Here is a 111,081-nt window from a genome sequence, read left to right as displayed (position 1 = left end):
AGCCCATGGGAAAGAGGGTGATGCCATGTGGGGAGTTCCAAGGGCTCCCTGCTGGGCCAGGGCAGTAGGCAGGCCAAAGGATTAAAAAAGAGAGAAAGTATCACACAGTATGTTCTTGGAGCATAGTGGAATGACACTAGAAATCAGTAACAAGGTATCTTGAAAATCCCCAAATACTTAGAAATGAAACAACATGCTTATATATAACCCATTGGCTCAAAACGGAAGTCTCGAGGCCAATTTAAAAATACTTTGAACAAAACAAAAATGAAAATACATTATTTCTACTTTGTAGTGCTTAGAGGAAAATTTATAGCATTCAAAAGCTTGTAGTAGAAGAGAAGCAACGTCTCCAATGAATAATCTAATCTCCTATTCTAAGAAATGAGGAAAAAATCAATTGACACCAAAGCAAGCAGAAGGAAGGAAATAATAAAGAGCCTCAGTCAGTGACACTGAAAAAACATAAACATTCTACCCACCCCGAACCCCCAGAAGAGTCCTAAATCCCTTGTGCCTCAGTGGAGGCAAGTGGAGACGTGTGGGGGAGGGGGAGTTCATCAATCACACAGGTCACTGTGTCGCGTGGGCTAGCTCTCCCCCTGCCCAGGACCACTGTGAATGCTGGGTGTCATAAATGCTTTAAAAATATTATACAATATTATAGAGCTATGTTGGTTGTTTTTAAAGCTGACATGTGTTGAGAGATTATGCCATGCTAGGTACTGTTCTAAGCACTTTTAATATATTAGCTCATGTAATCTTTGTAAGTAACTTGTATCTACCCCCATTTTACAGAATTAAAAACTGAATCGCATAGAACTTTAACAGTCTTCCAAAAGTGACTCACCTAATAAGTGACAAAGTGAAAATTTGAATACAGGCAGCCTGGTCACAGAGCTCAGATGGAAAGGAGTGTTTTTGCTCTGTGATTGTAATATTCATGATGGGAAAGGCTGTGTGTTGCCTCTGTGCCCAGCACAGTGTCTGCCACACAGCAACTCTGGATGGGTGTCAGTTGGTTGATTCACAACTTGAGACAATTTTGGGAAAAAAATGAAAATAATTTTGACCTATTAGAAAAGTGGAAATCTTTTTTGACTTCAAAGTTGCTGAGAGCCCTGGCAGGTGTGCCTCAGTTGGTTGGAGCATTGTCCCCTGGACTACAAGGTCATTGGTTCAATTCCCCACCAGGACACACACTCGGGTTGTGGGTTCAATCACCGGTCAGGGCGTGTACGAGAGGGTGGCAGATTGAGGTTTCTCTCTCACATCAATGTTTCTCTCTCTCTCCTTTCCTGTCTCTCTAAAAACATTGAAAAAAATTGTCCTCAGGTGGGGATTAAAAAAAATCAAAGTTGCTAAGAGACTAGATCTTAAATGTTCTTACCGCACACACACGGAAATGACAATTATGTGATGTGACACTGGTGTAAGCTAAGTCTACAGTGGTAATCATTTTGCAACATATAAACATAAGAAATCAACATGTTGCATGACTTAAATTTACGCAATGTTATAACTCACATGATTATATCACACAAAAGGTAATGACTGTGTCTCTACATTTCAAACTACTTATGAGTTACCGATGGTGGATGATATAGACAACCCTTCACTTTATATTGTATGTTGTGACACAGTGAGTGACAGGTGGGAGAGGATGTGTTTGGGGACCGAGCAGAGAAGGTGGGGAGGGAAGTTTCTCTGATAACATCACAGAAGTCATAGACGAGAGTGATGAATTCAGTCTCTGGAGTCTTCACACCCAGTCTGTGAGCAGACCCTCATTGCCCTGAGTCTGAGGGGCCAGAGAGGGGTTAGTAACTATCGGAGGCTGCTCTGCCAATGCTCAGTGGGTACGGGGCCGCCAGAGCAGGCCATTCGAGGCGCTGCCTGATCTCCTCACCCCCCTCCTCCTCTTGCGCATCCCCGGGAGGGGCTGAGGTTCCTAGGGCTCCCCACTCAATGTAAAGACTTCGGGCCTTAACATGCCTTTGCCCCCGGGAGACTTTCCCTGCTACTCCAACACCTCATGGCCTTAGATCATATTCCACTGAAAAGGGAGGATCATATGGTTTTGTTGGGAGGAGTGTGGCATTTACATTCCAAATGCCCACATATGTAGGGTTTAGCAAGACACACCTACAAGGGAATGGCTAAGCTTAGGCAGGCTCTGAGTGAGCCTGGGGATATGGTGGTCCTGACTCTCTCTTTTTTTTTTTTTTTTTTTGTGAAAAGGGGAGCTTATGTTATACAATGTGAATTATGTTTGTTCTGTACGAACTGGTTACACTAAAATACTGACTACAGAGGTCTTACCCTGTTTGAGGGGCACCCCACCTATCTGGGTGACCAAACGTTATTGGTGGGAGAGCTACTCCCATTCTTGACCAAAGAGATGGATGATGATGCATGCGGTGGCCGGGGCAGTGCTTGGGCAGCAGGGGGGCCCAGAGATAGTGAGGGTGCCCCTCTTATTGGTAAGCCCTGAACCTGAAAGCCCCTAGGTCTTGTGATGCGGTTGGAGGTTCAGTGTCTGGAAATTGGACCTTGCTTAAAGTGGTGCCTAAAGTGTAGTTTGATCAGTTAAGATGTTGCTGAAGTGGCCTCTGGGCGGGTGAGAGACACAGCTCTGAGCATAAGGGGACGGTGCCCCTCTGCCCTGTGGACCCACCCCCAAGGCAGCTCCAAGCCCATCTGTCCGCCTTCGGAGCGCTTCCCCTACAAAAGAGGTTCCCAATGGCAGAGCAACAACATTCCCAGCAACGCTTTCCCCAAACAGCGTGGTCTCTTAACAGTATGTATAAACTGGTGTTAAGAAATGTATTCTATGCTTCTAAAATACTTCTTTTTACAAAAATATTTCATTTATTTATTTTTAGAGAGAGAGGAAGGGAGAGAGAAAGAGAGGGAGAGAAACATCAATGTGTGGATGTCTCTCATGTGGCCCTCACTAGGGACTTGGCCCACAATCTGGGCATGTACCCTGACTGGGAATCAAACCTGTGACTCTTTGGTTCGCAGCCCATGCTCAATCCACTGAGCTACACCAGCCGGGTCTCCTAAAATACTTCTTAAAGTACAGGAACAAAATTGCTGCAATCAAAATTACTTAAGATTTTTCACATCAGCAAAATGGACTAGGAAGCTCCAAGTTCTTTATTCCTCCAAGATGTCTAAATGTGGCCCAAACCTGGCTGGAATGAACGTGTCGGAGGGGGAAGCCAGCAGGGCCCCAGTCTCACTCCTGTGAGCCCCAAAGGGGCTGGCCTGCTGTGCATCTTCCACCCTAATCCTGTAATTTCCTCTGTTTCCCTTCTTTTAGCCTTTTCCTCCACTATCTTGGAAGTTTCCTTGACAATATCTTCTGATCTGTCTATTAAATTTTCTATTTCTACTCCTATATTTTAAAGTCCAAGAGCATGCTTTTATCCCTTTAATGTCTTTTTAAAATAATAACCCAGTCTCAAATTATTGATGCCATATATTATATTATGCCTTCCAAAACATTAATCATAATTTTTTAAATTTACTTTTTCTCTCGGAGGCTTGCCTGTTTGGATCAGATTTTTTTTTTTTCTCCTGTTTCTTGGTTTTGGTGTCTGTCTTCTATGACAGCAGCTCAAGTTTAGGGAGGCCCTTGGAACATGAGCACTCACGGGCAGGCTTGTCACTGGTGGGCTTCACTGAAGGGGGCCAGGATTTTGCTGGGCCGACCCCTGTGGCCCCCACCTGTCAGTGGGTGCAGATCCTTTCTCCAGGCTGGTCAGTGTCCCGGAAGGGACCCTCTGATGCTGCCTGGGGTGTTGACTCTCTGCAGACAAGTATGGGTGGTGCTGTGGGTCTCACTGTTCAGGAGAATCTTCTGTGAATGCTGCTTTCGATATGGGACCTCCACCCTCGGCTGTGGCCGTGCCCTGGAGAACAGAGCAAGGCTTCGTTAGGTCAAGGCTGAGAGGCCGTCACTCCCAGCACTCGGGCAGTCTTCTTGCTGTTCGCTCCGCCCTCACTTCCACTTTTGGAGACTCCAGGGGCCTCCAGTTTCAGTGTCTTTTATGGCGTAAACCTTGTGCCTATTTGGACCCCCCACTTCAGACTGAAGGGTCAGATTTCTTGGGTACCCCGGGCCAGTTCCCTCTTGTGTCCATCTGCTTTGCAGCCTCTACACTTCCATTGCTTTATCAGCCCTTTTCCTTCTGTTTCTCATCATGTGCAGGGTGGGGCACAGTGGGTTTACAGTTGTGAATATGCGAAACACAGACTTTATTCCTGTATCTTTATTTATTAACTGTGGTGTTATTTTCCACAGGGACAGCTGTAAGCCTACTTTTGCCCCACCCTGTATTTATGCCATTTAGGTTTCCTCTTCCCAATTATAGCCCCTAATGTATATATATATGTATGTATGTATTTACCAGGTACTCTTCTAACAGCTTAACATTTTATCTGTTCTAACTCATTAAATCCTCACAGTGGTATTTCGATCCCCATTTACATGAAGATAAAGAAACGACTGCACAGAGGGCAAGTCAGAATCCCTGCTCGGAGCCTCTGAGGCTCACATAAAACTTGCACATCCCTTGTGAAATTTTCTTTTCATTTTAGTTTTTGCTGTTCCCATCACCTTCAGTATTTCTATGAATATAACTCATCTCCTTCCCACAAACCAAAGGAAGTCAGGCATTCCTCTTTGGAGAATCCTCCCAACTCTCTGGGTTTTGTACCTAGCCCAAAGAGGTCATTCCCAGTTCAGGTCACTGGAAGGTCAGTACAGGACCCATTCCCAGAGGGCGCTGCCAGAGAGCACGCAGTCCCTGAGCCCCTCCCCACAGTGTTCCCTGGGCCCCAAACCAGTTCTTTCAGTCCCCACCTGGCCGTCTCCCTAAGACCTGCCTGCAGCCCTCACAGGGTTCGAGAGGACAGAACTGATGCTCCACCAAACCCGCTGGTGCAGGGCCCGGCTTTAACTGCCCCCCGATGGGACACACGCAGCCGAGGACAAGCTGCGCGGCCTGATTAAGGTAATCCCAGGGCTCCACAACACTTCTCTCAAAGTGTAAATTATTTAGTCTTAAATAACTCATCTGGAGAGTACCAGTTCTAGCTGTCTTCCTCTCCAGAGGATCCCTCTCCTTTATTAAAAGACGCAGTGCAGCTAAACAGAAACCCAACTTAGATGGCTTCAGCCCCTTTGTCAGCTGGCTGCCTTCCTGCCCTTGAAATTCCCGGTTTCCACATCCCAGGGAAGCCCTCCGGTGCGGCTACCTGTGTCCCCAGGCCCAGCAGTCTCTGAGTCCCTTTGGTCTTGGCCCCTGGCTTCTCATGTGCTATCTTGGTTTCACCTGCACCAACCCAGGATGCAAAACTCAGCCTCTTCACCAGCTTCTACGAGAAATTCAACCACATCAAGCACTGCACGCTTTCTGTGGTCTTTCCTGAAGTTCGTGTCTGAGAGCGCAGCAGAGCTGGGGTCATGGGCACCCAGCTCACGGCCTCCTTCCACACCCCCCTGCTCCCCCCTCCCCCCGCCCCCCACAATCTGCTCTTCTCCCAGATCTCACCTCCCTGGCTTCTACTAGTCAGTCACTTCTTCACTTCGCTCCTTTAGCACTCATTCCTCTTCCTTTTTGCCAAGAGTACTGACATTATTCAGGTATCCGCTCCTTCTCAGGCAGCTCCTGTGCTGGGTGGGTGGGTGGAGGGGGAAGCAGAACTTCCCCTCCCCGACCCCTTCAAAGGTGGATAATGCCAATTAGCATATCCTGGTGACAGTAACTGGTACAGGAATGAGTGTGGCCTAATTTTGGCCAATAATTAGGCCACACTCATTCCTGGACGTTGGCGGGTGACTCTAGGAAAGAAGTTTCTTAGCTCCTACATGCCAGATACCTGGAGTGGCTCTCCATGTGGTGGATGCACATGGGGAAGTATGCTGCCCAGAAGCAACTGGCAGCCTTGTTGCGATCATGAGGGAAGCCAGGCATAGGACGCTTCAGGTCAGGTCTTCGGTGACATCACTGAGAGGTGGGGTCAGCCTCACCTAAAGCTCACTGGACTTCTTGCCAATGAATGCTCTTTATTTTTAAGCTGATTTGAATCGTTTTTGCAGTTACTTGAAACTATACTTCTTTCTTTTTTTATGTTGGCCGCGGACCCAGTTTTCTGGGTTAAGTTTCTACCCCAAGTGGGCTTATCAAAGGCAAGGCAAGGTCCACACTTAAATTGTTTATCCTTAAAGGGAACTCATCATTCAGCTTCAGATGCAAGTTTTGGTTCAAAGACAAAGGTTGTATTCTAGCCTTTTGGTAACTAAGGGGCCCATGTTCAAGAGCTTCGTTCAGCTGAAGGGAGATGGACCCCCAGTGACTGATGACTTTCTTCTAGAAACTGAAACCACAGGTGCCCCCCGACAGCTATTTTCTACGTGAAGTTTTTGAAAATGTAGAATTTCTCTCAGCTGGGCCCCCTGTTACGGTGCTGTATTCTTCCTACTACTGCTATACACACACACACACCTTTCTATAGAAAAACTGAGCCAAGAGGCAGTAACTGTTATCAGCTGAATTTGCGTATACTCTTTACTTCCACGGACGTCTCTTTCTCTGCCCCTCTGAGTGGACACACAGGTCTGGCTGAGGTCCACTCTCTCTAGTTCCAGGAGTTCCTCAGCGCTCTAAGGCTGAGCTCTGGTATTTAACTTCGGGAGGATGTTTTGGGAGGAAAAGGGAAACCTAGCAAACAGCCAAAACTGCTCGGAGATCACCTGCCTGAATTGTGAGTAAAAGTTTATTAGTTTCATACAAACATGGCACAAAGCAGAGGTGATCCTAAGGAGATAGCATTTAAAAGAATGTAACAGAGGAGGGAAATAAGGAAACAGAAGTCATCCTTTCAATTTTTACAAATTATTATATGAAATGTTTAAGGGATTTATTTAATAAATAGAAGAAGATCAAGAACTATGAACAGTAAAATGATAACAAACTCACAACTATCAACAACTGAACCTAAAAAACAGAAACAAAAACTAAGTAAACAACTAGAACAGGAATAGAATCACAGAAATGGAGATCACATGGAGGGTTATCAGCAGGGAGGGGGAAGGGGAAGAATGGGGGAAAAGGCACAGAGAATTAGAAGCATAGACAGGGGGAGGTTAAGAATAGTATAGGAAATAGAGAAGCCAAAGAACTTACATGTACAACCCAAGGACGTGAACTAAGTAGGGGGGGATGCTGGTGGAAGGGGGAGGTGCAAGGAAGAAAGGGAAGGGAGATAAAGGGGAGAAAAAAATTGGGGTAACTGTAATATCAAAAAATTAAGATTTTTTTCCCTGATGATAAACATCCAAAGACTACCCTTTGGTTGGGGGGGGGGGGGTGGGAAAGAATCAACTCTAAAAAGCCTATACTATATTAAGTCACCTTCTTTAACCTCTAGGATTAAAGATTTCATTCATTCAGCAATAATTATTTGTTGATTTCCTTCCACAGAGCAGACACTGAGTTACATGCTGGGGATACAGTGGAGACCAAGGCTGGTTTCATGCCATCTTGGAGTTTACAGCCAACTGACCAAAGAAAAAGTCCCTCCTGTGGTCCACCTTGGCTGTCGGGGCTTTCAGCACAGGCCCTCACCGTATCAGCCCTGTCACCAGATGCTGCCCATGGGATGAGGGTCTCTGGGCTTGCTGCCACCCGAACTGCTAGGTCTTGAGACAAATATTTCCACTAAATCAATCCCTGAATATCCGCCGGGGCCACAGGCCCAGAGGCACAGAGACAGGAGGCCCCATCTGAGAGGAGCCACGGTTAAGGCCCCCCTCCAAAAAAAAACTTGGATGAGTCATCCTTTCCTTGGATGGGAGTGCTCTTCACTTCATTCGCTCACCTCCCCCCCTCCCCAGGAGCCTGTCTTTAGCCCATGTCTTTACCAAAACAACTCCGAGAATTACCAGCTCTGAGAGCACCCGGCAGACTGTGGGAGTCGGTGGTGGGGAAGGCCAGGGAGTCTGCCCTGATTCGGCATTGGCTCCGCTGAGCACCCTGCGTTAGCTCAGAGGCCTCAGGTGAGGGAGGAGCCCAGGTGGGGGGACAGCAGGATGGCTTGAGTGAGTTGAGTGAGTTGGGGACAGTCTTCAAGCTTGAAGCATTGGCGAAGGCCATGGTCAAATGAAGCCTATGACCACAAGGCAAAGGTTTTGTTTTTATTTCATTGATGCCAAATAAATTTAAGACTTAAGATTTATGAGAATTATAAGCCAATACATTTGCAGATGTTATGAGGAAAAGTTCTGTTACTAACCAATCAATTCATATAATTTTAAATTATCATAAAAATATAAATCTTCCTTTGTAAAAAACATAGAAAAGAAACATTAAGAAAATAAAAATTACTCGTAATCCTATCACCTGTGGTTCATATGTCTAGTATTTTGCAGCTCATTATATTCTTTCAAACTAAGATTGTAACCTGCAATTTTTGGCAAGTATACACTGAGAACATGTTTTCCTGTCATTCCATAGCCCTCTACGACATTCTTTTTGGTAGATACATTGCATATTCTGTGGTGTGGACACACGACACACTTAGTAACCTCTTTTTATTAGATGTTGAGGTTGTTTCCTGTTCATCTTTACTACAAAGAACAGTCTTGGTTTTGATTTAGAAACATCTCTCCTGGCGTGGTCTAACTCGGCCCTGGCCCCACAGCAGGCAAGGCTGTGAGCTGAAGAAATGGCGGGTTGGGGGAGCCCGGGGGTCTGTTCTGCCCTCCTGTCTGCCTGATGAGGTTCCCCTTTGGCAAAATGGTGGTCGTAAATGTCACACTTCCCACAGCCCTGAAATTTCTCAAACTTTCAGGAACACTTAAGGAAAAGTCTGCAGATATGGAACATCCCCACTGAATGGTGTGGAAGCAAAGTTGGGCCAGGTACGTGAATGTGGGGGACTGTTTCCTTTGCTACGTTAGGAATGGGATCCTGGCCTTTGAAACTTCCCTGTTCTTTCCCCATGCTCTCTTCCCCAGTTTCCACCCCAACTTGACTGTCCAAAGGGCTGGTTTGCCAGCTCCTATTCTATCAGCAGAGAGGGTGCCTTTTGCCTGTAAGCAACTGCTCACAGTCATGGCCATAGCCACGACCACAGCTGGGTCCTCCTCCAACATGAAGCACTGGTCTGTTCCAGCCCAGCAGGTAAAGCAATTCATCGAACTATACAATGTCAGAACCATAAGGGACTACAAAGATGATCTAGTCCCCTATGCCCCTCCCCCATGTTATGAAAGAGCAGTGATGCCACCAATGCCATTGGGTTCCTGGCAGAGGTAGAACAGGAGAAGTGCCAGGAGGCCATGTGGCCACATGATTAATTACTGTGTATCTGGGGACAGACTGGCTGGGTCAGTCCTGTACCCAACACTTCTGAGCTGTGTGACCTTGGGCAACTTATTAATATCCCTGAGTCTCAGTTTCCGTATCTGTAAAGGGGAATGGTACGTATCATACTTACATCATAGGGTTGTTGTGAGATGTGTATGCGGTATGTCCCTGTAAAAGGTAGCTAGGGTTACAGTAACAAGGGCTATTTTTGCAGTGGCACTGACTTCCCTGTCCAGGACACAGCCCTCTCCACCAGATGCTTGGGTTAGAACCGCAGCTCATTTCCAGCAGCTGACAGAAGGATGCCTCTTCCAACAGAGACTCCTCTGAGTAGGTTTGCGGTTAGGATGCCCCCACATTAACCTGCTTGCTCCCACTGGCCACCTCCTTTTGCTAACCGCCAACCGGCAGGCATTTGTGTGGGAAGAGTAGAGCATGCTGCCTGTGGTCTGCGACAGAAGTGTAACCACAGGGCTGGAGAAACGTAAAAACCTCGTCGTAGCCCAGGGATGTACATGGAGATGAACACATTCACTCGGAAGGGCCCCCTTTCTTCCTAACAGACCCATTAGGTTGTATACAGCCATCCCACCACATTTCTTCTCTCTGTTTAACTGAAAATTTTTCTTGAAATTAAAAATATTTAGGATTTTTTAAAAACAGATTTTGTTTCTTAAGGCCTATAGTTCTGGTGGCATAAAGAAAGAAATCCCAGTAAGAATGTCTATCTATGAATCTCTGTATCTGTCTGTTTACCTATCGTGTATCTGTTTTTTAAGCAAACCAGCCTTAGTTAATGTCTGTTTAAGCCTCATTTTGCGGCTGACTCGTGATGCTGAGGCCTGCGTCGCTCCACACCCAGGACAGGGCATCCAGGAGGGAGAGGGGGTGCAGACGCTGAGGATTAGAATCACAAATTCTCAAAAAGCTGGGAAGAAAAGCCAAAACCTCCTTTCTTTCTGACAGATTCTGTCAAGCCTTCTTTTATAGGATTTGGGAAATATTTTGATTACTTAAGGAAGCCTTTTTTAATCTGAGGAAACATTTTCAAGCGCAGACTGGCTTGGCATCTCAGGCCACTCCAGGTGCTCCGCGGAGTGCGGGGGGGGGGGGGGGGGGGGGCCTGTGCTCGTGGCCTCCGGCGCACCGCGGCCACGGGGCCCAGACAGAGGTGCAGCCAGATGGAATCCCTCCGCTGGGTCCTGTTTCCGTTTACTCTCCTCTTCCTCCCCCTTCTTTCCCTCTGACTGCTTTAATGGAATTAACTTACATTCCACGACCAAAATGAAAAACGACTAAACTGGCTTTTCCCCACACAAAACAAAACCATAAAATTAGATGATTAAATAAATAGCTAATATACTTTTTGCTCAATAAATACAATGCTTTGACTTAAATTTTTTTTTTTAATTTTTCCCCTTTGGTCATAATTTAAGCAGAGAGATTCTTTCTAATACGATCCTGCCTATATATTCAGAAAACCCTCAAGTTGTAATTTTATTTTTTTCACTCCTGGTAACCGTTCAAGCTGTGGCTGAAGCCTTAATCAGCTCTACTTGGTGTTTACTCCTGGCCGAAGGTGCTTGCGGCTTAGCCCCAGGAGTAAGTCTGCAGGTGGCCACGTTGTTTGTTGAATGAATATTTCTTCTTGTAGGAAATACGTGGGAATAATACCCCAGAATGGGGTGAATGAAATGGGCAGTGGGGACCTTGCTCCACTTGACAAAAAAAAAAGAGGAGAAACGCCCCTTTTCTAGGGTGAGTCGGTTTGCCACAGAGGACACCGGAGAGCGGGAGGGGGGAGAGTAGCCCTCTCCTGGTGAAGGACCACGCCACCCCATCGGCCCAGCCACCTTCCTGGGCGTAGAAGCTCTTCTGCACTCACACCCAGATCTGGAGCCCAAGTCAAAACACGAACTGACCACATTTGTTGTGAGCAGCTGTGGAGTTACTGTGTGTGACCGCAGCGTGTCCACCTGTGCGGGCACACTCCTCTGGCAAGCACACAGTCTCTCCCGAGCAACGATGACATTAGAATATCCCTTTTTTGTCTTATTTGTCCAAAGTCAAACATTTACTCCTTCAGCTCACCAGTTATCTCGTAAGCCTGGTGCTGGCCCACACTGCTGCAGGGCTGGGACAAAGAGATGATGTTACAGTCTGGTTTCTATGGCAACAGAGGAGGGGTAATGAAAACTGAAATGTGGGAAACACCCCTGTCTGACAATTGTGACACAATTCAGTTTATTACAAGAATGTAACTACCAAAGAAGCAGAAGTGTCATTACCTGGCAGCTCATGTCGGCGAAAAGCTACACTGCACATTTCTCTTAGTCGGGCTGCTAAGAGGAAGGAAACATGAAACACACACACGCCTCATTTTCTGCATGTAAAATGTGTGTGTTCTTTAAAAGCCAGTGGTTGGCTGGTTTTCCGGACATGATGTGGTTGAAGCTGTCACCGTAATGGAAATTCATTGCTGTAGCTATGGTAAATCGAGTTTTCTGCCTGTGCTGAATGCATTAGTCTAATGAGATGTTTGCAGCCGGGGAGCAGGGCTGCTGGAGACTAACTGTGAGCTACTAACACACGGGTGGAAGATTAGCTTTTGCAGTACTCGGTGTGCAGGTACCGAAAGTCTTCTGTCTTCTGAGTCAACATTCCCCGCCTGGGAAAGAACCTGATCAGGGCTCTGGTGAACAAGCCGTAGGTAAGGGAGAGACACAATCGGAGGGTGTGCCGTGGACACGGGATCCTTCTCTTTCTACTGTCAGCATGACAGGTTACCTGGTTCAGTTCTTCTGGGTTGCATGCCTGCCTCCGTGCCACTGCATGAATGGGCTGCACTGAAACCACTGAGGGCGGCGGGGAAACTTTAGTTCCTTCTACTCGAAAGACAGCATTCAATTTCTGCATCAGATCTCAGAGGGGGAAGATGTAGTATGGCATTATACAGTTTATAAATTTTGGATATATACATGTTCACTACTCTTTAACTCTGCATTTAAATATATAGAAAGTTGCTTCCCCCCCCAGATGTGAACTCAAATAACTGCTTAGCTTTTTCTTTTTACGGTGATGCTTCTGCTTTGCTTTGTTTTTTTAAGTTAAAAAATTTTTAATGTATCGTAGGTTAAAAATATTTACCTAAAATTTAATTTTTAAGACCAGTGTGTGGTAAACATGCAAGTGTGGTTTTTTGAATTGAACTTTATTTTTTGTATACCAGATAGAATATTTTAAGTGTCTTTGTGCTGATGTTTCTGAACTGACCAGGATGGATGAGAATATTTACTGCTGGTTGCTGGTGCTGGTTAGTTTTGGGGAAAAGCAAAAATAAGCAGGTGAATATGGAGTCTCAGGAGCAGTCTTCCCGAATTCAAATGCACAGAGTCACCACCTTCCCAGGTGGGGTGTTGTGTGACTTGAACCCATTTGCACGTGTCCCTCCTAGTGGCACAAGGCTCCCTCCCCAGGTTGTTAGCTGAGCAGGAAAGGACCATGGATGAGGGTGAGGTGCCGGCTTCACGTAAGTCATTTCACTGATAGTTGAGGTACAGAGTCAAAATCCTTCCCTCTACCTGTCACAGCAGGGGGACAGGTGGCTCATGGTGGTGTCTCCAAGCTCCATGATGGTCCTCAGCAGGGCTAGCCCATCAGCAGCCTTCTGACGAAATGGCTTTTTGGTTGGTCTCTGGCACTGTGGCTTGGGAAAGAGATCCAGGAGCTTCAGAATTGAGATGTTGGTTGCGTCCTCTGTGTTTCTTCCTTTTCAACCAGAGGATCCATTTTTAAAGAGTGAGAGAGATAGCTGCTTCCCCACTACCCATGCCCCCTGCCCCAAGACTTTTTTCTTTTTAAGTAAAACAATATTTGGAGTGAAAGCATAAAAATAACTGTGACAGAATTTACAATGTGGGTAGTTTACAGGGGTATCATGCCAGCGTGGAGTATGTTGTTGTTGTCACTTGGTAGAGCTAGCCTGAAAAAATAAGGTTGGTATTTGAGCAAAACCACCAGGCAAAGATTATCTAGAAAAGCAATAGTGATCATGCAAACTCAAATAAAATGTTAATATAGCACTGTCAGTTTTAGGAGAAGTCATTTGGTTGCCTCAAAATCTTTACCATTTAAACATATTTGTTACAGATAGTTTTAAAAATCTGAAAATGTTCTCTTTGGCTCTAAATTGTATATGTGGAAGGACTCTAATATTTTGGTAAATTTATCTGTCTGCTTGATTTGTGGAATTGTAAGAAAAGGGCAAATCCCACAAAATCCCAGTCCCCATGTGTTTACATTTCTTCCCTATGGCACAAAAATTACTTTTATTTTGCTGCAAAAAGTGGAGGAGAATAAGTGAATGATAATGGATAGAAAATAAAACAATGAGGAAAACCACAATAAATTGCTTTCCGTCATTTATTTGTTTTGGTGGTGCATTTTCAGGCAAGTGAAACCAGCAGAAACAGTTTCACTTTCTGGTTCTTGACTCCTCGGGGCTGGGGTCCCAGGTGTCCCCCCACCAGCTCCAGCTGCAGGGGAGACAGGAAGACCAATGGCTGGAAATCCAGCCAACTCAAGGAGTGTCACCCTGCTTTTAAGAACTTTTTTAATTGAAAATTTGAAAAAGTAATGACTTAAAAATGTTAAATAATATGTTTTATAATAAAAATTCAAGCGATGCCTCAATGTACAAGGATAGAAATTTTTAAACTTTAAGTGATGTAAAAATCAGATTGTATTCAAGCTCTCAGAAAGTCGTGGCTTTTTTTATCTCAGTTTTAGATCTCAAATACTTCAAGTTCAAGGAACACATGACTAAAGTTCCCTTAAATCAAAACAAGATACGCTCAGAGAGAAACAAGCTTTCTGAACATTTGGGGAGTTAGATTTTAGAACATTTTGCTTGTCTGTTTCCCGTTTGCATGTGGACACATCACACACCCATACTCTTGCCTGGTAAGACAGGGTAGAACCAGCTTTGGTTCCAGGCAGAGGAGGGAGCTGCAACTGGGAACTCGCTCGCTGGGGTCGGGGCAGAACCCCGTGGGTCGCAGGTCCTCCCCAGCTCGTGCTCTTGGAAGCCTCAGCAAGGCACTGGCTCCAGGGGGCCCTGGCGTGCTTGCCTCACTCCACCGTCATGAAGAAAGCAGGAGGTGACTTGCTCCCTTGTGGGCCTGGGGGCTTCAGATTCCACCTGCCTTCTATTTTTCTCCCTTGCTGCTTCTCTTTCCCCACCCATCTGTTTTCACTCAGGGATGCTGTGGGAAAGAAGGGGGGAAATGAGGAAAAACCCTCTTGCCATCTAACTATCAAAGAGCATAACATTTGGTCTCAGATTTTGGAGATGAAGTTTGTGAAACCTTCCCATTTGCTGTGATTACCTGGGTTTCTTCATTTTGGTGGGTAAACTTGACATTTCCAGGAATGAGTTTTGATTAAGTGCCTCCTTGGACATGTTCCTAATCCTGCAATTTCCCAAAAGGCTAGTTTGCGCTTTAAACGGTTTTAATGTTTTTGTTGCCTTGAAGGGCAGACAGGTGAGGAGAGACCGGGGGACTAAAAACAGCCCCTGGGAGAAAACTCAAATGCTTGAGTACAGATATAGTGTGACAGAAGCCACTACTGTGTCTAGTCAATTACTCTAAATTTTAATTAATGAGTCACAAAAGCCACACCATGAGCTTTAAAAAATTACCCCTTTATCAATAAGGTGATAATTAACTTGCTCTAGAATTAACAATTCTCTCAGCCCCGGGCAGTATGTAGCCTAGTAAGTCATCTGGAATGCTGCCAATTTTAAACAATTGGTCTTTTGGCAAACTTACTGGATTTTAATTCAAACATCTATTGTGACATTTTCCAACACAGTTCAAAGACCATTAGGATCACGCAAATCCTGGTGGAATTTCTGAGGTTGAAAGAGTGGCTCAAATGTTTAGGTTGCATTTAAATCTGTTGCTTCTCTTTCTTTATTTTCCTTTTCTAACCCCTACCCCAAACCCCTGCATTTTCAAGAGTGCACACTCCGGTCTCCGCTATAAATCTCTGCTGTAAGTTGCTGCGGCGAATCCTGCATTTATTTGTTGTTACTTGTATAACCAAGTTCCGGTGCTCTGGCTGCAAGTCCACCAGGTCCTAAATGTCTTTGATTGTTGCTGCCTTCATCTCAGTTTTAGTTCTGGCAAAGGTTCATTCCTTAATATTTCTGCAAACTCTCATCACGGTTTGTCAGATGCTGAGATTTAGATTGAGACTTGAAGCAGAGAAGCTGTGGCAGAAGGGCCATTTCGGTCACGTTTAGGACTGTTTGAATTTTGGTTTATTCTGACCAGCACATACTAAAGTCTGGAGAGGCATAGGAGCATTGGGCATTTCAGAGCAACCTGCTCCACAGCGAACCCCCTCAGACTCTCTCTTCCTCTCTCTCTCCCCCTCTCATTCTCTCTCTGGCCGTCACTGGTGGGCGGCACTCAGGGGCAGCCCCGTGAGGGATGCTGCCATTGGGCCCCGGTGCACAGTGTCTGGAAGGCAAGTGGTGAGGGGTGCAAATCACCACTGACTTCAGAAGTCAGACCTCTCTCCCCTCCCTCTGGATTTTCAGTGTTAGCATTGGTGGGCTCCTGCTTCTCTCGGCCAAGAGATTGGCTCAGGGATGCTGGTGACAAAGCTTCCTGCTGGGGGAAGCTGGCAGTTCTGACAATCAGGAATATCCCTGCCTTCAAAAGGGTGGGACGGAGATGAGCAGCGAGCAGGAGTTGTGCATTCTGGAATAGATACAAATTTTTCAGTCAGAAGAGGCACTTTGCCGCCATTGAGGAGATAAAATACCTCTTGCTTCTTGCAATGATTACTTTGTGGACTACTATTTTCAGACGAAAAGGAATTTATTACCCTGTGGCTGTTCTCACTTTGTATCAAGCTAAAAAGTCATTCTACTGAGCCTATGTGACACCCTGGAGTGATGGGAATGTATTCTGAGACGCACACTGCAAGCTTCCCAGGGGTTGCTGTTGTTACTGTTTGGCCATTTGTGTCTTACAGAGAATCTGGTGGCACAAGCCTTATGAACTCCTCTTTACCTTCCCACCAACTCAGACATATTCTACCCAAAGTTTTGTTTGTGGGAAGTCAGATGTGCATTTCCCTTTTGGTAGATTCATTTCTTGATCAGATAAATGGATCCTGGTCCCAGTGTTGCCGATTTTCAGAAAGATGGCACTCTCTGGTGGCCAGGCTGTGCCAGCCCTTCCCTCACACGGCATCTGACACGGAGGCACAGGAGTGGGGCTGGCTGTTGGGGGAAAACTGCTGTGCCAGGAAAAGGCTGTCAGCACTGTGCTTTGAAAGCTGGGGATGGTGGGGCAGCTTTCAAAGCTGCTGGTGATGGCGACTCAACTTCTGAGAGCTGGATATTTGGTAATAAAATTTTACTTTCCCAGGCTGATCATTACAGAGCAAAAGCCCTCATTCTTTCAAAATAAAACAAAACAGAACAAAATATGACTTGAAAGTAACCCTAAAGAAATATGGAGATTTTTATGAAAGTGGAGACTACATTTGGAAACAAATGCTGAGCTGGGCAGAGCCAAGAATTCCCCGGGTTGGGTCCCAGTCCAACCAAGGGGAAATGGCACTGAACACAGAGGTGCTGGACTAACACTCAGAAGAGAGAGAGAGAGTTCCATTCCCCCTTCCAGATGAGAACTTGACCATGACTCTCCTCCTCGTATCCTGGAGCAGTTCAGGAGGGATACTGTGAGAGCCAACAGTCTCTTTTGGATCGAAGGAAGGATTTTCTTTTTCCCATTTCCCACTTGTCCACCAGTCATCCTGGGATGTCATTGCTCTGGTGAGGACACCAGGGTTGGACACCAAGGCGTGTCTTTTTCCCTGTGTCTGGGAGCTGGCCCTCTCATCAGGCAGACGTGAACACTCAGCAGCCGTGTCTGAGGGTCTGCATCGGATGCAGCCCTCCAGCCACTCGGGGGCTGGCCTCAGGGTTTTAATGCTGTTCTGACAGGCAACTGTGGCCTCAGTGAGTGAGGAAAGGAAGGACTGAAGAGGGAAACACAGGCGAACACCAATGCCGGGGCTCCAGACTTTTTGTTTCAGAGACAGGATCTGGAGGTTGTGTAACTTACACACTTCCATTGCGTCCAACCATTTCTAAACGATAAAGGTCCAACAGGAATTATTCTCCTTCTTTATGGCCTTCCAAACAAAGAGGCTGGCCTTTCCCCTTCACAGTCCTTTAGGATTAAGTATCCACACCATCTGGAAACCATGGTGATATCAAAGCTCAATCAAACAATTAGTGATTAAGATATGCTGTTCATCCCTAAGAGCATAACTCAAAAATGTCATTGATCAGTAAGGAACTCCGCTGTGGGAACAGAGTTCTGGTGCAGGCTGCTGTCACTGGTGCCTGTGCTGGGGAGCTTGCCGTCAGATTTGGGGGTCAAGCCAATCATCTGTGTGGTTCCCCTTACATTAGGAACTCTCCCTTTCAGATGCCAAAAGATGGTCAAGTGTATTTAATTATGCTACTTTAACAGCTCATTTGCAAAAACACTTCAAGTGGAACGGTGTAGATAGCTTTGCATGTTGGTGCCCAAATTACAAACCAAGCGTAAAAAAACACACAAAAAAACCAACTTGTTCTAGTGTCTGAAGTCACCACCCATGGCATGAAAATAGAGCTCTTCTTTTGAGCGTCTGTAACGTAATTAATATTAAGTACTAAACATAAATAGTGAGGGCCAGCTGTCTGGTGGGGTTATTGGGGTGCCCATGTGGAAATGGTTAATTGGTCCCTCTGTGAAAGGCTGTATAACTGTGTGCTGCCTTAATGAGACCAGGCGAGTATAAACTCTCCCCAGGGAGCTGAGTTAGAAACTCAGGCTGGCGTGTGACATATGTGGCCATGCGTGGGGGCTAGCGCTCCGTGCTGGGATAGAGGACTGGTCCTTTCTGTTGGCGTCCCTTTTAGTTGGAATTTGTTTAGCGAGAGCTCAGTAAAAAAAAAAAAAAAATGACAGAACTAAAAGTTCTTTGATAGCAGATTAAGGGAAAACCCCATTCAAAAAAGTTCATCTTGCACGTTTTCTTGGAATCAGCCCCAATCCCTATTAAGGTCAAGGGCTGAGAAATTCATTTCTTATTAGTTGTCTTGAGACCAGAGTAATGTAGAATAAACTGGAAGTATAATCATTTAAAAAGATATATGTTTCTGGGCGCAGGTTAAGTCACTGTTTTTATGACTATATTTGATATTTTCATGCCTGGAGAAAAAAATTTCCATGCAACCGAAGACCAAGCTCGTCCTTGTAGATTTCAGACAGTGGATAGTGTGGGTCACATGACTTCCTGGATAAAGTTAAGCAAACCCAGGGCGCACTTTGACCATAATTTTCTATGTTCTGCTTGTGTACTTGGCACAGATAGATTGACTGCCAGTGCCCAGGGGTTTGCACCTCCTAACTGAGCATGTGGATTCAGGAAGGGTTACACCTGAACCACGGGCCCATTTCCCAGCAGACCACCCCTCTGTGGAAGCTGGAAGGTTAAAATTCTAGCCAAAATAATGAGCTTGAAGCAAAAATGTTTGGCATTTGAAGGGAAGAGTTAAAAGCAAAATCCTATACTCTGAGAAATGTCTCTACGTGAGTCCCAGATTCTTGGATTGAATGGGTTTGGAAGGCCCTCTTTGAGAGCGAGCCACCTGCTCCTCCCCAGGGTCTTCAGGGATGCAGATGGGACAGCCTTTATCCTCAAGAGGCTTCCCTTTCCACTGTTGAGTCTTTCCATCCAGAACATCCCCCAGCTTCCTCCTCCAGGAATGTCTTCCTCCCCTGAGGATGCACTCTTGTCCTTGGAGCTGCACAGAAGAAATGGAATAGCCTGGACTTCAAGTGGCAGAAGTCAGTTTAAAGGCTACCAGTGTGCCTGGGCAAGTGCGGTAGCCATCCTGGGCCTCACCTCCCTGGAGATGGTTCTCCTGTCAGTCCCCACTGTTGAGGCCCAGTGCCACGAGTGTGGCAAGTGCTCAGTAAATACTTTGAATGAATGAATGAATGAATGAATGAGTGACTGAGTACGGGGTAATGCCAGCATGGGTAGAACCAGCATGGTGTTGTGGAAAGAGCATGTACACTCTTTGTTGTTATCCCTACTTTATTAGATTTTGGGATATAATGTTTCAGAAGTTGTTGGGAAGGTTCCTTGGATGATGCATATAAAGCTCAAAGAAAACAGTGTATGGGGAAGGGCTTTGTAAACTGTAAAGTGCTGTGTGATGATAAGAAAGACGTGTTCTCCTTTGTGGAGCCTAATATGCTCTAGGAGGCTGAGGGAAGCGCCAAATAGGCTTTATCTTATTTATCTGATTTAATCCACATAAGAAGTCAATATGGGAGGGGCTATTTTTATCTTCATTACTCAGTGAAGGAAACGGAGGCTCCCTTGAGCAATCGTCAAGGGTCACATGGCCGTGTGAAGTTTGCTGAGTCTTTCCTTCAGTTTCAAAAAGCACGTGGGGCTTCCCGGCCTTCCACCTGTGAGCACCGCGGAGAAAGAGCTCTTTCATGCCTCCGCGCCAGCTGCCCCTGCTCAGCGGGCCGGGCTGCTCCCAGGCCCAGCAGGTTCCAGAAAGGAAATGATTCCCTGGTGTTTCCACTGGGAAAGGCAGTTTTGATCCACAGCAAACTTCTTTTAAAGCAGGAGGCTTACGGTCCTGTCAGACTCTTTTTCGTGAGAAACGTTTTTTAACTCCCTGTCTACAACCCTGAAGTGAAATTCCCAGATAATGCAACCCAGTCACACCCATAGTGTAAGAAAAATCAGTGTAATGTCATAACTGAACCATAAAGATCGCATGAGGTCCACCCACGTTAGGGAGGGAACTCTGCTTTACTTAGTCCACTGATTCAAACGGTAGTATCATCCAAAAACACCCTCGCAGACCCACTCAGAATAATGTTTGACGAATAGCTGGGCTCTCCATGCCACGGTCCAGTCAAGTTGGCCCATGAAATCAACCCTCACAGGTGGCGTCCAAACAAATATTACAAAGCCTGTACCCGAGGACCTGAAGTCTGGGAAGCACTCCCTTGACTCCGTCTCTGTTCTCAGGCTTTGGAGCTGAACTAAGCTGGGTGGTATTGCTTAGTTCATGGGGACTGTGATCCTCTGAGCCCTTACCATCACTTCTCTTGAGAAAGTTACCCTTCAGCTTTCAGAGCAGCTTTTAGAGATTATCACTGTTGGGGACACTAATTCTGGGGAGGTTCGAGCCCACCTTCTGGTGGGCTGCCCACAGCTCCGCAACCATGGCTCAGGCTCCCTGCTGCCCCCACACTCGACCCCGTGTCACAGCCAGCTCGGTCCTCTGGGAGAAGACGTCTACCCTGGAAGTCGGGGTCCTCAGACAGCCTGTCTCACTCACGTTAAGTCTGGCTCAGTGGTGACAAGGAGCTCAGCTGTGATGTATATGATATGACATCACAGGAGCTAGGATAGGGCCATGCCTCATGGCCGTGAAGGCAGCTGGACATTTTCATGACCCCTCTGGGCCCTGCTTGTTTAGAGGAGGTTGCGTGGTGCCATCAATTTCACTTACCCACTGTCCACTCAGTGAATTTGTGTCCAAACTGCCCTCGGAAGCAGGATAAAAATCTTTTGAACAACAGTTTTATCTGTTTGGCCTCTTAGACCTCAAGTGTCATTGCAGAAGAGAAAAATCAGTGACGGGAGCCTCAGTGGGATTGAAGAAGACACATCTTTTTCTTGGGTGGATGGCTTCCGAGTGGACAGTTCATACAGAGCACTGCAAGTCAGTGCCGCTGGTTATGCCCTGACCGCCCCACCCCCACCCCGCTGTCTGAGAGGGTGGGAGCCTCCACCCTGGGACAGGGAGAGTCTCGCAGGACCACAGAGGAGTGGGTGGGTTGTTTCAGAAGTAATACCAGGCACAAAAAGAAGCACAGAATGCAAAAAAAGAAAAGCAAGTTCGTGAAACAAGCCATACATATTCCGATCACACACTGACAGGATGAAAGCAGCAGGATCTGTCTCCCGTGCTGGAGGAAAGGATGGGCCACAGTGCCTGCTCATCTGCTGGGGCGGCCATAGTCCAACACCAGAGGCTGACGGCTCACACAACAGACACTGACTTTCAGACAGTTCTGGAGGCTGGGAAGGCCGCTGGCTTTTCCTGAGGCCTCTCCCCTTGGCTCTGCAGTAAGTGGTCACTGTGCTGTGTCCTCACAGGGCCTGTCCTCTGAGTGCCCGCACCCCTGGGTCTCTCCCTCTTCTTATAAGGACACCTACTGGGTCAGAACCCCACACGTACGACCTCATTTAACCTTTGTTGCCTCCATAAAGGCCCTGTCTCCGAATGCAGTCACACTGGGGGTTAAGCATTCAATATACAAATCTGGGGCTACATAATTCAGTGCCTAACGGTGCTTGTCTTCAGTTTTTGCTGTCAGCTTTCACTTATTTCCCTATAAACTATCAGTAGTAAATGTGCCTCATAATGGTCTCTTATGACTTAGTAAACACCCACATCTCTTTGAATTTTAGGCCAGCCACACTTCTGCTGTACCCATTCCAGGGATGTGCTTCGCAAAGGTTCCAACTCTGCCCTCGGGGCGGAGGAGGTCTGATGTCTCCAAATCGCCCCCACCTTGCCCATTTTTAAAAATATTTTATTTAGTTATTTATTTTTTGAGAGAGGGGAAGGGAAGGGGAAAGAGAGGGAGAGAAACATCACTGTGTGAGAGAAACATCAATCTGTTGCTGCTCACATACCCCAGTGGGGGACCGGGCCTGCAGCCCAGGCATGTGCTTTGACTGGGAATTGAACTAGTGACCTTTCAGTTTGCAAGCTGGGGCTCAGCCCCCTCAGCCTCATCCGCCAGGGCTCCAAATCCGTTTTAAGTGGCAACTGAAATCTCCCTCTCTGTCCTCATCCCCCAGCAGTGCAAGTTCACCAAGTCCGTTGAATGATGAAAACAAGGAGGATTGTCCTGGTCGAGTTAGTCTGACCCCAGAGCTCACGCCTGCTGACAGTGCTCCCTCTGTGCACTCTCCCCCCGCCCCCAGTGGTCAGGGCTGCCCGAAAATGCTTTGTGCACCAGTTGGGTGGGGGAGTCTTGCGGATACAGATTCTATGAGAGTGAAATTTGTTAAATCTTCTTTTCATCCTTTAGCTAGATTTTCTTAAACTTTTCAATCTGGAATTTTCCTGTAATTCTTGAGAGACTAACCTCTTGAAAATGCATAACAATTATTGTGGCCTGAAATTTAAAACTGATGTTCAAATGCATTGTATTGCTTCTGCATGAGGTGGTTAACACACCTCATTGCAAGGAGACTGCAGCATTGTAAGTTAAATGGTCCTTCATAAGTTAAATGATCCTTCAGGATCAGGAGCAGGGCCAGGACAAAACCCCTGCTTTCTTGAGCCTTAGGCCAAAGCCGTTCTCAGCTGATGTGTAAAGATTTCCTGGAATCCCTAGTCTGAGGATGGGCAGTATGTGATGCTTGAGCATGGAGAAGTTGGAAAACACATTGCTTTTAACATATAACTCAAACTGTCCCCTTACTCGTATTTAATGGTGTGAATGGGGTTTGGCTCTGGCCTGTCACAGTTCTGGTTGATGTCCCAGGCACTGAAAACACCAGTGTTTTTTGGAGGGGGCTTTGTTGGGGGCTTTCTTTATTCACATATCATCCAATGCCCTCTGGCTGAAGATTTCCTGTGGATTCTTGGTCCCAAAGTGGCAGGCAGTGTAGAGATGGCCCTGGTGAGAGGTGTGAGGGCGGGTGCCCTTGGCTTTGGGTTCCTCACTGAGAGCGATGGCATCAGGATTGTTGAGTGAGCCTCCACTGTGAGCCTGAGTGTCCAGCACTAGGGCTCCCCCTCATCAGTCCAGGAACAGCTTTTGCTTGTTAACTGCCCTGCCCCCATCGTGTGAGCCTGGGGCCTGCCGGGTGGAGGAGCTCTGCAGGTTTTCTGGATGGATTAAGTATGTATGGATGGAAAAAGGAATGGGTGATTGTAAGAGTGGGTTATGTACCCAAAGACTGACTCAGCCAGCTCCCCAAGTTCCAGGTTGCAATTTCAACTGTTTTAATGGATAGCTCCACTCACATGTTCCACAGGCACCCCAAACTCATCATTTTCAAAATCAGACTCCTCGTGGCACCCTCCCCCACATCATCTTCTCCTTTAACCTGACTTCATGAAAACGGCTTTCTCTCTACCCAGAACAACAGTTTCAGGATCCCAAACTCCCCTCACACCCTGCCTTGGAACTGAAAACCAAGTCCTAACTGATGCTACTTCAAAAAGAGTTCCCTGCTCCTCAATTCTTTCTCCCTCTTCCACTCTGTTGCTCTGTCCAGGCCTTCCTTAGCGCCCTGCACCTGGACCTTGGCCACGGCCCTCAGCCCCACCTCTCTGTCTGCAGTTCCCCCTGCATTCGCCCGCCTTGTGCATTGCACCCAGGTGACTTTGTGAGACACAGATCCCCTGCACTCGCTCAACACCTTGCATATCTCAGAAAGGTTCCGTTGCTTACATTGATGATTGCCAAATATTTGGACGGTGTTCTTCGTAACAAATAATTCCTTAAGGGCACACATCCAATATACGTATATTCATAATTATATATATACAACTATATTAATGCATCATACATATGATAAAACATATGCAAAAACCAAAATGAGAAAGGCCACGTGAGCCTTTGGGCATTCCCCAGACATCCTTAAAGCCTCTGTACTCTTTCGCTCCCTATTTTCATGTCCTGGAGTTCTCTTTCCTCACTTCTCCAGGTGATGAAACTCTGTGTCTTTCAAAACATTGTTTATTCATCACTCCCCTGACCCTGACTCTTCACACAGATTTCCTCTGTGTGCCCCCTTTACATGGTATTTAGGTCCTTAACCTTCTCTTGTTGAGCAACTTGAGAATATTCTTGGGCAAGAGGGAGAAGGAAGGTGTCAGGACCTAGGCCCATGTGGTTGCCAAGAACAAAATTGTAACACTAACATACCTGTCCTTCCCTGTCAAACATTCCAAAAATGTGGGTTTTTTCTCTCCCCTCATTGAACTTTCCTGTTGCTCCGGGTAAAACGTTTCCCCTGCAGGTGCTCGTGGGAGCAGGCACCAGACTGACACGAAGCGGGAGGGGAGTCACTGAGGGATACCGCAGAAGGAAGCACTTCTGATGTCAAGCGATTAGGCTAATGTGATTTATACCAACGTCATGGGTGAAGTTGGTATTTGTTTTCTCCCAGACCTGTAATTAGTTCATGGAAATGCTGTAGGTTAACTTTTTTTGTTGTTAGTAAACTGAGATAATAGACCTGTTTTTTGAAATGAAAGCGGTGGCAACAACCTAGTCATTTCACAGTAGCGTGAATGGAAGATAATTGCAGTGTGAGAGAATGTCTCCATCCAGGGTGAGAATGAGCACCGATGGCTTGTCTTGTCTTGGGACCGGGTGGGGGCCGTTGTGAGCACAAATTGCAACGTTTCTGTGTACCACAGGGAGAAGGCCAGCACCCACTGCCCCACCCCTGGCCAAGGAGAGGGCTTAACTCACTTTGTAGATATTCCGGCCAGTGTCCTACAGGAAATTGTGCAAATAAATACGACAGTAACATTGTGATGGGACAAGAAAGGCTGACACAGTGCTTTATTAATTTGTGTTCAGCATTAGCAGGGAATTTTGCAACCCCTGGGCAACGGCACAGGAGCCTATTGGTCGACTGCAGGCATTTTAATGACAGGTCCTGGGAATATCTCCATGCTGCGGCCGCTGAGTGAGACCTGGACCCACAAAGTTTACCCAAGCCGTGCTGTCCTCCTTGTCCTTGGCAGCCATTAAAAGGCCTCGCTGGAGGCCAGGGGCTGGGGGAGGGGAGGAAAATGTTTCGTAGAAGAGGAGGACTCCTGGTGGGCTGGCGTCCAACACCCATTAGCTGCTCGGCTGTCAGCACCCAGAGCCCTGTTTTAACAAAGTGGGGGCAAACATGGACAGAAATGGCTTGACCCCATAATGGATCTCAAAGCATTTTTTAAAAGGCTCTTTTTACTTTTGTTACCTTTTCATAATTTGGCTTAAATACAGTGCAAAAATAAAGACATCATAAATCAAAAGCTGTTAGCACACACGGCCCCTGAAATTTATGGGCATTAAGCAGAAAATGCTTAGAAACATTTCACCAAATAATTTTCCAGTCCCCTAAGACTCATTTAAATGTCCCTGCCCTCCGTCCCGTGGCTTATGAATATTCACGGGCTGCCAGCTACTTATTGCACAAGAGCACCTGAGCCCCAGGGTGGGGGCACCAACTCTTTCTTTGCCACCGGACAGGCTGCTTGATCCTTACGGGGTGAAGCCCTGCCTGCCTACCAACACCGCATGGATGAAGAGCCAGGAACCAAGGGAAGGACATGACCACTGCCCTCAGATCAGTGAGGAGTCTGTCAGCACCGAGCTCCTGTCCCCATTTCCTCCACCTATAGCCTGGGGGTGGAGCGTGGGAAGCTTCAGTGGGAGATGGTGGGATTAACTGGAGGTAGAGGACCCATTGCTGGGCCAGGATGGGGGCTTACTGCTCAAAGCCAACCACTTCCATGATGCTTCAGGGAGGCCAGTGCTGGCCTTGGAGGCCCAGGGCCGAGTTCTGGAGCTCGAGGTGCAGATTGGCACGCCCTCTAGGAGCCAGCATGGTGGGGCAGAACTTCCCAGTTTATGCCCTGGATGGCTGCTATCGGGTCTCACTTTGCTGGTGAAGAAGTAGAAACTGATTGGGGGTGTTCCTTCCATTTGCTGGTGAACCTGACAGATAATTACTGAGCACCCCAATAAGTGAGGCACGTGGAATAACCTACTCCGGCCGTGCAGACGGACAGAGTCAGGCGGGAATGTGCCCAGGGTCTGAGGTGGCTCACCTCCAGGAAACCTCCCTGCCCTCCTCCTGCCGTGTGCTTCCTCTCAGGGGCCACTCAGGGCCGCACCTCGATGCTCTGCTCCCTTAGATTGGGGTGAACTGTTTTGCATGTGTGTGTGTGCGTGCGAGTGTGTGTGTGTGTGTGTGTGTGTGTGTGTGATTCTGTCTTCTCCTCAGTTAGGGCCAACTCTGTGGTGCAGAGTCTGGGCATCCCAGGGTTTGGATTCCAGCCCCATCACTGCCGAGGTGGCAAAGCCACCTCTTTTCATCTCTCTGAGCCTCAGCTCTCGCACTCGAAATGCAGACAGAGGCACCTATGTCACGGGTTGCTGTGAGGAGGGGATGAACTAACATGTGTCTGTTGCCTGGCTCACGGGGACTGGGTGGTACAGGGAAGCTGTTGAGGTCATCTCTTTTAGCACAGGGATCGTCACCCGAGCCCCTGCTCCTTGTCCACGGGAACAAAATCTTTCCAGGACTGTCCCTGAGTTGAGAAGGGGCCCTCTGTGTTGAAAGCTGCCTGGGGAAACATGCAAAGGCGACAGGCACAGGGCTCTCTGAGGTGTCACCTGGCTGTTGGATGAATCTCATTTTATGCAGCAGGGAAAGAAAAGAAAAGAGGGGACATCTCTTTAGATAGTCTTCAGAGGCTGGTGGGGACACAGATCCAGAGCTCCTGGCTGTGGCCTTCCCCATGGGAAGCCCGGGCTCGCCTGCCCCGACCCCATACTGGTCCCGGCTTTCTCAGGAGACAGTGCCTGTCACTTGTGTGCTCTTGTTCTTGTTATGACCGGGAGTGTTGTCTTTCAGAACCAGGCTCACTTCTCATCAGGTCTTTGCCAATACTACAGCTGCCGTGCACTGCCAGATCCAAGGGCCCATAAACTAACTCATCACCCATGTGAAAGTTTACATCACTCTTCGCTGAGCTGAGTTGGGAAATTTATAGTTTAGAAGGGCACAGTCAAGTTGACAGTGTGGCACTGGCTGGGTCCAGGCATCCGGGGGTTTCAGGTGCAGTGTGGCAGCTTTCTTTCACCTGACGGAGGCATCAGGGCCTGTAAAATCAGTCAGGGTCAGAGGTTAAAGGTGTTGTGTTAAATATTCCTGCAGTGGCTTCCTCCCCTCCCCTTTTGAAAACAAGGGCATAAAACTAGTAAGGTGTGCTGCTGGATTAGGTCACAGTCTCAACTGTCCTCTCAGTTGGTACAGCATGCTGTGGTGGAGGATGGCAGCTGATGTTTCTCATTCATTCTCATTGTCCTACTATCTATTGACATCCTTGTATTTTAGGCACAGTCCTGAAATAAAAAAAATTTTTTAAAATTCAGATGTGGCCCTAGCTTTCACAGAACTGATGATACATTAGAGGGGCTGGCAAACATTTTCCGTCAAGGGCCAGATAAGAAAATTTTAGGTTTCGGCGGTCACGTGGGTTTGGTTGCAGGGGCCTCAACAAGGGTTACGTGTCTTCTCCACAGCCCCCAACCCTCCAGTCCTCACCCCTCCCTCTAGCCTACCCACCCCCCTTCTCTCCCCATGCCCATTCTCTCCTCGCCTGCCTGCGAGAAGGCTAGTAATACCCATGGCACAGGCTCTCTGTGAGCGTAAACTCCGCTGACATGCGCAAAGCCCTCGCTCAGGCTCCAGCTGCCACTTAAAAGTGTTAGGCTGCCTCCCTCCTTTCCTTCCAGACGAGTCTAGAAAGTAGCCCCTCCTCTTCCAGGCAAACCCACCCATCTGCACTCCCACTCCCCCCCAAACATCTCCCAGACCTTTATCGGCTCGGCACTTCCTTGCCAATTTTCAGCCTTCCCTCCTCCTCGCTGCTCTTTGCCTACACACGCGCTCAGGTCTCCTTTACAAGAGGGACTTAAAGAAGAACAGGACAAGGGAGGGAGAGAGGGAGGAACATCAGTCTGATCTCACACCCTCCTCCGGCTCCCACTCTTTTCCTCTTCCATCCAGTTGGTCTCTACTGCCTTCAGCTTCCCATTGTCTCTCTTTGTTAATTTATATTTTTTTAAAAAGATGTTATTATTTTTAGAGGGATGGGAAGGGAGGGAGAAAGAAAGGGAGAGAAACATTGATTGGCTGTCTCTCGCACACCCGTGTCTGGGGCCCTGGCCCAGAGCCCAGGCATGTGCCCTGACGAGGAATCAAACCAGTGACTTTTCAGTTTGTGGGACAATGCTCAACCCACTGAGCCACAGCAGCTAGGGCTGTGAGTTTCTTTCTTCTTTATGTGTTTTCCTTCTTGGAGGCATTCTGTGCTATGGAAAAGGAGGGTTTAGGGTCAAGCACTCATCTCTGCTGTCTGCCTTACACAGCACCAGTGTTCGCACCTATAGAATGGGAGCTATGAGGCTGCCCTCCTGAGGGGTTATGACAATTCAACCAGGTGGACAGCCAAAGCCACTGTGACAGGGCTTGACATGTGGCAGGTGCCACTCACTATATCTCTGTTCTTTTTCTCCTCCACAAGTTGCTTAAGGAAGGTGAGGTGCCTCTGTCCTCAGGGAGGGCAGGGAGAGGGGAGATGGGGGCTGTTTATTGTTCCAAAAGCACCTAACACAGTCCTCTGAGGTGGGAACATACACCCAGACCATTTCCCCATCTTTGTTAAAACTTGGGGAAAAGGAATGTGAGAGTCTAGTCATGAAAAACTGAATAGGTGCCCAGTTGCTTTCATCAACTAATTAATTGATCTACACAACATACGCTTATTCAGCATCAGCTATAAGTTCACCCCTATGAAAGGCCTGGGGGATATCAAGGTAGTTTCTGCTTAAGAGAAGCTCTCAGTCTGGCTGAGCTTCCGGGATTCCTGTTCATTGAGAAAGAGCTGTAGGAGCACCACCCACCACGTGCCAGTGAATGCAGAACGGGAGTCGCCCTCTGCTGGATGAAGAGGGGAGGGCAGCTTGTGGAGGAAAAGCCCTCTAAGCCACCTGGAGGGATGACTGTGTGTGCCAGGCCGGAGGGACCGGGGAGGGGTTCCGTGCAGGAGGTTGCTGTCCTGCATCAGTGGAGCACGCCCAGGGCTCTGACTGCAGAGACGTAAGGTGAGAAAGGCAGGCTGAAGGGGCGGGTCTCACCTAATCCTCCTCTAGACACATCAAGGCTTATCCTTCCGTGGAGGGGAGAGTGGACTGTCCCACGTAAGTCCAGAGGAGAGAGGTAAGGCCGGAAGAGAGACGTTTCTGGGAGGCAGAGCTCAGCTCAAGATTAGGAAGAAGTCACAGCTGGTCAAGCCCAGCCGTGGAGCAGGCCTCAACTGCCGGTGTGCACCAGCAGAAACCAGGGCATGGGCCTCCTCTGCCGAATACAGAAAGAATTCTGTGTTTGTGGGGGGAGAGACGAACTTGATTCCCAGCCTACTCCCACCCCCAGGCCACCTGCCCCTACTCAGCCAGCCTGTGCTGGTGCTCACCCCTCAGCTGGGGAGGGAGCGGGGCTTACATGCAGACAAGGCCGGGTGTCCAGCTCAGCTCTGAGAGCCCCAGAGAACCTCAGTTGTGCTACATTTTTCATTTTCCTTTCAAGGAATAGAAAAAAACAGGACAACTCGATAATATCCTCTGCCAGAAGTTTAGATGTGTGTGTGTGTACATACATATACACATATATATAGGGATAAAATATTGTGTTTTGATTCCAAATATTAGGTCCGCTTAGAATGCTCAAACAACACACTGCAGTTTGAATCTGGTCCATGCCCTCTCCTGTCCCCTCAGGACTCCCCTTCGGACAACCTGCATCTGACAGGCTGAAACTGAAGCTTTGAAGCCGAGCCCTGGGCCGCCTTCGCTCCCTGTGGGGCCTGGCCTCCCACAAATGGGCATTCTGCCAGGACTTAATTTTGTAGCAAGCTGTTGAGGGTTATTTATTTATTTTAATTATTTTTTGAGTTATACAAGTTGTACATACACATAGCCACGTTTAGCATGAAAATTAGTCCATTAGTACAGAACCCACGGAGCTGAGCTCTCAACCGAGCCGCTGGCACGAGCCTTCAGAACATGAGGCACGTTGCTCCTCTGCTCGGGTCCGGTCCGCAACTTCCGGCGACTCCGCGGCTCAGCAGGGAAAGGGCTGGTGCTCCTCAGTGACCTGTGGGCACTAAATGCTCCGCCCCCACTTTCTCTCTCATCTCCTCTCCCCTCCCACCCCTGCCACGACCAACATCCTGGTCTCCTTACCACCCTCCAGCTCATCGAGTGCACCCCACCACAGGGCTCTGGCACTTGCTGTTTTCTCCGCCTGGGACCCTCCTCACTCACAGAGCCCCATGTCTCCCTCTCCAAGTTCCTTGAGGTCTCTGCTTAAGCATCCTTTAGAGAGAGGCCTTCCCAGAACACCAATGGAAAATAACACCTTCAATGCCGTCAGTGATCTCCCTCTCCTGGCGTGTCGCGTATGTGTTTGTTCGTTGTCTGTCTCTCCCCACTGGAACGTAAGTTCACGAGACCAGTCACCTGTTGTTTTTGTTCACAGCACATTCTTTGTGTACGAACACTACCATGTGGTAGGTACTTGAGCACCTAATATTCGTTGAATAAAGGAATGAATCAGCGAAGATTATAATAAAATGTAATTTTAGAATTTCTTTAATTAGAATATAATTAGAATTTCTTTTTCCATCCTTTAATGCACTGCTCACTCCCATTCCATGTTTCTCAGTTCTTAGCACTGTAACAGCACATCCTTCTAAAATTTCCCTTTGCCTCTGCAGGAATACCTGGAGGCTTCTGCTTCCACGCAGGATATAGGAGTGTGTGAAAGACTTTTGGTCATGGGAAGCAATAAGAATGACCTGGAAAAATGAAACCATTCTTCTCAGTGAGACTGGTGAAAAGGGATGGATACAAAGAAATCTTTGTGAACTATATTGCAGAGAAAAACGAGCCCTTCCTAGATGTAGCAGAGAACTGGAGCTTTCACACCTGGGGAGCGGGCAGGTGGAGGGAGGTGCAGGGGCCCTCTGGAGGCTGACTCTGAGTGCCCCGGGGCCAGGGAGGGAGGAGGAGCGGGGACTGCAGGAGTGGGGAACAGCGTGAGCAACACCAGTGCTGTCTGGGGACAGTGAGAGTGAGATAAGGTTTGGGATGGAGGAGAGGACCTGCATATGACAGGGAATTTACAGGAAATCAATCTGGCCTTCTCTGTCGGTGCAGGCCGCTAGGGGGGACTGGACTCTGAAATTCCCCTGGGTTCAGTCAGAAGACCGTCCCAGGAATTCGAATAGGGAAGATTTCACGTAAAGAATTGGTAACTGCATGAAAGGTGGCTAACTGCTGAAAGAGGGAAAGGAAGCCTCTGAAGCAGTCACTGCAGAGAGCAGCGACTGTTCCCAAAGCTGATGGGGGAGGAAGTCCTGAGGAAACTTAGGAAGTCAGAGGAGGGGCCCCTACAAAGCTGAGACCCAGACCTCTGCAGTGTAGACAAAGTCTGAGCACCTGCTGCCAGGCCAGAGACCCACCATCCTCTCGAGGAAACGGCGCCCGGACCCCTGCATGCTGACCCACTCACTGCCACTGAGTAGCAGAACAAAGCACTGGAAGAGGGAAAAGTCCCCTGTTTCTCTTCCAGTTTGCAGTGTTCTCCAATGCCCTCTGTCGGCAGGGCCTAGCGTGCAGCCAACTGGCCTGGGGAAGTGCGGTCTGTAGAACCCAGGCCCAGGATCACAGAGCAGAGCAAGGGAACGTGGTCTGAGGCTGACAAGTAATAAATAAATAAGTGGCACAAAATATATATATATTAAAGCCCCAATAAATTCATCTCCCCCTTTCTGAATCTTACTGAGATGACATTGGTGTGGGGAGGGCCAGCCAAGCACAGAAAAATCATGTAGTTTCAGGCATTCTAGTTTGTTGATTCTGGGGCCTTGTAACAGTTGAATTCAAAAGTAAACAAAAAACAGAGGAATTGGGAACTAGTTGGCTCCCAGTTGGCTCCCAGCTCCAGTTGGGCGCTGGGCAAACTGCGGGCAAACTCAGTCTGAGTAACGCCGCGGCTCCAGTAAAGCCCAGGTAGAACCAAACAGCCACCCGACAGAGGAAGGGGCCTGCAAATCTGGGAAAGAAACAATGCTAAGGAAAAACCATGTTTTATTCTCCACTATTTTTCTACACATAGTTCCTGGAGCACAATATTTAAAGGTAGATATGTAAAGAAGCAGAAAAATGTTACTAATGAGAGAGAAAATACAGACAATAGGAACATATCCACAGGTGGCCCAGATATTGGAATTATCAGATAAATATTTTAAAATAACTATTAAACATTTTTAAATAACATAAAGAAAAACATGGATATTTTAGGAGACAAATGGAAACTCTAAAAATAAGTAAAAGGAAGTGAAAATTTTCAAACTAAAAATAAAATATAAGACAAAACACTTCTGAGGAAGACTAAAGAAGGCGTAAACAAACGGAGAACTATACTCTGCGCGTGGATTATAAGGCTCAATACTGGTCACATTTCAATTCTCCCTAAATTGATTTATAGATTCAACCCATTCCCTATCAAAATGCCAGCAGGTTTATTACACTTACATGGAAATTTAAATGTCAATTATGAAATAACCTTTGAAAAGGAGAATAAAGTTGGAAAATTCACACTACCTGATTTTAAGACGTAGTGTAGAGTAAATCAAAGAGTTTGGTATTGGCATGAGTATAGATAAGTATGTCAGTGAAATTAAATAAATGGTCCAGAGACATTCAAATTCTTATGGCCAATTGATTTTGACAAAGGTGCCAAAGCAATTCAGTGGAAAAAAATAGTCTTTTCTAGAAATTGTTTTGAGATGACTGGATATCCATATGTGGGAAGAATGAATCTTGAACCTTATCTCACATCACACCCAATAATTAATTTGAGATGACTCATACACCTTAAACTATACGAAGTTAAACCACAGAGCTTTTTTTTCTTTTTAAAAAGACTTTATTTATTTATTTTCAGAGAGGGAAGGGAGGGAGATAGAGAGAAAGAGAGAGAGAAACATCAATGTGCGGTTGCTGGGGGTCATGGCCTGCAACCCAGGCATATGGGCATATAACTGGGAATTGAACCTGTGACACTTTGGTTTGCAGCCCGAGCTCAAGCCACTGAGCTATGCCAGCCAGGGCAAAGCTTTTTAAATTAGAAGAAACAGAAGAATGTCTTCACAACCTTGGGGTAGGAAATAATTCTAAGAGAGGACACAAAAACTACTAACAATAAAACAAGAGGTTGCTCTTTTGGACTTCAACATTTTTTATAATTTGCTTATTAAAAGACACTATTTAAAGAGTGAACAGGCAAACCTCTGCCTGGGACAGAAGTTTTGCAGTTACCATATGTTAGACAAAGGACTCGCATCCAAAAGATGTAATGAACTTCTGCAGCTCAATAATAAAAAGGCAAACAACCCAATAATTATTTGGGCGAAAAGATGAACATGCTGTTAAAACAGAGGACACACAAAGGGCTACCACACGTCCAGAAAGGTGCTCGTCGCTGTGTCTGCTCATCTAGGCAATGCGAATTCGCTCCCACCCCCTAGACCAATGGCACTGCTATCGGTTGAAGACAGGGAGCCCGTGGCCAGTAGGGTGAGATGGTGCGGCCACTAGAGAACTGTTCAGTAGTCCTTATAAAGTTAAACACACACCTGCCCCGTGACCCAACAGTATGAAAACGTATGTCCACAGGAAAAAAAAAGACTGTACATGAATGTTTCTAGCTGATTTACTAAAAAAATCTTAAAAATGGAAACAATCTAAATGTCCATCAACAGGTGAATGGATTAACAGGTGGTGGTGTGCTCCACCTGTGGGGTTGCTGGCCGCCAGCCACCAGAAGCTAGAAAGAGGCGCGACACAGATTCACAGATTCTCCCTCAGGGCCCCCAGAAGGAACCAACCCTGCAGGACGCCTTGATTTCAGACTCCTGGCCCCTGCACTGTGAGACAACACGTTTCTCTAATTCTAAGTCACCAAGTTTGTGGCAATTAATCAGAACAGCACTAGGAAACTAATACGTTCCTCAACCAGGTTATCAAAGAATGAGGTTTTAAGTACTCACCCATCTGTTTGGCATGCTCATGTAGATTTTAATCAACAAACTAAACAGAATGTACTTTAAAAATGCATGCCTTTTCTTATATACATTTGGGCAACACACAAAAGGGGAAAGCGTATACACTCTTTGGCTACTTGTCATCGCTGTTTTCTAATGGAACAATAAATCCTGGAGACAGTTCTCCGTGAGCACATGGAGAAGCCAGGCTGTGTCCCGCTGGGCTGCTCTGGGAGCAGGAATTAGTCTTTCTAAAGACTGTGCCATATTCCAGGATACAGATTTACCATGATTTATTTTGCCAGTCCAGTGCAATTAGATGAAGGTTTATTAAATGCCTCATCCTGAGCACTTCAATTTAAATCTGTTCAATCCAATCCAGTGCAAACCAATTCAGTAAGCATCCACCAAGTGCCTTCTTTGTGCCAGTCACTCTGCTGCAATCACATCGGTTTCATCTTAATTGGCTACCTCTGCCCCTCAGAGGTCTCATAGCAAAGATACTTCTTGAAAATCTATTATGCAATACGACAAGAGACTAATAATAAGACCGTAGTAAAAGAGATTGATATTGGGATGGCTCTGATGTCCTTACTAAATTGGGCTGCTCAGAATTTGGGATTCTCCCCAGGTAGACAGGAGTGATTGGAAGAAGTGACAGAACCTTTGAGAGCAGAGAGAACAGGATCCCATCTGGTTCGCAGTGAGAAAGACAGCTGCCTGGGGGAACAGGCAGGGGGAACCTGAAGGGTGTGGCCTGCAGTGGTTTGGCTTGTGCTGAGTATTCGTTCGTTGTCTCTTATGTTTCCCAATTATTGGTTCTCTGTATCATACACACGCAGGGGCTTCCCGTCCTGTAGAATAAATAGCCACTGGCTATAATGCACGGTATCTCATTCAGTTCTTCTTGCTGCTGAGGTAAGGAAGCACACTGAGCTATTGCTCTCCTGCTTTTGAGTTAGACTGAATCTTAGATAATGGGGATTCTGAGTAATTATCTTTGTAATTAACTTGACGCAGTGTGAGAGTGGACTATGCAGGAGATGGGAGTCCATGGGAAGCACCTTGGAAGCTGCCAGCTCTACCCTGGCTCTGCCTTGCAGTGCCACATAGAATAATCTGTCCCTTCCGCAGGCTAAATTCCCTCAGTTGTTTCAGCTGTTCCACAAAGAAGAGTTCCCAAATGCTTTCTCCCGCTTTTTGATTCAATATTGACTTTCATTCTTGTCCCCAGAAACAAGCGTAAAACTCCAGATGTTCCGAGAACAATGGCACTATACAACCTACATTCCCCTGAGCTTTCAGGTGACATGGCCCATGTCATAGCCTCAAGGAGACTGTCATTAGCTACAGTTCCTAGATCTTTTCACCTAGGAAGCCCTTCCTGTAAGTCTCTCCTGCACATCTGGAAAAGACATTTCAGCTATTCTGCCTTTTTAAACTTTCATTTGATTGGGTCCATCTGGCTAAAATGTTTTGAATTTTACTTGTCATTCTGTCAGTTGCCCCTCCCAGACTTGTATCATCTGCATGTTTGATAGGCCTGCCTTCTAAATCTTCATATGTGTCCTCAGGGAGAATACAACGAAAACTAGAGACGAGGGGCATGCCACTGGAGACAGCCTGCAGATCGCTGCTGTCATTTGAGTCATGCAACTTGGAACCTGGGTGGTGTCTCTGTAGTCATGATTCTACTCCAAAGTAATATCCTCCGCTCACATGTGCTGTCTGATCCACAAAATTACCTTGGGAAATTTTGTCACATACTTTGCAGTAATCAAGATAGTTCGTAGTTATAGCAGTGGTCTGATTGCCAGCCAAACTCCCGCTGCCCCGCCCCTGCCCAGAAACTCTGGTCAGGCTAAGCCTTCCACTGTGGGGACTACTAGCTCAGGGGGCAGGTGTTCCAACCTCAGTGGCTGCCACGTTGTTTTACAAGAGCTTGCTGACTTGACAATCCGTTCTGTGACTGGTTATTCACGATCAGAATCCGACCTGTTTTGAAAATTGGGATTAAAATATACCCTTCTGTTTTTCTGGCTCTTCTCTCTTTTGTGCAATGTCTCAGAGATTTCCGATCACAGCTCTGAGACCCTCTCCGCAAGCTCCTGCCCTGGCGGCGGGGTGTGCTGCTGTTGAGCCAGAGCAGTTTAAGCTCACTGAAGCGAGCAGCAGCTGTCGGAACCTCAGCTGCCACCTGGGGCTGCCGTTCTGGCATCTCACTGCCACCTGTGCGTGCCCTCACCTACTTTAAGCGGTGGGCGAATGCTGTCCTTGTCCTTGATCTGAAAAATAAAACACCACCCAGTGACACACCCCTATCATTTAGTGTTCTTTGGCTCCTGCAGCTCCTCTGCACTTTGATCACTGCGGAGACTTTTCTTGCTGGCTCCTGCTTGCCGTGAGGATGCAGGGTTTGCCCCAGACCAGGCCCGCTGGCCACTACACGTGCTTTTCTGCTGGTGCTTGTCCTGACTCCCTTTTGTGTTTCCAGGGCCTGGTGCAAACGCCTTGCACCTAGCGAAGTGTTCAATAAATATTCACACAGCTATAGATTTTTAAAAGGTAAACTTTGAAAGCTAATTAAAAATTGATTTAACTGCTGTTGCACAGCCTCAGGAAAACTTTCAGAAGGGAGAAGATCTGGAGAATCATCCAGGAAGCCCGTGCTGACTGAATGCTAACCCACTGGAGAGGGAGCAAGACAAGAGTCATTATTTTTTCCTTTTTTGACCTTTCCTTTAGCAACCAAAATGTGGAAGGCCACAACTGTATCGTTGTATCATTCCCCTCCCTCCCTTTCACTTTGTGAGTCAATCAAACCGTGCTTGCTGAGGACTCCCCATCTGCAAGGCGCTGGGGAGGCATGGAAGGTCTCATGCAGCCGGGATCCGGCGACCGTGACGACATTGCGGCCTCGTCTCAGGACGTGTGCGTGAGGCTTCTAGGCTTTTCGCCTAGAAAAGTCCAGGAGTCCGCCTTAAAAATGTGACCTCTCCCAGCCAGAAACAAAAGCACTGGGAGATGCCACCCCTTGAATCTCACAGCTAACATCGTGTTAACAAGGTGCTGGTGGAGGGAGGCTGGGCTGGGCATGGGCCGTGCCCCCTCTGGCAAGACACAGAGTGCTTCTGAGCTGGGGGTACATGATCTGCGTGCCTCAGGGGCTCGTGGTGAGAGTTAACGAAGGCACGTATGTGTGTCTGTGCGCTTCATTTGTTTGTTTAGCATTCAGCCCTGTTTGCTGCCTCCTCCACCCTGCGAGCTGGGCCCCATGTGTAACTGTCGACTGGGGGCTATGCCCGAAGCAGGACGACACAAGTGTGAAGAGAGCCGCTGACCGGGGACGGAGGGATTGGGGATCCTGCCTCACAGACGGTTCAGGGAGGACCCCAGACAAACGGGGCTGCTCTGTTGTGGGCTGGCGGGCCTGGCCCACAGAGGCTCTGTGTCTGTGGTTACTGGTCAGCCCTCCCTGTTAGACTGGGCTTGACTGCTTCTCCTTCTCTGGTGACTTGCCAGGGTCACCAAGCTCAGAGCCACTTGGGAGACTGAGACTGAGAAGCTGTGTGTTGACAGCACGGACATGTACAACATTCCAGTGTGTGTGTGTGTGTGTGTGTGTGTCTGGTGGGGGATACTCGAGCAGATGCAATGACCCGTAGATGGTCTGCTGCTCTTCTCCTCCCGAGAGTGCCTGGGTTCATCTTCATGTCCCCGGTGAGCCCTGCACAGGGAATGGCACACAGCAGGTACCCAGAAAATATTTGCTGAATGACGGGAGGGATGAGTAAGGGGAAAAAATCCGTTGCTGGCCAGCACTTCTCTTTCGAGGCTCAGAAGTTGCTTTTTGGCCCTGGTCTTGTGGTGTTGTGAAGGCTCCAGGGCCACCATGCGGTGTGGCCATCAGGATCGCTGGTCAGAGAAACAGTGACCTGCCTCCTGCCACCCCACCCATGTCCCTAGTGGGCTGATGCTGTGATGACAGTTAACAGGACAATGAGAAGCCTTTGTGATCCTTGGTGATCAGAAGCAAGTCAGGACTGCATTTGGTCTGCCTTCCTTTTAGGAAAGAACAGCAGGGGAGAGTTTTCCTGTGCTCCTTGTTCCAACCCCCTCCCTTCACCCATTCTCTCCCCTGACCCAGGAATAGTTTGCCGTCCTCCTATTCGAAGACCCGGGGGGGTTTTCTTCATAAAAGGGGAGAATGGCCCAGTGTGCAGCAACCACACGTATGGATGATGGATGGGGACAGTGCCAGGCACCAAGCACCCCGCCTTTCTTCCCAGCCTCCCAGATTCCTCGAGCTGCTGAAGCCTCCCCACGCCAGGGTGGCAGTAGGGCCCCCGCCCCCTCCATGAGGTGGGTGTAGTCTGCTGGGAGACAGGCTTATAGTGATGCTCTGCAGGAAGGGTGTGGCGGTGTGGCACGTGGTTTTCTCTGGATGCATGTGTGTGTGTGTGTGTCTTTAGCTTGGTAAATAAAAAACACATGATTTTGTATTGTGTTGTCTTTGGGGGCCCTGCAAACAAGTTGGTTGGGAAATAGAGTTCTTATCAACTCTGTCCTTTGCAAAGGAAGCAAAAGATAAGAATCATTTGTTTGGGAACAGCAGCAATTTATATCAGACAGGGCTAGACAGATTACATTGGGCTCTCATGATCATTTTCTCACTGGGTCTTCAAGGCAGACTAGGGACATGACCCTGGCAAGTACTGGTGTCTTGTCTGATAGGTCAGGGCATCAGTGCCCAAGGGCCATGTTGCTACTCCTCACTGCTACTCAAAGCCGGCTCTCCTGATCCTTGCTTGCTGGCTCCTGACCGCTTTCTCCTCCCACTGGCCCCTTGACCACAGAAACATGGTTCTTAGCTTTGGGGAGGCAAAGATTTCAGCTACTAAACACGGAGAGGCAAAATCAGTTTCAAGATAACCGTGCACTTGCTCTTGACTTTCACCTCTAAAATGCACCTCTCCTCGACTTGCCCATGAAGGGAGGGCATTGATTCCTGGGTGGTTCGCATCTGTTTTCTGCTGACCGCTGCATCATGTGTACGTGGGTCCAAGGTGGCGCACCTTTCTTAGGCAGTGAGACCGTGAGTTCTTCGAGGACAAACACTGAGTTACTAGTCTCTTTACATAGTGCTAGTGAGTGCCTTAGATACTTCAGGGTTTTGCGAAGAGTATCATAATGAAGATATCATAGTTACACATTTCTCTACTTCCGCCTGAATAGAGTTGTGTGAAAAGGTTTGTGTTGGAAGAAACGTTGCTGCCTAAAGAAGCCCCGCGTGCAGTCCTTAAGGAATCCACACACCCCCAAGGCTGGCGAATGGGGCTGGGCTGTGCGAGGCACTGACTTAGAGGGCTGTGACTGGTGTTATTAGAATCTCGTGGTTTTAATGTGAAAGCTTTAAGAAGTTTTCTTGGCAAAGTATTTTAAAGGAATCTAGGTGTACAATTGGTTTATGTTATAAAAAAATCATCTTGAAAAGGGGTTTTCTTTGTAGATAAAGATTGAGTCAGAAACAACCAAAACACCAAACCACCAGTGCTTTCTCAAAACTAAATGTGAAGTATAAATAGAGAACAAAACAGGAAGTAGCGGTTTGCAAAAAAAAAGAAATACTCATAGCTGCTCAAAAAGGTGTCTTTCCTTACAGAGTTCAGAGACTGTATGTGAGTTCAGAGACTGGTGACGAGAGTCACCAGCTCCACCTCCCCGCAGGGACTCGCACCTGCCAACAAATGTTGCTTCACTGCTACCTGCAAAACTTTTCATTAATCTTCTAAAATTATATGGACCAGTCAGTGTGCTGGAGGCACTGACTAAAGATGTGTGTTCTACCTATGCAGGCATTGTGTGCTCCGCAAATTGATTGGGTGGCCTCGAACCACCGAAGCTTTCACTCTGTCAGGATCTTCTGTTTATATCCTACAGGGTCTTGGGAGATGTGGCTTGAAGGGTTAGGTTTCCCTCCTGTCCCTTCTAACCAGCTCCGTTGCCAGCTCCCGCCATGCACCCAGGGCTGACCCTGAGAGGTAGCTGCGGGATTTGTGCCAAGGGCCCTGTGGTGGAATCTGAGACCTGCCTGCTAATGAGTGACCTCACAAAAGCTCTCCGGGCCCCAGCTGCTCCACTGTAAACCCAAGGACAACAATGCTCATCTCACAGCATCGTGAAAATTAATAGAGACGAAGTAGGTGAAGGCCCATCTTGGAGTGTGTGGCACCCTGTGTCTTGTTTGAGGAGGCCTTCCATTTGGAAAGTGACTGGCATGGAACAGAGTTCTAGGCCTGATGGTGACCAGTGCCTTGGACTGGATCTTGCTGCCTCAGTGCTGGGGATGGGGGGGATCCTGGAAGAGGGCATGGGTTGCTGATCACTCATGCATTCATTCTCTCATTCATTATGCATCATTTGTTTGGTAAGCATTTGGTAAGTCCCTAAGATGTGCCAGATGCTGAATTAGGTGGGCTACATTGACCAAGACATAGTTCGTGCCTCCTTCAAGAAGCTCATGTATATTAGGAGAAGCAGGAAAGGATGCAAATAAATAGAATGGCTGGAGATACTCTGACCAAAACTGTTTCATTGCAGCTGCAGGGAAGGATGTTGAATATAAACATTCCATCCAGGCAGAGCTGTGATGGAAGGGTCTCTGGCAAGCCGTCTCCTTGAGGAATATGTCTTTGGTGGTGACTCCTTTTCATCGAACTGAAGGGAAGGCCTCACGTTTCAGGCAGAGGCTGCTGCCTTTTGGGGAGCGGATTGAGCTTTCTCTTGAAGAGCTGGGCAGATTCAGTAATGCCAGCTGTCTGCCTCCACCTTACAGGAAACCATGAGTAGGGCACATACCTTGCATTCTGTCTCTACCTTCTGTTCAGATTGGAGGCAGGTCATTTCCATGGTTATGGCCACGCCCATGAGAACCTCCTGGAATGAGAGAAGAGTAGGTGATGGGGGGAACCCCAGGGTCTACATACGGGGGCCCCTTCAGCATGGCTGTCCTCTGGGGTCTGTAGTAAAGGAGGAGGGTGCAAAGACTCCCTCAAGGAGCGCCAGGTGGCAGGGGCCTGGTGAGGGAGAGGGGCAGAGGAGCTGGCAGGCTCCGTGCTCTGACTTCCCTTTCATTGTCCTGTGGCCCCCCGGGAATCTCAGCCCCACAGAACTGCTTTTCTCTGAATGTCCTGGGCTCTTAGGTCCTCATCCTTGAGGTGCTGGTTGCCTCAGACCTGTCCTCCCACCACATCCTCTCTCTCCCCCTCTGCAGAGGCAGGAGGGAGGGCAGGGGCCGGACTCCGCTGTGGCCCCCGGCCACCTTGCTGGTGCCCAGCCACCCTGCAGGCTCCCCACAGGCTGCACAGAAAAGGCTGGCCCGCAGCTCGTCTGCCTTCGCATAATCCCTGTGACCCTCCTGGAACAGGAGAGCATGGGAGGCCTGGGAAGAGCTGCTGCCAGGCCATTTGCCACTTGCCCCTGTCATTCCCGGAGGCTGCGCTAGGACAGTTTTTCATTTCTTCCTGGTGCCGATGAGCCCTGGGGCCTTGCCTGGCTCTCCCTCAGGGGGCAGCTGTGGGCTATGAAATTGCTTCATGGCAGCATGATAGCTCCTCAGCCACAGGGTGCCCCACCTCTCGGATAGCTGTCACCTGGCCCCTTTCGTTTCTGGGTCATCCTGTGGGAGAAGAGTAGGTCTCTTCTTGCTTTTGCTCTCTATGCTAATAAGAAACTGTCTAAATCTAAGAAGGGCTTCTAGCCACTTTATCTACAAATCTTAGGGCTTTGCTCGACAGGGGCTTTAGAGATCTCCACCTGGGGAGACCACAGGGCTGAGGCCCAGGGACATTAAGTGGCTGGTCTTCATCTCTCAGCTGACTAAGAGTGGAGCCAGGACAGGATCATTTTCATGAGCACCTAATACTGTGCCTCAGGTGCCATGAACACCCACTACAATGGTCTCTGGTCTGCTCAGTCAAGTCTTTGGGGTTCTTAGGCGTCCCGGTCAGAGCCAGTGCACCCAGCCACTCGCGCATGAGGAGTGTGGCCCCCATGGACTGGCTTGTGATGTGTAGTCTTCTCAGGGTGCAGGGCACCTGGCCCTCCTGCATCCCACAGGCCAGTGCAGCTGGCAGAGCCCTCCACCCACTAACAGGCAGCAGATTAGGTTTATTGATTTGTTTGTCTATATATTTTTAATACACACAAAATACAAAAGGTAGGAGACAGCATGCAGAAGAAAGTCCTTTCCCCTTCCAACCCCTAGAACCCCAGTCCCCACTGCCTTTCTCCAAGATGATTGCCACTGTTTGTAAACACTTCCAGAGATACCATGTGTAAGCATATGTGTGTGTGTGTATCTGCAGCGTGTATCTTTCTCACCTACCCTATGGCAGCAAGCCATAGATGCCACAACGTGAACTTAAACCTTGATCTTGAAGATCATTCACTTTCGTTTTTTTTTAGCTCTGATTCTGCTGACCGCAGCAATAGCAGGTTCCTTTGCACAGCCCGTGGGTTGGCATGTAGGCTTGTCCCCAGGTGTGGTCATAGACAGGCAGGTTCCATCTTTTGAGACAGCAGGAAAGACAGGACATTTCCAAAGGAGGCTTTCTTACAAGCTTCCCATTCTGCTGGGTCATTAACTGACCTGCCTAAAGGGCAGGCAGATACCAACCTTTTCCATGTCCATCTGTCTGTCTGTCTGTCCAGCCCTAACTAGGAAATCTCTTTAGCATTTAAGACACTAGGTTTTTAATGCTGGAAATGGCTACATGGTGATGGAAGAGCACAAGTAGGAGAATGGAAACTAGCCACACTCCCTGCAGTTGCAACTGCCCCTCAGCTAGAGGGGCAGAGGGAGGAGGTGGGGGAGCAGAGGGCAGGGCCAGGTCACCCAACAGGGTGTGGACCACGTGGCTCTCCAGGGAGAGCTAGCAAAGCAAAGAGAGAGGGCGATTGCTTCCCTTGCTTTACCCATGCCAACCCCACCCTTCAAACTCAGACGAGCTTTGGCAAACCCTAATAGTCAGCTGTCGCAGAAACCTTGGAAAACAGCTCGAGGGGGTGGGGGCAGCTCCTTTCACACAGAGAATTGCAGGGACAAGGTGAGGGATGGCGCTGAGAGAGAAAGACCCAGGGCCAGCCCACGGGAGTCTCTTGAGGGCTGTCTTCTGCAAGGACATCACCTCCCGGAGAAGGTCTGTCAGTGTGGGGGACATGATTTAAAGAGAAGGGGTGGATGCTCGAAACGGGAAGGTGGCCAAGGGTAGAATGGGTTTGCCAGGCTTTTAATGTCTCCTTCACAGCAGATGTCCCATTAGAGAGAAGCAGGACACCCCTGCACCCTATCGAACAACAGAGGTCGGCGTTCTCCCTGTGACGTAGGAGGCACCTGTGTCTGGACATCTTTGTGTACTTACCGGGCACATCGGGGACCTCATCTCCTAGGGGTTGAGACAACAAGTGTGCACATTGCAGCCTCTCTGAAGACATGTGAAAGAGCTATCACCCTCGAATATTCTATCGATACCACTTTTTACCTGGTTATTATTTGGGACACCTGGGGCTTTTCGATCCTATCAGTTCTTATTTTTCCATGACAAGTTGGCTTATTTACAGTTTCTTTGTGCTCACGCATGTCAATGCAGACAGGCAGAGACAAGAGCATATCAGTACTTAATAGAACAAAATAATTACAGATAAGCTCTCCCTACTTACTCAAATCAGCACGAATGAGTGACATTTTATTCTATTTACCCTTCTTTTATATTAAAATGTTTACAACTACAGTCTGGTGCACCTTATGTCTCAAAGAGCTCAGAACCTTCCACAAACAATTGTTTCAACTCATTATATTACCATCGTTGTTTTTGTTGTTAATGATTCAGAAATTGTTACAACTTGCTTTTTTGTCCTCTTAGAACTACCCACGATGTTCTTAAATCATTCTTGTTCTGGCAAGGATAAGACATTGCAGGCTAATCCTGACATTTCCCTCTCCCCAAGATGTGGAATCAATCATCTCTTTGGAGTCCTGATGCCGTTTGGGGTGGAGAACAGTATCAGAGGGCAAAATGTGAGCGCTAGGCGGGCGTGAGTACAGGGAGGTGTTGGCTTTGGCTTCTGTTGCCCCAATTTTAGTGTCAGAATTGGGGAGAAATGTGTATAAAGGGGCTGCATTTTCTCCATTTAACAGAATATATTGCTGTCCCTCTTCTTATGGTATGAAGGTTTCATTGACCATCCAACTGTTCTTTTATGTTGATATATTTATATCCAAAATTTAAGAATCCGAAGGTGTGCCTCTGGCCTCAGCTGTGGCTGTTTCCTAGATGAGACAGGCAGACTCCCTGGTGAACGGCGTTGCCACAGGTGCCAGGTGCACTCTGCCGGCAGTTTTGCACCAGGTGCTCTGAAAAGCAGAGTGACATATGAAATATGGCCCCTGGCTTCCAGGAATGTACAGAAATCACTTATGTGTGTGAAACAATGAGAAAGTGATGCAGACCATTCATTTAATCAGCACTTGCTGAACCTGGTGGTGCAGGCAATAGATGGGGAAGGAGTTGAGAGAAGTGAGAGATCCGTGTGTGGAGAAGCAGGAGGGCATGGGCCACCTTGAAGAATGGTTGAATTTTAGCTAGATGCCAAGTTGCATTCTTATCACTAGAAACTACCTCACCTACAGACCTAAGCATCCCATGGAGCATGGGTATCAGGGCGCATACAAGGCTGCAGACAAAATAATTACACCGGAGGCACTGGCTGATGGTGAATTCAACATGGCGCCCAAGAATGAGAGAAAATAGGGTTCCCTCTTACTTAGGAAATGGCAGTGAGAAAGAGCATTACAGCAAGGTCAGGAGCCCATACCATGCAGTTCACAGAAGGAAATAATTTAGAGTACATTAAGGACTCTAGAGATCCTTGTAACTGTCACTTCTTAGTGCTTTTAGGAACAACAAAAAGTCATTGATCCTTCTTCCAGTTGAGCTGACCCACCCCTTCTCCCTGCACCACCAAACCTCCCAGCATGTACGTGTCCTGCTGCCAGCTCTTGTGCATTTACCTTGCTCTGCTCTGCCAGGGAAATCCCTGCCTCTGATGTCACTTTCTTGTGCTTTCCTGTCCCCACTCCTCCCAACCCTGCTAAGAGAAATAATGTCTTCCCTCCATGGTATTCTCATAACATTTCATATGAAACCTCTGTTATAGCATCTATTTCCCATATTATTATTGCCTCTATATTTGTCTGCTTCTCCAAAGTTGGTGACTGTGTTATGTGTGTCTTGTTTGTTCTCATCTGTAATCCAAGTGTCTAACCATACTATTTGATACTGAATGCATGATACAAACATCTGTTGGACAAATTAATAAGAGAATGAGTGAATGAATGAGTGGATATGTAAATACATAAATACATGCCTTAGGATAATTTCTAGGTGACTCAAGGCTTTGGTGTATGCTTTTGGATTTGGTAATTCCTTGTTCTTTGCCTTAATATAGCACCATTAATTATATGCATTAAATTTGCAAGACCAACAGGTGAAATGTTATCCCTAAATTCATAGACTCGGTCTTAGGTTCTCTTGGTTTTAGTTGTAATATTTGCCTTGTTTTGATAAGAAAAGGGAGACTTAGGAAACCAGCCGCAAATCACTTGATTTAATGTCAGGCCAACATTTGATGACAACATAGAAGTGAAACTTGGAGACCCAGAGGCTTGATGACTAGGCTATTCTAGAGACAGAATCTTCTAATGTTTACTAAAGTTCTTTGCTCTAAGTTGGCTTCCAAACCTGACCTGAACTAAGGCAGCCCACAGAAGTGCATAACTGAAAGCGGAGAAATTCAGAAGTATCACATACACCTCCAGGGCTTTGACGGTTCTGAAACGATTTATGTATTTGGTTGTATCACATTGTGTATCCATGGCTAGGATGTCTTTGGACAGCTTTTAAGGTCTTTGGAGATGATGGGGGAAGGATAATAACCCAGCTGCCACCTGGTCCTGCCTGGAGGGAGGCGGAATCAAGGAGGGTGAGGGTTGGGGGCAGGTTCTCTCGGGGGTCCAGGGAGGCACTCCTGTTCGTCTTCTGTTTATAGACATTGGTTTTTAGCTCTGAAGCAATCTTCTCTGATATTTTTGATGATAAAGTCTTTTTTGCCTTTTTGTTGAAACTAATTTGGGATATTAAAGCAGGGGCCAGTGAAGTTCTGTGGATGAGGAGCTAAAACCATTAGAAAACAAGGGGAAAAAGGTCATATAAGAAGCACACATTTCCAATAGAAGCTTCAAGAGAATGAGAATTATTTACTCATTGTTAATTTTCTTTTTATACTATTTTTCTACCTATGGTTTAAAAAATTTAAACAGTGAAAAATGGTACAAAGAAGAAAGCAAAAACATCTTTTTAATATTTTACTGCCCAGAGAGAACCACCATCAGCCTTTTGATGATCAGCTTTCCCAGACCTCTTTCAATGCCTGAACATGTGCAGACTTATGTATAACTACATATAAAAACATGTGACTACAATCATACTAGATATATTATTTGCAATCTTCTTATATGCATGCATGTATGTATATACACACATATATACTTAAAATTACAAAGTATTCCATTTTATGAATGTGAAATAACTTACTAACTTGAGGCTGTTTTGAGAAATATTTTGATTGCTTCCGGTATTTCACGATTATAATTAATATGCAAAGAATACCCTTGGCCATATATCTTTGTGCTTTTCTCAGATTATCGTCTTAGGAGAAGTCCTTAGGAATAATGAGCTGGATCAGGAAGTGTGCATGTGTAAAGTTTTTGCGTGATTTTCAAATTGCCCTCCAGAAGGGTTAGCTGACTTCTAGCCCTAGCAACAGTGAGTAGGAGCACACGCTCTCCCCGCTCAGCAGCAGACTGCTCTCAGGATCATTGACTCTCATGCTCATCAGTCTGAGAGCCACCAATGGCATCTCGATTACTACTCATCTGGGAGGTTATCAGCAAAGATTAGAACCCTTTCTTGTGATAATTGACCATTCGTTTCAGTTTCTTCTTTCTCATTTTTGTAAATTATGCAATTTTGTAATTTTGTAAATTTTGTAATTTTTTCCTAAGTGCCAGTTGTCCACAAATCTTTTATTCACCTTTCCTGTATTGATATAAAATGATCCTAAAATTCAAACAAATGGAAACTTAGTGTCTGTTTAATTTCTGGACTAACTTTTTTATTGGTCATATTACTTATTCTTGTACTGTACACTTGCCATTGTTATAGTTTTATAATAATATATGTTAGGAACCAAGAGGGTGAGTCTCCCCGCTGGCTTTTGTTTTGTCCTTTTCTTTAACTGACTTTGGCTTTTTTATGTGATTGCATTTAATTTAGAGAATAATTTAGGTAAAAATTACATTCTAAAATACATCTGTCCAATAATAGAATAATTTTTTATTCATTCAAGTCTTCTTTTAGTACAAGTAGAATTTTTTAAAAATATTATTTTTTCATTATTTAAAATATGATTTTTTTCTTTCTACTTACTAAATCTATATGAGGAGCTGTGAAGGGTCTGAGGTTTTAGCCTCTGCAGGCTAACAAGTTAACCTGCCACACTGTCATGGTACCGGCAGAAGACGATCGATTTCTAGGTCAGGGGCACATCAGGTGCTATAACCTTCATGTCCCCATCTGCGTCCCTTGCCCGGGTTCCACGGGATGCTGCACATGCAGCAGTTTGAGTCACAGCTGGGGAGCTCTAAGCCTTGGAAACAGTAATGAGAGGTCAGGCCGAGCTTCCCCGAGCTAACTGTTGAAGAGTGAGGGGAGTGAGCGAGAGGGGAAGACAAAGCATTCCGGGCAAAAGGAACCACACATGCAAAGGCCCTATGCTGAGAGTCTACAAATACCTGGGGAAAAAACCCGACATCATGGTGACCCCATTATCTTCTGGCTAATGATGCTGAAGAGAATTAGCCTAGTTATTTTTCCCATTGTAAATGATCTATTTGTTCTGCACAAATTCTTATAGATTTTATGTTGTTGCTTTGAAGTATGTTATTTTATTAGGATTTATTGCTATTCATAGTTGAAGAAATGTTCTTAAGACACAGAGAGCCTCTTCATTCTGGAACATGGCTCCTTAATAGTGTCTTTCAATATTTCCCTTTTCTATTGTTTTGATCTTTTCTTTAAACATTTGATAATTTTTTCATAATTTTCATAATTGTGTTCTCCCTAAACATGTTTCACCTGCTTTGTTTCCACTGCATCCCAAGATTCCAAGAGTAAGGACGCTCCTGATTTTCAGTATTGGTCTTTGCTGCTTTTGCTGTTTGTTGCTCATGTCGTCCCTCTGGAAAGGGAGGTTTAGGGGGACCCTGAACTTGGCCACCATCTTTCCCAAAGTCTGTTATTGAAATACCACTTTGTAAGTGCTTTTCCCCAACTCTTTAAAATAATTCCAAAAAAGAAATTTAAAGAATTCCCATGGTTAAAATAACCTCTTCAATTTTTAAGTCTTCTATTTTGTTACTTAAAGTGTATTTATTTGTGACAAGGAACTGGGACATAGTATCTCCCTGATTAATGGTGGAACCATGTGATCATCCAGGTGTGGTGAATGGGAGAGACTACAGGAAGACTTCCTATCTCCAAGTATTTCCCAATTGCTGAGGTACCTCGTGTGCTACCAATAATGGTTCATTGTTTCTCTATTAGTATAAAATTTGTTGATCAGACTTAATTATCTGGAAAGGTAGGTCCTTTGTACTCCTAAGGTGGATGTCTTCTATGGAAACAAACGAAAAGTAGCCCAAGTCCTGGTTTTTCCTCCCAGTAGGGAGAGAAAAGTAGGACAACAAAAACACCCAGTTTAAAAGATGACAGTTTCCCAAGGAAATATTTTTCTGACATATTGAGAAATTTGGGGATAGTTAAGTGTCTTTTTGAGTGATAAAAACTTATAGGATAATAAGTGAATTAATTTGTTACCCTTCCTTTACTTTTCAAAACCTATTCAACAAGAGTTTTGTGAGGGATTAGTCTCAGTTAGGACAGAATCCCAGCTCGCCAGTGGGAGAAGACAGCAAGGACCCTTCAAGAGGACCCGAGAGCCAGTGCTATCTCTGATCATGGGTTTGTTGGCTTTTGATCTCAATGTTAGTTGCTACATCGCTGGCCTCCTTACGAGAGGCAAAGTAGAATGATAGAGAAAGATGTTCCAGGCTAGGAAAAATTCCTGTTTCCAAAGTCCACAAATAATGATGAAGGAGAAACTGGATCATGACAGTTCAAAGTGGGACTCAGACCAAATTTCATGTAGCAAAAATCTTATGGGGGAAATATCAGTGGTTCCTCAATGTTCTTGGATGCATCCTTTTTTGAAAATGAGTATTTTGGATATTTGTTGGTATTGTGGAGTACAGACGTGAAGTCTAGAAATGTAATAATGTTGACGGGTGTATCTTCATCAACGTAATCCCTTGACTCTAAAACGTCTTTTAAAGGCTTTTAACTAGTTGATTGTTTTATTCTGTAGATAAATCAACTATTCCCCTCTTGCTTGTTATCTGGGCTATACCCATTTTAAGTTTGCAGTTCTAAATCATGTTCAGATAAACATTCCTATATGTAAACCTCTCCCCACAATGTGACCTAGGGGCACAGTTGATTCTAATACAGTTGATTTATACTGTTAAATTTCTGTCATGGAAAAAAGTTCCTAACAATTTGTAACCAAACCAAAGGAATAGAAGTGAGTATGAGAGAATGGTTGGGTTTATTTAATACTATTATTATATTGGTTCAAAGTTGAACTAACTGGGGAAACTGAGACACAGACTGATAAAGTTGGCGCGTTGCAGGTGACACTATTGATTGTGTTTGGAGCTGGGGATTTATTGCCCTCTCCACCAGCCAGTATCTTTCCTACTTCACTGAAGTCCTGTGGAAATTCGCTGTCCTTGAAATTACACCAGGAGCGCAGCTCAGCAGCACCATAAAAAGCTCCTGCTGGTGCCTGGCCCTCTCGTGTCTGGTCTTCCCCCTCACGAAGGGGTAGTATGACGAGAATCACCAAACCAGATCCTTATTTGCTTTGCACACCAAACAAACACTTTTGTTTTTGTTTTGCTTTATGTCTGGACTAATTCTTAGCACCTCTTCTGCCGGTGAACGATTTGTCACTTCCTTCTGTAAGACTGGCACCAGCAGAAATGCAGTCTCAGAGGATCCCTGGGAGAAAGCGAGGCCGACCCCCACTTCACTCAACACCTGTGAAGATGGCAGTTCATAACCTTTATTCTGCTTCAGCTGGTTCTTTACCAGCGGTGAAGATCCCAAAGAAAAGAGGGCGGAAACCCGGGTACAAGGTACGGCTCCATGGTCTCCTTTCTCCACAGCGTTATTGGGCTGGGGTGTGGGTGCTTGGGCAGAACTCCAACTGCACAATGTGAGAAGAGGTTGGGAGCTGGGACCTGCAAGCCTCTGTCACTGGAGCTTGTGCCGGACATGGCCTCATTGTTACAACGGGGCACACGATGCACGCTGTTGCCGTCGTGGGCATTGTTGCAAGCAGAGAAAGCGAATTATACCAGATGGGGATAGTTGTAAGGCGAGCAGATTTTAGGGTCAGAGCCACACACACATTACTCAGCCTTGCATCTAAATGAATGTTTCAGACACTGAGCTTCCCCCTGACTGTGCCTTTCGGGGCGGCTCTCAAAACCGCTTTCCAGAACTCATTCGTCATTCATTTTAGTGGAAGCAGATGATGTTCCCAAGACATTTAAATTAATAATGCGAGCAGGCTAGTGTCAAAGGACCCAGAAGAGTTTTCCCAGATAGAGCCCCAACAAGGGGACTCATCCTGAAAACACTGGGCGTTAATTCATAGTTTCCTGCTTATAAAACATGCTGACGTCAAGCTTGACTCCAAGGAGGCATATCAGGCAAAACTAAAATCCCGTGACCCTTTTAAGAATGAATGAGTCGGAGAGGCTGGGGCGTGGAGAATAGATTCTCCAGTGTAACTGCAGTCACATGAAGCAGCCCAGCCCTGAGGACTAGCTTTTCCTCTGAGATGTTTTTGAAGAGCCTCCCAGAGAGGAAAGACTGAGCTTTTCTCCACAAGCCTTTCGGGCATTAGAAAATGAGCCACAGAAGTTTTCCTTCATTTACTTGTCTTGAAATAAAAGAGCTTATGTTTCCATTTGAGATCTGAATGCTCTGACCAAAATGCAAATTGGCAATTAACTCCCATAGATTTAGGAAAACGTATGGAAATTATTTCAGGTCAGCAGAAAGACGAGGCTTATGAATTCAGCCTCTATCCCTTTGGTTCTCTGCAGTTCTTCCAACTGCTGGAAAAGAAAAACGGTAGGTGGGGGGAAGTGACACAAAGTTATTTGGGGGTCACTGGTTTTAGTGAAAGGTTTCAGGTGAAGGCTTTTGTCACTGGTTATTATTCTGATAAAGAGGGTCTCATTTTCCTCATGGGCACAGCCACTTCGGAACTGTGTCTCTGAAGCTGGCACAGGGCAGGTCTCTCCGCTCAGCTACCTGCACAGTTGCCGGGGTCTGGGAATTGCATCTGGAAGGCTGGATCCGGGCAGCCTCTCTGTTTGTAGAGCCAGGGAGCAAATCCAGGAGCTAAAGAAATACACTGCAAACTTTTTTCTTCTGTTTGGCCTTTCTCCTACTCCCCCGGGAGCCATGGCCCAAGAATGAAAATTACTGACAGACACAGCATTTCTGGGGCCAAGAAAAATGAAAATTCACTCAATGGAAAGAACTCGACTTAGCAGTTTTCCTGCCTCCTACAAAGGGCAGTTTTCAGTGCTCCTGACACTCAGAGACACCGCAGGGCAGGAAGGAAGCTTTTGGGATGCTTAGCAGACATGCAGGCCCTGCACCAAGCAGGTGGGGAGGGCCACAGCTCTTCTTTGAGTCCATCGTCTGTGTATTTGGGGACACACGTGGGAATTATTTCAGGCCAGCAGCTCCCAGACAGCTCCCTGAGTGTTTGAGAAGAACAGCTCCAAACCAGGTGCCAGTATGCATGAAGTTCTGACCCACTCGTGACACGAGAAAAATGCCAACCACTTAACTGTCTTCATGAAGCTAAGATGATTTCACTAAAAGGATTATCCTGTATTCTGAAATATCTAGCTCCCTCTATTTTGGTGTTAAAGTTTATTATATCTTACAAAGTGTTGTATATTGTCAGGATTTGCTATTTTTTTTTAAAAAAAGTCCTATTTGGCAAAATAAATTTGGCAAACTATTAAGCTTCTCCAGTTTTATTTTGACAATGTCTTAGACCCTGAGGCCCCACTTACCATTAGCAAAAGAGTTTTAATTGTGGAGAAGCCAGCTAGGAGACTGTGCAGTTTCCTTCCACTAAAGTGACCACTCATTTGGCAATTTCAACAATCTGGGACACAGCTGGGGAGCCAGATGTTGTTAAAAATTCTGAGCAAGCAAAATAAGGTATCACTTGGTCTACTCTTAAAGGTCTCATATTTTAAGAAAATGCTGTTGAGCCCTCCCTCAAAGTTCGGTTGCCTGTACTATAGACACATTTCTTACAAACTCAATTATAGCCGTTTATTAACAGCCATAGGTCTGAAGGGGAGACACTTGGTGGAGAAGACTATACTCTCACCTGGCCGCCAAAGGGATAATAACAATTATTGTCATAATTCTATGATAATATGTTAATAATATAGAACAATAAAATATGATATTAATATTATAAAGTAATAAATGACTTTTTCATATCAATGATAACATTATGATATATTCATGCTAACAATATTATCATAATAAAATAAGCGTTTGAGTCTTCGGTAGCCTTGTCCCCAGGAGAGTCTGAGAACGTCTGGTTGTGCCGACCTTGACACGGGTCTAGGCTGGTCGATGCCTGTCACTCCTTGCCTGGTGCTGCCCCAGCTGCTCTGTCAGCCGCTGTGCTCCTGCATGTGTGGAGACTCTCTCTGGTCCAAGCAGGGAACAAGCTTCTCCTTTAAGGCTGCGAACCCAGGTGGTGACATTTAACCCTTCTCTGGATCTTGAAAGTAGCATGAGTGAATTATAGGCAGAAAAGGGAAAGTTCATCTGGCAGCCAGATGTCAGTGCTCCAGAGTTCATAGGTCATGCCTCCTCCCAAGGCCCATCTGGCATCTCTCTCTTTGCCCTGGCCCACTGGCACATGCTCACTGCTGCGGGAGCGTCATCTGATGGCCTTGCTGCCCTGTCTCCTGCAAGTCAAAGGAAGCAAACACCTCTTATCATTGCATTTTTCCTGCAGAGCTGTACTCTGACTGCCATGGAAGGAGTCTTCTTCACTATCAAACAGAATCTTTACATCTTGTTTGCTGCGTCTGCTACTGATTTAGGTTCATCATTCAGAGACTCCCCGAGGTCAACAGGTAGATTCCATGACAGAAAATAAGACCATGGAAGTCTTTTTTATTTTTTTAAAAGATTTTATTTATTTTTAGAGAGAGGAAAAGGGAGGGAGAAAGAAAGGGAAAGAAACATCGATTGGATTGGTTGCCTCCCTCATACCCCCAGCTGAGGAACAGGCCCAGGATCAAACAGGAGACCTTTTCGTTTGCAGGCCGGTGCTCAGCCCACTGAGCCACACCAGCCAGGACTACTGAAGTCTTTTAAAGAGGTAAAGAGAGAGGATCTACACCAAGGAGAAACTAGCTTCCAATCTGCAGACACAGATGACTCAATGTCTCCATGTCGTGGGATTTCCAGTTTCTGTGTCTTTATAATTAGAACTCTGATTTAAGCCAAACATAAAAGTACTGGATTTTTGAAATGGCCATTTGTCCCATATACATAATAATAATTAATACTAATAGCAACAGTATGTAACATTTATTGAACACCTCTATGTTTGAGGCTCTGGGTGAATGTGACCCCTGATAGTCTGGTTGTGAGGGGAGTCAGAAAACTGCAGGAATTAGGTGTGAACCCACCAAGCCCAGCGGCCTGAGGCCACGTACTGTCGGGCCAGCAGCCCTCCACATTTCCTCATCTCTTTGTATTACGTTCAGAATAGCAACTATGCTTCCTGACTCAAAAAAGAATACTAATTATATTCTGTCTGTTTAATGAGTTAAGAAAAGCGTAACATGTTCTAGAAAGAATTTCACTTCTGAAGTATTAAAATCAAATGGTTAAGATGTTCTAAGATGTTGGTAGTGTTGGTATTATTCAGGATAGAAATTCAGCTGCTATAATGGTGGCTTAAAGAAGATAGAAGCTGATAATATCTCTCTCATATTACAGTCTGAGAAGGCCATCTAGTGCTGATTCAATAGCTTGATGGTGACAGGGACCCAGGCTCTTTCTACATTGTTGCTCTGCTATTTAACACAAAGTCTCTACCTCATGCTCTAAAATGGTTTCTCTAGTTTTCACTACCACGCTGCTCCAGGCAGCAGAACGGGGACACAGCTGGTGGAGGCAGGTCTTTCCCCTTTAAGGGCCCAGCCCTCGAAGTTGCACACATCCCTACACTTGCATCCCACTGGCCAGAACTTGGTCACTGGACCACTCCTACCTCCAAGGGAGATGGGAGAATGTAGTGCTGGTGGCCAGGTGATGAGCTAAAATTCAGGGATTCTATTATTAAAGCTATGAGTGTCATGGGTATTTTGGAATAACCAGCAGCCTTGGCTAAGTACTTAAAGGATGGTCTTCTGTTTACTGGAAATTTTAATTTCAAAGAAAGTAATTGTATAATGAACATGGGCAAACACAACATTTCATTTTGTTCCCCTTTCCTTATTGTCATCTTCCCTCCCCCCACCCAGAGTATGTGCTCTTGGCACTGTGTAGTAAGAAGTCAGGTTCACAAAAATCTCAATTAAGAGGATGTTCAAACTTAAGATGAAAGGGTTTTGTTTGTTTCAACACTTATTTAAAGCTTCTGTCTGAAATGTGTTTTCATTAGAAACGTTGAATTGGCTTTAATGCTTTTTTGATTATCCAGATCTTATATTGCCTTAGAATCACATATATGAACACTAAATGTAGCTTCCTAGTAGGCCAGGGAGGAATGGATATCTAATACCTTCCTGTGTCTGTTTTCAAGGGCCCCCTCTTCCTGAGGGTCAGTGCGCAGTGCCGCCTGTGGTCCACAGTGGAAATGACCACACAGGCACAAGGCAGGAGCCACGCCCTCTGGCTGAACAGTGTGCTTCTCTGAGGGCAGGGACTGTCTCTCCTTTGGACTTCTGTTGCCCCGCACCCCTAGCCCCCACCCCAGGGCTGCAGCAGGGTCAGGGCCGAGGCTCAGTAGTAGGTAGGGGCAGTGGTGTGCCAGTAACTGTCTCCAGCATTCTGAGTGGAGCTCCCAGGTGAATGCTAGTTGGTGTTTTGACTGATGTTAAGGAATAAGACAAATGTAAACAGTGAAGTTGTATGTTGGAACTTCTTTCATCTGTCAAGGATGTGACATCTTTGCTGAATTGGATAATAGTTTTGAACTAAAAAATATTTCATTTTTGTACTATTTCCAGCATAACAGCTACAGAGAAGACATACTTTTAATCTGCATTTTAGACATTTTCTTAAATCTATAAATTAATAAAATAATAAATCCAGTCCTTATTTGTAGCATTTGCCAATTTCCAAAGTCTAACTATTCCCAATATGGCCAATTTCAAGTCACCAATGTGATGTTTCTGGACGTGATTTGGGGAAAAGATATGCAGCAACACACCGTTTGCGTCTGTATTTCCATGATTCCACACAGACACAATGGTGGAGTAATTAGAAAATGATGCATTTTAAATATTTATTACCTTTGTTTTTAATATACTTTAATTAATACTCTAAGTATATGTACATTTGCTCTTAGTAATGGCTATGTTTAACAATTAACTCCTGGTATTCCTGAAAGCCTAACAATCATCTCAGCGAACTCAAGCAAACTGGTCCAGCTCCCTCTGCTCTGAGTTCTGCAGCACATGGGTGCCTGTGACTGGAGTCCCATGGCCCCTCTTCCTCTGCGGGGCTGCCTGCTCTGACCCTGCGCCTGCTGATACGTAGAACGTGGCCCCTTACACAGCGCCTGTAAGACACCCAATCACACGCAGCATTCCTTGAAATGTGTGGTCTTTACCAAAGATTGCTTGTGGTCACCAGACACAGAGGATGAGACTCCATTAAGTAATTCTCACAGATAATCTGGATTTTTGAATTCTACTTTATCTAGTGATAGAGTTTTTGGTTTTCTTTTTTTCCCAGTCTCTGAATACCCATGGAATATTCACTGCCTCCTCTTTTGTCTTTCCCTCTGTCAGGAGGAAATCAGACCATTGTTTCATCTCTCCCCCAAACGCAGGGGGGAAAAGTATGATGAGACCCAGAAACAGGCTGACTCTTAGCAATGGAATTAATTAGCTCAATGGCTACAAACTTCTTGTTGTTGGAGCTGATTTGTATTTCCAACAGGCAGGATTTTAGACTAAACTCTGAGATTAAACACTGTGGGGTGCTCAGATTTCCCCAACTCTGCTCCCCTCAGCCTCTCCTCAGAACCCTGAGGGGGTTCGGCATGAAGAGAGAGAGGGAATCTGAAGGAGGAACGTGCCCCCAAGGGAAGCTACAGGCAGGGACATGGACAAAACTGCCCTTACCACGCATGTGAGGGGAGAAGGGAGGGAGGGGGAACGAGCTAAAAAAAAATCTGGCTTAGTAGTTTCCTAGGACTGTCTTAACAAGAAAAGAACAAATTGGGTGGCTTGGACAATAGAAATTTATTGTTTCACAGTTCTGGAGGCTAGACATCCAAGATCAAGTTTGTTGGCGGGGTTCATTCCCGCTGAGGGCTGGGCGAGAGGATCTGTCCCAGCCTTTCTCCTAGCTTCTGGCGGCCTCGGGCACTCCTTGGCTCCGTAGTTGGTGTTCTCCCCACATCTTCCTATTGTCTTTCCTCTGCCTGTGTCTGTCTCTGTGTCTCAATTTCCCCTTTTTTGTAAGAACTACAGTCATATGGGACTAGGGACCACTTTAACGACCTCAGCTTCACTTGCTCATCTGCAAACACCCTGTTTCCAAAGATCACACTCACAGGCTCTAGCATTAGGCCTTCAGCATCTTTTGGGGGACACATTTCAACCCACAGCATCCAGTATACTAACAGTCTTTGTCTTTAAATTAGGCATTTAGTCCATTAATGTTTAAAGAAAGGACTGGCAAGTTTGGGCTTAAATCTGCCTCTTGTCTTGTGTATTTTATTTGCCTCGCTCATTCTATGTTCCTTTTACCTGTTTTTCTGATTTCTTTCATATCTTTTTTTTTAAAGATTTTATTTATTTATTTTTAGAGAGGGAAAGGAGGGAGGGAGGGAGAGAGAGAGAGAGAAACATCAATGTGCGGTTGCTGGGGGTTATGGCCTGCAACCCAGGCATGTACCCTGGCTGGGAATCGAACCTGGGACACTTTGGTTCCCAGCCCGCACTCAATCCACTGAGCTACGCCAGCCAGGGCTTCTTTCATATCTTTTAACTTAATGTTTCCCTTCTCTTCGAAAGCTAAGCACTCTGTTTTCTATTGTATTATTGATTGCTCTAGAAAGTACAGCACACATACTTACTAAAGTTTTATAAAGTTAACCTTGCTGTTACTTCTTCCTAGATAATACAAAGACCTTAGGACATTTTAATTCTCTTTTGCTTTTTTAATTCCTCAAGACATAATTCTTTTTACGTAGTCATTTTCACTTAGATTCACTTGTGTATTTACCACTTAACAATTTTTTAATTCTGTTTTGCCTATCAGACCTTCCACCTGGGATCAATTTCCATTCTTCTGAGGTACATCTTTTACAAGTCCCTTTATTATAGTTCTTCCAGTGATGAATTCTCCAGCTTTTGTCCTCTGTAGTATCTTTGTTTTGTTTTCACTTCTGGAAAAAATAAGTTTTCTGGGTGTAGAATCATAGTGTGTCAGTTATTTCGTTGCAGCACATGGAAGACACACCATTTATTAGAACTTTTCTTGTTTTTGCCGTGACTTTTCACCTCTCCCCCACAGTTTGTGTGTGTTTGTCTCTGTGCTACTTTCTGGATAATTTCCCCGACATATCTTCCAGCTCCCCAGTTCTTCCCTTAGCTATGTTTCATGCACATTAAATCTGTCCACGTAGTTTTAAATTTCAGCTATTGTATTTTTCATCTATACAAGTTAAATTTGGTTCTTTTAAAATTTTGCAATGCTATTTTTTATAGTTTTCTGATCTCCAGACACATTTTCAAGCTTGTTCTTTTCATCTTTACACATAGTATCACAATTGTTTTTATCATCTAAGTATGATAATTAAAAATTTTAAAGTCTTTGTAGGATTTCCCCCCCTGTGTTTTTTTATTGCTCATTCTTGCTTTGGTTCCTTGCTTTCTTGTGTGTTTGGGTATTTTGGACTCTGTTATTCATTGACTTTAAAAAATTATTTTAGGGACTTTTTTGAGTCCTTTTTTGGGAGATGATTTGTGTTTACTTTTCCAGGTACCTGGGAACACTGCCAGATTGGGTAATTTTTTAACTAAATTCACTGTCTGAGGTTTTCTTGATTTCCCAAGCTCTGTGAATTTGGGCCGCAAATGTGTGTGAGATCTGGCTGTGGTAATATCGCCTCAGGAATTTTGCACACCCCTCTGCCAGTTTCAGGACTTTTCTCATAGTTAGGTATGGGCAGGGGTAGGCTGGACAAGTTTGCCGCTGACTCACCCTTACTCTGAGGTTGCAGCCCTTTGGGTGAACCCTGGGCTCTGCAGAAATTCCCATGGCCTAGATTTCACCAACATTTTGGCCTGATTATTCTTCATATGCTGCCAGCTCCTCTGTATTTTTATTAATCTGACATTTCACTCATTATTGACAGCATGTTTTCAAATGATCTATATAACCTAGTTTTCTACATTCCCAGAAACAGAACTCCAAAGAAATTTAGAATGCCGCATCTCTCCTATTCAAAATATGGCACTGACCCCGATTTTGTCTCAAATTCTTTAAGGTTTTCAAAAGTAGTCCAAGGCAAGGGGCATATATAATATTATTAGTTGAGAAAGAACTTATAAACCAACAACTCTGCTCCATTCGATGGCCTTGGAAGATGAAGCCCAGAGGCACTGAGTGAGCAGCTCAGAGTCCTGTGTGAGCTGGGAACAGGACCAGGGTTAGCGCCCCAGTCCTGCCTTGGAGCCCTGTGTTCCCATCACCCCCTGCGCTGGGGCAGGTGGCGTGAGCGGGTGACTGTTCTCCGTGCCCGTTTCCCAGGTGAGGAAATGGGGACTCTCTCCTCCTCTTCACGTCCTCGCCTGGAAGTTCTGCGGAGAAGTCCTGTCCCATTCTCAAGTTTACTGCTTGAGTATCGAAACTTAGAATATGCCAGGATTATTGCTCTCCTAAGGTTAACTAAATCAGCAACTAGTAAAATACCAATATTTTAAAACAAATATAATAAAAATACACTATCAAAACAAAGTTAATGTGAATAAATCTGGAAAATACCCTTGATTTTGTGCTTTCTCTCACCTATCACCTTAATCCCACCTCCAAAGTACATTCTGAATCCAACTAATTCTTTCTGCCACCGCTGCTTCTGCCCCGGGTCAGTCACCTGGACCGTGCGACAACCTTCTAACTAGTGTTCCTTCTCCACTTGCCTGCCCCCACCCGTTCTCTCATCCTGATAAAACAAACCTGGATTGTATTTTTCTCCACTTAGAACTCTCAAATTGTTTCCATAACTCTAACACTAAAATGCAAACTCCTTCATCTGACTGTATTTATTTACTAATGCAATGAAGCACCACAAACCAGGAAGCTTAAAACAACAGCTCTTGAGGCTAAAAGCTTGAACTCAGGTTGCTGGCAGGGCCATGCCCGCTCCGAAGGCCATAGGGGAGGGCCCTTCCTCGTCTTCCCCAGGTTCTGGTGGGTGCTGACAGTCCTCGGTGCTCCTCGGCTGCAGGCGCGTACCCCCATCTCTGCCTTCGTTGTCACATGGCCTTCTCCCTTTCGTGTCTGATTTTTGTGACCAAATTTTCCTCCTCTGATAAGGATATCAGCCATTGGCATTAGGACTCACCCTAATTCTGTGTGACCTCATCTTAACCTGATTCCTCCTGCCAAGACTCTATTTCCAAATTGAGTCACATCCCCAGGTACCGAGGTTTAGGACTTGATCATATCATTTTGGGGGGGGACACAATTCAATCTACAACGCTGACTTAGAAACCCCTCATGATTGAGCCTGACCACCTATAAACTTCATTTCACATCATTCTGCCTCTTGTCTATAATTCCATCCCACCCAGCCTTTTTGTTTCCTTGAAGAAGCCAAGCTTTAGGAAGTTTACATGGGTCATTCTGTCTTTCTGGAAAGTTCTTTCCCTGGTCACCACAGGCTCTCTCTTGCCATTCATATCCTGATGTAAATGTCATTTCCTTATAGGCCCACCCTGATCATGTGGTCCCTTTTCATCACACCACCATATTTTACCATTCAGAGTAGTACTTACTACAACTTGATGTTTTAGTGTGTGTTGTTTTTATTTGTCTCCTCCTACTACAATATTAGCTCATTGAGAAAGGGACTTGATCTTCTCATTCACAGCAGCATCCTCAACACCTAGACCAGTTCCCAGCACATAATAGATGCTCAATATTTATTTGTTGAATAAGGAACTGCCTCATGGAATGAAAATTTTTTTTCTCCTTTTTAGATTTCGCTTAACTGATGAGACTTGGAAAGGACAGCTGCTGCTTAAGCAACAATTAGGAACCATTGCAATATGTATTGGGAGCATGTTTCTCAGAGGGGATCATCTGCAAAGAGTGGGGGGTGTGGGTTTGCAAAGAGCTGTGAAGATATGACCCCAAGTGACAAGTGTAGAAAAAGCAGATAGGTCCTGGGAAAGATGAGCAATTTTCCCCTCCTGCCATGGCTGCATGAACAAGAAACTTGGAACTCATTTGCATTTCTGGAATTTCTAATAATAGCAATAATACTAGTGACAATAATGATAACAAACATTTATTGAGTTCTCACTTTGTTTCGTTATCCCTGTGCTTCCTGTTCACATTTAATTCTTGCCACTTCCTTGTGAGGGGCTATTATCATCTGTCCCTCACAGAGGGGAAAAGGCTGGCTCTGGAAGCCGAAGTGACAAGAGTGAGGAGGGTCAGCGAGCGCAGAGCTGGACTTCGACCCAGATCCCAAAGCTATTGTTCCTCTGTGTATGTCTACTGTCACCCCAAACTTCTTTTTAAATTTCGTTTTGTTGGTTCACCTTCTGCTGCTGAGCAGGCAGCTTCTAATGTCTTCATGCTCCCTCCACCACAACCTCCATCCTCTGATTACCAGCTTCTTGTCAACTTCTCAAATACTGTTGGCAGTACTTCCATTTCTGCCACAGTATTTCTAGATAAATACTTGAACTTTACATCAACTGACTCTTTCTCCTTTACGGTCCTCTGGCCACACATCTCAGTTGGCAACCAGATCCCCTTCTGAGTCTTTCCAGTGATTCTCTAGAAAATGTCTTAGAGAAGGCCTTCCCCTGAAAGACAGCTGGAGCAAGAAACTCTCTAGGCCCTTATTTTGGATCTGTGAACAGAAAAGCAAGATGAGTGGATCCCAGACTCCCAGCCCCATTGGTGGAGGCTCCTGCTGGCAGGGACCAATGCCACTCCTCTGTCCTTCCCACCACGACACTTCAACCAGGCGAAGCTCAGCCCTCCAGCCACTGGTAACCACGTCGTGGGTGAGGAGTCACAGACTCATCTGATTGAGGTTTTGAATTGCAGGTAAAGGTGCCATCATTGCCAGCTTCTGTACAGGGTTGCTGGCTTTGCAGGCCAAGGCTTAGCCCCTATATGTGAGAGCAAGGTGTCCTGGGCAGCAGACCTCCTGCCAATCTTGTGCTGCCAAGAAAGAGGCCTCTGCTGCCTCCTTCCTCTCCATTTTACCCAGTTTGTTCTGCCAGATCTCATTGTTTAATATTTTCAAAACAAACTGTATTTTAGAACCATTTTACTTTTGCAGAAGAGTTGCAAAGATAGAGGATTCTCACATACCCACCCCTAGTATCTCCCATTGTTAACATCGCACATTACCGTGGTACCTTTGTCACAACTACTCAACCATCAATAATACATTATTATTAATAACATCCATATTTTGTTCAGAGTCATTAGTTTTTTCCTATTGCTTTCCAGGATCCATCCAGGATACCACATTACATTTAGTCATTGTGTCTTCTTGGGATCCTCTGGGCTGGGAAAGTTTCTTAGACTTTCCTTGGTTTTGATGATGTCGACAGTTTTGAGGAGTACTGGTCAAGTATTTTGTAAAATGTTCTGAAATTTAGGTTGGATGATGTTTTTCTCATTAGAGTGGAGTTATGAGTTTTGGGGAAGACTGTTCCCATCATGTCACATCAAGGGTATGTACTGTTGATATAGTTTATCACCATGAACAGTGACCTTGACCCCCAGCTGAGGTGATGTCTGACAGGTTTCTCTACTGTAAAGTTACCTGCCCACCCCATTTCCATACTGTCCTTTTTGGAAGGAAGTTACTATGTGCAGTCCACACTTTAGGAGTAAGGTGTTTATGCTCTAAAATGAAATTATTTGGATTTTTTATGCATAGGAGATTGGAGTAGTGGATATTTACTGCACACTGTGAATTATAATCTGTTACTACATTCTTTAACTGTTGCTCATATTGCTGCAGACTTGGTCATTGGAAATTCTGTGTCCCTATGACCCCCCCAATCATTGTCATGTGTGTTTAGTATTGTCTTACTTTCTGGCACAACAAGGTACTCCAGACTCATCTTAGGTACTCCCTGCCCCAGCCTGGAATCAGCCCTTTCTTCAAAAAGCCCTGGTTCTCTTTATTAAAGAATAGCATTACTAACCAAGATAGGAACAGTTTGTTTTATTTTGTTCATTTAAAAGAAAAAACAAAGCAAATAAACAAATTTTTAAAATATTTTATTTATTTATTTTTAGACATAATGGAAGGGCGGGAGGAAAAAGGGAGAGAAACATCAATGTGTGGTTGCCTCTTGTGTGCCCTCTACTGGGGACCTGGCCTGCAACCCAGGCATGTGCCCTGACTGGGAATTGAACTGGTGATCCTTTGGTTCACAGGCCATTGCTCAATCCATTGAGCTATACCAGCCAGGGCAAATAAATGAGTTTTGTTTTTCAAACCCAATCAATGACAAAGACACATGCCTTGCCAGAGTATAGCATGGATGGGTTGGGGCTCACAGGAGCTCCATTCCACGCATGTGAGAGGCACCGGCATTGGTGTCCACACCCCACCAAAGGATGCTTCTAGCAGTGGGCTCATATCTGTTTTAGGACGTTTCTAAAGTTGTGGGTGACTCTCTTTTCTAGGCTAGGTTATTTCTGATTCTTTGTATTGTGCAATGAGGTAGAAATTTTAGAATGCTAAGTCAAAGGGTATTCCTACTTATGACTTATTCTATTACTAAAAGGATATTTTTAAAAAGTCACATACCATCTCTACTTGTATGAGATTTTTTTCTTTGGTCAAAAGCCCCAGAAGTTGTTTTAGAGGTTGAATGGATAGAGATGGTTTTCCTTGTAACCAGTTGAATTAGTCCAATCCCTTTAATTTTTTCACTTGGGCAGAAATGGCGAGCAGAGGTAACAGAGGTGTAATTGTAATTATAATTGGCTGTTACCTTATTGGAGGTGAGGAACTTCATTGGAGGTGAGTTCAATGGGCAGATCTCTCTAATAAGTATTAAAATAGTGAGGAAGAATTATATGTTAGGGTTAGTATGAAGTTTACATGAATGGTAAATGGCATTTGGCTATAAGTTTTCCCTATCATCATCATCATCACCATTGTCATCCTCATTATCATCAATCTTTCTAGGGAAGATGGATCACAAGGATATTGGTGTGATCTATTTAAAGGCTTCAGCAGGGAAGATGACAACTTGCCAGTCCTGTTTTATTTTTCTCCACCAGCGTTGTTGTCTGTGTGTTGGGGGCTCCGAGGGCTGTGAGCCTATGTAGGGGGGCTTAGCCAAGGCTCCTCCAGAGGCTGTTGCCTGCAGTCTCCAGGGACACTCACCACTAGCCTCCCCATCACCAGTAGTGTAGAGCAGGACATCAGTCCCATGAAGACTATCAGGGGAGCCTTGGTGCATGACCTGGGGCAACATCAGGGTGGCTGCAGCCCTTGGCATACTCAGCAGGTGAGGAAACCACACAAAAGTCACGGTGACAGAGTCACAGCAGGTTTTGGATCCACTCCTTCTACTTCTGAGGTTTCTTTTCCATTATTTTTATAATATTTAGGCATGTGTTGCTACCTGACAGGTCCTCTAACATTTCAAATTCTAACCTCAGAATAAGATGAAATCTCTGTTGTTAATTGTAGCTTCCCATTTCTAGAGTCTCTTGGGAGAGCCGCAGACGGTGTGCCCACACAGCCTGTGCAGCCGGGGCGCTCATTGTTGACAGATCTCCATTTAAATTCATTTTAATTTCCACCCTCCCACTGTGCCCTCGATGCTGCTTAGCAACCACTCTCCATCCCCCACCCCCTAGCTCATTAACATGCCCTCCCCTGTCCTCACACCCAGCTTCCAGCAGCACAGAGACATTAGAAGCCATTGGAAGAGGCCTTCTGTAAGCTCCCACCACCACATCTACCCAGCCTGGATCCAGACCTTTATATTCCACCTTCCTTCCTACTGCAGTGAAATGCAGGGTCCCTGGTGCTCTCTAAGGTCACCCTCTGTAGTCCACCCTCCTGTTCGCTAAATCTCATCCCCTCTCACCTACTCACTGTCTGATGGCAGCAGGCCTCCATGCTCTCCCCTGTACCATGAATTTCTCCTCTCTACTGGATTATTTCCATTAGCATTTAAACATGCTTCCCATCTTCAAAGCAAAAAAAAAAACAAAAAAAAAAAAAACACTTCAAACATTTTAAAATTGTGGGGAAAAAACACATGGCATAAAATTTGCCATTGTAACTATTTGTCAGTGCATGCAGTTCAGTAGAGGTAAGCACCCTCACATTGGTAGTGGTGAAGAGGTGAAGTGATCGACTTATTATTTTGGGATGGAAAGCTTAAGACTAGAAACTTGTCTGTTGAACCTTGGCATGGAGAGAGACTTTTTGGTATTGACATCATTAGCCAGTCATCTCCTCCTTAATCCATAACAGCATATTTCAGCTCCTCATCTGTGATTCAAGTGAGACCTTCAAGGTGGCTGCTTCTCACTAGGGGAGGATGCATTCCCTTCCACACCCAGGCTGCCATCGACAGTCTCTGCTGGGGAAAAGAAACCCAGGACAGTATTTGCCCCTTGGAGAAATAGCTAATGATCTCTTTTGCAGAAGGATCCAGTAATCTCTGTTAGCAGGAAGCTCTGCAGAGTGAGATGAGCTGCAGGGTCAGACTCTGGGTAGCTGTCGGGAAAGCACTGTCTACAGGACTCCAGCGAGCCCAGGGAAACTGTCCCCGATCCTGCATCCTGCACTCAGAGGGGTTACAGGCTCCAGCCACTCATTCTGCTATGTGCTCCCACCAGCTGACACAGTCATTTCTTGGGTGGCTCCACTGTAAGGGTGGGATATGAAGCTAACCTATGAGTGTGACCTTGAACATGAATCTTGAATGTGGACTTGAATCTGAAGTTCAGCCCCCAAAGCTGCACAGTAGAAAGGTGTGGAAGCATGCTAGAGTAACCATGGTTATCTGCCATCCAGGAAATACTCTGCCAGGGTGCAGAGAATATTCTCAGATTTTCATTGACCAAATGGGCTCTCTCTTGCAGCTCAAGTCTCGGGTACTGATGACCCCTTTGGCCCTCTCACCTCCTCGGAGTACGCCGGAGCCCGACCTCAGCTCCATCCCTCAGGACGCAGCCACCATCCCCAGCCTGGCAGTCCCACAGGCTCTCACAGGTAGGTCAGGCGAATGAACGCCAAGGCTGTGACGGCCTGCCCGTCATCTAACAGTTACTTTGTGAATTAGAGAGCTGCCACCCAGACAGCTCAATTACAGGAGGGAGAGTGTCATCCAGATGGCAGCTAGGACAACCAGATTCTCTGAGAATACAAGTTCAGGTGTCTCACAGCTGGGATTATTTAAAATTTGGTTTTCAGTGCATCCTGAGTTCAGCTGGTTGCCTTCAGGTGGGACTAGAAAGAATAGTTGGTGGCCCAGTTTTTTCTTTCCAGACTCAGGTTTTCTTTGTACCAATAGTGAGCCTGCCCACATTGAAGAGTTTCCATCCCTGTGTTTGTACTTCCAGGTCTCTGAAGGGTCCTAATTTCCCTTAATCCCAGCTGGCACCCTGCAGTCCAGTCAAGGGAGCACACAGCCCAGTGTCTCTCATGGGACATCCTCCAACCAACAGTTCCACTCTAAGAATAACAGCAATCAGACTTTCTCACACATGCACACGGTCCCCGCTCATCACAGCCCCACTGCCCTTTCCCACCACACCCAAATTCCTTCATTCTCCCCCCATTGGTTTTAGGTAAAGACCGAGCTTATTAAAGTGGCCAACATGGCCACAGAAGTTCTCTCCTTCTGAGACGCAGCCCACTGCTCTCCGTGGTCCCCAGGGTCTGCCACAGTATCTCAGCATAGTCTCAACCTCCATCTGGAGTAGTCTTTTCTCTGGTCACCCAATTTCCCCCTTGACCCTCAGCTCAGGCATACCTGCCTCCTTCATCGGCTTCTTGCCAGGGTCTTCAGAGAGTCTCTCTGAAGAGGACAGGCGCCATTCTCAGGCCCGGGGACAGTGGTTGTGGCCAGGGTCTGTCCTCCATCTGTCAGGACCCAGGGCCCTTCCCAAGCCCGTGTGCCGAGGGCCTCTCCCGGGGCTCTCCCAGCACCAGTCAGTGTGTCCCTGGCCGCGGTCCCACATCAGTCCCTGGGACTCGCTGAGCAGGTCTGCATCCCCCGCTGGGCCCTAAGATACGTGAAGATAGGGATCTTGTCAGTTTGGTTCACCATTTTCTCCATGAGGCCTAACACAGTATTTGACATGAAGGTCTCTTATTACTCATATCTCCTTAATCATCTTTGATGAGCAGAAGAGAAGGCAGCCTGCTAGATGGAGAAGAGCGTGGGCCTTGACATGAGGAAGGCTTGCGTCCAATCCCCTGCTGTACCTACAATTGCAGGCTTCATGAGCAGCCTCTGACCACCTGAAGCCTCAGTTTCTTCCTTAGTAAAGAAGGAATAATGCCTAATTCCCGGGCTTGTCTTCAGGATGAAATAAGATAAACTATATAAAGTGCCTGGAATATAATAGGTGGTCAACGAAAACGAATTTTCTTCACCGTTGTTATTACTGTTTTATACCCCATTGGTCTCCTCCGAAAGCCCCTCCTCAGTACTCCTTCGCCCCGGTGGCCTCCAGGGCGAGAGGGGGAGGGGGGCAGACAAGAGAGGAGAGTCAGCGCATAGAAGAAAATATGATACCTACTATTAATATATATTTTTACATCATCCTTTAAAAATTTCTTTTTCTTTCCCCGGCTGATGTGGCTCAATTGGTTGGGCATCATCCTGCAAACTGAAAGGTCGCAGGTTCAATACCCGATCAGGGTACATGCCTAGGCTGTGGGTTTGGTCCAGTCAGGGAGTATGCAAAAGGCAACCAATTGATGTTTCTCTCTCACATAGATTTTTTTTCCCTCTCTCTCCCTCCCTCCCTTCCCCTCTCTTTAAAATCAACAAGCATGTCCTTGGGTGAGGATTTAAACTTTTTTCTTTTTCTTAGTTACGTTTTAAAATGCACATGATACATCAATACAGACAAGAATGTATATAACCTATGAATAAATAAACACATTTTGGGGGATGTTCTTTTTTACTGATGGGATACATCACTTTGCAAGTGTGGAAAACCATTGATTGGGCTCATCTGAGTAGGCGGCTGAGTGTTTACTTCCTCTGAAATTGTAAATAGCACTCTCTTTAGAAGCAGAATACATGGTGTTTGGAGCAATCAACAATATCTTCATGTTTTTATTCATCCCAAGTTAACAGAAAAGCGGTAGACAGTATGTGTAGCGTGACAGCTCACTGGGAGAGCAGGGAAGATTCTGCATGTGTACGCACCCAGCGTGGAAATGTGTTACCCACGCAGCCCTGGGAAATGTGTTACCCACGCAGCCTCCACAGCTGTTTGCATTCAGCTTTCAGTGCTCCACAGGGGCCCACTTGTCCTGTCCCCACCTGGGAGACCGTCTTGAGAACAAGCCCCGGCAGTTGGGGTAACCGGCCTCTTTGCCTCTTATCTTACTAAGTAGGAAGAGTCGATCCCACTTTTGCCTTTTTTTTTCCAGCTTTCCAAGGTCAGGGCCAAGGGGGCACTGACACTGGGCTCTGTGGGTCTCTGTTTCCACAGTCTGCCTCTACATCAACAAGCAAGCCAACGCAGGGCCCTACTTGGAAAGGAGGAAGGTGCAGCAGCTGCCCGAGCACTTCGGGCCCGAGCGGCCGTCAGCGGTCCTGCAGCAGGCGGTGCAGGCGTGCATCGACTGTGCCCACCAGCAGAAGCTGGTCTTCTCCCTGGTCAAGCAGGGCTACGGTGGCGAGATGGTCTCTGGTAAGGCCCTGGGGCAGGTGTCTGAGGAGGGCCACGGCATCTCTGAAGAGGAAAGCAGTCATTCTCAGGCTAGGGGGACAGTGGTTATGACCAGGGTCCGGTCTGTATCTGCTGGGCTCCAGGGCTCTCCCTGAGCCTGTGTGCAGAGAGCCTCCCTCGGGGATCAAGGAGAAGGTGCTTGCACACCTGGGCCAGCAGACTGGACATCTGGAACCTCACTCTCGACTCCTCTCTTTCTCCCACCCTCCACTCCTAACCCATCAGTAAATCCTATTGCTCTAACTTTAAAAATATCCAGAATCCAGCCACCTTTCACCACCCATGGCAGCCACTCTTGTTCTTTAAAAAATAAGCCAGATCATGCCCGCCCTCTGCCCTAAACACTCAATGACTCCCATGTCACTCTGAAAAAAAGCCTACATCCTCACAAGGGACTACGGGCCCTGGGTGACCCGGCCCTGGCTGCCTCTTTGATCTCCTGGTCACATCTCTCCTGTCCCCTACCTGCTCAGGCCACAACTTCCTCCTTGCTGTTTCTCCTGTGTCCTCCAGGCAGGCTTGTGCCCCAGGGTCTTTGCCCCTGCCATTCTCTCTGAAAAGTTCTTCCCCAGCTGTCCATGTGACTTGCTCCTGGACTCCCTTCAGATGTTTACTCAAATGCCTCCTTATTAGAGAGCCCTTTCCTGACCTCCTTGTCTAGAATATCAGCCCTTGTCACTCTCTGTTCCCCTTCGCTCTGCTCCACTCCTTTCTCATGGCACTAATCACCGTGCAGGGAAGTGGGGAAGTTCGTGGTCTCAACTCCACCTCACAGGGCAGGCTTTTTTTTTAAAAAACAAGAGCCTTCAAAGTCAAACCCTTCTCTCATTGCCATTGCCCATCTCCAGTTTCAGCCCCAACCCAACAGCTTCCAGAGGGAGTGGAAGTGGCCACCACAGTGATAGGCCAAGTCGGGAGCTCTCCACAGTGGTTATCACCACCTGCCCTCAAACCCTGGAGATGTCTTGACTCCAAAGGGACAGCTTAGTGTCTTCTCGGGTTCAGCATCATGGACACAGCCTCCATATCACCAAGGAAACGGGAGAAGCTTCCCCAGAAATGGGGCTGTGCAGGTGACCCTGCTGGCTGGCTAAGAATGGGAAGACAGGTCTCTAATGGGGCTGTGTCCTGAAGAACCAAAGCAGAGCATTTGAGTTAACTCCAGATCCCCAGGGGCTGGGGCCTGGAGGGGTGTCCGAGGCAGCTTCTGCAGCTCTGATTGATTTGGCCCACCTTCTGGAGCTTCCTCAGAGCAGGAAGTCGGGTCTGACTTGCTGGTAACTGATGAAAATAGAACTTGGCTAGGTCTGGGTGCATGTGTCTGATCCAGGCACTTTAAAGAGATTTTAGCAGATGTGAGCGGAGATAGAAGTACCACACCAAGAGAGGCCAGGAGGAGAGACCTGTTGTCAGGCCTTCCAAGACCCCCTTGGCTGCTCTTCTCCTGGCTTCTGTCTGGCAGCCAGGTTCTCAGCCCTGGGCTGCAACCTGAGATCAAACCTTGTCCTTTTCCTTGCTAAATAGCAGGGCTCAAGACATAGACCTGGTACTAAGAGAAAGCCCCTTCTATACTGTGTGCCCACCCTCATAAGTGAATCCCACCTGGCTGATTCTGCATGGGCCCTGCCCCACAAGGCTGGGAAAGCTGACCCCATTTCCCCTGCTTCCCTGCTCAGCCTTTCTGTGGCCTCAGGGGCCCTGGAGCTGGGGAGGAGCTTCTGCAGGGCCTGGCACCGTGAGTGTGGGCTGAGCCTCGCCAAGTTTCCCTTGGCTGAAGGATTCCCAGGAAGGCCTGCACTCAGCGCTTGGTCTTAGAGTGTCTTAGAGAATTCAGTAGCCCTGAGAGGCTCCGAGGTGGTTTAGGGAAGGACTCAAGGAGACATAGCCAGACTCTTCCGTTTTTCCACCCAGAACCTGATCCTTGGGGCACTGCTTTCCAAATATTCCTATGGCAGAATACATAAAGAATGGTGACCCTGGTGCTGCCACAATGGGCTAAAGGAACCGAGCTGCCATGGCTGGGTCCTGGGCTACCCCTAGGGCTTCAGGGAGCAGCCCTGCAGTGCCCCACACCCATTCCAGGCACACTGTAGCCACCCTCTCCCCCAGGGGTAGACTTTCTGGTCTCACAAGTCCCATGCCCTCCTCCAGGAGGTAGACCGCTCCCATGTATGTGATCTCCCAGGCAACTCCAGGAATGTATGCGCACTGATGTATGGGACAGACCTGGTGGCCCAGACCATCCTGCTGTGGGTTCAGTTTCTAACACACCCACTTTTTTAAGGTATTGGAGGCCAGTAGCAGTACCCACACTAAGAAGGAATTTCTAGAGCATCCGAATTACCAGGATGGCACTCTTGGTGAGCATCATGGAAGCTCATTGGCTGTCTCTCCTGTCAGGGTCACCTGGAGTGCTAACATGACAGGCAAGCCCACTAGAGCCCACATGAGCTGGGAAGACCAGGCCCTCTCTGCAGCTTCCTCATCTGTAACACGGGGCAACCTCGTGTCCCACTCTCCTCGCAGGGCAGTAGGAAGCCTAAGTGACACGATGGATATAAAAGCTCTCACCAAACTCTAAAGAGTTACACAAAAGAAATGGATTATTTTGATTTCTAATTAAAATGAGTATTTTCTGCATTTGTTTTTATTTTGAAATCAAAACTAGCTCTGATCACCTCTGCCCCATCCCCCTCGCCGTCTGCCAGCCTTTGGGAGATAAAACGGGAAAAACCAGGCTGCGTTCCAGGTGCTGGAGCTGAGTGGTGGAGGCCCAGGTGGGAGCAGAACACCCTGTTTGGGAGCTCCTGTGTGCCTTGCACTGGGACCGGCATGCAGCTTCTAGGGGTGAGAGAGGCCTGTGAGGGGAATTACAGAACAGAACATGCTGTGTGCTGGAAGGAACCAGTGTTCCTTCTAAATTCTGGTAACTCCATAGAAATCAAGTTTAATCTAGCATTCCTGTGGAGAGATTACTGTTCTTTTATAAAAATTATTCCTCAGAGTGCTAGAATGAACCCTGAACTCTATGAGGCTAAATAAGAGACTTCAGTACAAAGTCAGGTTTTTTGAATATATCTCTATATCTAGATCTATCTATCTGATCTATTTATTATTTATATATCTATCTATCCTTAGCTATGTCTAGATAGAGAAATAATTATAATGGAATAGTATATGCCATACATTTCTTAGCTCTCTTTAGAAAGGCCCTAGAACTATTGGCACCCCAGTAGCAACGAGCACCTCCAGTGCCTAAATCTTGGTTTCTAAGTATCACTCTTCAATAAATGGAACCAGGACTGCTGCAGAAATGGCTGATTTTAGGGTTTGGACAGGGAAAACACAAGATGAACCTGGAACATATTGGAGTGTCAGTAACCAAAGGGTTGCTTAAAAAAATGGGGTGGTCATAGGGACACAGGAGCCAACCTGAAAACTCTCAGAGACAAAAGCTTTAACAATTTGAGCAAGAAAATAAATAACATTATTGGATAACCACAGTACAGAGTAAATATACTGAGTCTGTACTGATATTAATCAATGACTGAATAAATAGAGAAGAAATGGTTCTTCCTTTTGGAAGAATTTAAAATGATACAGAGACTCTCCCTCTCCAGAAGGTAGAGCTTAGTCCTTGCACCCTTGAGTGTGGGCAGGACCTCGTGACTTATTTGCAAGGCAATGAGAAAACGGAGAGTATAGTGCAGAAGTGTGGCAAACACCACCTTAGCCAGGTCACGGTAGCACCCCAGTGATGTCATGTAGGTGTCGTGTGCACCTGATCTGATGCAGTGAGGAAGGCACTTCCCCTCTGTGGTCTTCCTCCCCCAAAACTTATCATCCCAGTCAAATTATGGGAAAAACATCAGACAAACCCAAACTGAGGGACATTTTACAAAATGCTTGATTAGGCTTCTTAAAATCTGCCAAGGCCATGGTAAACAAGGAAAAGCTGAGACACGGTCCCAAACCAGAGGAGACTAAGGAGACAGGACTATGTCGCCCACTGTGGTCTCCTGGATGAGATCCTGGACCAGAAATGGGGCATTCATGAAAAAACAGATGAATTCCAAATAAAGCCTAGTTACAAAACAAAACAAACTGAACACACGAAAACCTCTTCCCCAGGGCTGATGGACTCGCGCTCCGCTCTGAGTTGCTGTCTCTGTGGTTTTCCAGTGTCAGCATCCTTTGACGGGAGACAGCACCTGCGGAGTCTGCCAGTGGTGAACAGCATCGGGTACGTCCTCCGCTTCCTTGCCAAGCTGTGCCGAAGCCTCCTGTGTGATGACCTCTTCAGCCACCAGCCCTTCCCCAGGGGCTCCAGTGTTTCGGAGGAAGCCCAGGAGAACCAGGAAGGCAGGATGGAGTCAGGTAGGCTTTGTCCATCTGTCTTCCCCTTGCCTGCAGGTGGTCCCTGGCGTACCTGCCCTCCCAGGGCAGGTGAGGCTGCTGCTGAGCGAGCTGCTACTTCTCAGAGCTCTCCTGCTAGAGGCCCATGTGCTGCCTCCCTTGGAGCCCTGGGAGTCGTGAGGGCCAGCTAGGACCAAGGTTGCCTAGATGGGCCCCATCCAGTCTACAGTGGGAAGGGGTCACTCCATTACAGCTTTTAGGCTTCTGTTATTAGAGGAGACCATATTGCACATGAGTGATTTTCTTCACACTCCTCTAATTAAGACTCTAATTAAGGCATTTACTCACCATTGTTGAATAGTTGAAAGACTAAGAAACTAAGGAACTAAGAAATCCTGAAAAAACTAGAGCTAAGAATGGATTACATTGGTCCTGGCTACGGACCTCAGATGCCTACCCATGTCAATAAAAGGTGTACCGGTGTCTGTTACTGCAGGAATTGCACAGGCCATCAATCACATATGTCTGCCAGTGAGAGTCAGTGTTTCTTTCCCATCACAGGATGGAAAGGGACCCAGGGACAGAGTGCCTCCGATACCACCAGCCCCAGCACAGCTCAGCATGGGAGAGTGGCCAGTGGGAAGGGCACCAAGGCCATGTGGACATACTTACCATGATGTGTCTGCCCAAGGGGCTAGATGCTGACAGGAAGCACCCCTTTTCCACCTTCCAACCCTGAGTTACCAATCTGCAAAGAATTAGATTATGACTCCAGTTTCCCAAGGATAGACAGAAATGTTGCCTTTTTTCTTTGTTCAGAAGCAGTGCTGTTGATAAATAAAGAACACATAGGCAGTGAAACTGGAATCTAGTCATTAGGTCATTCTGCAAACATTGGCTGAACCCTCTTCTGTTCCAAGCCCTGGGAGACCTTCTCTTGGGAAGAGACAAACACATGAGCTTAGGAAAGTTTCTGTGGTATTGAGTGACCGTTACGAATAATGGAAAACGGATGCATCTGTAGGCATGTGCTCACAGACAGCCTGAGAACATTCAACAGAATGATCATAAGAGCTGTATCTGAAGCCTAGGAAGACAGCAGAAAAGAATAAAATTAGGGAAGAATAACTATTGTTGTTTTTTAAATTTAATTTTCAATTTTAGTTGACATTCAATATTATATTGGTTTCAGATGTACAACAGTGATTAGACATGTATATACCTGATGAAATGGTCAACCTGCTAAGTCTAGTACCCACGTGACTCCATGCAGAGTGGTTACAATGCTACTGACTATTCCCTGTGCTGTACTCTACATCCCAGTGACTATTCTTATAACTGGCAATTTGTGCTTTTCAATCCCTTTCACCTGTTTTTACTCATCCCCCAAACCTCTGCTCATCTGGTGGCCATCCATTTATTCTCTGTATCTATGAGTTTGTTCCTGTTTTGTTTGTTCATTTATTTTGGTTTTTAGATTTCACATATAAATCATATGGCATCTGTCTTTTTCTATCTGCTGTATTTCACTTAGTATAATACCTCCTGGGTGTCACAAATGGCAAAATTTCATTTTTTATGGCTGAGTAATATTCCATTGTATATATGTATGACATCTTTATTCATCTACTGATGGATACTTAGGTTGCTTCCATATCTTGGCTACTATAAATAATGCTGCAATGAACATAGGGGTGCATATATATTTTTGAATCAGTGTTGTGGATCTGGATCCAGTATCTGGATATCTTCAGATACATATCCAGAAGTGGAAATGCTGGGTCATATAGTAGTTCTACTTTTAATTTTTGAAGAACTTCTATGCTGTTTTTCCATAGTGGCTGCATGAGTCTACATTCCCACCAACGCTTCACAAGTGTTCCCATTTCTCCACATCCACACCAGCACTTGCTGATTTATTGAAAATAGCCATGCTGACAGGTGTGAGGCAGTATCTCATTGAAGTTTTAATTTGCATTTCCCTGATGCTTAGTGGTGTTGAGCATATTTTGGTATGTTCATTGGCCATCTGTGTGTTCTGTTTAGAGAAATGTCTATTCAGCTCCTCTGCCCATTTTTTAATTGGATTGTGTTTTTTTTGAGGAGGGTGGTTAAGTCATATGAGCTCCTTATGGAATTTGGGTATTTACCCCTTATTGGATTTATTATTGGCAAATGTTTTCTCTTATTCAGTAGGTTGTCCTTATGTTCTGTTAGTGGTTTCCTTTGATGTGCAAAAACTTTTAATTTGATGTAGCCTCATTTGTTTATTTTTTCTTTTGTTTCCCTTGTCTCAGACCTATCCAAAAAACAAACAAACAAACAAAAAAACTGCTAAGAGCGATGTCAAAGAGTTTACTGTCTGTTTTCTTCTAGTAGTTACATGGTTTCAGGTCTTACATTTAAGTCTTTAGTCTACTTTGAGTTTATTTTTGTACATGGTACATGAAAGTGGTCTAGTTTCAATTTTTTTCATGTATCTGTCCAGTTTTCCCAATGCCACTTATTGAAGAGACTATCTTTACCCCATTGTATATTCTTGCCTTCTACGTCATAGATTAACTGACCATAAAGGTGTGGGTTTGTTTCTGGGCTCTCTATTCTTTTCCATTGATCTATATCTCTGTTTTAATGCCAGTACAATGCTGTTTTGATTACTGTCACCTTGTAGCATTGTTTGGTATCAGGTAGTATATGATACCTCCAAATTTGTTCTTTTTTTTTTTTACAGATAATTTTTTTAAATTTTTAAATGTATTTTATTGATTATACTATTACAGTTGTCCCATTTTTTTCTCCCCTTTATTACCCTCCCACCATCATTCCCCCACCTTGTTTGTGTCCATTGGTCATACATATAAGTTCTTTGGCTTCTCCATTTCCCATATTATTCTTAACCTCCCCCTGTCTAGTTTGTTCCTACCATTTATGCTTCTTATTCCCTGTACCTTTTCCCTCATTCTCCACCACCCCCTCCTTGCAGATCTCTATATATGTGAATCTGTTCCTCTTCTAGTTGTTTTCTTAGTTCATTTTTGTTTTTGTTTTCTTAGGTTCAGTTGTTGGTAGTTGTGAGTTTGTTGTCATTTACTGCTCCTAGTTTTGATCTTCTTCTTAGATAAGTACCTTTAACATTTCATATGATAAGGGCTTGGTGATGATGAATGCCTTTAACTTGACCTTATCTGGGAAGCACTTTATCTGCCCTTCCATTGTAAATGAAAGCTTTCCAGCCCTTTCTTGCCTATAAGGTCTCTTTTGAGAAATCAGTTGACAGTCTTATGGAACTCCTTTGTAGGTAACTCTTTTTCTCTTGCTGATTTTAAAATTTTGTCCTTATCTTTCATCTTGGGTAATGTAATTATGATGTGTCTTGGTGTGTGTTTCCTTGGGTCCAACTTCTTTGGGAACTTCCTGGACTTTCTGGAAGCCTATTTCCTTTGCCAGATTAGGGAAGTTCTCCTTCATTATTTTTTCAAATAAGTTTTCAATGTCTTGCTCTTCCTCTTCTCCTTCTGGAACAATTATGGTTTGGATGTTGGAATATTTAAAGTTGTCCTAAAGGTTCTTAAGCCTCTCCTCATTTTTTTGAATTCTTGTTTCTTCATTGTGTTCTGGTTAAATGTTTATTTCTTCATTCTGTTCCAGATCGTTGATTTAAGTCTCAGTTTCCTTCCTGTCACTGTTGGTTCCCTGTACATTTTCCTCTATATCACTTATAGTCTTCACTTTTTCCTCTACTTTGTGACAATACTCAACCACTTCTTTGAGCATCCTGATTACCAGTGTTTTGAACTCTGTACCTGATAGGTTGGCTATCTCTTCATCACTTAGTTGTATTTTTTTCTGGAGCTTTGATCTGTTCTTTCATTTGGGCCATATTTCTTTGTTTTGGCACACCTGTTACATTGCAAGGGGAAGAGCGTTAGGTATTCGCTAGGATGGGGCAACCCACATTGCTGTGTTGTGGCCCTGTATGTGGGGGAGGGGTCCAAGAGGGAACAGTGCTGCTTGCTCAGCTCTCAGCCTGCTTTCAGTCACTTTCTCCACTACCACAAGCAAACTGGGGCATTCTGATGCTGATTCTCGGGTGAGTGGTTTTGTGTATGCCCTAGGACCATGTGGGTCTCTCCAACAAACTCTCCTGTGAGGCTGGGAGTTTCTCCTGCCACCTCAAGCCCCCACAAGTGTTTTCAGTCAGAGGTTTTGAAGCTTTATTTCCCTGTACTGGAACCCTGGGTTGTGTGGTCTGTCTCGCTCCCTAGTTGTTTCCCCCAGTTTATCCTGATGCAACCGTAGAACCACCTGGTACTCTAGCCACTGCCTTGCCACCAGTCCTCTCTGTCCCTCCTACCAGTCTGGATGAATGTTTCTTCTTTAATTCCTCAGTTGTTGGACTGCCGCACAATTTGATTTTCTGGCAGTTCTGGTTATTTTTTGTTTTAAAATTTGTTGTTTTCTTTCTTTTGATTGTGTGAGGAGGCAAAGTGCATCTACCTGTGCCTCCATCTTGACTGGAAGTCTGTTCTTCTTTGTCAGTATTACTTTGGCTATTTGGGGTCAGCTTAGATTCTTAGCATATATTTTATCAGACACTGTCAATAACCTTTTCTACACTTTTACTTTAATCTCTCTGACACCTGGGAAACAGGAAGAAATTCGGCCTTGACAAAGAAGTGTACTGAACCAAATATGGCCTTTGTCAGCAGATGCTGTATACTCCATTTGTCTTGATGCCTCTATATGTACAATACGAGTTAGGAAAAACCTTCTAATCTCTCAGCTTCCTAAATGAGGTGTTGGAGTTCCTCATGTCTAATGTTCCTTCCAGTTCTGACAGGGTGAATCTGGCCTCTCCTATAAAATTTAGTTGACACAGACACATATTCTAAAGCAAATGTATCTTCTAGTGCATCTTGCAATGAGAGTAGCAGAATTGTCTGATTTCACCTCTCAAACTCTTGAATCATTGTTTCATTAAACAACCAATGACTCATGGGACATAATCATAAAGCCACATAATCCGTGTCTTCCATTCTCCTTTCAATGTGTCCTGTGGGACCACTTCTTCCCTGTCCATGAATAAATTTTAGACAAATCTTGTGACTTTTCTGGCTCCCTTCAGGTAACAAAACATTCTCTAGTCAATCAATAATTAATATGTCCAGGTCAGTGTGATAGTCAAACCTTAAACTTCACTCAAAGCTATGACTGTTCCCCATCTCCAGCTCAGTCCTGACTTGGCCAGTTGCATGCAGCAGTAAAGGAGAGTATGATTGGTTTCTCTCCACCCCCTGCCCAGTCTTGTGTTTTGCCCCCTCTCATACCTAGCTAATAATGATTTCAAATCCTTCATAATCTGAGTGGGGTAAAGAGGAAAGGCAAGAGGTGGGGGAGTTTTTACCTTACTAATCTTCCTGTGCATTGACATCATGCTCCCCAGTTCTGGCAGGTATTTAAAGCTGACTCTTCATCCTGTGAGCTCTTATGTGCATCTTTTGATGATTCTACCATTTCTCACTTGTACTTTCCTTGACAAGGACAAATGCAACTCCCCTATGGCTGCTCACTTACAATTCCTTCCATAGCCTGAGGTGCCTGGGAACCTTTCTGCTGAGGCCCCCTTGTGCCTCCAGGCCATCCTGTGGAAAGGACGTAAGATCTCACTTCAGATCTCTCTTCCAGTGGTCTGCACCTGGGCCTCAGGAACACTCACACATTCTTTACCTAAACAAACGGGGGGCATGCAGGCTGGTCCTGCAGGCACTTCTCCTTTGCTTTGCCACCAGAGCAGCCAGGCTTTTAGATGTCTCTTGGGAATCAATAATCCATTGTGTCTTCCAAGCTCCAGGGACAGACAGCAAGCTGTTCACATGGCCACACTGACGCCCTTGGGAACCTATTGGACAGTTCTCTCCATAATTTGTCTTCTATTCAACCTGTTTCTCAATCTCCACGATTTCTTTTGTAGGCTAGGTATAGGTGGTCATCATTAGGTGTAGAACTGGCTTTTTCCATTATCTCTTTCTGTAAGAATTGCACACTTCACTCTGGTATGGGGTGTCTCTTGCAACCTCAGCCAAAACAGAAACTAAGATAGTTTCATTTTAACATCCTGTCCCAGGAGCCCCTGGTCAGTTGTTACCTTTAAATGATCATCGAGAAAATTCTTGTCTTGGCTTCCACCTTATTCTTTCCCCTTCCAAGCTCACCATGTCTTCCCCAAATCATCCATTTTTTGACAAAAAACATCAGTTTCTTTGATAGTTCCTTATGCGCCATGTCTTTGCATTTTCTTATTGTCTGATTACCTGTCTACTGGTAGTACCCTGATGAGTGCTGACGAACCCTCTCCCATGTGCCAGCAGACCTGGACTACTGTAGTTTTGACTGAACCTCCTCAGGGCTGAGTGAGACCTGAATAAAGTTCTAGTCTTTTAGCTGGAGTAGCATAGCTGCCTCACTGTTTCCTTTTCCACCTGAGTGCTGGTTTCATTTGTAGCTGGCTTGGCTTTGGAAGGAATACTTCCAGTTGTTTTCATGAGACCTTCTCTAGCCCATGGCTGCCTTGAAAAACTTAATTCTCCAAATCAACCAACTTCATGGAAATTTCTCCTCATGCCCTGGGTATTGCAGAACAGACTGCTTTGTGTTCGGGAGCCTCAGGGAGGGTGGAGGAAGCCGCTGTGGCACAGTAAGTAGGCTCTGAGCGGCCTTCTTGTCACACGTCTTTCCCATCAGTCTGTTTTGGAGCCTAAAATGACACCATTTAGGAGTTTGCCTTTGGATTGTGACATTGCCTATTTAGGCTTGCCTTAAAGGCTAACATATCAAATTATTACTTTATGCCCTGGTCAAGTATCTCAGTTGGTTAGAGCATCATCCCAATATGCTAAGGTGGCGGGTTCAATCCTCAGTCAGGGCACATATCAATACAAGAGTCAACCAACAAATGCATAAATAAGCAGAACAACCAACTGATGTTTCCCTTCCTCCCTCTAGTTACAAAGGGGAAGTAGCCCATTGGAGGTCTTTGTTGATTTTAGGCTTCATATCCGTCCATAGGACCACATTGTTCCTAAATAAGATTGTACAGCCTTGAGCTCATTTGAAACAAGTCCTGCTCTGCCCTGAGGTGGTTCAGTCAAAACTAGAGTGGTCCAGGCTTGCTGACACACTGTTAGAGGGTTTGTCGGCACTTGTTAGAGTACTTCCAGAAGAGTTAATCAGACAATAAGAAAATGCAAAGCCATAACATATGAGAAACTATGATGTTTGTGGTCAAAAAATGGGTGATTGGAGGAAGACATGGTTTTCTTTTCCAGTTAAAAAAACAGCAGGTCACGTGGATTTGTTCTTTGTGGTTCCGAAGCTAGGTTTAATGTAGTCTTTCCACTTACACTCGTGTCAGGAGCCTCGTCACCACCTGAGAAAGGCAAAAGCTCAGTCCCCCCCACCCCTGACACACATACTCTTCAACCACAGATCCCAGGTATTTTGAAGACACAGCAAAGTTTTAGAAGCATGGGCTTAAGAAATACTCTTTTACATAGAAACCTTGGCAGGTGAACAATGAGGTAGAACTCTCAGAAGATACCTCCCTCAGCAGTCCAGTGGAGTTGACACTGTAAAGACCTTTTTTGAAGTCAAAGCCATTCAGAAGTAGAAGGGGCTGCTCGGGTGGCAGTGATCTCCCCACTACTGGTGACAAGTGCAGTTGTCCGCTTGTTATAACTGAAGGGAAACTCTGGCAACCCAGAGAAGTAGGAGCAAGATGTTCTTTCTGGTCCCTTCCAGGCTGAGTCACATCTGCAGCGGCAGAGGACAGGACAGCAGGAGGTCAGGGTGCCCAGAAGCCCCAGTGAGGGGACCCTCCAAAGGTGAAGGTGAGGACATGAAGACAGAGGGACTCACATTTCAGCACAGAAAGGGCTTCTTCAAATTTCTTCCTCAGACCTTTGAAATAACTCTCTCACCAAATGATCTTTCTTCTGTGTCCAAGGAAAACCAGGCTTCCGACCAACTCAGATGCCTGGATTCAGCCTGGAAGGTAGGGCTCTTGGCTTGAGACCAGGAACTTCAGTCATTTTCCTCCAGTTCCATTAACCGACAGCCATATGTGGTTTGTGTGTTAGGAAATAGAACAGTTCTCTGAGTGCTTTAGGGGAATGGAGGCAGAAGCAGGGATTTGATAACATTTGCGGTTCTGGTAGAAGTCATGAGGAGCTTCCAGGGAAAGTTTTACCTTACCTTTGAATGTTGAAAAGAGATCTCAATTATAAATCAGCTTTTGCCAGTGCTTCTGAAACTGTAATGTGCTTGGGAACCACCTGGACATCTTGTTAAACAGCAGAATCTGGCTCAGCAGAGCTGGAGTGAGGGCCGAGAGTCTGCATTCCCAGCAGGCGCCCAGGTGATGTGGCACTGCTGCTGGCTGAGGACCACACCTGGAGCAGTAAGTGTAGGCTGACTGAGTCCTGCTCACGTGGGAAAATGTAGGAAAATGTAGTTCAGGTTTTCAGTAAAATAAGTTCACCTCTGCTAGCCTGATGCCCCCTGTACAAGTGTGGCCACAAAAGATAATCCAGTGTCCAGTTGGAGGTGACCGTGGGCTGGAGAAAAGAGGGTTGTGAGGGGGCAGAGTGGTGTCTGTGGTGGGGGGGGGGGTGGAATATATGCAAATCCAGGTGAGAAAGAGGAGGTGAGTAGGGCAGGAAGGAGGGTGAAAGAAAGGAAAGAATGACAACAGTCAAATTTCTCAGTGTGGTCCGGCCACCTGCAGCAGGGTCTCTGTTCCCCAAACCCTTGCTGACACACCCACAGGGGCACTCAGTGCTGCCCGTATTGCCGGAGTCTGGGCCCAGATCTCATCTGCCCACTAGATAGGCCTGGGGAGAGGGCCAAGTAGTCCCCAGCAGAGCCTGAGACATAACGAAGCGCAGTAAATATTTACTGACTTCAGTTCTGTGCAACACAACAGAACACATCGTCTGTCTGCTCACCAAGAGTAGGGAGATCTGGAAACCACAGATGTGAGAGCTGAACCCTTCTGCAAGATCTAGTGTAGACATTGGTTTCCTGCCTTTTGAAGGTTTAACATGATGGGGACAAATTGTTTACTTTTTGTTGAGCAGCTCTTTTGATACAGATGGTAGGGGTGGGAGCTGAGGAAGGACATTTGTTATTGAGGCTTGATGTTTTCGTCCCTTGGCTGGTGGTCATTGAGCCAGGCACCAGAAAATGACTGGAGTAGCAGACACTCCCCGTGTGTTCCATTATGGGGGGCCCGTACACCCAGCAGTTAGAAATCAAACTGCTTCCGTGTGCAACTACAAATTTGTCTACTCTCATAGGTCTACAGAGAATGACTGTGCAGAAAAGATATGTTTCCAAAAGATTGTTTATTCCAAGGGGGAAAGAGAGTTTACCCAGTGGCATGAGTCCCTTAATATAGAAACATCCACCGAGTCAGTTGGCAAACGTGTATTGGGCTCCGCCTGTTTGTGGTGCACTGAGGCCCACAGAGCTGCGGCCACGCGGAAGGCAGCAGTGGGGAGGACAGTGAACCCACGTCTTCTCCTCTTCAGCCCTTTGCTCTTCCTCCCAAGCCCGTCCGTCCGTAGGGCCCTAACCACTTGCCGGGTGTGGTGTGTTTTATTTCCCAGCTCAGAAGCCTGATGGCACAAAATGGATGTTCACAAGTGGCTTATGGTACACCTGTGTCACTTCTTCTAGCAAAGATGTAAAAGAACAAAACAACCCCCAACTCCCATGCAGCAAAATCTAGGTGGAAAATGCACTCCAAGCAGGTCGATTCTCTGTTCTCCTTCTGGCTTTCCTACCTTGGCCCCAAGGAGTGTTTTGTCCTTGTCCTTGGGCCCCAGCTCTATCCTGGCTGCGTGACATCCACGAGCAGGCAGAGCCCACCATGTCAGACACCAGGAGGCCTTTCTCTCTCTACCCAGCCCACACCAGGCGGCCTACTCCAGGTACCCCCACTGGAGCGGCTGGCCTCCCGGTGCCGGCTGACAGGAGTGATGCAGAGCTGTGCTTGTGCTGCTGTAGCCTCGGGCCACACGAACACAGTGAGCATCTGGTTCTCAGGCCGACATTTGGGGAGGGGGGTCCCTGGGCAGGAGAGCAAAGTGGCAGTGTCAAGCTCAGGCCTTAAAAATCCTCGCAGAAGGTTTGATGGAAGGGTTTAAAACAGATGTGTCCACAAGTTCCGTAGCAGATACTAAGGCCTCATATATTTTCAGGCAGACAGTCCGGAGCAGCCCGGCCACGCCCCCAGCACGGGCGAGGGAGCGTTGGCCAGTGCCGGGTTGCTGATCGGAGCGCTGCCGGTGTGCCAGTAGGGTTCGCTTAGGAAAAGCTATTATATTTTCCATGATATTATTCATTCAGTTGGAATATTGGTACATATTTAAAGACTCTGAGCTAAAGGGAAAAAGCTAGTCTAGAGAAAAGCCTGGCTTTTGTAGAATTTAAAATAGATTTTTACAATGTTCACTAATTTATTGTATCCCTTCATATTGTAAGGCTTAGGTTCTCTTTTGAGTCCTGTAGATACTGAGGAAGCACAAGACAGTATTCAATAATTATTGGTTAAACCAATGAATGTTCCAATTAAGTTGTTGGAGCCTCCCAAGGTACTTTAAACGTGGGACAAAGAGCATGATATTTAATTTTATTGACCAATTTGATAATATTGTCATAGAAAGTATCTATTAAAATGCAACAAAAAGAAATTAAGATAGATAGCACTTCTCTTTTCCAAGATCGCCAGTAAAATCATTTTGTGGATTAAAGATGCCAACACCCAAGACGTGAAGCACAGAACGACGGTGATGGCCAGTGCCCACTAGGCTCTTGACTGCGTGGGAGAGCTCCTTCTGCGGGGGAGTGTGGGGGAAAGAAGAGCCTGTAGAAAGAGGCCATGTGGACTCTTCCTTCCTTCAGGGCTGGTCTCAACCAGTCTCAGGAATTCTCTGAGAGACACCCTGCCCCTGCCCCATGCACTCTCTTCAAATAAAAAAAAACCTATTGGAAATCTACTCCTTTGTCGGTGAGGCTGACTGTGCCTTCTGTGACACCCCCACCCATCAGTCTCCCACTGGTCTCCAACCGGCCAGATAATGCTGGGGACTCCCGACCCGGCTGCAGGAGGCCTCTGTGTCTCTGGCCAAAGAGTTTGCTGCCTGTGATGGAAGAGGTTACGTAGTGGATGGGCCAGGCCTCTAAGGAGATCCAAGGAGATGGCGAACAAGTCTGATTTATGCGTCAGACACAGAAAGCACAAGGACTGACGGGAACAAAGGACCGAGTCTATGAGGTGTAGGCATTTCCAAAGCTCTGTGGCCCGCAGTAGCTGTAATTATAGACTCTCCACCCCTCTGCGCTGTTCCCCTGGATTGATGATACCCTGAGCCCCGTGGTGAACCCTAAAGTGGTATCTACCACTTATCCACACCAGTATCTGCTGGCCATGCATCAGAACGAGGGTGAAATGGCAAACCCTGCCAAGAAGAACTGAAGCCACCTAGGAACCCAGTAGACCTCTAAGATAAACTCCATGTACTCTCTCCTATTAGTGGGCAACTTCTAGCTTTCATATCTAAGCTGTGAACCCTTCCATGTACTCTCTCCTATTAGTGGGCAACTTCTAGCTTTCATACCTAAGCTGTGAACCCTTTGCAGAAAACAATCCCATCATATCCTGGCAGAGAACTGGACAGCTATTGAGCAGATACATCCTAGCTGCTACTGAATTAATAATTACAGCTTCCATTCTGGGTATGCAGAGTCAAGAGGAATAAAACAAATCCCCTTTCCCCATCTGTATTAGTTTTGTCTATTGCTTCATGACAAGTTACTCCAAAACTGGGTGGCTTAAAATAGCATTTATTATCTCATAGCTCCTGTGAGTTAGGAGCTGAGGTGCAGCTTAACTGAGTCCCGCTGGCCCTGGGCCTCCCACAAAATTTCAGGGACCTCAAAGCTCAACTGGGGAAGAATCCACTTCCTAGCTCATTCAGATGGTTGTTGGCAGAATTCCGTTCCCCACTCAAGCTGTTGGTTCTTTGCAGTGCAGACCTCTCCACAGAGCACCTCAGAATTCAGCAGCTTGCTCCAGGAGTGCAAGGATTACTGGGAAGTACCGTGAGCCTTCCCAAAAGTCAGGGTGTCTGGTTAGAACCGAAACAAACGAGGCATTCTCTATTCCGGGGAGTCCAACATTTCCATGATTAAGAACCACTTTTAATTTCCCCAGAGTTCTATGAAAGACCCCAAAATGTGGGGGCTATTAAGAAAGCAGAACATGACTGTGGAAGCCCTCCCTTCCCCCTCCCCCACCTCTTGGGAGTTCCCATGAGCCTTGGCGTAGAGGTTTGGCAAAGCTGCCAGTAGAGGGTGATTATGAAACCTGCTCTCCTCTTGAGAATGAAAGGCCATTCGTTATTCCAAATGGCTGACTTTGGGCAAAATTGCCTCTGGGCAACATTTCCACAGAAGAAATCAACCTTAGGCTGAGGAAAGTCTTAGGCAAACCAGGAATATTGGGCAGGTAAACCAGAAAGGTCAAGGAGGACTAAAGAAGTTCAGGTGTCAGGTATTTAAATTATAGTTCGTTTCTGTGCATCTCATTAGGGGATAAAGGATATAAATGTACTGAAATGGACCAGAGAGGTCATAAGGTTGATCCTGAGGGCTGAGGGAGCTGAACTTAGTGATAAGCCAAAAGAGAAAATCTATACTGGCCAGAGACCAAGTTAAGGGAAAATTTAATTGAAGTGGGTGAAATGGTAAGCCTTGTAGGTGGTGTGACCTGGTGCCCTTTGAACCGGGAGGGCCCTCAGGGAAAGCACCACGGGGCTTATCTGAGCGAGAACAAGGGGCGGGACTGCCTGAGAAAAGGAAATCAGCAAACCTCTCCAGAGGCTCAGTGAGAGGGCAGAGAGGAAACCTGCTGGTTTCTGCCACCAAGAAGTCCTTCAGAGATCTCTCTGCCTCCCACGGCACTGAGCAGGTCAGGGGCACGGCTGGTACGGGAGAGGAGCGAGTGTGAGGCTGCTGGTGGTGGAGACGCAGCCACTCAAGGTAGGAAACAATGCCCCATGTGTCCCTGGCTCCGAGAGTGGAGGCACAGCTCTACGGGGACCGGCTGTTTGTTGTTTCCTGGGGCTGCCCCCTCCTGCCCCCTTCCTCTTTCTGCTTCTCTCCTAGAAGGTCTCTTTCTCTGCTTCCATTCTTTCTCTCCATTCCAGAGCTTACTGGTTGTGCTCCTTGGTGGTGGCACCAGGTGAAGCCCAGGTAATGGTCACTCCACAGCTATTCGAGAGGCAGTGCTATCAGGCTGATAACCTTCCTTCTTTTCTAATCTGGGTTTCCGGGCTAGAGGCTTATGGTGCTGCTGTCTCTTTAAGCAGCCCAGCCTAGCTGGTCACACATGGAGCCCCGTGGACACTGACCCAGGGAGTTGACCTTCTTGTCAGCCTGGGGAGGGTTGTGTGGCCTGTGGGCTGAGCAGACCTGCTGGCAACTGATCACAGAAAGGCACAGGCTCCCAGCCTGGGGGAAGGCGGCAGTGATGGTGGTAGAAAGGTTTCACTCTGCGCTGTTGCTCCTGCAATTAGGAGGTTATGACCACACGAGGAGATATGGTGGGGAGTGGAGGGTGAGAGTGTGTGTGCGCATGCACGTGTGTTTGTGTGTGAGGGAGAGACAGAGAGCGAATGGGGAAAGAACAGCATCTGACGCTCTGGAATTTGGGGGTGCCTAGTGCATGAATAGGTATTATTTGAGAATAAGTTTGCTGATGGAGTTTTTGTTGCTTTTCAGAGCTTCATTTGATTAGACATTCCAAGTAAAGTGCTAGTTTAATTTTTTAAATAAAACATATAGTCCAAGTTCACTTAACTGTGAGAAGTTAGGACTTGTGCCCTAAATGACACAGGGTCAATGCCAGCTGTGGTTTTATGCACGTGGGCCCCTTTCCCCTTTCTGTGACCCTCCTGCCACTTTGAGACTTTCTGTTTCTCTCTCAGGCTCCTGGCTTTTTTTCTTCTTGTCCACCTGCCTCTTCCTGCTTTTCTTTGGAGGTCCTCCAGGTGCTCATGCCTGCCTCTCCAGACCTACAGCCCGAATGGGTTGCAGCAGGCGCCCTGGAAGCATCCACACAGGCCTCTGCAGGGGGGAGGGAGGAGGGGAGTCCACACACTCTGGACCCTGGAGACAGGGTTGCCCGGCTTGTTCCCCAGACAGAGAGGCTTAGACACGGTTCAGGTTCAGAAGTAAGCGGGTCTCCCTTGAAGCTGGACTGGGTCTGAACTCTTCTAGAGTGTTCTGTGGCCTCACGAATGGGCAGGCTGGGGGAAATCATCGCCCATAGATCAGCAATGGTGAAAAAGGAACCTCAGGCTCTCCTGGACGTTTCCATGACACTGAGCCCTGAAAAGGTGGCAGGCTTCCTGGAATGTGCCGTTTCGTACTTGCCTTTCTATCTGTGTAAGCATGCTTGGGTGACCACGGAAAAGCAGATTATTCCTTTTTCTGGAGGAGAAGTTTAATGATTTTTAAGTGGCATTCTTAGTCTCTAGGATAGAGGCGGGGGTTATAGAAGGGAAGTGCATAAAACACCTATTGTTTACCCTGCTTTGCTGAGCTGGTGGACTCCACGGTGGTTAAATGGCCTTAAACAGAGGCTGGGTTGGATGCTCTGGTTCAGTGAGAGGTGCCGGGGTGACGAGACAGCTCATTTCAGAGGAGAAGGGATTTTCTAAGAACCCAGGAGAAAAAGACCATAACGGGATTTGCGTGTGTGTGTGTGTGTGTATGTGCGCGCACAGAGGTCAGATCCGCGCTGGGCCCTCGCGCAGGGAGATCCCAGGGCTGCTGGCCCCACCTGGTGTTCGCTCACTGGTCAGTCACAGGACTGCTTGAAGAGCACGGTTCTCTCTTCGAGCACAGGTCTAGTCCTTCCTTTTTCCAACTCTGAATCGCAGTTTTCAGTAACAAACATCCTGCACACTTGTAGTTCATCTACCTGCATGCTGCACGCCTTAACAGTTTTGAATAGGATGAAGGGTGGGTATCTGGTAGTCATCGTTCTGGCTGATGCAAGAGGAATTGGGCTTAGATGTCACAAGGAACCGTCAGGCAGTGAGCTTTGCGGCACAGTGACCAAAACTGTGAGGGAGGTTATCAAATGTCTTTGGCTCCGTTATTTACCTTGTCTTCCTTTCTAGATAATACCTGCTCGAAAAGAGGGGCAAGGGATAGCTCGATGCCTTCCAGGGTTAACACACCACCTTTGCAATTTTTATGTTTAAATAACAGTTATAAAAGTGTTTACTCAAGATACTCCTTTAAATGAGTTCATTTCTTTTAATTTCAGACTTCAGTCATCTTAAGCGATGATCCCACATCAGGGTCATCATAGTTTGAGGGCTGATTCTATTTTATTGATGCATACTAAATTATATGAGTGATGATAAAAAATAATGTTCACCTATTGTTGTGTCTTCCAAAAAGATGTATGTTCAAGCCCTAACTCCCATACCTATGAATAAGACCTTCTTTGGTAACAGGGTTTTTACAGGTGTAGTTAAATTAAGATGAGATTATGTTGGATTATGGGCCCTAATCCAAGGACTAGTGTCCTTAGATGAAGCGGGAAATTTGGACACGTCACAGACACCCAGGGAGAGCACCAGGTGACAGTGGAGACAGAGATTGGAGGGATGTGTTGCTGGCAACCCCCAGGAGCTGGAAGAGGGGAGGAAGGGTCCTCCCCTGAAGCGTTTGGAGGGAGCACAGCCCTGCCCTGACACCTTGATTTCAGACTTCCGGACTCCCGAAATGTGAGAGAACACATTTCTGTCATTTTAACCCACCAAGTCAGTAGTAATTTCTGCAGCCTTAGGAAACTAATATGCCAGAGTACCACCTAAAGTCATCCCCTGTCCCACCGGAGGGACCCATATAGCTCTGAGGGACATGCGGGGCTGGGTGTTCGTGACGGCCCTGTTCAGCCCTCTGGTGGTCAGAGTATGATGGCCTTCGTTGTATCAGTCAGGTGTGATGTAAGGCATCAGCACCCCTATTTGTAAAGGTGAGGAAGGGCTGTTTTCATCTGGTTTGAGCAGATGTACTTCATCAGTTCCGAATGGCATCCTGGCGTGTGCACCTGCCCGTGGTGTTCACTCCCAGGCTTCCAGGGAGCTACAGGTTGTGCAGGGCCACGGCTGGGCCTTGGCGACATCTCCATGGTTGTCTCCCTGGCTGGCACATCCTTTGCTGGGTAGAGGGCTAATGCTTGATGCTGTCTTAAGGAGGTTTTATTTTCTAATGAATTCATTTGGATCATAGCCCAGAAGCTGGCTTTTATTACCTTTCATCTCATCTGTGGTCATCTTTTAAACCAACCACATCCACGGCCCCTTGTTCCCGTTTCCACACATCGTCAGAGGAGAGCACTGTTCCCTCTGCATCTGTATTTTCCCGCTACAGTGCACGCTGGCAAACCATCTGCATTCTCCGCTGCCTTAGCCTACCATGAACATATTTAATTTGGATTTAAAATATTTAACAAACAGAATAAATGTTTTAGTTCAATATGTTTTCATTGTTTATCATGCATCTAACATGAAGAATTTATATTTAATCCTTTATAATATGAATTTTTTAAAAGATTTTATTTATTTTTTGAGAGAGGAGAAGGAAGGGAGAGAGAGAGGGAGAGAAACAACAATGTGAGAGAGAAACATCGAACGGTTGCCTCTCCTACGCACCCGGACAGGGGACCAAACCTGCAACCCAGGCGTGTGCCCTGACTGGGAATTGATCCGGCAGCCTTTCACCTTGTGGAGTAACGCTCAACCAATGGAGCCACACCATTCAGGGCTACAATCTGAATTTTGATGAATATTCTGCCTCACTGCTATATTGGCCCAAATGTCTACTCAATAAATATGTATTGAGTGCCTTCTGTATACCATACACTGTGAGCTGCTTCCTCACGTATCCCAAAGCATCTGCCACTGGGGATATGAAATGGATTGGTGTCCCAGACTATGAGAACTTTCCAATAAAGGGAATGTAATAACGGTCTTACCACTTACTGGCTTAGAATGATGCTGGCCCATCATAGGTGCTCAATAAATGTTATTTTTCCTCTTCCTCACTGTATTCAAGAAGAAGCCAAGTACATATCTCTGTTGCCTGCTCCATCAATGATGTCCTCTGACCAGAGGGAAGAGACACAGTAAAGCCCATCAAGGTGAACGTGCAGAGTTCCAAGTTTTTGAAGACACCTTGCAGCCCTTCATTAGCCACAAAGCATGAGGCGCAGAGTGTGTGCATCCTGAGGCTGCTCAGTTTGCTCATGTCCCAGTGGCCAAAGCAGTGTCTGTCAGACTTGACTATACGATGCTCTCAAGAACGTGCTCACACCTAACACTAGGCTTCTGTGATGGCTTTTTTAAAAGTATATTTTATTGATTATGCTATTATAGTTGTCCCATTTTTCTCTCCTTTACTCCCCTCTGCCCTATACCTCCTCTCCCACCAGTATTCCCCTTTTTGGTTCGTGTCCATGGGTCGTACATATAAGTTCTTTGGCTTCTCCATTTCCTATACTATTTTTAACCTTCCCTTGACTATTTTGTACCTACTATTTATGCTTCTTATTCCCTGTACCTTTTCCTCTACCCTTCTCTCTCCCCCTCCCTGCTGATAACCCTCCATTCCTGTGATTCTGTTCCTATCTAGTTGTTTGCTTAGTTTGTTTTTGTTTTTCAGGTTCAGTTGTTGATAGTTGTGAGTTTGTTGTCATTTTACTATTCCTAGTTCTGATCTTTTTCGTAGATAAGTCCCTTTAACATTTCATATAATAAGGGCTTGGTGATGATGAACTCCTTTAACTTGACCTCATCTGGGAAGCACTTTATTTGCCCTTCCATTCTAAATGAAAGCTTTTCTGGAGAGAGTAATCTTGAATGTAGGTCCTTGACTTTCATGACTTAGAATATTTCTTTCCAGCCCCTTCTTGCCTATAAGATTTCTTTTGAGAAATCAGCTGATAGTCTTGTGGGTACTCCATTGTATGTAACTGTCTCCTTTTCCCTTGCTGCTTTAAGACTCTCTCATTATCTTTAATCTTGGGTAATGTAATTATGATGTGCCTTAGTGTGTGTTTCCTTGGGTCCAACTTCTTTGGGACTCTCTGGGCTTCCTGGACTTCCAGGAACCTATTTCCTTTCACAGGTTGGGGAAGTTCTCCATCATTAGTTTTTCAAATAAGTTTTCCATTTCTTGCTCTTCCTCTTCTCCTTCTGGCACCCCTATGATTTGGATATTGGAATGTTTAAAGTTGTCTTATAGATTCCTAAGCCTCTCCTCATTTTTTTTTTGAATTCTTGTTTCTTCATTGTTGCTCCGGTTGAATGTTTATTTCTTCCTTCTGCTCCAGATCATTGATTTGAGTCCCAGTTTCTTTCCCTTCACTGTTGGTTCTCGGTATATATTTCTTTATTTCACTTTGCATAACATTTACTTTTTCCTCTATTTCATGACCATACTCAACCATTTCTTTGAGGACACTAATTACCAGTGTTTTGAACTCTGCATCTGACAAGTGGGCTATCTCTTCAGTGCTTAGTTCTATTTTTGGGGCTTTGATCTGTTCTTTCATTTGGGCCATATTTCTTTGTCTTGGTGCACCTGTTATGTTGCAAGGGGTGGAGCCTTAGTTATTCACTAGGGTGGGGGAACCCACATTGCTGTGTTGTGTCACTGTATGTGGGGGAGGAGTCTGAGAAGAAACAGTACTGCTTGCTCAGCTATCAGCTGAATTTCAGTCACTTTATCCACTACCCACAAGCAAACTGGGTCCTTCTGGTGCTGATTCCCAGAGGGTGGCTTTGTGTATGTCCTAGGACCCTGTAGGTCTCTCCAACGAACTCTCCTAGGAGGCTGGGAATTTCTTCCACCACCACAACTCCCATAGGTTTTTGTAGCCAGATGTTTTGAGGCTTTCTTTTCCCATGCTGGAACCCTGAGTTGTTCAGTCTGTCTCTCTCCCCAGTTGTTCCTCCCGGTTTATCCCCATGCAAATCTGGGACAGCCAGCTGCTACCTTGCCCTCCTGGCCCTCTAGTCACCACCTTGTTGCTTATCCTTTCTGCCCTGGCTGCCCTTCTCCACCCCTCCTACCAGTCTGGATGAATGTTTCTTCTTTAACTCCTTGGTTGTCAGCCGTCCATGCAGTTTGATTTTCTGGCAGTTCTGGTTAATTTTTGTTTTGAAATTTGTCATTGTCCTTCTTTTTGTTATACGAGGAGGCACAGTATATCTACCTATGCCTTCATCTTGGCCAGAAGTCTCCTGTGATGACTTTTTAAAACAGCTTTATTGAGATAAAATTCACACATTTAAAGTGTACAGCTTGGTGGCTTTTAGTACAGTCATAAATGTGTGCAACTATCACCCATTGTAGGACATCTTTTAATACCCTTTAGCTAGCACCCTCTATCCCCTCGACCCCCATGCCCTAGACAACCACTAATCTACTTTTTGTCCCTGTAAATCTGTCCTGGACATTTTATATAAGTAGAACCACTTAGTATGTGGTCTTCTAAGCTTGGCATTTTTCACTTAGCATAATGTTTCAAGGCTCAGCCACGGTAGCAGTATCGGTGTTCATTTCTTTTTATGCCTGAATAATATTCCACTGTATGGATATACCACATTTTGTTTAACCATTCATCAGTGGATAACAATTTGGATTGTTTTGGCTTTATAAATAGTTTTTCTATAAACATCCATGCACAAATTTATATGTGAACATGTGTTTTCATTTCTCTTGGGTATTTACTTAGGAATGGAATTCCTGGGTCATATAACAGCTCTATTTTTAACCATGTGAGATAGAGTGAGACTACCTTCCAAAGAGGTTGCACCATTTTACATTCCCACCAGTAGTATGTGAGGGTTCCAGTTTCTCTGCAGTGTTGCCAGGTGAGGGAGACAGTGATGGCAGGCAAGAGAAGAGGGTGCAGGGGGATTCAGACAAACAGGGAGAGGCAAGAGGGGCAGAGACACGGAGGGGAAAGACCTTTGTTCAAATGTTATTTCCAAGTCATCAGTCACCAAGATAATGACCTTCCCTCTGCACACGGAAGGGCACATCTCCCAGTCCCTATGAGAATATGCTTTGTGGTGAGGCAGGGGTCTCCATCTGCTGAGAGGGGAGCTGTCCAGGATTAGGCCTTGGGGTCCACTCTTCCTCATCTCCTGTCCTCACAGAGAGCAGAGCATCTGCTGCTGGGGAAGGTTTGCCAAGACTGAGTGTCAGGTGGCCCCTTGAACTGCTCTCTGATCTCTGCTTCTCCTCTGCTTTCTTGCTTAGCAAAAACAGTCACCACTGAAGAGTGCCTGGTGAAAACAGCAGGCATGAACCGCTACAGCGTGGACCCCTCTGCCTCCGCCTCCGCCTTTAGCCACAGGGGCTCCTTGCCCACCTCCTCCTCGCTATACTTCAAGAGGCAGAGTTCCGGAGATAGCCATCTTGTGGGAGGCCCAGCCACCACCACTGGTGGTCCTCGCACCAGCCCCATGTCCTCTGGAGGCCCCTCGACACCTGGGCTGAGACCCCCAGGCTCCAGCCCCAAGAGAAATGGGACCTCTCTGGAAGGAAACAGATGTGGTAATGTAATGCATGCATTGGCTTCTTCCCTGTGATGTAACCTCCTCTGCCCATGCCCTGGGGCAAATGCATGGAGGGAAGGAGGGGACTGAGGCTCTTCGAACATGGGAGCACTAGGAAATCAGAAGTTCCACAAGCCTCCTCATGAATTATTGTTCTTGAAGACAGCTGACATCGGCCTTTGACGATAAGCAAAGAAAATGGTGTATTAGTGTAAGCTAGGCAGTAGGGGTAAGTAGACTCCAAAAATGTACAGTGACTCAAGTACAACAGAAGTTTATTTTTGTTCAAGAGACCAAGGTAGGCCCTGGCCAGGTGGCTCAGTAGGTTGGAGTGTTGTCCCGTGCACCAATGGTTGTGGGTTTAATCTCCAGTCAGGGTGTGTACAGGAGGCAACCGATGGATGTCTCTCTCTCACATTGATGCTTCTCTTTGTCTCTCTTCCTCTCTCTCTAAAATCAGTAAACATATCCTCAGGTGAGGATTTAAAAGAGAATAAAAAAGAGAGACCAAAGTGGCTGTTCCTAGTTGGTGGGTGCATTCCAGTTCAGGAACACAGACTCTGTTCCTTCTGTGGTTCTGCTCACCCCCCAGACTTCCATGCCCCCAGCACCTAGTGGGTGGGAAGGGAAAGAGTGAGTGGAGAAGGCACACATAAGAACTTCCCTAGAGCCCTTAAGTGGTCACACCACTTCCACCACTGTCTTGGCAAGAGCTGGCCATTTTGCCACACTTCACTCTACGGGGGTCTGAGAGGCATAGACCAGCTCTGTGCCAGGAACAAAAAGAAGTAGTTGTTAGGAAAGAGTTTTCTCCTGCATAGTGGGCAACACAGAAGGATACAAACCTGTGGGCAGAAGCACAGTCGAGCAAAATTCCCACAGCACTGGCTGTGGTGCCGTGTCTGTCTCACCCATTACAGAGCGCTTGTTGGGGCGCAGTGTGTGAAAGTGGTGCCATTGCGGGGATAGCTCAGCATCCGTTCTGACTTTTTAAAAATTATCTTTAGGCTTCAGTGTTTTATTAATGAGTAGAGGCTATAGAGCGTAGAGATAATCACATGGGCTGTGGAGCCAGACGACCCTGGGCTGGAGTCCTGGGTCTGCCACTCTCTGTTCGACCTTCTGCAAGTCTGAGCTTCTCTGTGCCTGTTTCCTCACTGGTAAAACTGGAATGATAATAACAGCACCCACCCCGTAGGTTTGTTGGGATGATTAAATAAGTCCTCATGTGTATTTAGTACAAAGTCTAGGACAAAGTAAGAGCTCAATAAATGTTAGTAGTCACAGATCTTGTGAACACACCCCTGAGCAGAGCACAGCTCATGAACTCAGCCGCTGGGAACTGCTGCAGAAAGAGGGCCAGGCCAAGGAGGGAAGGAGGGAGAGAGTCTTCATCTGCCCCCTGCCCCCCGGAGCCTCCCAGTGGGCCAACTGTCTTCTTGGGCCAACCATGTTTCTGCGCTGAGCCTATAATCTCTCCAGGAGCAGCCCTGAGAAGCCATAGCATTTAGCTGCTTTGTATGATCCAAGGTCCTCCACACACTCCCCTCAAAGAGCCTCACCCATCCTGGACGAGCCTCTGCTAGCCGAGGATGAGAGGGAAGCAGGGGCCCCTTGAAGGGGAGGCAGTGCTGAGGGGCACAGCATAGACTCCCTCACTGGGGGCTCTTGCCAAATGTAGGGCACCCTGTAGACCGCTCCCCAACACTGTCATGCAGGGCCATCGGCCAGGAAGGAGATATGAGTAGACAGAGTGCATTTTTCAAAAGGGAGAGCCACTGTTCATCTGACCTCTAAGAACAGGAGAAGGGAACAAGATCTGGCACAAACCCAAGTCTTAAAGTAGATGAGGGTGCAGCATTTATTTCCCAGGTTTATCTCCAGAGTTAGAGTGGCATCTGGTATGCAGTAGGTGTTCAATAAACATTCATTGTCTCTGTGCCTGCCCCCTGCCCTCAGCCATCACGGTGCCCTGTACCGTCCTGCTGACATCCTAGTGTCCCTCTTCCCCTTACAAGTCTCTTTCTCTCAACCCCTTCTCTGCAACCCGGTTCCCATCTGCTCAGGGGGGTGATCACAGGACACCGCCCTGAATGAGTTGACTTATCATCCGAACAGTGTTGCCTCTTTTTAAAAAGAAGATGTTTACTCTCTCCACCATTCAAATTGGTAAAATCTCAGGCCCTATATCTCAAGTATAGGATTTCAAGCAATAGGAGGAAGACACGATTTGGGTGGAGAGAACCATTACTTGCTATAGAGTTGTCTGCACTGTCCCACTCCATCTGGTCTCCCTGAATAAGGGGACTCCAGGACCCACCAAAGGGGTCTCAAGGGAGCTCTGCTCCCCGAGTCCCTTGCTGCCTCCTTCAGTGGAGCCCTGGGATGTCCTCCCACCCCAGTTTCAACCACCCTCCTGTCCTTTCTTTTTATCTCTGCCCCAGTCCTTCATTCTCCTGGAATTAGACCCTGATCAGCTGTCTGAGTCATCTGCCAGAGGGGAGGCCCAGACCCTCCCTTGCAGCCAGCTCCGAGAAGGCCCTCTCTGTTGGAGCGCTGGCTGCGCCCCCGGGGAGGGCCCACTAGCCCAGGAGGGCCCTGTGCATCTCAGCATCTTGGGTGAGATCAGAGGGACGGAGCCCTCCAGAACCTGCCGCCTTCCACTCCGAGCAAACCAGTTACTATATACTCAATGCCAATGGTCTCTTTTACAACTTAGAAATATTAGTGAGAACTTGGCCTGATACCCCGAAACTTAGAGTTGTTCATAGTCAGCAGGACCCTGTAGGGCTGGAGGATGTTCAGAATCACACAGCCACCCAGCCTCCGTGGAGTAAAGCTGTTGCAGGATGCAACAGTTGAAATTCATTGTTGAGCCTTTGTGATGCACTGAAGAAAAGTGAAATTATTTACCCTTTGTAGGTGCATTAACTCTTTAATGCTCCAAAGATCCCTCTTAATCAGTGCCATCTTCATGGTGCGATATGAAACCACAGATCCTGGAAAGACCCAGCCAGCCACGTACATTCTCAGCATGGAGATAAAGGAAGGGGGTGGGGAGAATAAGTGGACAGAGGGCAGTGCTGGCATCTCTGAAAGAGGTTTCCCTACTCTGCTTCCACCTCATTGGCTGGAATTTAGTCATGTGGCCACGGGCTTAGAGGGAAGGTGGGAAATTCTTAGTTACTTAATTCTTAGTAACCATGCTCCCAACTGGAAATCTGGGATTCTATTACAGAAGAAGAATCGGAAGAAAGATGCTGGGTGCACAACTGGCCGTCTTGGCCACACCACACAATCAGGCGTGTTCATTCTCTCCGGCTTTCTCCCCTGACACTTTGTCTCCTCATCTCCAGCACTTCCTCTCTGCAGCTCCATGGCAGGAACAAGACTCAGTTTTGTGGGGTTTCTTGCTCACATTTGTATCCGCCCCAGCCCCAGAAAAGGGGCCTGCTTGTTCAAAACATATGCACATACTAAATAGCTTTTTACTGAGGGCCTGACCCTGGGAGGTCTGGGGGAGAGAGAAGAAGGGCTGGGAGCAGACAGGACTCCGACGCCTGCCCTCATTGCCCAGGCAGGCCCTCTTTGCATCTGCAGAGTAGCGGTCTATGTGTGCTTTGCTTGAACGAAACTTGCACAGCTAAACACATGTGGAAACTGTGGAAATAAACCAGGCTGAGTGGAGCAACAGTGTGTTAACATGGGGGAGAAAACCATTGGCCCCCGTACTCATTTGTCACCTAGCTGCCTGCTGCGGGCCCTCTGGAGGGCTATTACATTTTCCCTCTGCCCAAGGAACTAACTGCTCAGTATTGCTCTGAAATTGCATCCCAAGTGAAAGCAGTTGGTACTAAGGAACCAAACCTCCTTAAGAGGGTTTGACCCACATCATAAAGCCTGGGAGGAACCTAGAAATGGATTTTCCCCCATGGTGCTAATCAAACTGGATTAAAACCACAGAAGCCAGAAAATAGCATTAGGCTGCAGGCAGGAGAGCAGATACCAATAACACGACAAACTTGAATACTTGCCCTGGCCACTGGCTGTCTTGATATATCACGCCTATCACCTCTGCCAGTGGCCTCAGAAGGACTGTATTCACAGCTCATGTTTCCCTGTTTTGTGTTGCTGATACTCAGGTGAAAATTCAAGAGTTCTCTCCTGACTCTCATCCAAGACATAATCACTAAGAGCTATAAAGAGGCTTCAGATAACAAAAGCATCCTGACTCTTGCTTGTAACAGGACATGCTATAAAATTCCCAAACACAACTAGGTCCAAGCTTCAGAATCAAGAGACCAAGTAAATCTGCCACTGTTATTACCACCTAGACGCTGGGCTGGAGTTTGCTTCCATGGGGTGCGGCATCGGGTGATAGATAGAGACGATTCAGCCAGAAGAAGGGGACAGCGCTCTGTGTGATGTGGGTGGGATGTCTGAAGGTCTGGAGAGGCCTCTTTGTTCAGCAGAAGAAGGATTGGTGTGGGAACTGTGACTCTGGTCAGTGCTGGCCAGCAGCTACTTACTGAGCTCGGTGTGCCAGGGGATCTTCCCAGGTCTGGGGATGGAGCTGTGTGCAAGACACAGAGACTCCAGAGAGACAAACATGAACAATTGCACACATTTCATTACAACCGGGACTAGTGCCCCTGAGGAAAAGGATGGATGCTGTGCAAGAATCGGACAGGGAGGGGTGCTGAGCCTGCTGTGGGGAGTCAGGAAAGGCTTTCCAGAGCAGGAACAGAGCAGGATGGTGGGGCCAGCTGCACACAGAGCAGGAGCTGGCCCCGGGAGGGGTAGTGGGGAGGAGGGGTGGCCGGAGGCTTTCTGGCAGAGGTCGAATTGCTTACCCAGAGGTCACAGTGTCTGTGGTGGCAGAGAAGGAATCTGGCCCTGCACGGCCTCACTTTAAGCCCGTGGTTTCTCCTTGTCCCTAGAAGTGTCCTCTCTTCCCACACAGGCAAGTCAGCTGGCCTTGAAGAAACAAAAGAAAAATCTGACTAAAGTCTTTTAAAGTTAAAATTATTATAATAGAAATAATGAAAAACAACACTGTTTCAAACTGCCTGATGTTGCGCAGATTGTGGGCTCACCTGGGTGCCTTCCGCATGCTGTGTGGCCTTGTTTCTAGGAAGGGTGCGTTCTGTGGGGACCAGACAGTCAGGAGGAGCTGAGAACAGGTCTGCCCTCCCCGTTGCCTTCACCCCTGTCTCCTCCCACACCAGCTCCAGCTGCCCAGAGAGTCTGAGGCAGCTGAGGAGATTCACAGGCAGCCCGAGGAAGGGCACCCAGGGGTCCCTTCGGGGGGACACTGACGGGCTCTTCTTCAGATGCCTCTTGTCAGTCTCCTGCCCGAAGCTATTGTACACGTTCACTTGATTCTTATCACACTCTTGAGGAACCCGTTGAAGAAACGAGGCCCCTAGAGAATGATCAGGGCCAGGACAGGGACCAGAAGCCTGGCCAGTGACGCTCCATTCCGTGGCTTTGCACATGGATGCGGACGGAGCCCTCAGAGGAGTGAGAAGCACAAAGGCACTCACCTGGCTGGTGGGTGGCAGGGGTTTCTGACTCCCGGCTCATTGCCCACTTCATTCTTCTCAAGACTCTGTTGTCAGCTAAAAAGTTTTCTCGGAATTTTGAATGCACAAAAGGAAATTGTGCATGTGCTTGTGGGAATGTGTGGGACAGAGAGAGACCCAGAAACAGCAACCCAAGTGCCTGTGCAGTGAAAATGTCGGGATTGCTTTAAACCCTGATTCATAGCCATTCTGTTCCTAGGGAATGCAAGTTGAGCTTTAGAAATGACATCAACCATCTTCAATTTCACATCCATTCACAACTGGATTTTGCTTTTCACATGTCTTGGGCAGCCCCCAGTAAATGGACATGACCACACACAAAGTTCTCTGCACCGGAAAATGCCGCCTTCCTAAAGTCACTGGGTGAGCCCATGTATGCTCTGTTCTTTTAGGAGCAAGATTTCTTCACATCTGTCACATCTTACCAATGTCCAATCATAGATGCTTGGCCTGGCCGTGCCAGGCTGCACCCATCTGTCTTCCCGACACCTTCACAGCAGCTGGGCTAGGGGGGCACTGGTACATTTATTGTCTCTGTGAGCAGAGACCACGGCAGAGGCTGTACAAACCCGCCCCTGGGCAGTTCATTCCTCCTCCTTCCAGAGCCAGTGCATGTGCCTTGGAACTGGAGCAGCCCCCGAGGTGTGGCGGGCTTCCTGCTGCTCTCTGCTCTCTGTCTCTTGTATGACTACAAGGCCCCCCAGGAAGGTGCCCATCCGGACCTGTCTGCTGCCCGTCCAGCCTGGACAAGTGAAGAATGCCCACAGCAAGCACCAGGCCCCAGGAAGGGAGCCACTTTCGTTCCACGGCCGTCACCCAAGCGCCTCCTCTGTGAAGACCACACACTACCCTTGCTCGAGCCCTGTGCCCTGATCTTGCCCAGGGGAACTTGGGCTCCCGTGGATGAGGCTGTGAATCAGTTTGGTATCTTTCCTTTAGATCAAGTACAGGAATTTAGATTTGGCCTATTCTCTGATCCTGTTAAATCATTCTTGGCACTGTGGACTTCCAGCCTTTGTAATCAGAGTATCTATTATCACCCTGATTAATGCCAAAGCTCTGATGGGGTGGGATCCAGAGGCAAACACCGTCTCGCAATGCCTCGTCCCCATGTTGACTGCAGGTGTCTTCAAAGGCAGTGGAGTCATCTCTAACACGCACACATCAGCACTCAGATGGCTCCAGGGGGCACTGACAGTTTCCCAGCAAAACGCCCGGTGCCAGGCCACCTTAGGGGCCCCCTTCCAGGTCCAACAGGGAAAGGCAGGGGAAATCTCAAAGTAAATCCAATTCTCAGCCAAACCGTGTGTATTGAGGACAGACTCGGACATGTGATGCTGTGCTTTTCTCGGCATGGATGGAGAACTGTTCTCTTCTCACCCACCTTTACAGAGAGGAAGGAAAAAGGGACAGTGGGAAACCACTGCACCCCGAGACTGAGAAGGGACACGGACGTGAAGGCCTCTCCCTTCCACTTTAGGATTATTGTGCAGGAAAGTGACTTCATTGTTCAGCGCCTACACGTTTTTTCTGGCCTGAAAATAGGATTAAGGATTGCCCACGCAGGCTCTTGTATAAGTTATTTATACTGTTTCTGCACAGTACACTGAATCATTTTACATGGAATAACCCAGTTTTTACAACTCTGTGTGCTTAGAGCCACGGAGGAGCCAAAGACTGTAGATCCTGCAGTGAGGGGATAGCGTCTCCGCCACTCCGCCCAGGGTGGTGCAGAAGGGATGCTCAGCTGGTGTTTGTGGAGTGCATGGGGGGAGATGAGGGAGATCATCCTGGAGAGGTTAAAATCTAACTGGGTGTTACAGACAAGTATACACGTAACGGTGATGCAGGGCAGACTGGAGAGCATCCTAAGAACAAACAAAGATTCGGGGTTAAAGGTGAAGGAAGGTGACATTCAGATGGCCGGACACAGGACTGCTGCCCGGGAAGGGGTCTCCCTGGGCTCTGGGGGCAGGTGGAACTTCTGCGGGAAGCGGGGAGGGTGAGTGCCTCACAGACAGAAGCACAAGCACCAGCTGAAGGTGGAGAAGGGAAACCAGAGGAACGCTGGGTCCCAACTAGTGTGCAGACATGCACAGCTTTGCTCCCTTAAAGGAGGTCACTCGGGCCGCCACCTTGGACTCCAGGGCCAGGTGGGAGCAGCCAGCACAGGTAGGAGTGAGGCCCTGGTCCTGGTGTCTAATGGTCTTGCTCTCCTTGCTCACCCACCCAGCCTCAAGCCCTTCTCCAGACGGGCAGGACGCCAGGCGGCCACGGAGCAGGAACCCGTCCACCTGGACCGTGGAGGATGTGGTCTGGTTTGTGAAAGACGCTGACCCGCAGGCCCTGGGGCCTCACGTGGAGCTCTTCAGAAAGCACGTATGTGTGCGGTGGGCCTGGCCTGGGAGGAGGTGGGGCGGGGGCAGGCACGGGAGGAGGGCAAGGTTCAGGAGCTTAGGACTGGGGGAGGGGGCGGTGGCTGAACTAAGCCCTGGGGGACACTCAGGGAGGCCAGCTGGACCCGCAGGCTTCTCAGCACACAGCAAGCACTTCGTTTGTGTTAAAGGGCTATTTATCCCATCTGTTCCATCGTTCCGGCCTTTAACAGGAGAGCTTGTTTTCCTGCCCATCCATCCACCTGTCCACGCATCCACCAAATATTTATAGCCCATCCACGACATGTCAGGCGAACCGTACTGGGGTCTAGTCCTAAGCTGTTTGTGGATTAAATAAGATGCACATGCAGAGTGTTAAGTGTGGTGCCTGACTCGGAGAGAGCCTCCAGTAAGCAGGCATTCTCATCGTTGTCTAGGAGATTCTGAAATACATAAAGACGGGAAATGAAAAAAGATGTAAGAATTAATACTTTACCTGCCAAGCTTACTATGTCAGTTTTCCACTTCTGCTATAATGAGTTACCACAAATGTAGTAGCTTAAAACAACACATTACCTGGCTGGCATAGCTCAGTGGATTGAGCACGGGCTGGGAACCAAAGTGTCCCAGGTTCAATTCCCAGCCAGGGTACATTCCTGGGTTGCAGGCCATAACCCCCAGCAACCGCACATTGATGCCTCTCTCTCTCTCTCTCTCTCTCTCTCTCTCTCTCTCTCTTTCTCTCCCCCCTCCCTAAAAATAAATAAATAAAATCTTAAAAAAAAAACATTAAAACATTTTACATTAACTTCATTGGGGTGACATGGGTTAATGAGATTATATAGGTTCAAGTGTACAATTCTATAATGCATCGTCTGTATAATGCATTGTGTGTTCACCTCCTGAAGTCAAGTCTCCTTTTGTTACCATATATTTGACCCCCTTTACCCTCTTCTACCTCCCCCTGACCCCAAAGAACACAACTTGTTCATTTACAGCTCACTGGGTCAGAAGTCTGACCTGACCGGCCTCATGGGCTGAGGGTCCCAGCAGGGCTGACGTTCTTTCCAGAGACTTTTGGGAGAGCTCCTTTCCTTGTCTTTTCCAGCATCTAGACCCACCCTCATTTCTTGGCTTGGACCCCCTCATCCTCATCCTCATCCTCATCCTCACCCTCAGAGCCACAGCACTAAGCAGGGTTCTTCTCTGGCCGCTGACTCCGGCCCTTCCTCCCACGTTTACCGACCCTGCAATTGCATAGCCTCCTCCAGCCCCAGTCATCTCCCAGACGCTCTCCCTGTTATAAAGGCAGTGACTGGCAGCCTTAATTCCACCTGCAAACATAGTTTCCTTTGCCAGGTAACCTAACAGATCCACAGGTTTCAGGGATTAGGATATAGACATCTTGGGGAAAAAAGGAGAGGGAACATTCTTCTGCCTACTGCAGTTACCATTAATTTTTTTCCTGCTTGTCTCTCATTTTATTTGGTAATTCTATCGCTCAAATCATACTCTCAGCTCTAGGGAGGACCCTATCTAACCCAACACTCACATTTTATGAGGGATGTATTTGACCTCACCTAGCAGTGCGGCTGTGAGAGCAAGGACCCAGGGTGGGTTCTGTTTAGACAGAGCCAGGTGGGAGGAGCCTGGCTGTCTGTCTTCCAGAGTGACAGACATGGTGAACCTCTAGGGGGTGGGGTAAAGACAGACATCAGACAATGAGGCCTTTGGGAGGGCTCGCAGATGAGATCCGCGCTCTCTAACACTCTGCTAAGGACATGGAGAGTGTGACACAGAGTCAGTGCTTCATCAATAACTGGAAGGCTGGTGAGGGGAATGAGAGGGAACCACAACCCAAAATGTCTGCCTCCAGTGACCTGAAAATAACACTAGGTTAATGAGGAAGCCCAGCCCTACCAGGTCCATGAGTTCAACAGGACAATTGGGAGCAATGTCGGGCCCTCACGGGACTGGCATTCCTTTGGTAGTTCTCTGTGCTAAATCCCGGGGTTCAGCATGGGAGTCATCTAATTGTCTGCCACCCAGCATTCCTGACAGGGCCAAAGACACCTGACCTCCCTCACAGAGTGGAAATAGCAATCTAGTAATCAGCTAAAGGCAGGTGGGCTTAGAAACAAGAGATTAGGGTGATGGATGGAAGCCAGGCCCTTACATCAGCTCCTGGAATGGAAAGGGAACCACTAGTTTCCGAGTCTGATGGATGACCCTCCGCCTAAGTTCAGGCCGCTGTAACCATGTACCATAGACCAGTTGGTGTCTGAACGATACCAACTCACTTCTCAGTTCTGGAGGCTGGAAGCCCACCATCAGCCTGGTCTGCTTCTGGTGAGAGCCCTCTTCCGGGCTGCAGATCGCCGCCCTCTTCTTGTTGTTCAAGGACAGCACTCCCAGTCACAAGGGCTGCTCCATCATGGTCTTATTACCTCCCAAAGGCACCGCCTATTGAGGGTTAGGACTTCAACACAGGAATGGGGGAGGGACATATATTCTGTCCATCACACACGTTTTGCTCATTTAGCCCTAGTTTCGATGAGGAGATGAACATCATACATGGGACATTGGGACCATGTGGAAGCATGCTTGATTCCTTCAATCAGGATAAAGCGGGAATGTGAAAGGGCCAGTGTGTTAAAGTACCCCAGGAAGATGACGGGAAGAGGAGCATGTAGTATTTTTGCTTCATCTTCTAAAGAAGGTCTGGTCTCGCGGCTAAGAGATGTGCACCTAAGGAGATCTGTGTTCCCCCCTCATCCCCTGGCCACCCCTGAGCTGCAGCCATGGTTTAATTCCTCTGACCGTCTCCTGCTTTTCCTTTGTTCTGACCCTGTCCCACCAGGAGATTGATGGCAATGCCCTCTTGCTGCTGAAGAGTGACATGGTTATGAAATACTTGGGCCTGAAGCTGGGACCCGCGCTGAAGCTCTGCTACCACATCGACAGACTGAAGCAGGCCAAGTTCTGAAGGGTTTTAAAAGACGGAAGCCAAATCCAGACAGCGCATCTCAAGATCATCTTCTGCCTTACCAACATCTGGCCTCCATCACAAAATTGATTCTCTTCTTAAAGACAACAGCCCCAGAGATGTAGTCTTTTTACAAAACTTGTGCATCTCCGCCTTTTCAAATATTCAGCCTGGTCCTTTTGAAAGGCTCCTTGGTGTTAATGATTTGCCAAAAAATGACAAAAATGCCTATTATTTGTAACATTCCTGATAGGTTGGTTGCCGTTAGAGTGGGTCCTGTTTTTACAAAGGAAGATGGGGAACCGAATGCTCCACCCAAGGAGAAGAACCCTGGTGGGTTCCACGGATGATAGCAGAACCCGTGTCTCTGCAGGCCTCGTGGCAACGCCCACCACAGCGCCCCCTGTCTTTGACTCGGACCCGCAGACCTCTCATTGTGATCCTTGCCTGATTCAGCTCTTAAAGCTGTCTTCTAAGGATAAATGCCTCACCTTGCACTATCTGGAAAACTTGAATTCTTTTGCTCTCTGAAAGAGAAGGGAAAAAAAAAATCTTTTCTATTCCTGGTTATCTGAAATACTGTGTTATCCCACTAGAGGGCAGACTGCTAATGAAATTCCAGGACTCTCACTGCTGTAGCCTGAGGATTCCGGACTCAATAGATGGGTTAGGGTTTCCGTGAATAAGATCTAGCCCACACACACGTAGGGAATTTATTTCAAGGTCAGCACCACAGATTGTAACTGGGGAAGACCCAATTACCTCCCAAAGGTAATTGGAAAGAAATTGTCTCCTAGAAGGTTCTAGTTCATATCCAATCATTACTACTGACTGAGATGTACAAGCAGCAAAGGCAAGAATTTGGAAGTACATTCTCCCCAGATGGGGCTTTGGAGTTTCTTCCTTTCCAGAATCCTCACTGAGGTGTCAGTGTGTTGGCACACGGAAGAGTCTTAGTGACATTTAGCCATGGGTGTTTCTTTAAAAAAGAAGAAAAATGTCTCAACTAAGCTTTGAAATGGGAAAGTGTTGGTTTCTAGTTACCTTGCTGGATTATGTAGTTGTGTGTGTGGCTAATTTTTCTAGTCCTCAACAAAGACACAGACATGCTATTATTGGGTTTAATTCACTTTACAGGTAGGTTTTCCTTCCTCACCATGGACCAAGAGGAAAAAAAAAAGATTTTCCACCCCTTTGCAGCTGTGTCCAAGGAAGGACAACATGTCCACAATTTACTAGCAGACAAACAACTTCGCCTTCATTCTTCCTTTTACCCCTCTCCTTCCTCTCTCCTTTTTTCCTTCCTCTGCCACTGAACAGAAAACACACCTTCCAAATGAATTCACCTTTGTCACGGGCCTATCCTCTTCCTTAACAAACATCCACAGTGTTGGCAGTGAGGCGATAAAGACCAGACTGCCATCTGGAGAGGGAGCATCAGAAAGAAGCTCAGTGCTCCCCTTGGCCCAAACACACATTAGAAAAGGCACAGCTACGTCCGGGATGCAGCCTGCACCAGGGTCTCAGCTGGAGAGGGGACCGGGGTGGGGTTGCAGCCCCCAAACCCCGTGCCACCAGGTGCAGGGTGTGGCCTCTACAAACTTGAGGGCAGCCCTGGGTGGATCTGCAAGTCGGTCCTCTATACAGCACTTAGGACTTAGATGACGACCGTAAGAGATACTCCACGCCATGCTGTGTGAGGTCTGGAAACCCCGCAACAACCTGTTTCTCACCCCCCCTTTCTGCTCGCCCCTCTGAAACTTGTGGTGCCTCTTTCATCAACATATACCTCATTTAGAGACTTTCAGAGTTTCCTGCCCACTCTCATGGGCACCTCCCTCACTACACAAACACGAACACTGTGCCCCCAAATTCAAATCATCCCCAAACAATTTCAAAGAGACACTCTGAGTAGGTTTCAGGGGAGATAGATGTTCCCATCTCACGTCTCAGAGAAAACTGGACCTTGTTCATGTGTGACTGTTCTCACGGAGGTGCCGTCTCACTTTGCATTAAACTTTAGGCAGGACAGATTGCCGAAGCCACGATATTTAAGGTTTGACTTTTTAAAAATCTTGTGACTCTTAAAATGAATGCTGCCGTATCAGAGAATAGCCCAGGGAGGAAATTCTTCCTTGCTTGTTTTGCACTGGAATGCAATTAGCCAACCAAATTATTGTAGCAATACTGCAATTATAATTAATTTTCACCCCTTTCAAAAATCTTGTCAAACCAGGCAGCTAAAAAGCTTAGCAAATGCAAAACTTGCCAGGCCATTTCCTCCAAACAGCCCTCTGAGAGTCAGGCCATGTGTGTCGCTCCTGTCTACGTGTGAGCTTATTTGGGGCCACATGCGTGTACAGTTAGGGTAGTCATCATTCCACCGCAGTAGCTTTGCTTTGCATTGTGACAGATAATGCTATTAGTTTTGCATAATTCCAAAATAGAGATTGTGTGTGTGTGTGTGTGTGTTCACGTTCCAAACATTTTCAATTATACTTTTCTGTTAAACACTTAAACAAAAAATCTAGAAACAATTCTATTGCCTAATGTGTTTTAAATATTTTCTGAAGCACATTATTCCTTTGGTGAAGACTTCAGGTAAAAGATGTGGGGATGTGCGTGTGCGTGTGCGTGTGCGTGTGTGTGTGTGTGTTTCCTGACGCTGTAGTTGAAGAACCCTAGGAAGTGGCTGGGAGTGTATCAGCTATTATATTTGCTTGTTTCTTTAAATATGCCTCCCCTGCTTTGTAACAGAGACAGAATCTGCTCTAGGCTGTTCCTACTAGGTATACCCTCTCACGCCAGCAGGGTGCGCCCTGGAGGCAGCTCAGGGCTTCTGGGCCAACCCAAGACAGGCCGCTGTGACTGATGGGGAGGCCCAGCCTGGGACAGCTGTGGGCAGGGAGCCCCTGTCTTCACACCGGTTCACTGCCCACTCGTGCGTGCACTGGGCTCCTCTCATTTCCCCTCGGCAGGGCTGCTGAGCTTGTTTCCTTTCAGTAGGAAAAAGGAGTGAAGAGCTCCTCAGAAGAACCAACTAGGACACTGAAATCCGATGCAAAGGAATTCCGAGCATGGGTTGGTTTGCTTGCGAAGGGAATCAGTGAGGGGGGAAGACAAATCTATACATTTCTTAGGAAAGCAGGAAAAGAGCACCTCTTCTAACGGTCCCAACCCTTTAAGGTGCAATAACCTATTTTTGTATTTACGTCCTGTATGACAGATTTCTTACTTTTTAAAAATTAACATTATTTTAAAACTGGCTTTTGAAGTTGTTTTAGGAGAATTTGGTCATATCTCTGAAGACAATTGGAAATGCCCAGAGGTGGCTATGGACTTGAATGTAGGCATTACCAGAAGGTCTTGAGCAATGAAACTATCATGCTTTCCTTCTGAAGAACACAGCCAGGCCTTCCTGTGTGGGGGCTGAAGATGGGCTCTGAGGGCACTTTTCCGACTCTTCTGCAATGGCATTAGACGAGGAGGAGATTTGACTCTTTTTTTTAAAATCTCAGATAACAAGGCATGGGATTGTGCAGGAGTAGAACATTTTTTAAAACTGCAACATTTTGTTAAGGAGAAGGATGAAAAGCTGCCCCTGGGCTTTATTTTTTGTCATAAACACACTGCAAGACCTGAGTGGGGTTGCCCTGACGTGTGCGTGTTCCCTGCGGCAGGAGGAGACCGTGCTGAGAGGCCTGGAGGTGAATCCAGCAGGTGGTCAGACAGGTAGAGGCAGTGATATCAGTCCGGCAGCAACACCCTGCTACTGCACTCAACACCTGGCACCTGAGCTCCCAGCCTGACCTCTGGCTGTGCCACCAGCCAGAGCACTGGGACCTCAGCCTCCAGGATGTCCTCCCCGCCTAATCAAAGATGATTCCTTCACGGGCGATTGGAAGCTGGACATTTGGAAACATAGCATTTATTTGAAAGAGAATCGCCCTTATTTATCACCACCAGTTAAATATGACGGAAACATGTCTGCTAACAATTTACTTTGTGTAATTTGTTCTAATGCTAATAGGCAACAGCTGGGACACTTCCTGTGGTAAATTCCTGTGTGGTTACAGTGGTATGATCACACATGGACTTCACCAAAACGCTGTACTTGAGAAGAAAGCTCACGCAGGCTCTCCCAGGCTTCAGGACAAGAGTCGCAAAGGCACGTTTTTGCAGGAGGATTTGCTTTTCTTCACTCTGCTTTCCCAAGCAAGACCCCAGACCTTGAAGTCCTACAGAAAGAGCCTGGGGGTTCTCCTCACACTTAGCATAGAGTTTGATTTCCCTACAGAGGAAAAGGCAGCACACAGAGCTTCAGAAAGACACCTCCCTCCAGGTCAGTGCGCCGTACCAATGTGGATATTGAGAGGATGGGGCACGAGATGAGCGGAGACACGGAACTGGCTTGGCAGCTGCTTATATAATGATGTCAGACTGCATGGGGACAAAGCATCTTTCTGCCCACAGGGTCTAAATATACACTTCGACTTGCTCTGCGCTGCCAGCCCACCATGCTCTGCTCTGTAGCTTGAGCACATGACCTGAGCCTTAGAGGTGGTCCCATGCCCTAGAGGCTCACTGCAAGGACCAACACAATCTTACATTGGAGCCCACTCTGAAACACAGCCAAAGCCTTGCTTCTCCAAACCTCTCACTATGAAATCGCAGACCCTTCCTGGGTGTTGGTTCACAGCAAGTGTGTGTGTGACCAGAGGCTACCTCCATCATCCTCGTAGCACCCTCCCATCTCCGGAAGGCTCTGCCTCCCCATCAAGGTGCTGGAATGCCTTCCCCACAGCCCTGAGAAGTGGCTCAGCCTGACCACTTCCCATCAGGGGGAGTTCACTCCCAGAGGAAGTGGTTTATTTCTTTGTTGGACAGCTCTGGTTGTGAAAAAGTTTTTTCTCAGGGAGACACAGATGTCTGTGAATCAGACACAGACATTTGAGATGAAGCCAACTCTGCAATCTTTCTCTTTTTAACAGAGCTTGTCCGGGCAGCAACCACACCTATAATACAAACCGACATTGGCAAGTAGATCCCAGCTCTGCTGCGTTAGGATGGAGGAGCAGACACTCGATACAAATGTGGCCACGAGCAAAATTTCTGTGGCCTTGTACACACACAAAAAGGGTGGCCTGGAGAATTTTCAGTGCAGTTGTAAATCTGGCTGTGTTCACATAAGCGTGTGATAAAGTTACATCAGTGTACATGAGTGAATCTCTAAGGCCATGCGCCTTCCAGTGGTTAAACTGTGAAAAAGGTGCTGTGACCCGCTGAAGCCCTGCCTCCTAATTGTACTCATTGGCGATGTAATGATGGAAGGAGGCTCTAGTGTAGACAAAAGCAGGTTATGATTGATGCTGGGCGAGTAAACATGGTCTTTCATGAATTTATGAAAGTTACACAGTTGATGACCCCCCCGGCCCAAGTCAGATGCTGTGCTTGTGTGTGCGTGTGCGACTGAGCTCAAACTGGAGTGAACACAGCAAGGAGTGGGAACTGGGGAAGGTTCCAGAAGGGGTTGCAAAAGGGGATTTTGCTTTCTAGAGCATTCTTTTTATTCAGAAGAATACCTAGCGATGATTTAGAAATCAGACCCCAAAGTACGCCAAGTGTATAGTATATGTAGCTTACTTAGATCAATTTCTGAAGCAGAATCTCTATGAAAATACTGAATTCTTGGTACTTGGAACAGGTAGATACTGTCCAGCACCTTCGCTAACACCCGCCATATAAAAGGCACCTCATGAATATTCATTGGCTGACTGGATAAACAAATGCTTGTTCGGTTTGCATATTTTCTCCAAAAAACCACTAGTCCTTTCTTGAACCCCATTATCTTTACTGAGAGGAAATTGCCAGAGGAACAGACCAGGAGAGGGGCACGAGGCCTTACCTTCCCCCTGGCTCTCCAGGCGCTCGAATGGGTCAACC

The 111,081-nt window shown here is 46.8% G+C and overlaps 1 protein-coding gene across 6 annotated transcripts; it reads left to right on the top strand.

Moving 5' to 3' along the window:
- Nucleotides 1-11,839: 11,839 nt before the first annotated feature.
- SCML4 (Scm polycomb group protein like 4) lies at nt 11,840-110,659 on the top strand. 6 transcript variants are annotated; one of them, XR_004902849.1, is made up of 9 exons: nt 11,859-12,093; nt 50,604-50,800; nt 66,297-66,426; nt 68,889-69,089; nt 73,311-73,505; nt 93,894-94,190; nt 102,011-102,156; nt 105,013-106,201; nt 108,423-110,659. XR_004902849.1 is itself a non-coding variant. In XM_036024538.1 (8 exons), exons 2-8 carry the CDS (start codon nt 50,645-50,647, stop codon nt 105,136-105,138), a joined length of 1,251 nt encoding a protein of 416 aa, XP_035880431.1. In that variant the 5' UTR covers nt 11,859-12,093; nt 50,586-50,644; the 3' UTR covers nt 105,139-108,100. The 6 variants fall into 6 exon arrangements, 1 of the variants encoding a protein (XP_035880431.1); XR_004902852.1 differs by lacking the exon at nt 108,423-110,659 and having other exon boundaries at nt 11,840-12,093; nt 50,586-50,800; nt 93,894-94,195; nt 105,013-105,151; XM_036024538.1 differs by lacking the exon at nt 108,423-110,659 and having other exon boundaries at nt 50,586-50,800; nt 105,013-108,100.
- Nucleotides 110,660-111,081: the final 422 nt, after the last annotated feature.

Source organism: Phyllostomus discolor, chromosome 4 (assembly GCF_004126475.2).
Source record: "Phyllostomus discolor isolate MPI-MPIP mPhyDis1 chromosome 4, mPhyDis1.pri.v3, whole genome shotgun sequence".
Lineage (NCBI taxonomy): Eukaryota > Metazoa > Chordata > Mammalia > Chiroptera > Phyllostomidae > Phyllostomus > Phyllostomus discolor.
This window is presented reverse-complemented; position numbering and strand designations above follow the sequence as displayed.

Excerpts from the sequence above, each read along its gene's own strand:
- SCML4 (XM_036024538.1), top strand. The coding sequence starts at position 50,645 with ATGCAGTCTCAGAGGATCCCTGGGAGAAAGCGAGGCCGACCCCCACTT. Across the intron at positions 50,801-66,296 it reads GGCGGAAACCCGGGTACAAG|CTCAAGTCTCGGGTACTGAT; the intron begins GTACGGCTCCAT and ends TCTCTCTTGCAG. Across the intron at positions 94,191-102,010 it reads TCTGGAAGGAAACAGATGTG|CCTCAAGCCCTTCTCCAGAC; the intron begins GTAATGTAATGC and ends TCACCCACCCAG.